Source organism: Dermacentor silvarum, chromosome 9 (genome assembly GCF_013339745.2).
Source record: "Dermacentor silvarum isolate Dsil-2018 chromosome 9, BIME_Dsil_1.4, whole genome shotgun sequence".
Lineage (NCBI taxonomy): Eukaryota > Metazoa > Arthropoda > Arachnida > Ixodida > Ixodidae > Dermacentor > Dermacentor silvarum.
In genome coordinates, this window is record NC_051162.1 from 149,040,097 (window position 1) to 149,182,439 (window position 142,343).

At 47.2% G+C, this 142,343-nt stretch overlaps 6 protein-coding genes and 1 long non-coding RNA gene across 25 annotated transcripts in view; 4 read left to right on the forward strand and 3 right to left on the reverse strand.

Moving 5' to 3' along the window:
* Positions 1-7,155, reverse strand: part of LOC119464527 (uncharacterized) — a 73,585-nt gene extending 66,430 nt beyond the window's left edge. For 2 of the 6 annotated variants that reach the window (XM_049656099.1, XM_049656098.1), the window contains exons 1-2: positions 6,493-7,152; positions 2,740-3,037 (exon numbers count right to left, since the gene is read on the reverse strand). In XM_049656099.1, coding sequence (XP_049512056.1) covers positions 2,744-3,037; positions 6,493-6,903 — 705 coding nt within the window. In that variant the 5' untranslated portion in view covers positions 6,904-7,152 and the 3' untranslated portion in view covers positions 2,740-2,743. Of the gene's footprint in view, positions 1-652; positions 789-2,739; positions 3,038-6,492 lie in introns of those variants that run through there. The other 4 variants (XM_049656100.1, XR_007463471.1, XM_049656101.1 and 1 more) reach the window with 4 other exon arrangements.
* A 4,894-nt stretch (positions 7,156-12,049) lies between these two features.
* LOC119464528 (uncharacterized) lies at positions 12,050-20,807 on the forward strand. Its single transcript, XR_005194462.2, has 3 exons — positions 12,050-13,156; positions 17,624-17,981; positions 20,669-20,807. It is a non-coding gene; the product is annotated as an uncharacterized LOC119464528 (long non-coding RNA).
* Positions 20,808-27,021: 6,214 nt separating this feature from the next.
* On the reverse strand, positions 27,022-28,276 carry LOC119463975 (uncharacterized). The gene is made up of 2 exons (XM_037724798.2): positions 27,855-28,276; positions 27,022-27,703 (listed from the first exon to the last, which is right to left on the reverse strand). The coding sequence occupies exons 1-2, from the start codon at positions 28,274-28,276 to the stop codon at positions 27,022-27,024; spliced, it is 1,104 nt and encodes a 367-aa protein (XP_037580726.2).
* Positions 28,277-32,513: 4,237 nt separating this feature from the next.
* On the forward strand, positions 32,514-37,237 carry LOC125940239 (zinc finger protein 768-like). Of its 2 annotated transcripts, none has more exons than XM_049656104.1 (3): positions 32,514-32,818; positions 35,681-35,912; positions 36,550-37,237. In XM_049656104.1, exons 2-3 carry the CDS (start codon positions 35,747-35,749, stop codon positions 37,062-37,064), a joined length of 681 nt encoding a protein of 226 aa, XP_049512061.1. In that variant the 5' UTR covers positions 32,514-32,818; positions 35,681-35,746; the 3' UTR covers positions 37,065-37,237. The 2 variants fall into 2 exon arrangements, with proteins under 2 accessions (XP_049512061.1, XP_049512060.1); XM_049656103.1 differs by having other exon boundaries at positions 32,515-32,818; positions 36,547-37,237.
* Positions 37,238-47,136: 9,899 nt separating this feature from the next.
* Positions 47,137-99,953, forward strand: LOC119464529 (zinc finger protein 600). 7 transcript variants are annotated; one of them, XM_049656087.1, is made up of 6 exons: positions 48,338-48,692; positions 83,145-83,493; positions 89,375-89,639; positions 91,974-92,755; positions 95,482-95,743; positions 97,008-99,953. In XM_049656087.1, the coding sequence occupies exons 1-6, from the start codon at positions 48,478-48,480 to the stop codon at positions 97,721-97,723; spliced, it is 2,589 nt and encodes an 862-aa protein (XP_049512044.1). In that variant the 5' UTR covers positions 48,338-48,477; the 3' UTR covers positions 97,724-99,953. The 7 variants fall into 7 exon arrangements, with proteins under 7 accessions (XP_049512043.1, XP_049512044.1, XP_037581474.1 ...); XM_049656086.1 differs by lacking the exons at positions 48,338-48,692; positions 83,145-83,493; positions 89,375-89,639 and adding exons at positions 47,137-47,682; positions 54,300-54,561; XM_037725546.2 differs by lacking the exons at positions 83,145-83,493; positions 89,375-89,639 and adding an exon at positions 54,300-54,561 and having other exon boundaries at positions 48,338-48,948.
* An 8,560-nt stretch (positions 99,954-108,513) lies between these two features.
* On the reverse strand, positions 108,514-122,471 carry LOC119464530 (piggyBac transposable element-derived protein 2). 4 transcript variants are annotated; one of them, XM_049656083.1, is made up of 7 exons: positions 122,076-122,471; positions 114,801-115,053; positions 113,925-114,010; positions 112,160-112,403; positions 111,535-111,582; positions 110,371-110,510; positions 108,514-110,300 (listed from the first exon to the last, which is right to left on the reverse strand). In XM_049656083.1, the coding sequence occupies exons 1-7, from the start codon at positions 122,121-122,123 to the stop codon at positions 108,705-108,707; spliced, it is 2,415 nt and encodes an 804-aa protein (XP_049512040.1). In that variant the 5' UTR covers positions 122,124-122,471; the 3' UTR covers positions 108,514-108,704. The 4 variants fall into 4 exon arrangements, with proteins under 4 accessions (XP_049512040.1, XP_037581477.1, XP_049512041.1 ...); XM_037725549.2 differs by having other exon boundaries at positions 120,935-122,471; XM_049656084.1 differs by lacking the exon at positions 122,076-122,471 and adding an exon at positions 118,093-120,888.
* Positions 122,472-124,329: 1,858 nt separating this feature from the next.
* The window catches only part of LOC119464531 (zinc finger CCCH domain-containing protein 13-like), a 23,895-nt gene continuing 5,881 nt past the window's right edge, over positions 124,330-142,343 (forward strand). The window contains exons 1-3 of one of the 4 annotated variants that reach the window (XM_037725550.2): positions 124,330-125,797; positions 128,073-128,310; positions 130,850-134,812. In XM_037725550.2, the coding sequence (XP_037581478.1) occupies positions 125,249-125,797; positions 128,073-128,310; positions 130,850-130,872 (810 nt within the window). In that variant the 5' untranslated portion in view covers positions 124,330-125,248 and the 3' untranslated portion in view covers positions 130,873-134,812. Of the gene's footprint in view, positions 125,798-128,072; positions 128,311-130,849; positions 134,813-142,251 lie in introns of those variants that run through there. The other 3 variants (XM_037725551.2, XM_049656096.1, XR_007463463.1) reach the window with 3 other exon arrangements.

Consider the following 142,343-nt stretch of genomic DNA (forward strand, 5'->3'; position numbering starts at 1 on the left):
CCAGACCAATAAGCTGTCTACCGGTGGGTTGGTCCAGCGAGGCAGGACATCCAGAAAATGAGCGGGGCACAACGGGAACATCCACTCAAGAGTCTATTTCGAAGACAAGGGTGTCACTGTTCAAATGTACCACAAAGTGCTGGCCTTGTTCTTGCAACAACTCGACAGAGAGCAGCTGGAGGTGACTGAGACAATTCATCCTAGAGCAGCAACCTGATGCAAAATGTTCCCTTTTTCTGCAAAAGTTGCTGGTCACTTTTCGAGCACGACAGATTGAGCGTGAATGCTGTTCATTGCTGTAGTAGCTGCACTAACCTTTCAATCCGCCTCGAGGCTGGTCATGGTGCTGGTTCTCTCTGCTTCTGGAAGCTTCCCGAAACTGTAACCACGCCGTAATCTTGGTTTGTTTTCGCGACACAGCGTTGGACATTGAGGGAACCTAGCTGCAAGTTTCCAGTTTGTAATTTCTTTTCGTTTTTGGCATTTTTGTGCACTCTAGCTTGAGTGAGTGCATCCCGAAGCATCAGTTTTCGGTTTCGGCAAAGCTAGTCCGACAAGCGAGTGGTTAGAGCAGGCCGACAACAAATTGGTCGCATACAGGGCGTTCGACGTCTGCCGACGACTATTTGCACCACATTCCAGAGTAGTGTGGAAGGCATTCACCTTTTCGCCAGGCACCTGCGCACATCGGGGAAACTGGCTGGATTCGTGTACTTCGTTGACCGGATGCACTAAGTGGCCTGTGAGTGCCTCTTTCACGCCTTCGGAGGAGCGATAGGCCTCGGCATCTGTCATGAGCGAAGCAAGAATGACCCATGCTTGAGTACCCCTGCAGTACAGGAGCGTGCGCGCCTTGGCCTCTTTGGAAGTGGCAGTCAGACCTGACGCAAACGCATATACCTCTAATAAGTGTAGCCATGCTGGCCACTGACTTGGGTCATTAGTGAAGAGTGGTGGAGAGCGATGCTCGCAGTTACCAACGGAGTTGCGGGCTGCTCAGCGTTCGGCATTCTCATGCCATGAAGTGGCATTGTTCAGAGTGTGGTTGAGCTACCCAGAGCTCACTAGCAAGGAGAAAGTGCACCGGGCCATTGCCGTGACTTGAAGAACCCTGTCTATTCTCATCACACCCAATATATACGTTCGGAGAGTGCCATCATTCAGTCACTTGAGGCATGTTTTCTGCACCCTCTATAGCAATCTTACTGTACCGAAGGCGATCAGCATGAGTGGTAGTAACAGGGCTGTAAATAAGCGGAGGGTTAGGGTGTTCTAACACCTACCGAAATTATTGCTGCGGCGATATACTGCTCAGCGCAATTTACATATACCTATGTCATTATGCATATAATATCTTTATAACATCGACTTTCGTTAATTCGACCTTGACGGGACCGACGAAACTGATCGAATTATCAGGCGGGTCGAATTAAACAAGATGCAGAAAAAAACACCAACACTACTATTCATGTGCCAGTATTTGCCTGATTCTAACATGTCTCCGAATCAAATGGGTGACTTTCTACTTGTGTAAAGTTGAAAACTAACGTAGAAATTAGATTAAAATGCCTAAACAAAGTAAATATCTAGCACACAACCTATTCTATAGCAAGAAAAATATGTGTTGCACAATGGCGGCTGGTCTCCTAAGGTCAGCTTCACCACACCGTTTTTCAATACATCCGTGTTATGCAGCAATGCATACAAACGCCGTGAAGGCAGTTCTGGCTTCGTATCTGATTGCACTGCGCAGGCACTTTTCAGCCCATTATTCGTGAAAAATAAGGTGCACATTAGAATTAGTAAATACCATAATCAGACTCAATAGGGGAACAGCGCAAAAACACACGACAAGAAGGGAGATACACACCAGTGCTGGGTGTGTGTCTCCCTTCTTGTCGTGTTTTTTTACGCTGTTCCCCTATCGAGTATGTACCGACTAGCCCAAGCCTATACGGTCTTACCATAATCATACATGGTGAGCTACAGTTATCACTTGAAAATATGCATAGGGCAGGCCTAAAATAGGTGTTTTCGATGGGAGATACAACGTCTGTTCAACGCATCCACTGTGACCTAAGCTTTGCTGAAACAGACGCTGTCACTAACGGGATCGCTATTGGGGTCATCATAGGGGTCAGGAGCTTGCGTGCTGACTGACCAAGTTTGAATTATCCGGCAAAGTCTAATTTTAGCACTGAAATAACGGAAGTTTGGGCGCATAAAATTTCATGGGCACCAGCCAGAACAGCTGGTGGGGATCAAATTAACCAAAAAATTGAATTAACAGGAGTCTAATTAATGGAAGCCTACTATAATAGTATGTCATCGAAGGGCTTCATTCACACTTGAAAAGATGTGAGTGTATATTATAAAGTTTCAAAATAGCCGCAGTTATCCGTACGGAACCCCTCCCGAAAATAATTCATGGGTATGGCTCTGGGTAGTAACACAATGATTGTGACAGTAGAGGATGACTATGGCTGATTTGTTAACCATGTGCTCACTCATTCACCCTTCTATAGTTTTGACAGAGATACTTAGGCAGTCTACTGTCAAGCTGCATTAAGAAGTCTTAGTAGGCAAAAAACCCTTTTACGTTAGTAGTACAAAACGACATGGGAGAGCGCGACTGAACAACCTCTTTCCTACTATACTATGTTGACAATGAATCTGACTACCAACTGATTCCTACCACCACCACCTGTGGTTTACTTTTTCCAGCTTACAAACATTTACCTGTTTATCCACATGGCTCAGAGCCACTGTCCTGGAAGCTGACAAGATCATCGGTATCTGTCCAGCTGTTCAGCCTGGTAACAAAGGTAGCAACAGGTGGTGTCTGGGTTGACCTGTTGATCCCCGAGGGCCCGACTGCAACATCAGCTCTGTCACTGAACTGTGTGGCCATTTGCGAATGCACAGTCTTAGCCGATACAACAGCCACGTAGCCATATTGGTTGCTGGAGGAAGGCTGCTTTCTTTTGGTCTGTGCAGAGCCATGTTGGTTGCTGGAGGCAGGTTGCTTTCTTTTGGCCTGTACAGAGAAGAGAACAAAGCTTATGCAAAGGCGAGACTCGTTGTCGTACCTTGCAAAATTTTTTACCAATGTAAGTCTGCCTAGCACATCACACAAGCAACTTGTTTCATATGAGGTTGATAATACTTTCAAGGTACTTTGGCTTAATGGTTATTTAGTAGTGAAATTCCTGAATCAAATACTAAAATATTTTCTCATAGATATAAAGTTTGCGTGGAGTCCATTTGGTAAAAAAATGTTTATTTACATCATTAGATACATCCATGTAATGCCGATCACAACTGGACATCCAGTCTGCTGAGGAGCTTGTTAGTGACAACTGCTATCAGTTATCTGCTACACATAGTAATAAAACAAGGGAACTGCATTTTACCGGATGCACATAGTTTGTTGCATTCTTTGAAGACTATTAGTGTAGCACAGCACCGCATTTTTCTAAACAGTTTGCGAATACAAATATGGTGCGACTTGAATACACTAGAATGGAATGTTATAGCAAGCCCGCAAATTAACAGCTGTAGTGATTTTGTTAGTTTTCACAACACACTTTTACTAAGGAAAATTAAATGATGGACAGAGTAAAAGAGCACTGACTTCCAATTGATATTATTTTCGTGAAGAATTGAATATATACACCAGTGGAAGGAAAACAAGGCAAAGGAGAGCAAATGATACACATCAATTGACATCTTTAAAGAATGTGCTCACAATTGCCTCAAAACCCGGCAAGATATTCAAGTTTATGTTCTGAAGGTGCAACAGAAGGTGCACTGACACAAATCATCAAGCTTAATTATCATTTCAGCCTCAATAATTACACAAGTTAGCCAGGTCCGATGCTTTGCCATCAATTTGCATTCATTATAAAGAGGTGAGCATTCAAGTCGCGGCAGTGGATGCTCAAATGGCCCTCCACAGCATTGTGAACATTGTGATGCTCACGCAAACGGTCGTCATTTGCCAGTCTCTCCAACACATATTTTTCAACGGGTCAGTGGCACTGAATATAAAACACTGAGTATTGCACTCTTTCACTATGCCTGTCCGTTTTCCTTAGCATGTGTGTGCTGTGAGCACCATCAAAACGCACCGTTACGAAATCAGCCAAGCTTCAATCCTTGCAGGCTACAGTAAAGAGGCGCAACTGGCCACTCGAGGCACTTTGCATGTATTCGCGGGCTTCTTTCACACTCAGAAAAACACTTTTATGTAGCACGTATTGAGCACCAGAAAGCTGTATTAGGAGTTTATCCTGTTGCTAAACAATTTTATCATTGACACTTTTCATCTAATTATAATATTTTAGAAGTTGATTAATTACTTATGACTAATTATCTAATTAACGGAATGCAAAAAAATACTCTGAGTATCTCCAAGCGACGGCAAACAGCATAACCTTGATTCTGTCCAGCTACGTGGCATTTGCATATTTTTAAATCTTGCTGCATGATAGTTGGGACACCCTGTATATATATATATATATGGAGATTGTACACCACACAAAGACAAACTACTACCACTACCCGGACAAGACTGCTTTAAGAACGAAGATGCACATTTTTTTTCATTGCCGAAACAACACTTTGTGTAACTCCTGAGAAACGTTTTTCATTGCTAAGGCGTGCAGCCACTTCGCATCAAATTGTGCTATTTTTAAAAATAATATGAAAAAAGTTTTCGTTTACGAATTCATGAATGTACATAATGTATGTCGATGACCTAGTTGCATGGTACACAACTTGGAAAAGCAGACAGCGCTTTCGGAATTGTGGGCCTGCTATAGTATTCTATATTTAAAAATACAGGAACGAAGCTTTGCGCTAGAACTTCAATACTATCATATGATGCAAGTTTCACTCGCTTTCCGTGACCTGCTGTCGACTTGTTTGAAGCGATATTTGGAAGTAACTTGCGATCATGGTATTGTAGTCATCACACGACGCATACTGTTATTTGATTACACTCGGGAATTGATGAGGCAGACAGTCCGAAGCAGGGCGGCTTCCTGTTTAGAAGCCTTTGTGAAAATTACGGAAAGCATAGTTCGCAATAAAATAAGGGCCAGTACCTCCGAGAGATTTGAAAGTGTCGTGTCTCCTGACACCGTCTGTTCTGAAAATTGCCGAGACATTTAGTTAGGATGGGCTCTCCACAGCTAGCAGCACGTGTTACAACGGGGTAGGTGAGCCTCAACTAGGCGACTGGTCGTAGCAGTCTGGTATTGAGTGATCGGGCAGAGACGAATCGCTCTCCCTATGTCCATAATTATCTGCCAAATTCGTTCTTGATGGCTTCTATACGCATCCTCCCCCCCTCCTCACATCCATCACCCCACTCTCTTATTAAAATTCTTGTCCATTAGTCACTGTCGCACTCGGTGACCCCTAAAATTCCTATATTTCAATTTCTACGTGGACTTATTCACCTTCCCTGGCCCAGCACTCCTGTCCTTCATATATTTTGATGTGCGCAAATCAGCGTTCTGTAGCGTCTTCCTTTCCTGTCGCGTTTTTTGCCGTGTTAATTCTTAACAGCGCATACAAACTAGCCTAACAGCAAGCTAGCTCTTCTCAAGTTTATTAACATAATGAAAGTCACATTCAAGAGAAATAAAAAGAAGAGAAAAAAAAAGGGGGGGGGGGTGCTTGTTATGAGTTTCCTAGACAAGCAAGTCGCAATATTTTCGGAATGCTTTTCTTCCGCGAAGCGTGGTCGATCATTTGGTCAAGTACCAGAAATGAGAAGCTCTTCGATGACACGAATGCCTGGTGGAGAGCAACAATATGCCTCCAAGTTTTATGTACGCGCTCGTCCCATCTCTATCTATGTGTGGAATTTTTAGCGCTTATCCCCCCTCAGCCGTTATGGTTAACAAAATCCAGAATGAGGTAGAGGCATGTCATGAGTTGGGCGACAACGCTCTGTGCATGGGAGAGGGGATCATCCCCATGACACCCCTCTTGGGACCGCCCAGTAGCCCTCACAATACTTTCACATTCAAGCTTACCCTTTCATCCATGTCACTCTTTCGAAGCCCACCTCCTCAAACTTTCTGTTGTGTTGGAAAGGGGGTGGAGTTCGTCAGAAAATTTCGGGGAGGGGGGGTCGACCCCCATACCCTCCCCCCCCCCCCCCAGGCTACGCCAATGGTTTCAGCTCAACGTTTCATTAGTCACAATGCATGTATGCAGTCGTATATCCATAAGTCCGCACTTTCATCGGCACTTCGCCCCAGGGCACTCCAATATAAGTGCATGTATTCCTTGTGTTTGTACAAAAATTGATACATGAGCCCCCCCATGACTCTTTGATTCGTATTCAAAATTTCTGATTATCGTACACCCCTGTGTGTGTGTGCGTGCGTGTGCGTGCGTGCGTGCGTGTGTGCGTGCGTGTGTGAGCTGTTGGGCTCCCTTTAGGAGCGCTCTCTTTTGGCAGGCGTTCTCCCTCACCTGTCTCCGTCGCTCCCTCCGGGCAGCCGCAGCACGCGCTCGCTTCGCCGCTCGGCGCCGTCGCTTCGATGCCGCATGCCGCTCCCGCTCTGCCACTCTCTGCTCCTCGCTCTGATTTTGCCATCGTTCTCGAGCGGCTGCCGCGTGCCGTGCCCGCTCGGCCGCACGTTCCTCTTCGCTCTGTCGCTGTCGCCGTTCGCGAGCGGCCGCGGCGTGGCGCTCTCGCTCGACCACCTTCTCTTCTTCGCTTCGATTTCTCCGACGTTCTCGGGCCGCAGTCGCGTGGTGTTCCCGCTCGGCCGCTCGCTCTTCTTCGCTCTTGTTCCGTCGCCGTCGTCGCGCCGCCTCTGCGCGTCTACGCTTGTGTTCGAGCTCTTCTTGTTCAGTGCGCGGCCTCTTCTTCCTCGGCATAGCCTGCCCCGGCACATATCCCCGCCCTCTTGAGCGCAAGTCACCAACAAAATGCGGCGGTGATACCGTCAATGTTGGCCCCTACGAAAGACACTTACGGCCTTCGATTCCCCGTTGCGTGACGCGCATAGGCTTGTGGGGTATAATTAGCGTAATTGTAGAAGGCTCATTGCATGACAAAGCTTTCTAGCGACCACGCACGAAACTAACGAAACCGGAAGTGCTACTTTGGCTTGGCTCGAACTGGACTGACTCCGGTCGGCTTTGGCTAGTGCACGTTTTTCTCGCTGTCGTCTGCTAAATGGACTTACATTTGGAAATGCGACTGTTTGCTTGAAGTCAGGGGCAAAGTCAGGACTCGATGACAATTAACCAAATTAAGGTCAGTGCGACGCCTCGCATTGGGCGCTAACGGGAAGACAACAAATGAAGCTGTGCAGAGTGATATGGGCTTGACAAGTTTTGACGTAAGCTTAGAGCAAAATTTCTTTTATTATAGGAGAAACACTGACCAATGCACTGACTCACAGTGGAGGAACCTTACGCGACTGGTGCAGCTATGACCTACTGAGGTATAGCAATGCCCCCGGAAAGCATGCCACAAATCAGTTAAACACTGTTGCATCAGCGCACAACATACTCTGTGCTCTGCAACTGGTCCGGCTTCATTTTTGGAGAGCCAGCTCCTCGCGCTGCGCATGCGAGCTGACCATGGAAGAGATCCATGGAGCTGACGACCTCACCAGGGACGTACTCTCGGACGATCACTTTAGGCGATACTACTATCGCCTATCCAGCTCTAGCCTATCGCCTTCGCGTGACGTAGTGCTCAACCAGCCAATCAGCGTGCGCCTGATGGCCGAAGCGATAAAAGTAATCATACCAGAATCCGTCCCCATACGATGCCGCCGCCACAGAAAAATCTTGTCGTTGCAAGTTGTTCGGACATTTCTGTGGTCGAACTGGAGGACAGAGGGCCATCGCCGGAACCTTCGCGTCTGCAGAACCACGCTGAAAAGGCAGAAATCCGGAAAGCAGCTGCCCGGGAGCGAATGCGTGCCTGGCGAAAGCGCCAGGCAGCAAACGCCGCCGCTCGAAGTGGTCCGATCGAGGCCGAGCGGGCAAAAGCCCGGAGAGAAGCTGCCCGGAAGCGAAAGCGTGCTTATCGAGAGCGCCAGGCAGGAGACGTCGCAGCCATACAAGCTCGCAGAGAAGCAGACCGGGAACGGAAAAGAGCCGCGAGCAAGCGACTCAGGAAATTGGACGATAGAGCTGTATACAGGCCTTTAGAGAAGCGGATCGGGAGCGCAAGAGGTCCGCGAGAAAACGCACGGCGGAAGATGCTGTCGTCGCACATGCCCGTAGAGCAGAGGACCGGGAAAGGGGGGAAAAAATGCCAGGCCTGCGCGGCACACACAGCACAGTCACAGCGTAAGCTAGACGAGCGTTTCGACAGTACCATAGAATAAAGAACCAACAGTACTACCTAGTAATTTGAGTGAATGCGCCAGGAACGCGCTTGGGACGCCGTCGCGCGTGCAAGCCGACGCGTTCCATCGCCGATGGCTAGCGCCGTTCGGCCCAGCCAAGCAAGCGCTTGCGTGGCTCAGTGGCCACGCAAGTATCCGCCTCCCACGCAGCGGGCCTGGGTTCGATCCCAGCGGAGAGCGGGTACTTTTTTTTTTCCCATGCAATAGCGGCTACGGGGCAGCGGCGGCGGCATCATCGCGACCCGAAACGGCTATTGGAATGAGCCCATAACAGCTTACGCTGTAAAAAGCCACCAGAAAACGGCAAGTAGAAGAGAACGGCAGCATGCAGTAGCAGCACAGATTCGAGGTGGGACGAGGCATACTTGGGCAGCTGGTTCAATATCAGCAGCCAGTTTGGAGCCCCCTGCGACTTGTGCAATCGCCCGTGCTACCAAAGTAGTCTGTGGCCACCGCTCGCTATGTATGCGGATTTGCTGGTGCAGCTGTTAATCTGTCCGAAGTTCCTTCTAACGTTCATGAAGCAGCCATTCTGTCCTATCTAAACTCTATTCTGTCCTATCTATATGCCTCTCTTAGGGAAAGGAGGTGTGACCATCTGACAAGGTACATGAGCATGCTCCAAGCCCTGAGAATGAAGCACAAACTGCCATTACCTCAACTGTATTAATATAAGACTGCATTGCAGAATAAACGCTGTTTTGTTCAATAGTGCTCCCCTGCGCATCATATTCTAAAAAAAAAAAAGAACCGTACATTTGCACATCAAACTTTTTATTAGCTTCCGAGAGCAGGGGTCGTTGCGATCAGAAAAGCATATGGCATGGCCACAAGACAACACGTGCAGTAGAATTGCGAAACTGGAGAGAACGCGAAGCCAATGTAGTTGATATTTCATGGTGCCTTTTTCATGCTGCTTTATATAGAATTAGCTCGTAGAGCACATTACTTAAGAAATGAAGGCTTGGATAGTTAGACGCTTGCTATGCAAACACAATTATGAAAAAAAAATATAGACTCGTTTCTTTTCTTTTCCCCCACTACGGCGTGCCTCATAATCAGAACTGGTTTTGGCACGTAAAACCCCATAATTTAATTTTTTTTTCGTTTCTTTTCTTTGTTTTTTTTTAAGTTAGAATAGTATGTGAAGCCAAACGAAATCATTCTATTGTAGCACAGCTTGATAAAGTCTTGGCACAACCAACAGCCTTGGCACACATCATGCCAAGGCTGTTGGTATGACTCTTAGCAGTGGCAAGTTGCCTCTCTTGCCACTTTCATCTTCCTTTCTTTGATTAAGAAAATGAAGGTTATTGCTAATTTTGCATCCATGCAAATGGTGCATTTCACTTTAACAAAAAAGTAAGTTTCCCAGAAAGGTAATAATTAGGGTGTATGAATATTCGAAAATTCATAGATTCGTATTACATCCGAAATAAATGGAATATATTGATGCCTGTGTGAGAGGAAACGCGGTTCTTAAAGTTTGTTTTATCTAATCTAAGAATGTGTGTCTGATTTTGTGTGTATTATGTCATTTCGTGCTGCTGGCTAAATTTCGCCTGTAAAGCGTGCTCAGCCACTATACATCTAAGCTGTACAGAAGACGCAGCCCCTCAGTAGCAAGGGTGTGGGGTCAGCGGGAGTTCATTCACAGCGCAACGAAAAGGGACGGGGGTGACTGCACAAAAGAATCTTACTGCAATACGAACGCTCTTTCCGGGAGCACACATTCAACAGGCCGATCCTCAACAGCGATTAATGACAGCTGGCACAGTGTCAAATGCCTCCGAGTTTACGGGCATTTGATGCTATATACACTCGAGCCTCGTTATAACGAAGTTGAAGGCTAAGCCGAAGTTAGTTCGCTATATCCATTACTTCGTTATACCGACTATTGTCATTTACTCCACTATACATATGCCCAACGGTATGTGCAATTTTACGCAGGCAAAGAAGATCACGGCTTCGCGGCTCGTCGAACCGCTAGGCAGCCACGTATGCGATGAAAATTCAATAAAGCAACAGCAAAAGACTCCGGCGTGTGCAACACGCAACTTTTTAGCACCTGACGCGACAGCCGTAACGATACAGTGTCCTATAATTATGTCCCACTGTTATGGTCTTTCGCTTTTGCTTTACACTTGGTTCGCTCGTATTGTTGTGAAACCCGTCGAAGTACACGGCCGACAGGTCTTGGCAGTGCCAGAAACGTGGACGTACACGCGGACGCGTTCAGCCCGTGAAAGCTAAACTACCTGATCCGCCGTTTTCTCGTGGCCCCTCGGCTCCGCTGTGCGTGCGCTTGGCTTGGCTTGGCTGGCTTGGTTTCACGAAAATAACGGAAAGTGCGTCTATATATATATATATATATATATATATATATATATATATATATATATATATATATATATATCTTCGTCAGACATACCTGCTACAGGGATAGAGAGGTGCGATAAGATAGCAGTGCTATGTGTGCTGGCGGTGAGAAATACCAGGGCTGCTCGACGTCGTATTTGACGCGGGAACTTTGAACTGCCGCGCCGATCGAGTACGGAACCGGGCGGAAAGCGTCTTGCTCGGTGCGCAACGGTCGGTAATCTTGGTTTTGGAAATGAATCTAGTTCGTTATATCCATTGGCAGAACAACTGTATTTCGTTAAAACGATTAAAGAACCCCGTTTATTCGCATCACACCCATTATATATATACATTCGGAGGGCGCCACCATCCAGTCACTTGGGACATGTCTTTTGCACCCTCAACTGTAATCATACTGTACTGAAGGCGATGGCGGTAACCAAGGGCAGGGTTGCGGCCCTACCAGCAGTTATCGCTGCGGCGATATACTGCTCAGCGCAACCTACATATACGTATGTCGTTATACATATAATATTTTTACACAGTCGACTTCCGTTAATTTGACCCTGAAGAAACCGACGAAATTGATCAAATTATCAGGCGGGTCGAATTAAACAAGATGCAGAAAAACGCGCCATCACCACTATTCATGTGCCAGTATTTGCCTGATTCTAACATGTCTCTAAATCAAATGGGTGACTTTCTACTTGTTCAAAGTAGAAAACTAACGTAGAAGTTACATTAAAGCTCCTAAACCAAGTAAATATATATATATATATATATATATATATATATATATATATATATATATATATATATATATATATATATATAACGTACACACTAATCTTTAGTAAGAAAAACGTGTTTGCACTCCTCACCATCACCCGTGACTTTCCTAGCCTGCCGATCCATCGCCCGCCCTACCACGTAACAAAAAAGCCCGCCAAAATACCCAAACAACGCCCCACGGTAAGCCCTACGGCGCTATCTGGCTACCTCCGCTAGCCTCCCTACACCTACCACGGTTTAAAACTGCCGCCCTACACTGTTTACACCATGCACAATAACTTGCTTATATTTTTTTTTTTAAATGCAAAGAAAGCTTCGTTTTAAAATAGGCCAATAAATACAAAAGCGCTTATCTTCGGTCGAGCTCCGCCGCTTCGGTTGCTCCCTCGCATAGAGTTTCATGCTCCCTCGCTAATTGCGCCCAACCAGCCAATCAGCGCGCGCCTGACGGCCGAGGCGATAAGTAGTATCTTGATAGTATCGCCGAAAGTAGTGATCGTCGCAGAATACGTCCCCATGCCCATGCGTTGTAGTTCATATGCGCGCTGACGATCTCACGATGCCGCCGCCGCAGAAAAATCTTGTCGTTGCAAGTTGTTCGGACAGTTCTGTTGTCGAATTGGAAGACGGAGGGCCATCGCCGGGACCTTCGCGTCTACTGAACCAAGCTGAACAGGCAGAAACCCTGAAAGCAGCAGCCTGCTGGCAGTGGACGTGTGCTGTTGGAAAGCGCCAGGCACCAGGCGCCGCCGCTCGAGGTGGGCTTTCGCGTTTGACCGAGGCCGAGAGGGCAGAAGCCCGGAAAGAAGCGGCACGTAAGCATGCTCGTGATTTTCGAAAGCGCCAAGCAGCAGACCCCGCAGCCACACAAGCTCGCAGAGAAGCGGACCGGGAACGGAAAAGAGTCGCGAGGAAAAGACTGTTAGAATTGGGCGATGGAGCCTTACAGCGCTTACAGGCCCTTAGAGAAGCGGATCGGGAGCGCAAGAGGACCGCAAGGAAGCTCCAGGCGGAAGCAGTCGCACAAGCCCGAAGAGAAGCGGATCGCGAACGCAAGAGAGCCGCGAGAATACGCACAGCGGAAGATGATGGTGTGGTCGCGCAAGCCCGACGAGAAGCGGATCGCGAACGCAAGAGAGCAGCGAGAAAACGCAGTGCGGAAGATGGTGGTGTCGTCGCACAAGCCCGACGAGAAGCGAATCGCGAACGCTTGAGGGCCGCGAGAAAACGCAGTGCGGAAGATGGTGGTGTCGCACATGCCAGTAGTAGAGAAGCGGACCGGGAACGGAAAAAAGCCGCTATAAAACGGCAAGCAGAAGAGAACACCTAACGGCAGCAGTAGCAGCACAGATTCGCGGTGGGAAGAGGCATACTTGGGCAGCTGGTTCAATATCAGCAGCCAGTTTGGAGCCCCCTGCGACTTGTGCAATCGCCCGTGCTACCAAGACAGTCTGTGGCCACCGCTCCCGATGTATGCGGATTTGCTGGTGCATCTGTTCCCTGGGAAGAACGCTAGTGCTCTCCACGTGTGTGCCTCGTGCCGGACGACCCTGCGAGAGAACGAGACGCCCGATCTTTCTCAGACCCTCGGTGCGGTCTCTCCACTACGTGTACGTAGTGTCCACGTGCAAAGCTTGGAGAGTTGAAATGTTTTCGAGTGAGGGCGCGTGACTATATATATGTATATAGTCACGCCCGTTTAGTCTGCATACATATCTGATTGCGAGTTCTTTATATTTCTATATCAAAGTCGCTGAAGTGGTTTTTCCCCTATGCAAAGCCTCCGCCCTTTCTCAGAAAGTACGTCATCATCAACCTATATTCATGTCCAATTCAGGACAAAGGCCTCTCCCTGCGATCTCCAATTACACCTGTCTTGTGCTAGCTGATTCCAACTTGCGCCTGCGAATTTCCTAACTTTATCACTCCCCCTAGTTTTATGCTGTCCCCGACTGCGCTTCCCTTCTCTTGGTATCCATTCTGTAACTCTAATGTCAACCGGTTATCCATCCTGCGCATTACATGGCCTGCCCAGCTCCACTTTTTCCGCCTAATGTCAAGTACATTATCGGCTATCCCCGTTTGTTCTCTGATCCACACCGCTCTTCCTGTCTCTTAACGTTAGTCCTAAGATTTTTCGTTCCATCGCTCTTTGTGCGGTCCTTAACTTGTTCTCGAGATTATTTGTTAACCTCCAAGTTTCTGCCCCATATATTACACTGGTAGAATGCAATGATTGTACACTTTTCAATGAAGGTGGTAAGCTCACAGTTAGGATTTGGCAATGCCTGCCGTATGCACTCCAACCCAATTTGATTCTTCTGTAAATTTCTTTCTCATGATCAGGGTCCCCTATTAGTAACTGACCCAGATAAACGTACTCCTGTTACAGACTCTAGAGGCTGACTGGTGATCCTGTATTCTTGTTTCCTTGCCAGGCTATTGAACATTATCTTTTCCTTCTGCACAGCAATCTTCAACCCCACTCTTTCACTTTCTCGGTTAAGGTCCTCAATCATTTGCTGTAATTTGTCCCCATTGTTGCTGAATAGGACAATGTCATCTGCAAACCGAAGGTTGCTGAGATATTCGCCGTTGATCCTCACTCCTAAGCTTTCCCAGTCTAAGAGCTTCAATACTTCTAAGCATGCACTGAATAGCATTGGAGAGATTGTGTCTCCTTGCCTGACCTCTTTCCTGATAGGTAACTTTCTACTTTTCTTATGGAGAACCAAGGTTGCTGTGCAATCCTGGTAGATATTTTGCCAAGATATTCACATATGCCTCCTGTACTCCTTGGTTACACCATGCTGCTATGACTGCTGGTATCTCTACTGAATCAAATGCTTTTTCATAATCCTATGAAAATCATATAGAGAGGTTGATTGTACTCTGCAGATTTCTCTATTACCTGATTGATGACATGGATATGATCCATCGTAGAATATCCCTTCCTGAAGCCAGCCTGTTCTCTTGGTTGGTTGAAATGTTGCCCTGATTCTATTCAAAATTATCTTGGTGAATATTTTATACAATACTGAAAGCAAGCTAATGGGTCTATAATTCTTCAATTCTTTAACGTCTCCTTTCTTATGGATGAGTATAATGTTGGCGTTCTTCCAGCTTTCTGGTACACTTGGAAGTCGTAAGGCATTGCGTATAAAGGGCCGCAAGCTTTTCAGGCATGGTATCTCCTCCATCTTTGAATAAATCAACTGTTATTGCATATTCTCCGACACCTTTTCCCGTGGTCATGTCTTTCAAGGCCCTTCTAACTTCATCGCTAGTTACAAAAGGAGCCTCTGTCTCTTGTTCATCACTACTTCGAATGCAAGTAGCTTGGCTGCTGTGGGAACTGTACAGGTCAGTATAAAATTCTTCCACTAATTTTACTAGGTCATCGAAATTGCTGATGATATTACCCAGCTTATCTTTCAGAGCATACATCTTGTCTTGCACTATGCCAAGTTTTATTCTCACTGATTTCATGCTACGTTCGTTTTTTACGGCTTCCTCAATCTTTCCCACGTTATAATTTCAAATATCCCTTACTTTTTTTCTTGTTGATCAGTTTTGACAGTTCAGGGAATTCTGTCTGATCTCTTGAGTTGGACACTTTCGTACTTTGTCGATTCTTTATTAGGCCCTTTGTTACTTGGCAGAGCTCACCTACTGGTTGCCTCAGTGCCTTACCTCCCACTTCAATTTCTGCTTCGGACATCAGCCTAGTTACGGTTTCATTCATTACCTCTATGTTATCTTCATCTTTCTGTTCTAAAACTGCATATTTGTTTGCGAGCCTGAATTGTTCTGCTTTTACCCTTACTGCGTCAGGTTGGCTTGTTTCTTCTTGACTAATTTTACTCTTTCTGTGAATTGAGAGAAATCCTAGATCTCACTCGCCTATGGGCGCTACACTTTACCCTAGCTAGCACTTCTACATCCTGCACTATGCTGGGATCGGCAGAGAGTATGAAATCTATTTCATTCCTTGTTTCTCCATTAGGGCTATTCCAGGTCCACTTCCTGTTGCTGCGCTTCCTGAAGAAGGTATTCATTATTCAGAGCCTATTCCTTTCCACGAATTCTACCAGCATCTCAACTCTAGTGTTCCTAGAATCGATGTCGTAGTTGCCAATTGCTTGCTCGCCAGTCTGTTTTTTCCTGTCGCCCATGACTACAGTATACCGAGTTTTCACCTTTCTTATCGCTAATTCAACATCTTCATAAAACTCCAAATAACCCATGGCCTTCGGTCCCCAGTGGCTGCGAAGCACCTGACCAAGGTGGTGGTCAGACCTGCAATGCAGCAGAGGGTGCTAAAAATCTCTGGATCCAGACAGGCCGCCACTGGAAACTGAACCTGGCAATGTTCAACACGCGAACACTCTTAAGTGAGGCTAGCTTAGCAGGGCTGTTTGAACAATTATGAGGCATTGCCTGGGATACTATTGGCCTTAGTGAAGTTAGAAGAACTGGTGAGGCTTATACAGTGCTGACTAACAGCCACATCCTCTGCTACAGAAGTCTTCCAGATAACAGAAAATGCGGCGTAGGATTTCTAATCCATAAGGACATAGCAGGCAACATTGATGAAGTCTACAGCATTACTGAGAGGGTAGCAGTCGTCGTAATAAAGCTGAATAGGAGGTATAGAATAGAGGTAGTACAAGCCTACGCACCCACCTCCAGCCACAATGATGAAGAAATAAAATAGAAAATATGTACTCTCATTTTAATGCTTCAGAGTAGCTTTGCTGTGGCATTGACTCATTTCGACGGGTTGTGGAGCTTGAAGATCTGAACATCATTTTTTACTGCACATACTTAAGAACGCATTGCATGGATGGCCAATTCAGTTAGTATATAAGCCACCCAGCAAAGTTTTACAGAACTTCTACTTACTGGTGCGATTAAACAATTACTGCGTGAGCAGCACTGCGGTTCTACCGCCACTAAACCACCTCGTAAATGAAGTGTGAATGAGTTGGCATCAATTAGGGGGTTTATTGATTGGTGGCATTTCGTGCCAAAACACCAATTATGAGGCACACTGTAGTGGGGGACTCAGAATTAACTTTGGCCATGAAGTTCCTGTTCAGGTGTGCCTCATTTATTTTACACAGCACCAAAAAACATGGACAAAGAAGAACACGGGACGAGCGCTTGTCCTGTGTTCACCCTTGTCAGTGTTTTTTGGCGCTCTGTAAGATGAATGATCCCTACAAACTAGCTCGCGCCCAAGGCCTTCTGAGGTGTGCCTCACCATCTGGGACAGTAAACAGTCACATTTTTCACAACAGGGCTTGTAGTGAGTGCTACCAGCTAGGTGCATGAAACACCTTCCTCGTCACAGTATGCACAAAAACTGCATAGTGAGAAATATGCAAAAGAATGCCGCAGTATGCAGCCAACTGCAAGAGCACTACACATGAGGGGAGCAGCAGACAGCGTAGAGGGATCACCCAAACACCCTGTTGCTACCTAGAAGCATATGAAGAGCATATGCAACCTAGTTTGTGGTGCACTTTTTCCATAGCCAGACAACATCGTCCAGACATCAGAGTCCATCATAGTCTGGAAATTGAATACAGCACCACCATCTGTCTGGGGCAGTCAGCCTATCAACTGAGCCAGCCAAAGGCTAGTGAGGGCAGCTGATCAACAGCTCAAATCACTGGAACACTGCAGAAATTCATAAGGTGGGGAAAGTTTCCTCAACGGGAAGCTTGACAACTGCCCAATAATGGCACAAGGGAACAACGTATAAGGCAACCCAGATCATTTATGATGAAATGACCGTCACATGCTTGCTTGCGTTTCTTCTGCATTACCGAATGGAAGATCTAGGGCTGAGAGCCTCCCTCTGGAGGCATGCTGGCACTTCTACAACGACAAAATTGAGCATGCAGTCAGCCCCCAACAACCCTGTTCTCTGTGTTTTGATCAGGCCTTTGTCCCCTGACGCCCTCCCCGACTTTGCCTCTGGTGTTACCACATTTCATATGTCATGCCCAACCAGCACGTGGACTTTAGCTCATAGCCACATGCTTACTCTCATCCTCTCTCTCGTACAGGCTGAGAATGAGCAGTCTAGCTCTAGGTGCGGACGCAAGTCACTTCCTGCCGGATCCACTACAGCTGTGCAAGCGGACGCTTCTGTGCAGTGCAGTCGGAAAGCAGATGTTGGTGTCAAGTCCACACAGGTGGAGCTGTTTTCATCTACGGTCGCCAGGTCAGCGCACTGTGAAGATCTGATGGACTGTTGTGGTGCTCCTTTTCTTGTGGAACAGCCGCTGCCAGACAAAGGTCCAGCACCCTGCATTTTGGATGGATGATGATTTAGCGCCCTGTGTAAAACTGTTTGGGCTTACGTCAAGAGGAACTGTTTGCAAGCGGAACCATTGAAATGGCCACTGCGATATAAAATCTCAGGTAATTGGCTGAAGCAGACCATTATATCTTTCCAACATCTGTCAGGTGACGCAAATGTCACATTTAAACTGGCTTCTTTTAATTCACTTGATTACTGCATGGCATGTGCATGAATGTTGGTTGTTATTACTGAGAGTGGTGGCTGTAGCTCGCCTATAAAAGCTGAAGAACTAAACACAAGTATACCCCACTTCCGGTGTGAACTAAATCAGCAGAGTGGAAAAAAACATACAAGCACGATTTAGGGCTCTCCACACTTGAAATTAAGTCTTTTTCTTGGGGGAAAAAGAACCATACTTGTGAAAGATTTGTTCACTACTTGAAATATTTCTTTCAAACTTGCGCCGTGTTCACGAATTTGGACATCTCAGAAAACGGCAAAGTGCCCACTTGTTATGGCAGTGGGACACTGTACAATTGCAACGTGTGCTTGTGCAAGTTTAGCATGAGAGCCTGCTCATCTCATGTGCTGGATGCATGAAGCTTTGAATGATTGAACTTCTTGCCAACTCCAGTGCTTTCACAATTATCTGAAGTGTGGCATATTGGCACCATTTTTTTAGATACCACAATCATGCTGCATGCAGGGACACTTCAAATGCATGTACAACTCTGAGCACTAGGGAACCTGGATTTAGGTAGATACATTTGGAGGGTTTAATGTAAACACCATAGGGTAAAAGTGATTCTTTTGGCCTACCGACTGAGCCCTTAGACAATTGAAATCATTTCATTAAAATGTAGTTCCATATGCACTCAGTATGACTGCATTGCTCCCCTGTGCCATCTGCTGTGATCGTCATTTCCTCAGCAGCTCTGGTGCAGCAGCTTTGGTGGCCACACAGAATGTGCTGTGTGTTAAACAACACACAGCATATACTGTTGGTATTTAATCGACTATACCAATGTGCAGCACAACAAGTATAGTACTTGGTTTATGCACGCTGTATTTACAAAACAGCCCTGCATTGTTCTAGATGTCAGTTGATAAGGAGTTGGCAAGTTCTGCCCAATCTTTCATTTGCAATCTCTAGTTGGATGTGTAGCAGTGGACAGAGCCACCATATTTTGCATGATGACGATGCATTGTTACACTGTTATGCCTTATCACTTGCAGCAGTGTGCCCATGATTTGTTGCAAACTGATGAGCTACAAAAGCTCAAATTTATTAAGGCAGAAGCCCTTAGATGGCTTGCAAGTTGAAAAATTCTACGTCTGGTGTTATGGCACCACAATTCATGGTGCCACCAAGTGTTGGTGCCACCAACAAAGGTTGCGGGTTCGTGTGCCTTAATTAACTCTACGTTAAATAAGATGGCGTTAATTAAGGCACTCGTACCAACAACCTTGGGTGGGAGTCGAACACACGACCTTTGGTGTTACTTAAGGCAAAGTTAATTAACACACAGTTAATTAAGCCACTCGAACACATGACCTGTGGTGGGAGTCAAACCCACAACCTTTGGTGTTAATTAAGGCACAGTTAACTAATATAGAGTTGATTAAGGCACTTGAACCCACAACATTAGTTTGCAATCAAACCGTTGACCTTTGGTGGGAGAAAACAATAGAAGTAACAATACATTCAAATGAGAATGTCAAGTAATTTAAATAATGTCTCGTGAGCGTGCAGGCTTTCGCCTTCATCCTCTTTAGCATATGCTAAAGTGACTGTTAACTCTTTGTTTGTAGTCAAACGTGTTTGAGTGTTGCACATAACACAATCAAGGCCAAGGTTGCGCCAAGCTGGGCTCTTACAAACATGAAATACGCTTGGGAAATTATAGCACAGAGAACACTGCACAGAGAACAGTCCAAGTTAATTTACCAGCATAATGGAGACACGCCATAGACCAGTGGTTGTGTGCTATGGAATTGTTTCTTTCACCTTATTCCAGCTGAGATTCCTGTGATCACTCTCATTCCACCTAGAGCTAATTTGTAACGTCCATAGTACCAGCTGTCACCATATCTTACTGCTTTTTGACCAACTTGGTTATAACTTCACTAATACACTTCAACGCATCGTGCCCTTGTCAAGCTTTCATTTTTGTGTGATAAGTTATTGTATTGCTTCAGTCTCTGTAAAAACTTTTATGGTCCAAGAAATGATAAGCGTGTCCTCCTTTTTCTGGATTATAACTGACACCCATAAATCACTCACTCTGCTTTGCTTGGACTTTCTATAATTGCTATGTTTGTTACTTAACGGTATTTCTTGGCATTATTTTCAAAATTTTTCTTTTATTTATACATACTGCAGCCTCAATGAGGCTGTTGCAGTTCTAAGATTACTTTTGCATGAACAAGTGTGCCATCATTCTTTTTTTTTTTTCTTGCTGCTGATAGTGTATTTCACATTTGCTGTCTATCACCGAACTGTCGAAGCTCTTTTTGCTTCTGTTGTATCGTTTGCGTTTTGCATTCCTGATCAATTGCTTGCTTCTTTTATCTTCATTTCAGAAGCTTCGCACTTGTTTGATTTCAGTGGATTCTCTGTCTTGCAGTTTTTATTTTCATCACCATGATATGTTCCAGCTCATCGAACTGTTATGCTTTGTGGTGACACGTTCAAAACATTTAGTCTCTCTGCTCACTGACATCTTGCTTAATCTGTCAGAAGTTCCTTCGAACATTCATTAAGCAGCCATTCTGTCCTTTCTAAACTCACATATGCCTCTCTTAGGGAACGGAGGTGTGACCAGTCTGACAAGGTGCATCAACATGCTTCCAGCCCTAAGGAGGAAGCACAAACTGCCATTACCTCAACCGTGTTAATATAAGACGGCATTGCAGAATAAACGCTGTTTTGTTCAATACTGCTTCCCTGTGCATCATATTGTTACAGGGGAGAAAATATATGTATTTACAGTATATACAGTTAGAAGGTGGCCGTGAGTATACAGTGGCCAGGGTAAAAAAAAAAATAACTATACATTTGCACATCAAACTTTATATTAACTTCAGGGAGCAGGGGTCGTTGCGATCCGAAAAGCATATGGCATGGCCAGACGACAACACGTGCAGTAGAATTTCAAAACTGATGAGAACAGGAAGCCAAGGTAGTCGATATTCCATGGTGCCTTTTTTGTGCTGCTTGGTACAGAATTGGCTCGTAGAGCATATAAATTAAGGAATCGAGGCTGTGAGAGTTGAGACACTTGCTATGCAGATACAATTGTGAAAACCAATAGACTCAATTTTTTTTTTTTTTGTTAGAACAATATGTGAAGCCAAAAAAAATTATCCCACTGCAGCACAGCTTGACTGAAGTATTGCACACATCATGCCAAGGCTGTTGGTTTGGCTCTTAATAATGGCAAATTGCCTCTCCTGCCACTTTCATCTCGCTTTCTTTAAGAAAATGAAGCTTATTGCTAATTTTGCAGCCATGCAAACGGTGCATTTCACTTTAACCAAAAAAGTAAGTTTCCCATACGCCTTATGCTTTTATTGGCGTTATACAATTGCTACCAAAAATTGAGCCCCGCGATTCCTCCAATTCTTGTGCTGTGCGTCGTTTCAGAGGGGAGCTTGATACTCCAACAAAAGCAACTTAAGATACTGCTAGCCTACACAATTCAACTAGTTACCAAATGACATTAGAAAACATAAAAGCACTGCTGTCTGGCAACAAATTGTTTTGAACCAAGGGGCCAGTTTTGGGAGAAGGACGACAGTTTGAAGTGGGGGGGGGCAAACCATTACACAAGCCCAAGCGCATGTAATGCTTTGTAGTGCATGGTGTGGGCAATATGCGATGCCTCCTTAGAGAGCCGAGTCATTCAAGCGGGCATCAAAGGTCAGAACATTATATAGATTTATTTTTAAGGTTCAATTTTGGCAGCTTATTGCTTGCTCTGGAAGGAATATATTATTGCAAATGGATGCAGAAAAAAAGTATACTGTTTGCCTCTGTTGTTTTCCGTAGTGCTTTAGGAGAGGGATGAAGAGTTACACGGCTGAGTGGGCTCTTGCGTGCTTCAAAATGTTATGGCGGATCAGGTTGTTTTTCTGTGTGCAAGCATACGAACACTGATTGCATTTGTATGGCTTTTCACCACTGTGAGTCATCACATGCCTCTCTAAATCTGTGCGGCGCATGGTGACATAAGGGCACAAATTGCATGAAAGGAGTTCCTTAATGGTGTGCCGTTTCTTGTGGTGTGCCAACGTGCTCCTATAAGCAGCTCTATAAGGGCACATGGTACACTGGTATGGTTTTTCTCCACTATGCGTGTGCATGTGATCTTTAAGTGATTCGAATTGTACGAACTTTCTTGTACAGACAATGCACTCAAAGGACTTCTCTCCGCTGTGAGACGGCATGTGTCGATTTAACTTCGCCTTCTCCTTCGATTCGTAGGGGCAAAGGTGGCAGTGGTACCGTTCTTGAAACTGTTCAACTTTGATGAGTTGATCCAGTCTCTTCTGGTATTCCACTGGAGAAAATAGTTGCACCTGAGGAATGCAGAAATGTTCACATTACTTCAATTGCTGAATTACTATACCAGCATGGACAGTGTAAAGGAGTATACAAACAACACTGACATTGTGATCTCGCATGGACTCTATGCTCCGCGTCTTATCCCTGTGTTAAAGGGGAGGTGCACAGATAATAAAGCATTTCATAGATGGCTCCCTGGGGTGTTACCGTAATGCCTTATGGGCTGTTGCAAGCCCATGCGAGCATCCCAAGCAACCACGGATAACCGAGGGTCACCTGATTTAAGGTCCCATGTTCTGCCACAGATCCATGTCGGACATCCAAGGGATATTCACAGAATGTCCACTCATGGACGTTCACACCGGGTTCTGAATGGACGTAGGATGAACACTCATAATTAAGGTTGCTTCAGCGTTTATGAAATATATATATATATATATATATATAAAATGAGCCAATTAATGTGCTCACACTTACACATGAAAATGATAAGCAAATTATCAGCAACGCAGTTGGTGATTTTCGACACACATTTACACGTTTTAGTTGACAACCACTCGAGTGGAAATCATGAGGGCATGTATTCTCACAAATATGAATGACTCGTATAAATATGGCTGAAAAGCTAAAGTCAGCGTTAACCACTAAAATACATTTTTGTAGATCTGGCCGAAACAAACGCATGCGATATGCTGTCCATCCACCCTTATGCTCTAGGGGGCGATGTACAGATATTTCTACAAACATCTCCAATTAGAGCTTTCTTGTGCGTTGCCGTAACGACTTCTGAACAATTGTGAGCCCATCTAAGCACTTCTTTAGAAGCACTAGGGACTGCGGTAGCATGTGCACTTTATAGTTGCTCAACCGTCTGGAGAAAGATAATTAGGGTGTACGAATATGTGAAAATTTTGAATACCATTGAATGTTGTATTTTTAATATTCATATTAGATTCGAAACAAATCTAATATAGTGATGCCTGTGTGGGAAAAAACACGGTTCTTCGCGTTTGTTTCTATCTAAGGATATGTGTCTGATTTTGTGCTGAATTTTGTAATTTCGTGCTGCTGGGGAAATTTCGCCCGTAAAGCGTGCTCAGCCACTTTACAGCTAATCTGTACAGAAAAGCCAGTCTCTCAGTAGCAAGGTGCGCGGGTTTGCGGACTGCGAGGGTGTTATTCGAGCGCAACGAAAAGGGACAGGGGTGACTGCACAAAAGAATCCAACTGCAATAAGAATGCTCTTTCCTGAAGTACAGGTCCAACAGCGATGCCCCAATCCTGAGCTTATGGCTTGACAGCAAATGCGATGATGCCAGCTGGCCCAGTGTCAAATGCTGCTAATTTTACGGGCATTTGATGGTATTTAATAAGGCATAGTTTGGCAAGAACATACAGCTAGTGGGAATTGCTCAACCTCTCAAGTTAACATGTGTCAAAGACACAATATTTTAGTATAATGGCTACGAGTCTAATTTTACCGTTGACAATGTAATTGCGATGTTCCAACATCTTCAAATATTCAAACTTGCTAGCGAATGTGCATAATGTGCATCGAATGTGCATATAATATTTGAAGCTAAGTATTTACATTCGATTTGCATTTGAATGTTCTGATATTTGCGCATCCTACAGCAATAATTGAAAGGTCCACAGGTTATATGCATGATACTCTTGGTTAATAAATAAGGCAGTTCATGGAAAGTCTCAATGCTATTGCCATCAAGAGTGCACATACTTCGCTCCATTCAGCACACTTGAGTCCAGATCTAGTGAATTACAATCATTGGTTAGCTTTTGTCATCTCGATCATAAGTTTGTATGACCCAAAAATGCAGTAACAATACAGAGTCTTGCCAGATGTAATTCCATAAACAGATGGACTGTATCTATGTGATCAAAAAGATGTGAATGAAACAAAAGATAATTAAAATGCAATGACCGACAAACGCAGGCTGATTGCATCTTCACTAGACGACACTGCTCATCAACTATGTCTAAGGCGTGCGTAGCAGTGCATGCTAGAGCCGCATTTTCCAGATAGAGAAAAACATACTGCCTTATGAAGGGCATTGAATGAGTTGCAAGCATAAGTATGATGTTGAATACTCATGGTATTGTCGTTTGCTTGATGAATAATCTCTTAGGGATATATTTCTAGGACAGCTAGGATTTGTCCACCTACGATGTGGCATAAGTTATTGAGTTACTAGTTGGCAAATGCTGATTAAGAGGAGAGTCAACGCAAGGGAACAGAATTGCTCCAATGCTATTCATTGTATTTAATTACCATCGCATGAGCATGGAAACAATCATGTTCAAGCAAAGTTGCAGCCAATTGCTGTTCACTTATGCAAACAAATTAAAATAACATTAAATGCATCTGCAACATAATCATATCACCCCACCAGAAGAACCTCTTAACACCAAAGTTGAATGGACATGAGAACTAAATCACTAAGAACAGCTAATGTATGCCACAAAAAGCAAAGCCACCAGGAAAGAGTGCACCATGTTTGATAATTAAAAATGTTGTTTCGTAGCAGAAAACCCAGATAGACTCTGCATTTACGACGAAAATAAGCATGGCTTTATATATATATATTTTTTTTTAATTTGGGGGGGCAAAAATCAGTGTTATTTGGTCCTCCACTTTCTGGCTTTATATATATATATATATATATATATATATATATATATATATATATATTTTATTTGGGGGGCATAAATCAGGTGTTACTTTTAAAGCAAGAACCGAAGAGAAATTTAGGTTTTTGTTGTCTGCAGGCAACCACAAGCTCTAGATTTTATGTGGTAACTTTCACAAACGATTAACACAAGCATTGGTCTTTTTTGGGACACAAACATCTATTCAAAGAAGCAAATTCACTCGCAGGAGCATGCAATGAAAAGGACAGCAGCTCACAAATCACGTGACAAACTCATCTATACAAATCTTTGTTGACAGGCAGGCATTGATATTTTTTAAAGAAAACCACATGAACCAAAACAGGAAATAGAGGTGTAGAGGTGCGCTTTTTTTAACAAAAGAAAAAAGTACAAATAGTAGTGTACACGGGCATGCTTCGCAAGAGCTGTCTTTCCTTATCTTACATCATATGCATTTTGAGCACTTCCTTATCCATCCTAGACCTGTCGGGTCTTTTGTCCTTGTCTCTCGTCATCCTGTTACGCTCATTTCCGCTATATGTCCTTGCAACAATGTCAATGGTACACCACCTAGCCGAATCAGCCACACTCCTTTCAAGGTAACATAGTTGTGCAATCGCCCTCGCAATGCCGGTGCTGCATTTGTTTCCGAACGCATTACCGCCGTTTACATGTATGCGACGTGCAGGAAATGCTATTCAACACGCCATTCTTGCATTAATGTAAACGCGGCTACAAAACAGCAACAAGTTTTCGTTCACTGATCGAAAGCCTGCGGGTGCTGAATGTATTATATATGCAGGCTCTCACTTAAGTTTTTAGCCAAAAGGAAGCCAAAAGGGTATGTACCCACCCCTTATGTAATGCCCCTTCAATGGGGTCTTTAAGGTAATAAAATGAAATGAATGAAATGAAATGAAGCATATAGGTAGTACATTCATATATGAATAATATCAATAATATGACTATATTTCTTGACCACTTGCTCGCACAGGGTGAACCACGTTCACTTGTTTTGTAACACAGAGAAATTGGGTTTAACCGGATTTTCATAAAACATGTTCTGGGTGCAGAAATCGGGAGGTATTGGGTTTTACCCGAGAGCTAGGAACCTTGTTAATGACCAGCCCAAAATATATTTATCTGCAAGAGATGTTTGATTAGGGAAATTTGTCTGCACATCTCCTACTCTTGCGACGATAACACCGACAATAAGCTTGACGAAAACCTTTGGGCAAGAAACAGAATGTTGGAACAAATTTGCTTTGCAGCACAACAGTCAGTTTTTACGGCGAGTCATGACACCATGCTAGCCTTGCCCTGCAAAGAGAAAGAAAAATTGTTCCAAGTGCAGCCAGGAAACATCACTGTTGTTTGATAGCCAATTTTGAGCTCCAGTGGTGCTAGCATTATCTAAATTTGTTAATGTTCAAATATTGCAGTCATATTCAGGGCTAATGAATGAGTAGGTGCAGATGAAAGTGCAGTATTAGTGAAAAGTAAAAACGAACATCAAACGTAAACATGACGTGAAACATCACAGATTAGAGAGCATTCTAAATGCGTCAATCAGCAATTCCAGGAAAATATGAAACAAATATGCGATCGTGGACCGAAATGGCATCGGCATCTAGTTTGTATGTTTCCACGATGTAGTAAGTGAGTGTCTGTATTGCTTTACCAACTCTCACCACATTTGAAGGCACCTTAAAAAGCTGAGTCGGAAGAAAAAGGAACCCCTTCGAAGCAGGCCAGCCTGTTTTTATGGCAACCGTTGATGCCGTATACCTCGGGAGACGCTGCGGTGGTGACGCGGTGCAGAGACGCAGTGCGGTCGGAGACGCACTCTCTCTGCGCATCGAAATGTGCGCAGAGTGTGTCACCACATCAGCCCCCCCCCCCCCCTGCGAAGTGGAGAGCCCTCAGGGTTTGTAAAGATCTGTGCAGCGTACCCGACGTCCATAGCGTGTAGTGACAACAGAAGCAGGCTGCGAGGTCGGGGGTCGTGGATGGACGCCTGTGGGTGCACTGGTATTTCCTGGTTCGGCAGAATCGATGTAGGCTGGCTTCAGCCAGTCGATAGAGATGCGGACGTCGTTCCCGCTAACGCGCAGGGTGAAGGTTTTGTCGTCGCGACGGAGAACTGGGTAGGATCTGCTGTAAGGTGGCTGGAAAGGCCTGTGGACGGTGTCGTCGCGGAGAAAAGTGTGCGTGCACGTTGCCAGATCCTTGAAGACGAAAGGCGCAGTCTTACAATGGTGAGCTGCAGGTGACGGGCGGAGGGCAGCGATGGTGCGTCGGAGCCGGGCGACGAAATCGGTGGGATCTGACGTCGCGGTGGTGGATGGCGGTGCAGCAAGAAATTCGCCTGCGAGACGGAGTGGTTCCCCGTAGACGAGCTCTGCGGGTTTAGCCTGAATGTCCTGCTTGAAGGTGGCGCGAAGACTTAGGGCGACGGCTGGGATGACTTCGAGCCAGGTTGAGTCCGGCTGGCACATGATGGCTGCTTTGAACTGTCGGTGGAAGCGCTCGATCATCCCGTTGGTGCAGGCGTGGTAGCTGGTGGTCCTCGAGCGCTCAAACCCGACGGTCTGCCCGAGGAGCCTGAAAAGGTGCGATTAGAACTGTCGTTTTTGGTCGGTGGTGACGTGGCGAGGGGGGCCTGAAGCGAGCAATCCAGCCGGCGAAGAAGGCCGAGGCGACGTCTTCCACAGTGATTCCCTCGAGGGGCCATGTCTCAGGCCATCGAGTATACCGATCGATGGCAGTGAGGCAGTAGCGATAGGGTCCAGCTGGGGGAAAGAGCCCTATGATATCAAGGTGGACGTGTTGAAACCGACCAGAGGGCTGGGGGAATGCTCCAAGCGGTGAAGTGACATGCCTGGTGACTTTAGCGCGCTGGCATTGAATGCAGGAGCGCACCCAGGTGCAGCAATCCCGCTGCAGGGAGGGCCAGACATAGCGGTCAGCCACAAGGCGTGTAGAGGCGCGTATGCCAGGATGGCCGAGATTATGTAGCTGGTTGAAGAGGGCACGGCGGTGGGACAGGGGCACGTAAGGCCTGCTTCGTGCTGTTGACATGTCGCAGTAGACAGTCGTTGACGATCCAGGTATGGGGACTTGTTGCAGCTGTAGTGAGGACCCACCCTTAAGAAGTCCCTGCAGTTCGACGTCCATAGTCTGAGCCTCGGCGAGGACGTCAGCTGTTATCTGCGAAGAGCTGATAGCTGCCACACGTGAAAGCACATCGGTGACCACATTGCCGTTCCCGCTGACATGTTGGATGTCGGTGGTAAACTGGGCAATGAATGAGAGCTGGTTCTGCTGGACCGGCAGGTTAAGACTTGGAGATTGACTCCAACCAAATAAGGAAATTTACTAGCCCGACGTTTCGGAGCCAATTCGGCTCCTTCTTCAGGGGGTATTCTTCGGAGGTGGCGGTGTGCCGCTTTTAAAAGGTCCATCGTAAGAAAGGAGAGGAAGGGGGAGAGAGCGTAAGGTGGGGAAACACTCGACAGGGCACCTGTTCTTGACAGACGAAAGAGGTGGTGGGGGGGTCTGCGGTGTCGCTGGTCAGCTGGGTTGACCGACGCTGGGGCCGCTTTACTCGTGGGAATGCGTTGATGAGGGGCAGGGGGGGGGGGGGGAAGGGGGACGAGATGTTTCGGTCTTGGTGGCCTAGAGCGGGGGGGTCCTTTCTTCCCTTCGTCGCGTCTGCAAGGCCATGAACACACACACCATTCGCTTTCTGCAGGCAAACCGCATGCCCTGGGGCGAAAGCGCGTGAAAGTAGCGATTGCTGCCGCCGCTACTTCAGTTGAAACAATGAAAGAGGCAGCGGCGCCCCACATGCGTAAAATTGCATTGCTTCATTTGTTTTTGTAATTCTTGTCCTTGAGCTGGATTATTCAAATAGGCAGACATTACTCGCACAAGAAATTAATTAACAACATGCACTAATTAACTTCTTAATTACTTTATGGCATATATGACAATTATTCTGGAAATTTATTCCAAGTAGATAAGCATTGCTAACTCACTGGCTACACTTCATATATTGCAATATGTGCTGTAAAGTAATTAATTAAGAAGTAAATTAGTGCATCTTTAATTAGTTGAATATGTGTTGATTTCTCGTGCAAGTAATGTCCACCTCTCTGAATAATCCAGCTCCAGGAGTAAAATCATGTTATCTGTAGCAGATTTTTTTAAATTACGGAAAACTTAAAACTGATCACTCTGTATATAAACATTATATGTGCACAAGATACAAGCTCCAGGAAACAGGCCTGTATAACCACTGCATGTTGTCCTCGAAAGTACTGTCAGTGAGCACACCTCTGTAGCGCATAATCAAACAATAAATTATGACACAGGCCATGTAGTACATATAATGCTGCCTCACTGGTATCTCTAATGCACACAGACATCTTAATGAAACAGTATGTGATATTCAATATAGAAAGAAAGCTGTTCCAGCCAAGGCTAAGAAGTTTTTTGGACCGGCTCGGTATCTTCTTCCAAGGGGTGACTGAAGCGGCCAACGAAACAGCGTTCTTTGAACCTGTCTTTCTTGCGTAGCGATTTCTCCTCTCTGGAGCGTCGTGTAGGTCATGGGCGTACACAGGGTGGAGTGTCCCAAACGGCCAATCGATCCTGCCGTGAGTGTTTCGAATGTGCCACGACTCAAGCAAGAGTCTTCTCACTGCGTTGGTCTCGGTGTCGATCACAGAGGCACCGTCAAAATCTGTTGCATATGGTCGTACTTCTCGCAGTGTTCAGCGAGAGCACTGCACGTACTGTGCTTCGAGTTATTTTATATTTGGCTAACCCGTACGGTTGAGCCACTGTGTATGTGCCTATTCCTGGATATTCTCACCGAACAGGTATGGGCCACTGTGAAACAAGGAGTGTACCACATATGATGTTCTCTCTGCGTACTTGGGTGCGATCACGCAAACAGCTCGCTTTCCGAACGTTCAGTTTGACTGCTATGTCACAAAGTGGGAAAGCTGTGGTACCGCCCCACTGTCTCTGACGGCCACTGACGCAACCACAATTTTGACCGATCACGAGAAGGCAAGCGAAGGAACGGAAAACTGAGCTGTTTGCGTGATCGCACCCCTAGTCTCCTCACCGTCCTCTCAATGACGAGGGTCAGACTTCACCTTCGTCCTCACGACATCCCTGCGTTAATCTCGCAGTGCCCATTCACCTGAACTGGTTTTTGCATTTGGCATAGTTTTGTCAACTGTGTAGTGCCTAAACATAAACAATGCATGAAATTAAGGTTGTGAGCTGTGTAGTGCATAAACAAGGCACGAGATTACAGATTACTTAAAATGAAAATAAAGACAACCATACGCATCACATTTAGTTGTATACCATTTATTTACCCACTTCAAAACAGCTTAGATTTTCATAGGTTTCAACATGTACATTGAATGGGCATTTTTTAATTTTTTTTATTCGCATGATATAATGGCTGCTAGAATAAGTTATGTCTGCATTTCTGTCTTACATGACAACCTATGAACGCGAGCTCCGATACTAGCTAAATTCAAATCGGAAAAAAGTGCCATCCAAGGAATGGTCTATTGCAAGAATTTTTTAAAAAGGTTTTAGTAATAGGGGAGATAGAAGCAAATGAAAAACCTAATTTCCAGTTGGTGTAATAAATGGCAAATGACACTTTACTCGATAAGTGCAAGGTCATCTCTTTCAGCCACAAGCATACCAATTCTAACTGCGTGTATCTCATAGATAGCACGGTATTGTCTCAGGCATCATCACACAAGTATTTAGGTATTTATCTCATGCATAATCTTTCGTGGGCCACGCATGTCAGCGCCATTTGTGCGAAAGCTTCAAGGACACTAAGGTATCTGTGCCGTAACTTGCAGAAGTCCCGTAACAATGTGAGAGAACAGGCCTATCTAACACTTGTGCGGCCGCAGCTAGAATATGCAGCATCCACATGGTCCCCCATATCAAAAATACTTAATAAACCTGCTAGAATCCATTCAAAATAGAGCTGCTCGCTTCACAACACGTAACTACAGTCCCCATTCGAGCATAACACAGATCAAATTTGACATCTCTCTTGAACCATTATATATTCGTCGTTGAATCGCTCTTTCATGCTTATTTCATAAATATTGTCACAGCACCAGGCAATCTGCATTACCTCTCAAAGCGCCCTTTTGCATTCAAATGACATCACGACGTTAAACCTTGTCTTGTATATAATATCGTGCTTTTTAGCTATTGTGTTTTTTGTAAACCCCTGCTTTCTTCTTTGTCCCCCCCCCCCCCCTCCTTAGTCATGTTTCTGACATTTGTGCTGCACTTTATACTTCTTCAATTATAATTTTGTGTATTTTGCCCTTACGTCTGTTGCACTGCTTTTTAGTCCTAGGCTTGTGCAATACTATCCCTTTATGCCCTGTATATTTTGCATTTCCTTATGATATCCTTGTTTGTCCCGCTTACTCAGTGCCCTCTGGGCCCTGTAAGGTATTCTAAATAAATAAATAAATGTAGCAAGGTGATGATTCAAGGAGGCAAGCTGAACTTCCTTGCAGCTGCAAAAAAAAAAGAAAAGAACAAGAACAAATAAATAAATAAATTATGGGGTTTTAAGTGCCAAAACCACTATCTGAACATGAGGCACATTGTAGTGGACAACTTTGGAGCAGTTTTGACCACCTGGGGTTCTGTAAAATGTATCCAATGCACGGTACACAGGCATTCCTGCATTTCGTGCTTGTTAACATAGCAATTCATGCAAAAATGCGCCTCGCCGCTAAACATGATTTCTCGGCCGAAATTGGGGTCCTCTTCCAAACACTCCGAAGCCCAGTCAGCGAACAATCAGCGAACAAACGGCGTTGTATATGGTCGTGAACTTTGAGCTTCTGGGTCAGTTGGATCTTGTACGGGTGTATGGCCCAAGTCCCGACGCAAAATTCGCCAAGTTGAAGTCTGCGAAAGGCCGAGTTCTTGTGCACGGCGAGGAATTGACTGCCTCGGGTTCTCCTGCACACTTTTACGGACCGCGGCGATGTTCTCGGCCAATCTGGTGTTGCAAACCGGTCGTCTCGACTTTGGCCACCAAACGTTGGAGAGTCGACTTTGAGGGGCCACCGCGTCTGCTGTAAAATGGGCGCAACGCGCGCAACGTTTGCACTAACGAACAGTCATTTTGATAATAAAGTTTTATCATTCGGACGTGCTGCTCAATTGTGTAACTTGCCATGGTGATTTGGCATCAGTGACTGAATAATAAACAACAGATCAGACAGACGCCCTTGCAGACGCCGCCAAAAGGATCGCCACAGGTTGCCAACATCGACCCGCCCCATTTGAAAAAAACGCTAATACTCGTGAAGAGCAGCCGCCTGACAGCAATTCTGGCCAAGCCAAGCCAAGCGTTAAAGCAGCAGCTATGGCGGCCGAATTCAGCTTACTGTAGTCGAATGGGAAGTTTGCATGGAGTTTGTGTATTTGTGAAACCAGGAACCGTCCAAAGGACGGGCCTCTGTGTTGCCTTATCGGTGTGATCGTGGGACCTCCGTGTTGGTCGTCTAGCCTTCCCGAACCAAATTCACAGCACAGCCGCCTTCCTGCGCAGCACTCACGTTCATGTAGCATTGTCAACGCAGCGACAGTCGCAACGAATGGATTCAGCATCTCCGATTGCAGCCAGATATCCGTGTGGTGAGTATTCGTGGTCATTTATTTTTTGAAGAAAAAAAAAAAGGGGGGGGGGGGGGGGAGGTGGTTAGTGTCCACCTAGTAGACTGTCCATTTCAGCCTGCGCCGATTGGCTGGCTCAGTACCGGTGAGGAGGAGACTGGCTGAGGGCGCCTGTCTCCTATCTCATTGGTACCCCAACCCAGCCAATCAGCACTTCAGCAGCAGCCGAAATGGACAGTCCATACCTCCCAAAAAATTAGTGAGGTGACATCAGATATGCTTTTATTGAGGTGAGGGAAACAGAGTAAAATATCTTATAAAAGGAGGCTGAGTCATGAGAGGATAGATGAGCAACAAGGGGGTTCAATACTTCTGTGAGCCAAATTTGGATCCCCAGTTGTGGAAAAGGACTAGGTCACTGAACAGTAAGTATTAGTTTCTAATTTGCAATGAGGGGAAAAAAAAGTAAAGCTTACACAGGCATAGTGTGAGCATTAGTTTGGGAAGATAGAAAGTGAGGCATTGGAAAACTATGAATTGGGAAAAAAAGACATCAAGGATGACGTGACCTATGAGAACTCAAGTATCTTCGTGAGGCTAGGGCAGGCTGACTAAAAATATGAAATTTTGAAGGTAAGCTTACCCTGCAAGGGGGGGGGGATGACACTTGAGTAGCATGGAAAAAAATACTGCAGGGACAATTGCACATATCTCGTTGAAATGTCAAAAGTATACATTCAAAAGTAGATAAAATTTGGTCAGTCTTCATGATGCTTTTGGTTTTAATGGCTAGTACAGCAATCGTAGGGTGAACATGAGCAACAAATGTATGGAAGATTGATGGCGGGCAAGTAGAAAAAAGTCTCAGTGATGTCGAATAAAGATTAGCACATAGCCGCAGGGTATTTATTTATTTACTTATAAGGGCAAAGCACTGGAGAGGAGTAAAATAAAAAAAATCACCATATTGAGCAGTCACAATATTTGTTATCAAGGGCTGTCAGTGACCAAAGCATAAGAAGCAGGCATGGGGTTTCGTTCAGTGCTTGTTGTCCGAATAAAACAATTAGCTTGCAAGTTAGTGTGGCTGCAAGGCATGTCAACTTCGAATGTTTGGTCATTGCAGGCTGAAATATATCATGGTAAGTGGAAAAGGGTTGCGTTAAACTGATATATTTTGTAAAGCAACAAAAGGTACCTTTAGGCGTGATAAATTAGGTAGGTTGAGACTTTTGCTTATTTGGATGATGCTGGTAGTACGGGAGTAGTTATAGCAAATAAAGTGAATGGAATGATGTTGTACTGCTTCAATACTGTTTATAAGGTAGTTACAAGGTGACTTGGATAGTCACCGTAGATGAGTTGTGCCAAATTTTTGCTATGTGACGTTGGTACAGAGCGAATTTTTCTTGGTGCAATATAGGACCAATTTTAGTGTCAAATTGGAGATATTTTGTTTTCGAACCTTTCCAGTACTTGTGAAGTGTAGTCCTTTTATGTGCGAAAAGCATGTGGCAGAGTACCTGCAATTTCTAACATGTGTCTGTGCACTTTTAACTTTTTCAACACAGACACGCATAATGTTATGCGGCAATTGCATGGAAAGCAATGCATGAAAAAATATTAGATGTGCTCTGGCACGTGCGAGTGCAGTTTATAACTCAAATTTTTTTGTAATGCAGCTTCTTAACACCTAATGCTGCTATTAGGAGCAACGGTCAGAAACAGGTGTTCAGCACTGGAGTGGGGGTAAACGGCTTTAATTATTACCGTTTGGAAAATGAAGTAAGACAATTCACAACAAGAAGAGGTTCAGTACAGTGTTTAAAGGGGCCTTGACATGGTTGTTCGACTTTAATCAGTGTCATTGTAACATAGAGGGCCCAGTATGATTAAACACACAAAAAACTGTGCCCATATTAATAAACATTTCACCATGAAATTGCTGCCTCTAAACCACTCTTGTCGACAGTGGCCGCCATTTTGACATGGACTGTGTGACGTGGGGAAATGAGTGGCCACCGCTATATCATCTGTTTTGAAACAGTTTGAGACCACATCGGACATTTTGCTCCGCACAGACTGGCACCCAACAGTGCAGAAAGGGTGTCTCTATTGAATGTGCCCGCAATTTCTTCGCTCGCGCGATAGAAAGCAGCAACAAACCGCTGAGACACGCATGCAAAAACGAAACGACACATGGCAGCCACAACGTTTTTCCAGCTCCTGCAATAACTTCTGATGTTTGCAGTACACAAAACCATGGCCTTCAAGATAGACTGCTGTTACCCAAGGAAGCCATTTCCGGGAGTGCCACTTCATTTCACCACTGCTCCGTGTTTGTTGCCAGACTGCTGTCATTTCAACTGCGACATAAAAAAAATGAACTACAAATTTTCTACCTCGCTGAATGCGCTCAATGTTTGCAAGCTTGCTGTGGGGTGCATGCTGTTTAACATGAAATGCATAATTCAAGCTCAAGAATTTGGTGTCGTGGCTTTTTTTATTGCCATCCTCAGGGCCGGATCCAGGGTAGTAGTCTTAATTAGGAATTGGGGAGGCGGGGGGGGGGGGGGGGGGGTTAGTGAAGGCTGTTGCGAATGTCGACTGTCCGTGGTGTCCACGAAGGTTTCCATGTATGGTGCCGTGCCAGGTGCCAAGAGGAGGAGTTATCCAGGGAGATTAGAAAACTGTTTTATATACACTGTACATGGTATATTACAGGATGGGCTCCATGATATTGGAGCCGTCTACGTGCTAACAAGGCCCACTTCTGGATCCACCATTGGCCATTGGTCTCTCATGAGTTCTCAGGTCAACTGGTGTAATTAGCCCTTAGGGCTAAATATATTGCTTTAATGTATGTTCACTCTTTCTGTCTAGGTTATAAAGCAGAATCGTGCCGATTGCAGTAGGCACAGCTCAGTGGCTGCAAGGTCCACCGCAGCCATGCAAGGGGACGCGGCTACGCAGTGCACCTGGACAGCAGACATTGTTGTCAAGTCCACGCAAACCGAGGTATTCACTCAGAAGGTCTCCAGGTGGACGCAGTCCGATGATCTGGAAGAAAGCTGCGGTGCCTCTCCACTGCTGGAACTGCCACTTCCAATCAAAGGTGCGAGTGGCCACATGGACTTGTTGGTATGGCATCTTCTACTTTGTTGCGGCGCAGGCGGAACAACAGGGACACAGAAAGGTGCATCAGACAAAAACACAGTGCTACAAACACATAGCGCTTTGTGTTCGTCTAATGTGCCTTTCTGTGTACCTGTCTTTCTGCTTGCGCTACAACAAAGTAGAAGAAGCAAAGGGACACCCTCGAAGCATTTTAATTGTATCACTCACCATCATCAAGAACTTATTTACAAGGACACTAAAGACAAATGTCAAATTAGGCTGGATTTCAATATTGCATATCTGCAATGCCACAAACACGTCTTACCTGCCTTGTGATATTGCAAGATTTGGACAGCATGTTTCGCATTAGTTAATATAAATGCAGCTCTAACGTACAAAAATATCTTCAGAATCTGTGATGGTATAGTGTACCTATGTGTGGCAGCTTGGACACAGAAATGAAGACGAACTTTTGTTGCTTTAATAATAAGTAACCCTCTGCTGCCAAACACATTCACATAGAGTGTTGAAAGAATGCATGCTTCACCTGTAAAAGTGTTGCTCTTTACCATTCACAAATGTTGAAAGCACTTTCACAGCCTTGCACACTAATCTCGTTGTTCTCTTTTCAGCAGTGCCTGTGGTACCTAGATATTTAAGGCGAACCACCAATGGACTGCAGAAAGATGCAGAAATCGGTGATACCACGGAAGGTGGCTACATACTCGGGATGGACACTGACGCAGTTTTGTGCAATCAGCTGGGAAGCTCTCCCATAGTGAATGCAGAGTCGGCAGACGTTGCCTATGCGTGCAGACTTTGCTCACTGAAGTTCGAGGAGCTGCATGCCTTAACCTCCCACGTACTGACGTGCCCGTGGCCCGAGCCATTCCAGTGTGAGCTCTGTTCGCAGACGTGTGCGGACTGGGAAGCGACACAGGGTCATCTTGCATCTCACATCGACAGTGCCTTGGCGAAGTGCCCGTTCTGCGAGTACATATTCGATGGCAGGAGCTCGAGCATCATGAGGCACATGCAACGGCTACACGTGCGTGTCAAGGCATTCATGTGCAACTTCTGCAGGGCCGCGTTTGTCAATAAGCACGACATTCATGCACACAGCCGTCGTAGGTGCCGTGCAAGGAAGTAGGAGGGAAGCCATGGAAGTGGGCAGTGACAGCTTCAATAATTTAGAAGAGTAACATGCTCACTGTGATGTGGCGCATAATAGAGAGTTTTAGGTAAGGGGATGTAGGTTGCACCCAAGCGTTGGGTGCGGCTTGCACCCTCTAACATAAAACTCTCTAATGTAGATATTAAACGGCTATTCAAACCGCGCTTTGCTTCTTTTTACTGGCTGCTTCACAAAAGAGGCCAGGCACCAGATGCACGTACGACAAAAACTGGGTTGACTTGGACAAGAATGCTTCGCAGCTTGCAAATTATCTTGCAATATCGCGATTAGGAAGAGAGCAGGGTTGGCAAGGGGGAGTGGAGTACTATTCTGTAAGTGTCCACGTGGTGGACATGTCCATTTCGTCTGCTGCTGAAGTTGTGATTGGCTGGGCTGGGGGATGCGTCAGAAGGACACAGGCGCCCCCAGCCAATCAGCACTTATGTAACAGACAAAATGGACACATCCATTGGGTGTACACTAGCAGAATACTCCCCAGGTCTCCGGGAGAAAAAGTAGCCAAACAGTTCCGCAAAGTAGCCAAAAAAGTGGCCAACTGTAGCAAAAGCTTGATTTGATAGCCAATACTGTAGCCACGGAGCAATAAACAACAATTTTTGACATGGAAAATAAAGACGAAAAAGCAAAAGAAACCTGCAGTTTGCTGCTGCACTGATGGCAAACGAAAATAACAGTACAAAACAAACATTATCACTTATTATTGTATCATATATTTCCATAAAAACTAGCCGACGTTCTTTGATAATTTTCGGTTTTCAGTTGTTGCAGTCGCTGTTGGCGCCAAGAAGCATGGTCTTCGACATTCGCTATTGAGGTAACCATTGCTGGGCATGGGACACTGTGACATATACTCTTTAGGTGGGGACGCTTCTCGGCTTGCTTGCGAGACACGATTGACCAGATAAAATAGCAATGACGTGCGTCCATTGGCCCAATGACGGCAGCAGATACCTATCAAGCGGGACGATGCCACTTCAAGACGGAAAATGTTTAATCTACCGTTACTATAGCAACTGGCACTTCGTGGGAGATCTGAATTTAATGACAGATGGGCGCTTTTACTGCCAAGAAGAATAGATGATTCATCGCTCAAAGAATGCATGGCTCTGAGGCATACGGCAGGCGCGGTCTTTATGCTTCTCTAAGGGAAACACATGCCGGTATTAGAAGCTGGTTCTCGCGCGTCCTGCCAACTTGCTGTTTGTTTGCGTGAAACAGACACAGTGCTTGGTCTGAAGCTTCTTCAAAATTTCATATGTTGCGGCTCTCTTTCTTAAGGGACTTAGTTTCCGTGCGCTCACCGACGGTCCTTGGTGCTCTCGCATCGGCGAGCTCGCCGTGGGGTGTGCTAGTGCGCGCTAACAGGGAGGGGCACACGCATGCTTTTGATTGGCAGCAAAGCAGAACTTGGACGGAAGGACAGCGCGTGATTGCTTGTAAATGAGAAGCATTGCTCATTTGTTGCGAAGCAACCACTTACAGTACTGGGACCACTTGTTGTGCGTACATCACTTAGTTGCCGTTTCGTGTTGTCTCGAATCCAATTTTTGCGGTTCAAATGGTTAATACATGGTGGAAAGTTCAGCACTGTGGGGATAACAGTGGGTTGAACAATGTGCTTTGCAAAGAGGTCACTGTGCATGTTATCTCACTCCTGTGAAAACTTTGCTAACCATCACTTCCCAGTGTGCGTGGGATTCACCCAATAGTAATAGTTTTTGTTTCATATTGAAAAAGGGGCGTGACATTTTAAGATCGCCAACTTACAAGAACGGGGTGTGCACAGCACAACAGAGTAAAAGAAATGGTTAATAGTTAATACGCATGTACCAGAATAACTGTTATTTATTGGAAGCTGCATAACAAAAAAAATGCATTTGTAGTGAAATTTCTTCATTTGCATACATGACATAGAAAGCAATTATATATAAATTTAATATCGGCAAACTGATTCCACCGCAAAGGCGAGGCATTACCAAACTGTGCAAGGTGATGAGTCTAAATGTTGCAAAGCCTTGACTCTTTCATTTAACAGCGGAGCTGTTCTTATTCGACCCTTTGCCATCTGTCCGGCGTCACGTGACCAGGAGAGGATGAGAGCCACGCCGGGGATGGCAGGTCACGTGACCAGCTGAGGAGGAGAGGCGTGCTGGGGGAGGAGGCGACCATTGAGGGGGCATGCGCTGGGGCGGGGGAGAGGCGACCAATGAGAGTTCGCGCTGGGCGTGAGGAGGAGAGGCAAGAAGAGAAGGCGTTTCTGTGCGGCACGCCCTTTCGGATAACACGCAGAGCTGCTGCCGACGCCGAACGCGGACGGCATTCGGCGATTTTTTATTTTGTTGCAGCTTTCTTTAGGTGCATTTCGGCCTCGCTTCTCCCATTGTTGTCACATTCTCATGATAATGTGGTAGCGCAGGATCCTAGCAACTTGTGTCCGTCTGGCGTTCAGTGCAGGGAAATAACATCTGGTCAGTGACATGCTCAATCGTATCCCAGAACACGAGGGTCGTCTGCGTGGCTGGCGAAATACTCTTCCGTGGATTTCAGTAAAGGCTAGATCCTGTGATTTGGGTGGCTCAGTCTTCCCCTCCACTTCAAGTTTGTGAGGGCAGCTTCCGGTGCAACGCATGAATTCACGGTGAGTGACCTCCTGCAGGTTAAGCATGAGAACATTGACCGAAGCTTCCGGCTCAGGTAACCACATACGTAGTAATACAGTCGACATCTTGTTTTGCAGTCAAATTGGCAGGAACAACATCTTCACAATCCTATGACTCTGTGTCAATCCACACAATTTGGCGCGAATTTCTTCGAGCTGCATTTCAGATGCATTTTTTTTTCACCTTTGAAGATTGATTTGAAGCAATGAAGCGGAATCCAAAATAGGGGCATCTTCTCTAGCTTCGTTGTTTCTGAACTTGGGTGACTTTAGCAGTGTGTATATGCTGAGCATTCTATACAGCTGCAAGAATGGAGGCATGTCAGGGTGATCGTTCTCACCACTTGCCTGCCGAAATTTCTCGAAAAAGCATTCCAACCAGTCAGAACGTATTGGAAGATGCACTTATTCAGTAAATTGTGGCAAATATGAATTGCAGACTTCAATGTGATGCGAAGGCCTTCAGATGTCGTCCTTGACAAGAACATTTTTAGTAATCGACCTTTCGGGAAGCACCTCCCACACATTGGGCCATTTCAAGCTTTCAAGACCATGACATCGCTGCTGCCTTGCTGTATTCCTTCCGCAAGGTGCCGTCGATTTAAGGCGTCAAACAAATCGTTCAGTCGCACTGTAAACTCAATGGTTACCTCACAGTCTCTCAGATTGCTTTTACCTTGTTCGCAGTAATGCTTCATACCAACAGCCATGGACGAACTGAAAGCTTGAGTCACGAATTTTATTTTGTCTAGGTTGGATGGGTAAATATGACGCTGAGTAATTTTGGGCCACACCTTGGTGCACCTCGTCCTCTTTGAATACTGAAACGTAGTGTGATCGTTTCACCCACTTTCCATTCACCTTCAGGTACTTTTGTTTGAGCAGCCCGTTCCTGATGCACTTAAACAAGTGGGGAACGTCTGAAAACATGTACACATTTTGTTCATCATCAACAGGTTGTTCGAAGAAATGCTTATCTTTCTCCATCTCACCAGAGACACCAAGATGCTTCCACATGGTACGATTTACGCTTGCCCCATCGCAGACGACCCCATCAACGATTGCTCCAGCTTCTTCAAGGAGCACAATTGCTTGCAAGCGCAATTGGCACAGCACTGTACCTCGCGTGGCGTTTTGGGAAACTAAAACTGCCACAGGCTGTGCCCGTAAGTGTCGGTAAATGGGCAGAACGTTAGCACAAGTGCATGGTTGGCCAAATCTGATGACTGCACGTTCTGTTCACCTTTATCCACAAGGCCATCATAGTTCAAAGTACTAGAATTTAACCATTTGCACTGTCTCACTTGCATCTTGTCCATCAGCAGCATTCCATGCTTGAAGAATGTCGGCTTCGTTTGTAACTTGTTTTTCAGCGCTGAGAAAAAGTCTTTCTCAAAGCTGCACTTCATATCGACGGTAGATATGTAGCGTCGGATGGCTTTCACTGATGGCAGGGAGAGGACGTCATTCTCTCTAAAAAAAAACCTATGTGTGCTTGGCGAGCGAATGTGTTGTAGTAGGCACAACAGGAGACATTTATCTGTGTACCTCCTGCCCTTTTTGTTACTGGTGTCGGACTGCTTCCCCGCACTCTCTCTAGCATTTGCTGCGCGTCTGAAAGGTTTACTCTCACGAGTGTTTTGTTAAGCGAGTTGTCGCTTAGTATCTTCGGCCCGTCACGACAAGACAGTAGTTCCTGAAAGAGCTTTCTCTCAGTCTTCAGCGCTTGCATCTTAGACGTGTAACAGTTAATGCATTGTTTTCGTAATTCATTTGCCTTTTCTTTCACGATTGATTTCAGCAGGGTTCTGATTTATTTTTCCTCTCTGCGCTTCTCCTTCCTGTACTTGTGCATCCGGAGTGTGTTGTTTAGCCTCTCACAAAAAAAGTGCAAGGTGATTCTCCAGCTTGAAGAATGGGGCACCGGTTGTGATGCCAAATGCCAGCTGCATCCACATAGCCACTCTCCAGGCGCACGTCTGTGTATTTCTCCTGTGGTGTCCCTCCAGAGCAGAGTTTCAATTCACTCGAAGCTTTGAGGGTTTCACTCGCATCACTCCAGTCACCGTAAGAGCACAATTCACGTATGATTCTGGAATAAGTGCTGAATCAACTCTTGGAACCAAGTGCGAAAGTACTGAGAGTGAACGTTGCATATCCTTGACTTGCTGAACATTGAGAATCTTGACTGACAGCAAATTCCCAGATGACAACAGTCCAGCTTGTATAAAATGAAAGCAGTGTAGACTGGAGTCACGCAATGTGTGATGGTTCCATTCAGAGTTTGGCAAGTGGGCGTTGGAGGGGTCTAAGCGCATGCCTCAGCAGTCACTTTTGTTGTCCTCTTCGTCTTTCCCTGCCAACATTTTTGCTGCAAACTGTCTACTAGAAGCGGTGGCGTTTCCTCTCGGGACCACATTTTTGGAAGTTTCATTGCACATCGGTTCAGGGGATACTTCGCTGTCCTCCTCTTCTGTTAAAACCGTTGCAGGATCTTCTTGAGGTTTGGCAGCTGCTGCAGTATTTGTTTCTTGCCTTTAGTGGTGGTGGTGGGTGCCTCGTAGTAAGATATTTTATTTTCCTTGATGCCGACAAAGGATGTGCAGGAGACGACAGAAAAACGGGAGGAATTACATCCCCGAAAAGAACGCTTCTTTTTGGCACGTCAAGCAGGAGCCCTCCTCCTAGATCTGAGAAGTACCTTTTCGTCAAAATCATATCGTCTGTGAAATGTTTGCTGCAAACTATGTCCTTTGTGGTGATCGTATAGTCCGTCCTAGAAATCACTTGAGCCGAGGCTTTTTTTTTTGTGGCGTTCGGGATCAGGAGGAACATCGAACAAAGTAGGAGTTTTTTTTTTTGCAGGTGGCTTAACTTGACCTGCAACCTCAAAAGAAGCATTTTCGGCCCATTGTCGCTTGCTGCGTAGTCCTGTTCTCTCGTCAGGTATCACACATTAATTAGCTATTCAGGATGCTATCCAATAAATTGTCACGCCGCAACCAAGAATGGCACCAAAGTCAGAAGACGGTGATTTGACGTGTCGAGGTGAAATCGGTCTCGACAGCCGTCTTGTTTGTACATCATTGCCTGTTTTGTAAATATTGTAAATATACATCTTTATATGTAACTTCTGCAACGTAACAATATGGATAGCCTGAGTAAGGTTCTACCACTTACACGTCCTGTCCTCGCCTTTTTAAAAGAAAAAAACCCAATTTAGGTAATTAAATTATGGTATTTATCGTGATGTGATTATGAGGCACGCGGTAGTGGGGGCCTCCCACTAATGCCATATTCACTGCACTACTGCAGCGGATAAAGCACATACATACCTGCATTTTTTTTAGTCAATGCTGAATGATCGGTGCATAGCTGGTAGACTGTGCAATTTCGTGATCAACAAAAAGCAAATAGCAATAGCAACCATAGAAGGCACTCATGGGACATGGAACTAGTGACTTTGCACTCGGTTTGTGCACTCCCTCAAGCATGCCAGTGGGGGCGGGGCGGGGCGTGGGTCCTCCTTCCCACCTGTGCGCACGCCTATGGACACAATGCAGCGCCTGCAGGTGTTGTTAGTATGCCGTTTCGACAGGCTGCAGCGACAGCAGTCCCAATCGCCTCGCTCTGCTTTTTATCTCAAATGGCCCACTGCAGTGCGATTTCTGTTTCATAAACTTTGTATGGCCACAGCCACTGCCTTTGTGGCCAAGCGCGCTTGCAGCTCGGTAGCAAACTACCCTTGGAATGTATCGATTATATGCAATATTTGGCAAGGCTTGTGTATCTCGTTACATTAATCCTAAACTACATGTACGCAAGCAGAACTTTTTGTTGGGCTAGTTAGTGCATGTTACTGAAGTACTAAAGCGCCAAACAGACGTCCGTGTCTCTTCTTGTGTCGTCCGTGTGGCGCTTTAGTACTTCAGTACATGTACTCCCCTGGCATTGTCGTCGGGCGGTGTCCACTTGTGGAACCACTTGTGGAAAAGTATGACTTGTTCGTCCTCACCGGAAGATAGAACGGAAAAGACCACACTCGCAACCGCTGACACCTGCACGACGGCCAGCAAGGGGGTGCAGAAGTTTGCATGGTCTGCACCTGTGTGCACAGGTCAGTGTGGAGGCGTTTTTTTGCAGTGGGCAGACAACTTGCCAGCGCCTCCCCCAACCTCCCAGGCACACAGCCGATATCCGGCACGTACAGATCTGGGCACCACTGCGCATCCCGCGCTTGGCGTATGTACCGATGACGGGAGAGGAGGGTGAAAAACTTCATTCCATGAAGTGGTTCAGAGGGGCTTTTTGTGCAGAAGTAATTATGTGACACATTTTTGAGTAAAAGCCCCAACCTAATTCCTGCACTAGGTATGATATGTGCATCATCTGTGTGTGCATAATGCTGTTTGGCATCCCTTGCGGTCGTCCATGCATATGGTAGGTGCCACAATGTCAAGGCCAGCAGCTTACCACCAATCCTGAAACAAAAAGTCTGAAATCATTGCATTCTGTAGGCAGAAACTTACAGGATTATAACTAAGAAATTTGAGAAGCTAATGAACACGCAGTAACAGACGAATGAAGGAGGGAATGTGCAAATTGATAAGATGTGCAGACAGCGGTGTGGATTGGAGAGAAAGCGGGAGTGGCCAATATTCTGTAGACATTTATGGTAAGAGGCAAATAATTTGAATATCTGATGAGAACGTGTGGCAACGTAAGATAGGAGCTGATGATGAGCTTCAAATTTGAGATTGTGCCCGGAAGAAGGCAAGGTTACTGGGGTTTGTCACGTGTTTCAAGATATGTGGATTTCTTTCTTCATGCTTTTCAAAATAAATTTCAGTTGAGAGTGGGCGCCAGTCCTGTGTGTATTTCATTGTTCGTCTTAATTGTGAGTACTGCACGGAAATTCACTATGAACGCTTACCAACTCGCTCCTAATGTAAAAGAGTTGGGCAAGTGATGCAATGCACACAGTACATAAACTGGGGGATCAGTCGAGAGCTATGCAATCTGTGCCAAGGGAAGGGAAATGCAGTCAAGAATGGCACTGAACTCAAATCTGCAAGCATAGCATAGCATGGAGTCGACGCAATATAGGACGTAACTGGAGACACTGCAAGAGTCCTTTGTCCTGCAGTGGACATAAAATACGCAGTTGACCACGACGTTATTGTTGAGAAAAGACAAGTTCAATTACAAGAAATGTGGAGAGGCAGAGAAAAGCCTATTGGCGCTGTCATTCAGCAGTGCACATCTTAACGCTGCTTTCTTGTGTGCACATACTCTCGGGCCTCGAGTAGCTGCGACACATTTCAGAACAAAATCGCCCTTAAAAGTCGCCTGTGAAATGTGAAACGCCGATTACCGTTTCATCACTCTGGGTGCACGAAAAGAGTGTAGTCAGGTTCGCTTCAACATGCAAGTGCTTTCCATTTGTGTCCCCAAGGCGAAAGTGGTTGGCACGCAATTTGAGTGCTTAATAACAAGCATGTGTTAATTAAGGTCTCTACATGCGAGGCATACATATAAGGTATATACACATATACACGATTACCGTTTCATCACTCTGGGTGCACGAAAAGAGTGTAGTCAGGTTCGCTTCAACATGCAAGTGCTTTCCATTTGTGTCCCCAAGGCGAAAGAAGTTGGCACGCAATTTGAGTGCTTAATAACAAGCATGTGTTAATTAAGGTCTCTACATGCGAGGCATACATATAAGGTATATACACATATACATGCAAGCATGCTAATAACATACACATTTTAATTAAGGTCTCTACAGGCGAAGCGTACACGTAAGGTACTATATAGATGTATACATGCAGGCATGCCACAATGGGGTAAATTTTTAAGAACTTTTTTTTTACAGTGTTGTGTTTCCCGTATATCCAATATGCAAATAATATCATAATCAGTCGTGTACTCATCATACTGTTCCAAGGAGGATGTGAATGAAGAGCATACTCTAAAAATTATACACTTTTTAGGGTTCAACTTGTGCTCAACAATAATCGTCAATCCCATGAGCAATTCCTTATTTCTTTGCAATCGTTACTCCTGCCAGCAATGCCACAGTGCATGAGAGGCACATGCTGTTGCTGACAGGAAAGCATAAAGCAGCATTGGAGAGAGCAGATAATTCCAAGATTGCTCAGGATTGCCGTTGTGGGACAAGAAAAGGCCAAATATGTGAAATATACTCGTGTATAGTGTTTAGGTTATTGGCAAAACACTTTTGCCAACATCCATGCAAAAGGTTTTTACACATGTACAAAATCAGAACACCCTCTTTTATTTATAAGTGTGTTCAGTGGGTATACACTTAAAGAAATATTTGCACCATTCGGGGTTTATATTGTCCCCAAACAATCATCTTTATTTTCTTGCGTGTGTTTCCTTGATATTCTGCATTTGCTGCTTTCCTGTCAAGAGTGCAGACAGGCACATACGCCGTTCGCGACCTGCGTTAACACTGGGCGCGCAGTGTTAACGTAAGGCACATAGGATTGATGACGATTATTATTTGGGAACAAGGTACACCCCAAAGGGTGCAAAGTCTGACTCCATCTATCATGTGTGCCTCTACTTTTAACGCTGTACATCCGCAGTACTTTCCAGTCATAATTAAACGACCTGTGTTTTATCAGTGTCACAGCATTCTTGACTGGAAAGTAGCGAGTGCAGAGCTTTCAAGAAAGGAAACAAGCAAAACAGATGACGATTCTTGCTATAAGGGACAAGACATGCCTCAAAGGGTGTTAACCCTTTATTGATGAGTGTTGCCTACTGGCAATATACCAGCAAAAATTTGTTTCTTGCAGAGTTTCAGTATTGAGTACGAAGTTTCTGGCCAAATGTCTTTGGCCAACACTGAATGACAGGCAGCAAGCGTCATTTGTTCGTTTAGCGCAGAAACACTGGACGAGGAAGAGGTTTGGCACACGACTCACAGTCTTTCGAAAGCAAGGTCAGAGGAGATGGGCTGATGCAAGATATCCAGCTACAGTGGTGTCACACATGTGAAGCACAGCAAATGAAATGTACGCCTACAGTTCACATAGGATGAGAGCTGTCTGTACAAATTAAAAACGAAGCTTTAGGTCGCTCGGGGTGAAGCCCACTTCCAGTTTCCTGCCTGGGGTTTTCCCCCTATTGCTGAAAAAAATTTCCGCAAGAATTTGTTCCTTTTGTCGATTATACTTATTCTTGATGCGTTTCCCACATTTTAGGGTTTATTGTTTAGAGAAAGATACACACCAAACAGTGCAAACTTGTTTTCGAGTGTATAAAATTGGGACGCCTTCGTTTTTTTTTTTTTTTTTAGAGCGAAAGCTCTACTACGCCATGTATCGCAAGGTCATTCATCGCGTCACAATGACCTTGAGCCGCCGGAGCGCGAGTGTGGCAGGTGTGACGTCACGCCACGTAATCCGCTGCGGAGAGGCGCAGCGCCCACTGGATAACATTTCTCAGGCGTCGCTCAGTCTCGTCATGGTTGGCGCGTGGACTGGGCGGTCTGTGCGTGCGCTTCAGCGCAGGCGACAGGCCGAATCCAATCATCCAGTGGATATAGCTAGACGGCAGGCTGCGAAAGCTCGAGCAAAGGCAAAGTTGGCTGCTGAAACACCGGAGCAAAGGGAGGCCAGATTAGCGCGTTATAGAGAAGCTTACCAAGCGCGGAAGCGCGCCAAGATCGAAGCTACTGCGGCCGCCGCCATCGTTCAGCAACAAGGAGGAGACGAAGCCGTGGATACAAGCAACGGCACCCACAACGAACGTTTGGCGAGCCACACCCTTCGACTGGCGACAAGCTTGACTGCGACGGCCAGTTTTCACCGCGACTTCACGGACAAACCGTTGGGCAACGTGTGCGAAAGACTGCGGCACGCCAATGACTTGACCGCGGTGAGTGAACCGATGTATCCTACGTTAGAGAGGGCATTCCCCGAGTGGGAGCCAGACACGTGTAGGCAATTTTTCGTCAACCAGAAAGTGCCTCTCTTCCGCGTAAGAGCAACAGCTATCGCTACCCGCCAGCTTGCCGGCGTTGAACAGTTGAACGATGTGGCCGAATGTCTGCAGATTTGCCTACTCATGAACTGGCGGGACAAGGAACCAATCGTTAACGTAAACCTACATCACACGCCATCAGACTTGCAATAAAGCCTAACTTAATAAAGCTAACAAATAATAAGCTACTAAAATAACTAACAATAAAGATGCCGTTTAAGCAGAGTTAATTCTTCCAGGTAACGCCTGGGACCGCTGGTGTCGCGGCGCGCGGACGCGTAATCATGCTGCTATTTTCATACTTCGAGCGTTTTCGTTATAACGTGGGGAAAATAATCACGCGAGACATAGCACACTGCAAATAACTGAATCGGGTGCTTAAAGCGAAGCTTTATATGGCTAGGCGAAACGAAAAGATCCGTCTGTTGTTTAGTCGCCTGTCCACAGAAAACTATCGTCATCAGCATCGGCTCGAGCGTCGTTGTCTCCATGGTTGTCTTCATGGTCGTCTTCCTCCATGTCTTCTGCAGCCACTGCTCTAAAACGTAGCCACTCTAAAACCGTACTATAGCTCGTTGGCGCCCCAGTTGGGTCTTTATTCTATGGGCGCCCCGCGGGTTGCGCCCGTGCTCGCTCGGTGGGGCATCAACGAAAACAAGTCAGTTCTTGCTCCGCATTCGTTCTTCGAGAATGCCCAAGACTACCGAGGAAGAAGCCGCTCGACGTGAACGCCGGCGAGAGCTTGCACGGGAAGGGGCCCGCCGTCGCAGAGCCAACCCCGAAGTCCGCGCAAGAGAAGCCGAATATAGACGTCTTCGTCGAGAGGCTAACCCCGAAGCGTATGCAAGACAATTGGCAGCTCGGCGACAACGGATGCAAGCCGACCCGGAGCTACGAGCTAGAAAGTCGGAAGCTGTGCGAAAACGGTTCCAAGCCCACCCGGAGCTACGAGCTAAAAAGTCGGAAGCTGTGCTACATAGGTTACGAACCGACCCTGTGCTACGAGCTAGAAAGTCACTAGCTGTGCGACAACGGTTGCAAGCCCACCCGGAGCTACGAGTTAGAAAGGCGGAACTTCAACGGCAACGCCGACAGACCAACCCCGAAGTGCGAGCCCGGGACGCGGAAAGACAGCGGCGGCGCCGGAAACAACTGAAGATGGTATGGACGGCGAGTGTGTTCTTTATAACAAAACTTGGTGGTTTCCAATCACGGAATCAAATGCATAGCAGCTTGACTCGAGCCATTCGTCATGACATTCAGAGTTCTTACAGTGCCATCTAAGCAATTTACCCTCACGCACAAAAATCAAGAACTGAATAATTCCACTGGTTCCCGAGACTCTTCTAAAACACTGAGCATGCGTGTACTTAAAGTGTGAGCAAGCGGTCACTCCCTTGAAGCTAATTGAGCCGGCGATAAGCTATAGGGTGTTATCGATAGTGCCTGTTCCATCGAAACACTATCAATAGAACACGCACTATCGATAGTGCCTGTTCTAAAGGCTGAAGCCACATCAACAACATTTATTCATGATACCTCAAGGGTCCCAGAACGGGACATTACATGAGGGGTGAGCACGTAGAAAAAGGGTGGGACAGGTTAGGTGGCGTGACTTGACAGATGTCTTCAATGGCAGCTTTGAAACGAGAAATGTCGGTGATGGGGAGGGCGATGTCAGAAGGAAGGGTATTCCATTCTCGGGCTGTGTGCAGAAAGAAAGAACGCTGATACATATAGCGGAATGGATGCGTGGTAGATACACAGCATTGGGATGCGTATGGCGGGAGAAACGATGCGCTGGAATGATTTGGTTACCTGTGGGCAGCGAATGAAAGAACCTAAAAAATAAAAAAAAGACTAGCACTTTTGCGGCTGCAGGTGAGCGAGGGAAGACACAACCGGAATTTTAAGGCGGAGGAGGCACTTGTATTATAGGAGTAGTCAGAATGAATCTGGCAGCACGGTTCTGAACCGATTCAAGTGAATTAATCATATTAACCTGGTGGTTGTCATAGATAGCACGGGCATATTTTAGTTTCGAATGGATTAGGCTTTTATATTCAAGTAGTTTGACTGAGGGAGATGCTGAAGACAAGTTATGAAGTAATAACCTAGTAATCGATTGCAGGAATCAGTTGATCAATATGATGGGTCCAAGTTAAATCACTCGATATATGCTTTCCTAGATATTCACGTCATCACATTCTTTTGGTTTAGCGTCTGGAAGGTAGAGGAGTCGGCTGTGTTTTTATGTGCTGTAAAATAGTTAAGTGTAACGATGGACGCTGCGCTGCGCCTTGTACGAGTGATCCTACCGATCCTGTACGAGTGCATTGACGCAAGAATTCCGACGCTATGCGACAAAAACATGCAACCGAAACAGAGGAGCTAGGGCAACGACATTTGGCAGCGGAGATGAGGCTTCGGCAGTGCACAGTCAAAAAAGACGAGGAGCGCTTGGCCAGAGCAGCTAAAGCGAGGCGTCGGAAGCATAAAGCGGAGTCTCGCAAGGAACCACAACGTCGTTTGGCCGCCGAAGCAAAGCGACGGAAGCGGTAAACGGAACGCGCTCTGGAAACTAAGCGAATGCTTTGGGAACAGCTGATACTGAGGGTCAAGGATAGACAGAAGCAGCAGCACAGAGCCAACGCAGTGCTGAGACCCTAAAGAGGTTGCTACCCTCCGGGGCACAATCACCGCACGCTGTTGCTGTTTGAGCATTGGAACCCCATGGTCGCTATTGCCTGCAACGAAGAGCTCCTTGCCCTACAAGTGTAGCTTGGTGCCAGGGGCCGTCCAAAGACGGGCCTCCACGTTTCAGCTAAGCTGCTTCGTGACAATCAAGAAGGCTGTGGGACATTCGCATCTGTCGGCGAGTATTGCGAAGTCGCAGAGCAGGCAAACTCCCAGGACGGTGTCAACGCAGTGATTGTAAGGAGTGGATATGGCATCTCCCAGAGCAGCCAGGTCAGTTTGGCAAGTATAGTTGTGGGCACTGATTAATGCATTCTCATTAGGAGTGCCAAACTGAAAGAAAAAAAAAGAGAGTACATGGCGTGAAGCCGGTCCGAGCTGTGCGAAGCCTGCTCACGTGGTAGAGGTAGAGAGGGGGTTGGGAGAGTTTACTACAAAAGCTTGCCTATGGGAAAGCTTAGAAGAGTGTGGGCAGGTCTAGAAGCCAGTCGGAGCTGGGAAGAAGGGAGAATGAGCAGCGCAGCTGCGAATAGGTGGTGTCCACATTCACGCCCCATTGAGTGGCGCCATTTGGATTTGAAATAAAGGCTATGCGTTTGCTGTTTGAATGCCACGGAAGTGTTTTTTCGAGCTGGAAACATGTCATATACGTCGGGTTTTAGACACCACCTGTGGGGCGCTCGAGAGAGGAAAAGTCGGAGCTGAGAAGAAGGGATAGAGAGAGCAGTACAGCTGCAAATGGGCACTCGAGAAAAGGAAAGAGTGGTGGTGCTGAAGGTGCCGTCACCTCAGTCTGCTCTGGACCACCGTAAGTTGCACTTTGCGTCTCGAAGAGGCAGAGCATGCGTCAAGTGAGCTCCCGAGCCCGTGGTTGAGATCATAGATCCAGGGACCTATAAGCGCACCAAAGAAGCACGATGCGCCAAACTACAACGTCTGAGAAGACACTACAATGCGAGTCCAAAGACCCTGCAGATGTGAATAAGTGACAAGCCGAGTTGAACGTAAATGTTTGTACACGTACGAAACGCAAAGCGCACCCTCCATGGTCGGTAGCACGCTACTTTAGGCATAGACATTTAAATTTTGGTGTCGCCAAGCGTTTTAAGTACATCGCACAAGGTGTTTCATGCTGTTCTCTAGAAATCAAGTGGTCGCTGTGGTGCGCTTATGTAGTTAATTACAGCAAAATGTGGCAGTAGGGAAACTGTTTTTTAGTCAGGCATGATTAAAGCCAAACTTGCTGAGAAGCACGGTGAATGTGTGAAAACAATGTGTAGCTGGGGGCCAATGTTCCAGCTTTGCCTAGTATTTCGTGCTTCTTTCGCTTACAAGAACGATCCTCTGCATTTCGTACAAAAAGTGGCATACGAGAAAAGTATCAGCGAGTTCCAACGCCAGAAAATCGACCAGAATCTAAGTGAAGCGCTGTCATTGAGATACCAAAGTTAACCGACGACTGCTCATTGAGAGGTTTCGGTGGTTACAAAATATCTAGAACCTTTATTGGCAAGGCGGATGTAATTAAGTGACAAAACAAAGTAACAATCATGTGCGCCAGTGTTGATCTGGTGAACGGTGTATAGTGCATAAAGAGATGATATTAAAGTTGTGACTTGTGAGGGGCATGAACATAAACATTGAATATGATGAATATAAATACAATGCTATGTATCACAATTTGCATTGTATTTATTACCAGCTTTAAATAGATTCCAACAAATGCCTTGAATCTGCATAAGTGTTTTGTGTAAGCGCGTCAAACATATTTTAGCCTATAAGGAAATAAAGTTGAGACGTTGAGCTTGTGAAGTGAAGCGTTTACCGGACGAAGACGGGGAACGGGATGAACACAAATGCAGTAAAAAGGTTGTATGCACTCGGGGCCGACTTGAAAACAGGTTGTCTACGCTGTTTTTTTTTTTTTTGTTTTTTTTAACGTTGGATAAAAATTGGTACATGGCCACTGAATATTGTGACCATGCACTTATAGGCAGTGAGGAGTAAAAAATTAGAATGTGAGAATAAAGTTGCATAAGAACTTCAATAGTACGCTGCAAGCTTGGTCATGCCCAGCATCTGGTGTGCGGTCGGCCAGACAACTCCTCAGTTTATGTGATTGTTATGTAGCTGTCAAGATTGTAGCATGAGCATTCGCCATGTATCGTGTTAAATTAAACCCACTTGCCCAAAATGTGTCAGTACTCTTTTTAGAAATTTACCCTGTGAAACACTCCATAGCATTACTATTCGATTCTCGACAAGTAAGAAATGAACATTTCTGTTTGGCATTTAATTTTCTTAAACACAGGTAAGTTTACATGGCAATGACATGGAAAAGCAGAATTTACGAATACATTTAAAGGTGCACTGGCACATGTGAATGCAGTTTTCAGCTGTCATTTCTTTTGTCCTTGTGTAGCCACGAACCCCTAATGCTGTATAGAAGAGTGTATTACAGGCAGGTTCAGACAAGGAGTTTGGGGAAAAGTGGGCTCAATCAATTACTAATTTATATTTAAAGAAAATGAAGTGCAACAGTTTGCAAACGGTCAAGAGGTTGTGTACAGCATTTAATGCCATTGGTGTCTCGCAGCTGATTCCCGTTACTGTATTTACTCGCATAATGAACGTACTTTTTTTCCGAAAAATATGCACAAAGTTGGAGGGTGCGTTTATTAGGCGGGGTAAAATTCTGAGTTTTTTTCAGCGGCCATCTATGAAAAGGTCGCTGTCTAGCGAAGTGACCTTCGTGCCGTGTATTGCTTCAACGTAAACTGAGCGGCGATAACGTAGCAGGCACAAAGGTTTAAGCACCGTGGCACCTAGACTCGGCCCCCGACGCAAATCGCTTTCAAGATAGCGCGCGCGCGGCTGCCCAATGTGCATTTGTTGCGCCGTCTCGCTCCCTCCCCTCGCATTTCGGCGCATTTCCTCCCCGCTTTCCTTCCTTGAACGCGGGAGAAAAAGCCGCGATCGTCGGCGTTGATGACAAAAATGCCTAATAAAAGTAGGGGAGACACGAAACGATTTGGCATCCGATACAATCGTACCTGCTGGACACCATATCAGACGCCGAATCGTACTGTGTCTCCTACTTCACGGCAGCAAGTTCGGGGTGCGTTTATTACGCAAGAGAAAAAAAAATCGAAATTTTGACGACTAAAGTCAGGGAGTGTGTTCATTATGCGAGTAAATACGGTATTCTGCTACACTTTGCGAATTCTGCTGCACTTCTTTAAAATTTTCTTTAAAATTTTCTTTAGGAGCTGCTCAAATTATTTAGCTCTTGGATTTTGCAGAACAGAATCTTCCACAAGAAAAACAGTGCTCTGCAGCGGGAAAACATCACTTGCCAAGCACAGCCACTCTTTTAATCCATGATTCAATGGCAAAGAGAGAGAGAGAAACGAAGCGGGAAAGCTAGGGTCGTTAACCAAGGACATGCACGGTTGGCTACCCTACACTTGGGGAGGGGGAAAGGGGAAGAATAGAGAAAAGAAAAATAATAGAGACGGTCATTTGCAGAGACAGTCACAATAGCAAAGAGCGAGACAACTACCTGCCAAAGGGGAACTTAATCTGAAGCAGCTGGTGGAAATATGATACTGCTGCGGCGGAAAACAGACATTTTGCGGTGAGGAAGGGGGGGGGGGGGGTTCATAGTGTTTCCAAGTCAACCAGTGGAACTGGTTTGTGATAGTCTCTTCTTTTTCATCTGTGTCTAGTTGTTACACTGACAGAACATTAGCTGGCCTTTACAGCTTCATGCATTGCTGCATGCCTTATCACATGCTCCCTCTCTCTCTCTCTAGGTCATGGGGCAGAATCTTGCAGATTGCAGTACGCACAATTCAGTGGCCGCAGTATCCACCACAGTCGTGCAAGGGGATGCTGCTATGCAACGCAACCGCAGGGTACATGTTGCTGACAAGTCCACATGTTGTGAGGAGGGCACGTCCAAATCGACACAGGCCGAGTTATTCACCCTGAAGGTCTCCAGGTGGACGCAGTCCGATGATCTCGAAGAAAGCTACGGTGCCTCTCCACAGCCGGAACTGCCGCAGCCAAGCAAAGGTACACCCTCTTAGCATTTAATAGTATCATCAACATTTTTAATGACTCGTTTAGAGGGACACTAAAGACGTATGGTAAATTAAGCTGGGTTTCCAGAATCGCATATCTGCAGTGCCACTCACACGTCTTATCATGAGTGGCGCTGTGGTAAGATGAAAAGGAAGACATGGGCTAGAAGTTCACAAGCTAGCTTCTCGTGACATTGTAAGGTAAGAATATGTGCATGTTAGAAATTTCATATACGAATAGAATATTCCGTGCTATTTGATTTGAGAATTCCCTGTTTGAAGAAGGTTAAATATTCCTTTCTGTTCAGATGTGCACCTGTGCTCGTCGGTGTTTATTCGGTGCGGTGAACCAATGTTGCCCACCGAGCTTGGCAGGCCACTGAGCCTGGCGGGCCAATGAAGAATATGGCCGGGGTCATGTCACATGATCGTCACACCCCTTTGTCCACGAAAACAACACAAACAAAAATTAAGTGCCTGTTATCCAGGTGAGTAACGGTCTGGCGGCCTCCGCTGTCGAGTACTCCGCCTGGGCACAGGTGTTGACGGTCTGGGTGTGGCGATGCCGGGTGCTGCCTGAGCCAGTCTCGCTCCGTCCGGAGGGTTTGCAGTGACCGGCCTTGAGAATAGGCGCCGAACTTGATACCCAAAGGGCACTGCACAACTGGTGGCGATTGCCACCTCTGGTGCTTCGCTGGCAGTGACCGGTGTTGCTGTTGGTGGACTTCTGAAGTGGCGCCCGAGGTTGCAGGCTGGGTCACGAGGCGAGGCCCGAACATGGTCGGCGTGCCGGTGCCACGTGTTTCCGTCCAGCATGCGGATGAGCAGTGATGCGCTGGCAGGAGATAGCACCTGTTCGGCGAACCAGGGTGGACCAGAATGGAAGTTCCTGGCAAATACCGGAGCTCCCGACTCCGGCAAAGGCCCGGAATGGCACCCTCGGTCAGCAGCCAGCTTCTGCTTTAGCTGTTTCAGGAGCGCTGTGGACTGGCGTGGTCCGGTACTGAAACAGCACCCGGGAAACCTGAATCTGAAAATCTCCAGCCTTACTCTTCTTGAGCTTGTCCTTGATTGTCTGCACCACCCGCTCGGCTGCACAGTTTGAACCAGGGTGGTACGGTGGAACCATCATCCAGCGGATTCCGTTCTTCGTCAGCCAGGCCAGGTACTCTGTGCTGGCAAACGCGGGGTCATTGTCAGACACGATGACGTCCGGCAATCCCTGGGCGGCAAAGACCTGTCGCAGCACTGCAATGGTCGTGCCTGCTGAAGGGGTGGTGACAGGTAGGACCTCCACCCACTTCGGAAAGGCGTCCACCACTACCAGGAAGTAGTGGCCCTTGAAGGGGCCTCAAAATCCACGTGTAAGCAGGACCAGGGTCTCTGTGGGAATGGCCAGGGGATGATCTCCACATGACGTGAGGCCCGCTGGTGCTCCTGGCAGACTTGGCAGCTCTGCACCATGTGAGCGATGTCCTGATCCAGGCCAGGCCATCAAACATGGGACCAGGCGACCATCTTTGTCTTTTCCACACCAGGATGACCCGCGTGCAGCATTTGCAGAACCCTGGACCGGAGACATTGTGGGATCACCACCCTGGAACCCCACAGTAGGCAGCCCTGCTGCAGGCTCAGCTCGGCAGCCTTGTGGCTGTAAGCCTGCTGCACCAACTCCTCCCCCCGGGACACCGCCTTGACCACCTGGGACAAAACTGGGTTCCGGCTGGTTGACTGTGACACCGCAGATCTGGAGAGTACCTCCAGGTATGCGTGCTCCAGCATGAACACTTCAGCAGGCTCTGGAACAGTAGCAGGCATCTCTCGCAGGGGCAGGCGGCTCAGGGCACCAGCAGGTCCCAGGTCCTTTCCCGGACTGGTAGACCAGCCGGTAGCTGTAGGCCGCAAGCCTCAAGGCCCAGCGTACCACTCGAGGTGATGTCTGCACGGGAACCGCCTTGCCCGGGCCCAGTAGTGGCTTGTGGTCCATGACCGCCTCAAATTTCCCGCCCCACAGGTACTGGTGAAAGCGCTCGACCCCAAACATGAGGGCCAGGCCTTCCTTGTCCAGCTGACAGTAATGTTGCTCTGCAGCCAAAAGTCGACGGGAAGCAAATGACGCAGGGCGTTCCTGGCCATCCTTGTCGCAGTGCGCCAGGACGGCTCCCACGCCGTACTGCAACGCCTCTACTGCAAGGACGACAGGCTTGTCCGGATTGACTTGTACCAGCACTGGAGCCTTGCTGATTAGCTCCTTGCTGCACTGGAATGCCACGTCCTGCTCCTTCCAGGCCCACTGCTGACCATCTCGAAGCAGAAGATGGAGGGGCTGTAGATGCGCGGACAGGTTCGGCAGGAAACTCCTGTAGAAGTTGATAAGGCCGAGGTAGCTCTGAAGCTCCTTCTTGTTGTGGTGCTTTGGCACCTTGAGCACAGCATCAACTTTGCGGGGGGCTGAGGACAGGCCAGCCTGGGAAATGACGTGTCCCAGGTACTCAACACTGGGGGCCAGGAAAACGCACTTTTCCAGCTTGAGACCAGCGTTCTACAATCGTGCCAGGACGTTGTGCAGGTTCTGCAGGTGGTCCCCGTCGTCGGTGCCGGTAACCAGGATGTTGTCTAAGTACACTGCCACGTGCCTCATGCCCCTGAAGAGGTTGTCCATCTCCCTCTGAAAGCACGTGTACCGGAAGAGCCCCAAAGTTGCCGATATTGTGACATACGTCCGGGAGGCATCCTGGAGCACCAGCTGCTGGTAAGCGTCTCTGAGGTTGAGCTTTGTAAACTTCTGTCCCCAGGACAATGCTGACCAGAGATCTTCAATCCGGGGCAGCGGGTACTTCTCGACGGTAGCAACGGGGTTGATAGTAACCTTGAAATCCCCGCAGATCCTGACACTGCTGTCTCGCTTGAGGACTGGAACTATGGGAGCGGCCCACTCGGACGTCTTGACGGGCACCAGGATGCCTTCTCGCTGTAACCGTTGCAGCTCCTAGGCAGCCCCGTCCTTCAGGGCGAACGGCAGTGGCCGAGGCTTGAAAAACGAGGCCGGGCTCCCTCAGGAACATAGATGCTAGCCGTCGTGCCGGCGAATGTGCCCACCCCTAGTTGGAACATGAACTTGAAATCGGTCAGGAGGCTTGGGACATTTAACCACATGTAGGACGGCCTCCTGGTAGTCCGGCAACCAAACGCCCAGTGCGTGAATCCAGTTTCGGTCCAGCAGCGTCAGTGATGACCCCTTGGTTAAATAAAGGGGAAGGGTTGCCTCCATGTCACCAAAGCGAACGTTGACCTGGGCCTGGTCCTAGACCTGGGAGAGCTGTCAGCAGTAGCTGTGTAGCATGACGCCCGAAGCCTCGACGGACACACCGGGCAAGGTACGCTGGAACAGTTTCCCGGCCATGACTAAAACGCTGGCCCCTGTGTCCAGCTCCATGGAAATAGGGTGCCTGCAGACTTCGAGGCCTGTGTGCCACGTTGAAGATTGGCGGGTTCTCGGCCACGACGTGGAGCCTGGCCGCGGAAGGACCCGAGCCTGCTGCTACATGTCCCCGTGGCAAACCCTTGCGACGGCTACCCTGACTGCGGGCTTGATCCAGGCTGCTGCTGCTGTCCGCGGTTCGTCCTCCCCCCTCGGCAAACATGCAAGGTGCCCAGTTTTTTCGCACGTGAAGCATTGTGCTTGGGAGAACTGGCACTGTGAGGGGGAGTGGTCACCACCGCAGCGACTGCACGTACCGCCCTTAGTCGCCATCTTGTTGATCGTTGCTTTCGTCGATGGTGAGCCGGTTGCACATGGAATCTCGCAGGCATCCTTGGCCGCAACATCCATTACCTGTGCTGCCTTCACGGCATCCAGCAAGGGGTCAGGAAGCTCCAGTAGTCGTGTCGGCATGGCGGGGTTGTTTATCCCGCAGATGAAACGGTCCCGGAGCAGGGAGTCGAGCTGTGGGGGTCCCCGAACGTGCAGGCACTCTTTAACCCTCATAACGCAGCGACGAACTGCCCGAGAGTCTCCTTCGCGGCGGCTCCGGTTGTTGAAGCAAAAACGCTCCATTAACGTGGATGGTGCTGGGCTGAAATGCGACCGCAGTGTGGTGAGCAGCTCACTCGGCGTCTTTACATGTGGTGTGGCCGGCTTGAGGAGGTCGAGCAGAAGACTGAAGACGCAGGTCCCACAGCTGGCCGGGAAAATGCCCCGCTGTTCTGCCTCGGGTGTGTCGTTCGCCCAGAAAAACATGTGAACTTGTTCCTCGTAGACTGGCCAGGCGGACCCATCACCCTCGAATGGCTCCGTGGTAAGATGGAGAAGGAGACATGGGCTAGAAGTTCCCAAGCTAGCTTCTCGTGACATCGTAAGGTAAGAATACGTGAATGTTAGAAATTTCAAATACGAATAGAATATTCTATTTCATTTGAGAATTTCCTGTTTGAAGAAGGTTAAATATTCCTTTCCGCTCAGATGTAAGGAGTAACAACAATGTCACGATCCGCCCGAACTCGTAAACGAGGGGGGGGTCGAGGCAACCTCCATCCCAGAGACGATACACAGCGTGCTGGTGGTGAACGATGAGTTATCACGAGCACCTGTGCTCGTCGATGTTTATTCGGTGCAATGAACTAATGTTGCTCACCGAGCTTGGCGGCCGGGCCGCTGAACCTTGCGGCCAATAAAGAATATGGCCGGGGTGACATGAAGATCGTCACAAGCACTCATTGGGATCTCGAGGGAGGGAGGGAAGTCGATGGACATAACAGCTTTTCCAAGTGATTCTTTTGCAGGACAGCCACTGTTGGTGCGTGGATGCACCAGTTCCTCCGGATGCACCAGGTCAATAACTCCTGCTCGGTAATTCCCAGTCGTCCAATAAGAATGGCCCAATTTTAGGCAACCTACATATAATTGTGTTTTGATATAGGCAAAGCAAATTATTGTTTGACCACTCTTGCCGTATTTGCATCACTTTAATACAGTGTACAATCATAGCATTCTACCGGTGCTAACATTTGGGGCAGGAACTTGGAGGTTAACAAAGAAGCTCGAGAACAAGTCAAGGACCGCACAAAAAGCAATGGAACGAAACATATTAGGCCTAACGGTAAGAGACGGGAAGAGAGTGGTGTAGGTCAGAGAGCAAACGGGGATAGCCGATATTCTGTTTGAAATTAAGAGAAGAAAGTGGAGCTTGTCAGGCCACGTAATGTGTAGGATGGATAACCGGTGGACCATTAGGGTTGCAAAATTGATACCAAGAGAAGGGAAGCGCAGTCGAGGACGGCAGAAAACTAGGTGGGGTGATGAAGTTCGGAAATTTGCAGGCGCAAGTTGGAATCGGCTAGCACAAGACAGGGGTAAGGGGAGATCGCAGGAGGAGGCCTTCGTCCTGCAGTGGACATAAATATAGGCTGATGATGATGATCAAAACAGTGTATGGTGCTGTAGTGTCACACTTCTCTCCTTCAACGAGACCAGCACTGTGCGTACAAATTGTCAAAAGTGTACAGGCTATTCTGAGCCTTCGCCATTTATGCTGTTCGGCAGTGTGGTGCAGTTTCTTTACAAGTAAAACCGCAATATAACGAACATGGATATAATGAATTGTCGGATATAACGAAGTAAATACAAAAACCTTTTCACCAATATCAGTGTTGCTTAATATTTGCTCATAACGAATATTGGATACAACGAAGGCATTTTTGTATCAGATACAACTTCGTTATAACGAGGTTTGACTAGTTTATGACAAACACCCCCAGACTTATGGACGGTGATCACAAGGGCTCTATTCATTCCCAAAAGCATCATAACTAATGGCACACTACAGGAAAACCTTTGCAGAGCCTGTAGTCGGTCTGGCAGTTGCAGTCAACGTAGCCCATACACTTTTGATAAAGACTGTACGTCTGATGACCTGCTGTTTCCGTGTTTCGCTAAATATATTCAGTGTGCCAGGTAACTGAAATATAATCTTTTTCATTCACAAGCTCTTCATTTGATTGAATGTCCAGTTGTGAATGGCATTAATGATTACATGCACATATGAGATAGATAATGCAAATAAGCCTCCTTCTCTTAGCAGGTGGACCTCGCATATACTTATTTGAAAGTGATGAAATATTCCATATTAAAAGGTGATATTTCGTGAATATTCATATTCAATTCAGAAATTTCACAATTCAAAGTGCTAATCATGAGATTTTGAAAGCATTTGCTCAACAATAATGTTTTATGAATAAACGAATATTATGCTGCATTTTAATGTAACTGAAGTCTCAACATAGAGAGTTTTGAGGACTTTTTCTGAACAATAATACCCGCCGTGGTTGCTCAGTGGCTATGGTGTTGGGCTGCTGAGCACGAGGTCGCGGGATCGAATCCCAGCCACAGCGGCCGCATTTCGATGGGGGCGAAATGCGAAAACACTCGTGTACTTAGATTTAGGTGCACGTCAAAGAACCCCAGGTGGTCCAAATTTCTGGAGTCCCCCACTACGGCGTTCCTCATAATCAGATCGTGGTTTTGGCGCGTAAAACCCCATAATTTAATTTAAATTAATCTGAACAATAATGAGCAATAAGTACGATGGTGACTTGGAATTGGATAGTGACATTCCGAATAACTTAGTGTAGTGCCTTGGTATGCTACCTCGACTGGCACATTTTCGCCAGTCTAATTTTTACCAACGTTCATAGAAAATGTTGAGAGCACCTTTACAGTGTACCTACTCTACTTTCCATCCTCTTTCAGCGATACCTTTAGTCCTGAGCAATTCAAGGAGAAGCGACAGTGGAGTCCAGGAAGAAGCAAATGTTGACGATGCCACAGAAGGTTACGGCAGACTCAGCGCGGACACTGATGCTGCTTGCAGTGACGAGAGAGGTAGCTCTCTCACCGTTAATGCAGGGTCAGCAGCCGTCCCCTATAGCTGCAGACTTTGCTCACTCAAGTTCGTCGAGCTGGATGACTTGGCGTCCCACGTACTGACGTGCCCATGGCCAGAGCCATTGCAGTGCAGCCTGTGCTTGGAGACGTGTATGGACTGGCGTGCGACACGGCATCACCTTGCTTCTCACATCAACAAAGACACGCATAAGTGCCCGTTTTGTGAGCAGACCCTCGATCCCAAGTGCTGGACCATCATGAGGCACATGCAGCGGCAGCACGTGCACGTCAAGGCGTTCATGTGCAACTTCTGCTGGGCCACATTTATCATGAAGCAGGACATTCTCATCCACAGCCGTCGGTGTCGTGCAAAGTTTGAGAAGCACTTGAGGTTCAAGCAGCACGATCAAGCAGATGAGGTGAGTCATCATCATCAGCCTATATTTATGTACACTGCAGGACGAAGGCCTCTCCCTGTGATCTCCAATTATCCCTGTCTTGCGCTAGCTGATTCCAACTTGCAGCTGCAAATTTCCTAACTTTTTCTGCCGTCCTCGACTGCGCTTCCCTTCTCTTGGTAGCCATTCTCTAACTCTAATGGTCCACAGGTTATCCATCCCACGCAGTACATCGCCTGCCCAGCTCAATTTTTTCCGCTTAATGTCAACCAGAATATCGGCTATCCTCATTTGTTCTCTGATCCACACCGCTCTCTTCCTGTCTCTTAACGTTATGTCTAACATTTTTCGTTGCATCGCTCTTTGCGCAGTTCTACTTGTTCTCGAGCTTCTTTGTTAACCTCCAAGTTTCTGCCCCATATGTTAGCACCAGTAGAATGCAATGATTGTAAATGCAATGAGGTGAGTACTGTCTTGCAACTGTGGACCACAGTTGCCAGTCAAATTCTGGGACAAACTTCGAGCTACTGCCTATACTCTTTGTGATGAGGCTGCTAGGCCTGGTTTTGGTATCATGACAACAGGAGGGGCAATGAGAATGGACTGACAGGACCTCGCACGTCGTATCGGTCTACAGTCAAACCTCGATATAACAAACATTGATATAACGAAATTCGCAATGTAACAAACTATTTTTGTCTCCCATCTTAGTTCTATTGAAATAACGAAATTCCCGATATAATGAAGTTTTTTCATTCACCTTCTTTGCCCCCCCGATCACTGTGCCACCAAAGTCCGCTATGAATTCACTCCCACTCACCCATTTTTTTTTTTTTTTCTGTCCTTCTGCACTGTAATAATGCCTGCCTAACGTCTGTGAATAGTAAAAATTCGTGGCAATTCAAAGAAAAATTAAGGGTCGTTCGCTGAGCAATGCAGCATAATATGGTAGTGTTACGAGACAGTAACAGAGCTCTGTTGTTGACAAACTGGTGTTGCTGATAAGTCTAGTCACGATTAAGTGGCACAAGTTGAATTCGGTAGGTCGTATATAACGTGTCGAGCAGATAGATTGGTAGTTTGTGTTTTAGAGGCAGTGGTGGGAATGCTGCAACAATTGCTTTAATCTGCTACATTCTGTCAAAGCTGCTACATCCATGCTCCAAATGAGAGAAACTGCTCCAAAGGTGCTCCAGGTTGAGCTGCGCCTCGCAGTCTCGGAGGCCATAGCGAAGAGGAGTTGTGGTCAACCCCAGGTGGCGGTTCCCTCCAGTGCATTATATTTTCGCCCAATACAGTTAAAATACCGCCAATAACTTTGAAGATACCGATGACAACGATTAGAATATAAATATCTCGGTGAATCTAATGATTCATCCCTTCATTACGGGACACACATAGCAAATGTTTGCAGCCGGCTCAGTCATGCATGTTTTACTTTATATCAGGCGCGTCAGCATTTTCCCGCATGTACACTACGAATGATTTACTTCAGTATTTTTGATAGTCATTAAACCTATTGTATTGAGACATGGGGGCATAAGTATTCATCTTACCTAGATCTCGTGATCAAGCTGCAGAGAAGAGCGCTTCGAATTATGTCCTTCTCTGGTTATACGGAACACATAGAACCAATATTCAAAAAGCTTAAAATTATGCCATTTCTTATTATTAGGGACTTTAAAACAGCCTGCTCAGTTCATGCCATACTTTCGGAGAATAACCCTCTTCAAAGTACCACTTGTTAGCAATGTGTACGGTAGGTGCAGGTTAGCCTACATTGGACTGAAGATATGGGATAACCTTCCGAAGACGATAAGAGAGAGTCCAAGATTTTCGCATGTTCTTAAACAAGCTATAATTCATAATGAGTATGTTTCAGTAGTGTAATATCTTGCTGTTGGTTGGTTTTACTCTTCTGCTATAACAAATTTATTAATATCGTGTTAACAACAATATTAGTAGAATCTGTACTTGCAAATCACGTTACCTGTTAACCTGAAAACCTGAGTTGCAATAGTGTTTTGAATTAATTTGCATGGGCCCAGAACTAGCAGTATTGCTAAGGGTCCAGGTGATTTTCAGGAACGTTCTGTAACCATGTGTGGAAATAAAGACATAAACTAAACTAAACCTTATGCGGTGAGTGCCGTTGCATCTCCAGCTATTCATAAAGCTAAATAAGCTAAAGGGTCAATGAACTAATCCAATCCAGTTGAAGAAAACTCTCCTATGTGCCATATTCTCAGGTTGTGCATAGCTTAAGGTGTTCTGTTGGGCCTAGTAGTGCATGCTTGGCCTACACTTCTGATTGGTGTCTTTTATGAGTCATGACTGTAGCTCATCTGCATGCAAGGTACTGTACAATAGTGGAGCAACTAAGTTGAAGTTTGGTATGGCTAGATTTGTTATGGAACTGAGTTGAAGATTTCTTATGTGCACTGCTCTTGCAGGGCATTGTGATGTGGGTAGCACACGTCACAACTTCCGGGACTATCCTGCATTTGGTGGTTTGTTTTGGAACAGGGCAGATCTAGATTTGCAAAATATGAGCTCTCGTTCTAGGATTCGAATGACTGTTTCAAATTGCACAGTGGAATTCACTAACTTTCCTGCGCAAGGTGGCTTGACATGCTATGCCTTCTATTTCACATTTTCTTATGCAGGGCACCAGTCTGATCTTTACCAGTGTTTTTTGCCAATCTTGAGAGCACCTTCTATCCTTTTAGGGGCGAAGCACCTTAGGGCCGAGCCTTGTCCCCCCCTCGTTGTCCGTAGCTCTGGTTTGCATGGAGTCCGCTAGGGGCGCTGCGGTGCACTAGGGCTATATAAGCGCTCATTCCCGACGCGCGCTCTCTTTCTCTCTTCAGCCATGGATAACGGTCGCTTCTGATAACGGTGCGCCCGCTATGGATGAAAAGGCGAGAGTGGCGGCTCAACTGCAAGCGGAGGCGAGGGCTCGCAAAGCTGCTGCAGCACGGCGACGCAGACAACAAGCGGACGCGGAATCTAGGGCACGGGAAGCTGCAGCAAAGCGGCAACGCCGGCAAGCGGACCCGGAGCTGAGGGCTCGCGAAGCTGCAGCAGCACGGCAACGCTGGCATGCGGCCCGGAGATGAGGACTCGCAAAGCTGCAGCAGTACGGCAACGCCAGGTAAGCGGACCCAGAGCTGAGGGCTCGCGAAGCTCGCGCTTGAACCGAGCATCGGCGCCACCAACCTCAGGTAGAGAATGCTTCCGGCGTTTTGCCGCCGCTTCCTGCGCTCCGCCGCCTCTGGGTCCGCTTGCCGGCGTCGCCGTGCTGCTGCGCTAATCACAACGCAGTCTTAATGAAGGGAAAACGAAGTCCGCACCTCATTACCATATACGACCATTAAAACAACATTGTATATACTGTACACATGTGTTGTCACTCATTTGCATGTTGGAGTGGGCAATGTACGGGGGATTCACGGTTACCCAATTGATCCCCCGGTGCTTCGCCCACTCATCATCATTCACTTCGTGGATATGCGGTCATTTTTTTTCAGCAATGCCTCGAGTGCCGAGAAATTCGAGGAGGATCAGCAGTGGAATGCAGGAAGACGCAGAGCTTGATTGTGTCGCGGGAGGCGAGTGTATTCAAGGTGACAACCGACACACCTTGCAGCAAAGATAGAGAAGGCTCTGCCACAGTCGATGCAGGGTCAGTAGTCATCGCCTATGCCTGTGGACTTTGCGCAAGGAAGTTCCAGGACCTGGATTCTTTGGCTTCCCACTTTCTGACTTGCCCATGGCCAGAGCCTTTCCAGTGCAGCCTGTGTTCAGAGAGTTGTGCGAACTGGAGTGTAACATGGAATCACCTTCTCGCTTCTCACATTAGCAAAGCCACGGAAAAGTGCCCATTTTGCAAGCAAAGTCTAGGAACGCTAGCACCATGAACCACATGCTGCGGCTGCACGTGGGCGTAAAGCTGTTTAGGTGCAACTTGTGCAGGGACACTTTTTACTGCAAGCAGTACTTGCTCTATCACGTTCGTCTGTTGCCACAGATGTGGGGTCCCGCACGAGTGCAATTGGTGTGCAAGCTCGTTTACTGACAAATGTGATTTGCAGCCCAACGTTCGCGGGCACCTGAGTACTTGTGTTGACTCATGTTAAACACTAGTCGGGGCAGGAGCAAGCAATATAACATTCCTTGGTGGTCGTGGAGGCGCTGTGAATTCCCCGGACTGTTCGTCAATGCACGCTGGGAGCCTGTGTGATCTAAGGATGCATGGCATTGCGTGCTTGCGCCAACTCTGACAAATGAGTGTTGAAAGCAGTGCCGTGTCGTTTGTGCTGTCTGCTTGGTCCACTTGTTTTGTTTACAAACTCTCCTGAATATTTGCTGTTGTGACATGTAGATTTGCCCTCTTCCATTTATACAAAGATACCTCGCAATCATTTGCTTGTCGCCTGTGGTCATTTTATAATTTTGCTGCAAAATCTTAGCCTGAAGTAAATTTTACTCTCCAAACGCATTTGGATGTCGCTATGAATTGTTAGTTTACATGCGATACAGGGTAATTATGTTGCGGAGGGAAGAAAAGAATGATAAGCTTCGGTGCAAACAATTTCGAGATTCTATGCCGGGTTCTTGTCATTTCTTTTCTTTTCTCATAGGTAATCATATGGCTTTGTGGTTCGTAATGTCCAAGGTCAGAATTATTGTTCGCCAAATTGGAGATGTCGCCTGCAGAACATGAAGGAAGCTCGTGTATTTGAGAACTTGAATTATGCATAAATGCCCTGAATACTCGCTGTGGCTGCCTATGTGATTGTCCGATTGGCACGCTCACCGAAAGAAATGCATCAGCCTATGGAATTGTTACGTTTTGTAAAAAGAGACAACTTCTTGTGTAGTTGCCTTGTTTATCGTCCTTTAGTTTTTATCCATGACCTTTGAAATATATAAAACAACTCTTCTTTTAGCCTGAGTGGATTTATTTACTGCATAAACTGCTTTCCTTTGTGCAAGTTGGCTATTTTATTAGTATGATGATATTTTGGCATTTCTTTGGTTTGTTAAAGAACGTGTTTTTGTTATGCAAGCAGCAGTTCATTGAACAGCTCTACAACTAAGTTTATGCATTCAACCCATCTTTGTGTTATTTGAGTTGGAGCTACACACAGGTTCAGAGGAAGATGGAAATAGTGATGTCGAACAAGAGAGGTCTTTGGCTGGAGCCAGCATTGTGACAATCTCGTCTTTGTCAACTAGTCCTCTTGTTGATACGCTAGCTGCAGCCGGAGGCTTCCCTTGTTTAGCTGCTGTTGATCACTTATAGAACAATCACTACTATAAATTAAGCAGAGTATGGAACAAATCATTTTATGTACAATTGAAGTTTCAACGATTTCTCTTAATACCCCAACTAAACGAAACTATTAAACATTTTTCAAAATTTAGCTACAACTTAAAGGGGGCGTCCATTAAAGTGTAATACTGCATGCAGAAAAAAAGCTGTTCAGGCAGCTGTCCCCATGAAGCTTTACTTCATAATCACACGGGCTAGGAAGCGCCAGGTACCAAATAAAAAATGCATTTGCGCTTGTTATCCGCCGAAATTTACTGTGTTATTACAGAAATGAAAATCATTGAAATGGAAGCAGGTGTTCACGGTGAGATATGAGCACGTTATCTGAAAGCCTCATATGCTCATGTCAAGCAAAGGAAGTCAAGTCCTCAGAGATGAAGCTTTTAAGTATGCATGTTGTAATAGGAACACCAACCTTCTTCATGATAAAAATCGCTGTAGATCAAGGTTCTCCACGTAGTGCAAACATTGTTAAGTCTGTTAAGAAGATGTGAACTTGGGCAGGTTGGTAATCCATTTCTAACTTGCTATAAAGCACATTACTGCCCTCATCGAACAAACAGTTTCTTGCAAATGCTCCTTGATCACATTGAGGGCAACATTACCTGTTTTTATCTTTTTTTCAATAGATTCTGTAACCCTTCAATAAATTCCATTGGGAAGCAGCACCATGTTTGTCTTACATATTTCTTTGTCTAAATCCCATCAGTAATGTGCTTTAGCAAGTTAGTCTGTTAAGCTTTTGTGTCCAACCAGCGCGTCCCTTAAGCTTCAAGCGAGCTCTACTTTCTTGTAAACACCACAGTGTCACCCAGAAGATGTGTGCTGTATGGTGCCCGAGTTGGAGAGAGATACAATTGAGCTCCGATGTGACAAGCTGAACACATTAATTATATTCATATCTGCTTTGTATTTGTTTGGTGTAGATGCACATGTGGTGGTGTTGAGAACTTTATGTGCAGCGACACATGCCCTCAATACAACATTGCAGTCTGGCTAGTTTTGTCCGAATCGAAGGCTACAGACAGCAGTGAAATGATATGAGAAACAGATTATAGGGCTTATGTTGTCTGCTCCTCTTCACGAGTTTTCTGTTGCATGTAGAGAGAGCTTGGATGCACACCAGTGCAACCAAGTGGGATCGTATAACCACGGGTGCAGCTGAAATGAAAAGGCAACTGCACATTGGTGAAGTTTTTGAGTACCTGAAACAAAGTTGTCAGCAAAGTCTGTCTTTGCTATAAAAGCCATCTAAACCTTGGCACAACAGATTTTCGGAAACATGCATACCTGCAGGAGCAGCTTCACGTGGAAAAGCGGACACGGTCATGTGCATCTGTGGCAAGGCATATGCAACTGTAGAAAAAAGTTGATAATAAGAACTAAGAGAAATGTTTGGGTATTCTTGCATACTCCAAAGTATGAACCTTTTGAAGCTGTGCACCTTTGCCGATATGTTGAGAACAGAAATTGTGTCAGTTGTGTAAGCTTGTCTTATTGTGTATGGTGCATGCACAACGGCATGCCCACCCTAGAAAAGAGGTCACCAATGCTGTTACTTCCTTTTGAGAAAGTAAAATCTTCAAAAGCACTAGAATCATTGCCGGAGAGTGGAACTATTCACAGTAAGTCTTGGATGGAGGTCTGCAGGTTAACCTTTCATTAAAACATTTTCCAAACATTTTTATTGTCCACTTTTCCCATTAATAGAATGAATGTCGGAGCTCTACCGGTTTGAGTACTGTAGTTGCATGGTGCCTTGTTTCTCCAAATGCCAATTACATGCATACGAGTTCCCCATATGCCTGCAGGTCATATAACAATGCACTTCATATGCAAGAATTAAATCATTTGTCTTTTGTGAGGTGAAAATGTTAACGTGCATTTCCGTATTGGAAAAGCATAAAAGACGTGTTCGAAAAACAAACTCTGTGAAAATGGGCAGACCATGGGATGTTACAGCTCTGTTGAGCTCCACAGCACTCTATGCAAGCATTGCTGTAAAGCCTGTGGCAGAAATAGGGTTTTATGAAATCTAAGGACTGCATAGAGTGCGCTCTTATGGTGTGCTACGTGAATGAAATTCTTTGCCTGCCTGCAGAAACTTTTGCATCTCGAGTGTATTTCCTGCACACGGTAATATGTGCAGCTCTGTTGAGTTTCACTGCATTGCCGTTAAGCCCAAGGCAGAAGTAGGATTTCATGAAATCAAATGAATGCATAGACTGCATTTTTGTGGTGTTCTACGTGAATGGAAGCATTCGCTGCCTGTCTGCAAAAACGTTTGCATCTCGAATGAATTTCAAGCAGATTGTAATAATGTGCAGTTACGTCGAGCTTCACAGCACTATACGCAAGCGTTGCCGAAAGGCCCGTGGCAGAAGTACGATGTCATGAAATCAAATGAATGTATGGACCACGCTCTAGTGATGTGCTACGTGAATGAAAGCATTCATTGCCTGGCTGCACAAACGTTTGCATTTCAAGTTAATATCGAGCAGACCATAATGTGAAGTTCTGTCGAGTGCTTCACAGCACTATACGCAAGCATTACCGTAATGCCCGTGGCAGAAGAACGATTTGATGAAATCAAATGAATGCATCGACTGCACACTCTTGTGGTGTGCTACGTGAATGAAAGCATTCGTTGCCTTCCTGCACAAAAGTTGGTCACATTGATTTGCGTGAGCACATAGGTTCATGTGCGACTTAGCTACCTCTTAAATGAGAAACTAAGCAACCCAGACAATGCACAGACATCCTAAAGATGTTTGAAGGATGTCCCTGTAAGATGTTGAAGAGATCCTAGGGATATTTCTAAAATGTCCCATGCTAATCCATAACACCTCCTATGTGAAACACTGAAAGATGTCCCACAGAGGTCCCAGCCGGGTACTTTTTGGATGTTATCTGGATGCGGTATGGAGGTTATATCCCAGGCTTGGGTCTTTTTCGGATGTTATCTGGATGTGGGAGGGAGAGCCTAGGGATGTTCTAAAATGTTCCATGCTAATCCATAGCACCTCCCATGTGAAAAATCGAAAGATGTCCCACGGAGGTTCCAGCAGAGTCTTTTTCGGATGTTATCTGGATGTGGGAGGGAGGTTATACCCCAGGCTCGGGATGTAAATTGTATGTTATTTTTTATGCTTGTTCTAGGCACATGGTGGCCTTTGCATGCAAATGAGTGGAGCAACCTTGTCAAACTTGCACAGCTTTATTGAAACTTGTCATCGGGCTGCCAAAGTCAAACTTTGTTAACAGTCAGGACCCTAAGAGCACGGAAGAAACAAATAAAAAAACAAAATTAAGCAAAACCAAACGACATTAAACAGGCACTGTTGGAATTTCGTAACGAACAAAAGCTTCAAACAATGAAATGTAGGCCAGCATGTCAATGAACACTCTTACGTACAAAACAATCTCTTATGTGCAAAAAAATGACAAGTGCTTTTCTTTGACCAAAAAGGAGAAAAGAAATCCGACAGCTAGTGTAATTCTAGTTCTTGTGCTAGATTGCTGAAAGCAGTGGACATTGCTTGCACACAAAATCTAAATGCATAATTGCTGAATTTCAGAATCACTTTATAAGCAATGCATAAGCACAAGAAAAATTAGGTAATTACTTAATTATTTAAACCGCAGAACGCGTAGCAATTTCTGAATTATAGCCAGTGGACCAGGTGTATCCACCAATGGAATGAATGTTCAGGCCGACACCGGAATACATCGGCCTCCCATCACTTTTGTGCGTCAGTGCACAAGACTACGTACGCACAAAACTACATACTCTTAGGAAAGTTAAAATTAAATTATGGGGTTTTACGTGCCAAAACCACGATCTGATTATGAGGCACGCCGCAGTGGGGGACTCCGGAAATTTGGACCACCTGGGGTTCTTTAACGTGCACCTAAATCTAAGTACACGGGTGTTTTCGCATTTCGTACTCTTAGGAAAGTAGAACAGTGCATTTTTACTTTAAGCTTGGTGGTGCATGTCTCAAAACCAGAGCATTCTCTATTTGCTTCTAGTAGATGTGCCTTGCAGACTCAACGGCTAAAATTTCCAAATTGCAATATGTGCCATAAAGTAATTATTTAGGGGTTAGTATTTTTGCTAATTAGTTGGCTATGCATTTCAATTTATTGGGCAAGTGAAGTCCACCGCTTCGAGCAACCCAGATCAAGGACTACAATTGCACTACCTGCCATGGGCATTTTTTGAAAATTCTGTTCTGGAACAAAAAAACACAAACCCTGTATAGTTATTCAGTTAAGACAAGACAATTGAGGCTACAGTGACTCGATTTCAAACATCTTGCAATCCAGCTACTAAGAGAGAATTCAGCCTCTCTTTGACCATGTTATAAATACAACTGAAAATCACATATATAATCACACATAAGAAATGTGGTGAAGTCTGCAAATGCCTGAACGGGCCTTTAGCTTCAACATGGCAGCAAATGTTCACAGCTAGGTGTTTAAAAGGTTCAAGTGATTTGCCTGCACCACTGTAAACTAGTTCAAGGTGGTGTACCCGAAGTTCAGAAATTGTCTAAGGTCCAATCAATTCGCCTGCACCTCTGTGAACCAGTTCACGGTGGTTCACGAGAAGTTCAGAAATTGTGCAGCATTATTTCTGTGGCGCAGGCACAACGTGACACTTCAAAACAAATGCCGAGTTGCAGACGCAGTGCAGGCCTTATGCTTTGTCCCGACTAAAGTGCACCGTAAATTTCAGAGGTCCTGAACCGCGGGTATGATCGGCTTCTGAGGTTTAAGTACACCCCGCACTTGCGTAGACACAGAACATGCTCGAAACGGGGTTTCAACGGTGCCGGTGTGCTACGTCGTCTGCTGCACTGCCGGTCTTCTGCTAGTGCCAAGTTCGTGCAGGTACGGCTGTACCAACTTGGCACTAGCAGAAGACTGGCAGTGCAGCAAATTGTTAACCAGCCATGCATCTTTTGAAATGAATAGCGCGGTTCAGAAGGCGCCACTGCTGCACTGCTGAAATTAATAGAAGAGTGAAACACCTCAAACTGTTTCAGATGGTGCAGGTGAATTTAACAGACCTCTAGCTCGAGTTCGTCTACATAAGATTGAGAGGTGCAGTGATGGGTCCTGAACTCCAGATATAAGTTGACGTTTTGAGGTCATTGGTCTTAAAAATAGCGAAAAGCAATGTCCCATTTGTACTGGAAGCAAGAAAAAATGTAGAGAAATGAGTAAAAGTTTGAATCTGTACGGTTAGTTCTGCCTATGAATGAAGTAGTATAAATACAGCCTATATGTTAATAAATCACCGTTCTTTCGATACAGATGATCAGACAGCATTTTTGTAAAAGCAAAGTGCACCGCAGAAGTGAACACCAGTATCTCGGAATGAACTAGTCATGCCTTCATTAACAAGAATGCAGAAAATTGCTTCTTTTCTGTTTTAAAGTTTACAGGGCAATAAGAACACAAGAAAACCACCAATGCTGATGCATTTACAGAGGCATGTTTAATCAGAAGTAGCATTGGTTTGATCAGCAGGGACAACTGATTCGCAGCCTAATGCAAATACACAGCATGCTAGTGTGTACGTGCATGTAAATATACATCAACACACAAAGCGTAGCATAGATACAACAGATGTGTGTGTGTAAGCGGGGTTTCGACAGTGCTTGCGTCTGTGTGCTGCATTGTCTGCTGCAATGCTTATTACCACCCGTTTGTCTGCACCAATGTGGCTCTGCGTGAAACGTGCTGCACCGAGGGAGGGTGCTGAAAAATTGTTAACCAACCAAACACCTTTTGAAATGAATGGCAAGGTTTAGAGGGCATTATCCATGAAGCACTGAAACGAATGGCAGGGTGCAGCACCTCGTGAACCGTTTCAAATGGCACCAGCAAATCGAACGAACATAAAATGACGCACACGCACAAAAACAAAAGACGACCACAGGGCAAATATGGTCAATGAAGATCAACCTATCTCCAAGTGAAATTCTGTTTCTCATTACCTTTGACAACATGGAAAGATTCAATAAAGCACTCTTGGAAACAGTGGCAACCTGTGCTGACTGCAGAGAGGTGAATGAGAAAGCTGTCAATGTAGACATCACTATTGGTGCAATAGATCCCCATGCGGTACGCAGAACAGGTGCTGAACAGGTGCAGCAGATAAATGGCGCCATGGATGCTGGGTGATATAAGGATGAGATAAATGGCGCCATGAATTAAGGGCCGAGGCGTAGGCTTATCTGCTTGATTGAATCACTCAGTGGCCTCACGCGTATGGCTGCTTTTTTTAAATCAGTGTGAGCTTCTTGTGCTTTCAGTAAAGATCAACGCTTCCACGGTGTTGCGTCATAAATGACATTGCCTGCTCGCTCCGAAGCGTGAGCAGTCAAGCAAATCTGCCATGAGGTTTAAAAATAAATCAATAAATAATAAATACAACCACTATTATACTAATCGTGCCCGCAACACATCTGAATGTGCTGGACACTTTTCTGGCTGTGTGTAGAAACCCTGTCAAAAGAAGTTAGGGAGCGTATCCCCATCCACTAGGAGTGCCCACTGTGTCTGCAAACATCCCCCTTGCAAGTGTCATTTGCATGGTGCTGTGAACCTCAGCAGCACCACCTAACCAACAGGTGCAGAGATTCCCTGCAACGCAGTGGCACCTTATCTGCACCATGCTACAATCGAGAACCGCGGTGCAGCGGCACGATTTTGCACCAATTCCAAGGAATGGACAGTTTGCAAAAATCTGTAAGCTGGCTTTCCTGCAACGACATATTCCAACCGAAAACTCTTGTTCACCGACTGCCTTTCTCGCTCTAAGTGCTTTCACCCCTGCACATTCCAGCAAAGGCGCACAACCACCAAAAAGGCTTTTCAAAAAATTTCTCCGGGAATGTCCTTCCTCATTGTAAGCTCCGTGGTGTATAGAGAGAAAGGGAGAAACGAAATCAAGGAAAGGGAGGGATGAGGTGTTGAGTGGAAAGAATAGTTCGTTCTGCTAGCCTGTGGTCGAGGTTGTTTGGCTGGAAAATATACTTGCTCGCGCCTGCGCAGTAACACTTTTGCAGAGTGTCCATTGAGGGCTATGGTACAGCACACCATGAATTGGGGCGCGTGGTGCAGTACACTGTGCACAAATTGGACATAGCTTATTTGGTACACCAACCACCTGTCTGCAACATGCCTAATGTACAAGCAAGTGCAACACAACCCACATTCCTGCAATCAGCCACAGCTGCGCACATCACTGCGTGACACACCACGATAAGGCAATAAAAGCGGTCTGCGCACTGGGCTCCGTGGAAGATTCTTCAGAAGATATCGAGTGCGCAGCCGATGGCAAACAAGTCAAATTAATGTTTTTTTCTTGTTTGGAAACCCTGGCCCATGTTTCTCACCGATGGTAGCAGAAACACTTATGTGCTACAATGTCGCGACATCAATTACCATAGCCCTTTCACATTTTGACAAGACGGAAAAGATCCGACAGCGATGTTAAGGACTCGAGGCGCAACAAGGCAAGGACAACGACCGTATACGATGGGACCAGTACTGTTCTTTTGTGTAAACTCGTCATGCCCCAGGTCATTAGTGTCAAGATGTAAAATTTACCCAGACCCAGCTTCTCTTTTCAGTCGGCAATATAACCCACCGCGGTGGCTCAGTTAGCTAAGGCATTGCGCTGCTGGGCACGAGGTCGTGGGATCGAATCCCGGCCACGGCGGCCGCATTTCGATGGAAGTGAAATGCAAAAACGCCTGTATGCTTGCGTTGTAGTGCACGTTAAGGAACCCCAGGTGGTCAAAATTAATCCGGAGTGCTCCACTACGGCGTGCCTCATAATCAAGACTAGTTATGGCACGTAAAACCCCAGAAAGAAGAAGAAGAAGTCGACAATATTGACGTATCCGCGCGTTTTCTACCATCCGGAATTGCGCTCGCAATGCTGGCATCCCTCAGCGACTGTCAAATATCCACACTAACATCTGAGGTGACTTTGAGTCCGACGTACTCAGCAGGATCCACCAGCTTGCCTACCAGTGAATTCAACAAAATGATAGCCGTGGACCTTTCACCTGCGCAGGCTGATGAGCTCTGCTGTGTTAGCGTCATACCGGGACGTTTTTGACTTCGACAACCGCCCACTTGGCCAGACAACGGCTGTCGTGCATCGAATCGACACAGGCGACGCAAACCCTATTCATCGCCGTCCTTATCGTGTTTCTGCTGCTGAACGGGCGATTATACAAACAGAAGTCGACAAGATGGCTGCAAAAGACATTATAGAGCCTTCGTCTAGCCCATGGGCATCCCCAGTTGTGCTTGTCAAGAAAAAAAATGTCGCAGTTTCGCCCGAAAGGCAAAGCATCGATTGCGATAGCAAATTACTAGAGAGCTATTCGGAGTAGGGATAGTAGTTTTATGGGGTGCATAAACTTGGACACATTGGCTTACTAACTGAAATAACAATCGTTGTGTCAGCGCGCACAAGCAAACATGAATAGATCACACTAGATGACCGCAGACAACGACTGTCAAAACGCTGGCAGCAAGCGCAGCCAGCAGCTGCAGCGGGTGAAGAATTGTGTGGTCTATCGCTTCAACGGAAACTGAGCGGCGAATGCACACCGCATAGAAAGGTCAGAGCCGTGTGGAGATAAGAGACGGTGCGGGCGACCGGCACCGTCAGGCAAAGGGCAGAGAAGAAGTTGTTGGCAGAGGAGAAGCTGCGCCCCCCCCCCTCCCCCCGTTTCTTGCTTACGCGTGGGAGATTGAGTGGCAAGATACGCCTTTGGTGCCGGAGCACAGCGCCGCCCCGCCTTCCTCCCTGCCATACCCCCTCGGCTTTTCGCGCGACGATCGCGTTTGCTTTCCACCGTGCGTTCGCTCTCCGTGATAGCGTGTGTCCTCCGCGTGCTTTCGCTCGCGCATACAGCGCGCGGCGGCGATTTTATCGCCCTTGGAATCTATACGGAACCTCACGGCGACGGCGACGCCGATGGCAGAAATCCGGTTGAAGTGTCCATATAATTGCTATCGCAATAAAAGACAGCACCTGGCGTTTCTGTGTCGATTACAGACACCTGAACAAGATCACTAAGAAAGACGTATATCCGTTGCCACGCATAGATGATGCCCTCGATTGCCTCCACGGAGCGAGTTATTTTTCGGCCATAGACCTGCGTTGTGGCTATTGGCAGGTTGCCGTAGATCCTATGGACCGCGAGAAGACCGCTTTTGTGACACCTGATGGGTTATGCCAATTTAAAGTTATGCCGTTCGGCCTATGCAATGCGCCAGCCACATTTGAGCGCATGATGGATTCGCTCCTTCGTGGCGTCAAATGGTCGACCTGCTTATGTTACCTAGATGACGTTATTGTTTTCTCAACGACATTTGACAGCCATATTCAGCACCTGTCCGCCATCCTCCAAGTGTTCCGCAGCGCCGGTCTCCAGCTTAACTCATTCAAGTGCCATTTTGGTCGCCGCGAAATAACAGTGCTCGGCCACCTTGTTAATGGTGTAGGAATCTGACCTGACCCAGAAAAAATTCGCGCCATGAAGCATTTCCCTGCACCTTGCTCAACCAAAGGCGTTCGCTCCTTCATTGGCTTATGTTCTTACTTTCGTCGCTTTGTCAAAAATTGCGCTGACATCGCCCGTCCGCTCACCGACCTTCTCAAGAAAGATACGCCTTTCGTCTGGGGCCATCTAGAAGCTCATGCATTTTCTGCACTTATCCGCCTTCTGACGACTTCTCCTCTGTTGGCGCACTTCGACCCATCTGCTCCTACGGAAGTTCGGACGATGTCAGTGGATACGGAATCGGAGCCGTACTTTCCCAGCGCCAGCATGGCCGTGACTGCGTCATAGCGTACGCCAGCCGCCTGCTCTCTGCCCCAGAACGCAATTACTCAATTACCGAGCGTGAATGCCTTGCCCTTGTTTGGGCAATCTCCAAATTTCGGCCGCACCTCTTTGGCCGCCCATTCACGGTAGTCACTGACCACCATGCGCTCTGCTGGCTTTCCTCGCTGAAAGATCCTACAGGCTGTCTCGGATGCTGGGCTTTGCGATTACAAGAGTACTCGTTTTCCATCATCCACAAGTCTGGCCAATTACATCAGGACGCGGACTGCCTGCCCCGTTATCCCGTGGATCCACCCGACAGCACCAACCCTGACACCGATGCCTGTGTCCTTTCTATATCTCAGTTAATTCATTTCGGCGATGAACAGCGGCGTGATCCGGCGTTACGTTCCATCATCAACCGTCTCAGTTCCGGGCGGCCCCCTGACGAGTCACTCCGGATGTTTACCTTACATAATGGAACTTTATACCGCCACAGTGTATACTCCGAAGGCCCTGAACACTTGCTTGTGGTGCCCTCCCACATGCGTACTACTGTCCTCCAGCAGCTTCACGACGAACCTACAGCAGGTCATCTTGGTGTAACGCGCACTTATGATCGCGTGCGGCGTCGTTTCTTTTGGCCTGGACTTTATCGCTCCGTACAGAAGTATGTTGGCCGCTGCAAACTTTGCCAACGACGCAAGAGACCACCGACGCTTCTCGCCGGCCTTCTTCAGCCTATTGATGTCCCAATAGAGCCGTTCTTCCGCGTCGGCCTCGATTTGCTCGGACCCTTCCCTACATCAGCATCAGGGAACAAATGGGTCGCTGTCGCGACAGACTATGCCACGCGTTACGCTATTACGTGTGCACTTCCAACCAGCTGTGCCACCGATATTGCAGACTTCCTTCTTCACGATGTTATTCTGCATCACGGAGCGCCGCGTCAACTGCTCACCGATCGTGCTCCTTACTTCTTGTCGCATGTCATCGATGACCTTCTACGCTCATGTTCCACGAAACACAAAGTCACCACCGCCTATCACCCTCAGACAAATGTCCTCACCGAACGTCTGAATCGCACCATAACTGACATGCTGTCCATGTACGTTTCCACCGACCACCGCGACTGGGATGCTACATTACCCTTTGTCACATTTGCCTATAATTCGTCACGCCACGATACGGCAGGTTGTTAACCGTTTTACCTTCTTTTTGGCTGGGAACCGACACTACCTATGGATACTGTACTACCAGCCGCCCCACAACAACCATCGGAGTACGCACAAGATGCCATCGAAAGGGCGCACGCTGCGCGTCATATCGCGCATGACCGCCTTCAGATGTCGCAGGTGTCACAGAAGAACCGTTACGATTGCCGTCACAAGGATGTATGTTACACTCCTGGATCCTTAGTGCTCCTCTGGTCGCCAACTCGACACGTTGGTCTCTCCGCGAAGCTTCTACCACGCTACCATGGTCCTTATCGCATTCTGCACCAAGTTACCGACGTGACGTACGAGATTGCACCGGCACCACCAAAGTTATGTTCTGCGCCAATCAAGACTGACGTAGTTCATGCTGCCCGGCTGAAGCCGTATCACCCGTCCACTGATGCTGCACTTTGACCTGCCCGGATGGTACGCGTGTTTTCGCCCGGGGGTAATGACGCGAGACAGAAGAAGAAGACCGGCACTGAAGCAGAAATCAGCATTAGACCAGCACCGAAGAAGAAGAAGTAGAGATTGCTCCTCGCCATCTTGGCTGGTTGCTGCTACGCCTTTACTACAGTACTCGGCTATTTTGTAAATATTTGTAAATAAACGTTTTTGCGCAACAATATACACTATAGAATTAACCTCTAAAGTTATCACTAAATGAGTGCAAAAGCCCTTTATTGCATATATTGCACTATATTGCTTCTCGCGTTTGTTTGCAGGCGTTGGGAAGGCAGCAACAGCTCGCATTTTTTCAGGATCCAGGCGAATTCCATTGCAGCTGATGACATGACAGCTCCTCGTAACCGAAGTGGCATTTTTCGGGCTTGAGTGACAGGCCAGCATTTCGGAGCGCATCAAGCACTGCACGAAGACGCTAGGAGATGCTGCTTGAAAGTCTCAAAAAAAACAACGTCGTCCAAATAAACAAGACACGTTTGCCACTTAAGACCGGACAAAAATGTGTCCATCATTCTATGGAAAGTCGCAGGAGCTGAGCACAGGCCAAAAGGAAGAACCTTGAATTCAAAGAGTCCGTAAGGAGTAATAAATGCGGTCTTTTCCCGGTCCCGGTCATTGACCTTGATTTGCCATACCACTATGCCACTACTATGCAGATCCATGGATGAAAAATATCTGGAGTGTCGAAGTCGGTCCAGCGAGTCGTCGATGCGAGGAATCGGATAGACGTCCTTCTTTGCGATGTTGTTGAGTTTGCGATAATCAACGCAGGAAACACAGTGTGCTGTCTTTCTTTTTAACTAGCACCACTGGTGCACCATGGCTTGTAGCACCATGGGCTTGTAGATGGCTGAATGACGTCGTCAGCAAGCATTTGTTTGACTTGTTCTCGAATGGCGTGTTGTTCTCTTCGAGACACACGGTAGGCATGCTGTCGGATGGGTCTTTCGGCGGGTTCGGTTATAATTCTGTGCTTCGCAACGGGTGTCTGTTTGATTCTTGACGTCGTGGCAAAGCAGTCACTAAAGGAAAGCAAAAGAGAGCGAAGACTGTCTTGCTGTTCATCCGATAGTTCGGAATTCACATCGAGTTGAATTGCAGACTGCTTGTTGTCGTGTGGGACGGACGAAAGTTCTGCGAGTGATAGGCTGGTTTTCTCATCGCCGATTTCTTCGAAGTAAGCGACAACAGCGTGCCTCGTGAAGTGCTGGTATTCGCGACTAAAGTTCGTAATTAGAATTTCAGCAGGCCATTTGGTCAGTTCGAGGAGGCCGCGGGCGACGCATACTTGACGAGAGAAGAGGATGGGCACATTGGTTTCGACAACTCCAAGGGCAGTTCGGTCCATGTCGCTCAGTACGGTAACCAGTACACTAGAACGAGGTGGTACGGTCACAGAATCATCAGAGACATGCAACGCTATCTTGTGTGATTTGCATTCCTGCGAGCTTGCGTTACGTGAAAATGATACCAGCAGCTCTCGAAGATTTATAATGGCCCCGTATTCTCTAAGAAAGTCCATTCCTAAGATGAGCTGCCTGGAGCATTCCCACAGCACGACGAAAGATCCGATGAAGGCAGAGCCGCATGTATGTATTCGGGCAGTGCACCTCCCAACCGGCGTCACGAGATGACCACCCGTAGTGTGGAGTTGGGGACCATTCCATGGTGTGGTCACCTTTCGAAGCGTAGCCACCAATTCACCACTCATAACGGAGTAGTTGGCGCCGGTATCCACGAGGGTGGTGACCTGGTAATTGTTGACAGTTACGGTAATATCGGCAGAAAGTCCTGCGTCGTTATCACAAAATGACGTGGCAGATAAATCATCGCCGTGAACGTGTCATGTCGGAGGATGTTTGTGGGGACTTGGGGACCTGTTGCGAATATCAGGGAACCTGGAGTAATGGCTAGGTGACATGATGCCCCGAGGAGATGGTGAACGTGATTGGTGTCTTTGTGCGGGAGAACACAGCTGCTGAGAGGCCAGGAACTGCTCTATCTTGTATGGGCGCTCACCGTTAATTGGTCGACGCGCGTTAGGGTGAAATCCCTGAAAGCCCATCCTCCGATAAGGGCACTGACGATACAGATGGTCCGCTTCGCCGCAGTGGTAGCAAAGTGGCCGATTATCCGAGGTGCGCCACACGTTTGTTTTCCGCATATCTCGCAGGCCTACGTCCTCATATGAGTTTACATTTGTAGTGGGAAATTGACGTGGTAGAGCTGAAACAGGGGAAGGCAAACATCGTCCCGTAGATAGTTGAGGACTCTGTAAGGCTTTGGCATAAGTCAGGACTGGGGCTTCCGCTCGCGTTGGCGCCAATGGTTGGGTCATGGTCCTGATTTCGTCACGAATGATGACACCAAGCGCAGCAACAGTCAGCTGACAAGAAGTTTTGCGAACTTCCTCAAGCTCTTCGCAAACAACGGTTCGCACAAGCTATCGGAGTGCTGCTAAATCATGTCTGCAAGTGATACATGACACTGTGGCGATGGTGCTTTGGCGGTCGTACTGTTGGGAGCGTTGCTGTAGCACTCGTTCCATTGTCGTTGCTTCACTTATGAACTCAGCGACAGCAGCTGGAGGGTTGCGCATGAGTCCAGCGAAGAGTTGTTCTATCACCCCTCACATTAAGAGACGAACTTTTTTTGTCTCGGCCATACCTGGATCAGCGCGCTGGAACAAGCGCGACATGTCCTCAACAAACATGGCCACGCTTTCATTTGGCTTCTGAAACCGACTCTGCAGAGCCTGTTCGGCCTTTTCTTTCCTTTCGGGGCTGCTGTATGTCTCGCGAAGCTCTCGTCGGAATTCTTGCCAGCTAGTGATGGAGCCCTCATGATTCTCAAACCACGTGCGAGCTAGTCTTCGAGGGCAAAGTACACGTAGCGCAGTTTCTTAGAGTCATCCCATTCATTGACTGCAGCGACTCGGTGGAAGTGTTCAAGCCAATCCTCCACGTCCTCAAACACGTCGCCATGAAATGACTTCGGTGGAACGCGCGCTGCGTTCAAGACACTTGGACTAGAAGTGGATTGGACTGTGTCACTCTCTTGAGTCCGACTTCCACTTGCCCCTGTGGTGGACATTCTTACTTGGCTCAATTGGCCGTATTCAGGAGGTAGTCCTTGCAAGCGGCGGCTGTGACGAAGTGCCCGGTTTTCCTCCGGAATTGTGGGAATGGTGGTAGGGACTCGAAGCGTCGGGAGGTCAAATTAGTGCATAGGACGGTACCCAGCACCTCCACCAATTTGTCACCGTAATAACAGGACAAGCAACAGCCGGCAACACAGCAGAACAGCTCCGATCGAGCAGCACGTCTTCTTAGTTGTCTTTGTCTCTCCTCACCGAATCCTCCGCGGCGCGCAAAATAAAGCGCAAGCGAACGGGACACGTAAATGCACTGAATTGACGTGTCAATATTGCATTAGAACCAGCATTCACAAGTGCTCGTGAAGCAAACCTTGAGCACGACATGAACATTACAATGCCTGCCATGACAGACAATGTCACTAGTTGCGAAGCAATACACAACACTCTTTCTCGTAAAACCTTACATCACTAGTAAAATTGGTTGGCCAACTTTCGATTTATATTACTTTGAAGCACCAGCGATGTTCGCGCGACGGCTCGTTTCGTCGCTCAACGCCGTCGCTCGTCACCGTCGCGCACAATCGCTCTCATGCGGTTTGGGCTAGGGAGCCCACATGAAAGCGCTGTTTGCGCTTGCATCTAGACTCTCTAGTTTGGGCTGAATGGAAAGGTGAAGTGCTTACGATATCTTACAGTGATCTTACGCTCTACGCAAGCACAAGCCGTCGACCGGGTCACAGCATGCCGGCCAAAAAATAAATGTTCCATATCGTCGCGCGCTTCGAGCTTTGTCGAGCTTAGCATCTTACGGATGTGACATCCCGGACGTTACGTTTGGGTGAACTTAACGCTTGCGTTCCGCGACCGATTGAACGCAGACACTTCCAACGAAAATAAACATGGAGGAAGGAAAAAAAAAACTTCCTCCATGGAAAAAATCGTCAGTTGCCTGTCCACAGAAAACTATCATCATCAGCATCAGCTGACGTCGTCGTCTTCGCAGCTGGCTCGTTGGCGCCCCTCGGGCTCGGGTTGCGCTCGTGCTCGCGCGGTGGGGTATCAACAGAAAGAAGTCAGCAGCATTCGTTCTTTGAGAATGGCCAAGACGCCCGAGGAAGCAGCCGCCCGACGTGAACGGCGGCGAGAGCTTGCGCGGGAACGGTCCCGCCGTCGCAGAGCCGACCCCGAGGTCCGCGCAAGAGAAGCCGAAGCTAAACGTCATTTTCGAGAGAAAAACCCCGAAGCGTATGCAAGAAAAATGGCAGCTCGGCGACAACGGATGCAAGCCGACCCGGAGCTACGAGCTAGAAGGTCGCTAGCTGTGCGACAGCGGTTGCAAGCCTACCCGGAGCTACGAGCTAGAAAGGCGGAAGTTCAACGGCAGCGCCGAGTGGCCAACCCCGAAGTGCGAGCCCGCGACGCGGAAAGACAGCGGCGGCGCCGGAACCAAGTTCCTGGGCTTCGCGAGAGTGAGGCCGCTCAAAGACGCCACCGGAGGCAGGTTTCCACCGGCGGCGCCGACCGGTGGTTGAAGACAAAATTCTTGGATCGGGATGTTGGCCACAGCTGCGATAGACTTTGGTTCGACAGCAGCCCGACCCAACTAAAGTGTGCGCGCAACGAGGAGCAACGATTGCGGGACGACGTCATAACGAATCAGGTACTACAACGCAATCTTACGCCACGGCCAGTGTTCCACTCCGTGAAAACGCAAAGAACAGCTCCGCTGTTCCGACAGTTTTAAGAGTGGAACTGGCCGTAGTGTGTCTTTAGCACGGAGTAAGAAATATAGCACGGTGTAAGTATATTTCTTACACCCTGGTATTTAGCCTTGCGCCGCTAGCGCAAGCTACCCCGATTTTTAGATGCGAGAGCATCGGGACAGTGTCCGTTCTGCGGCGTCCGCACCCATACTGCGCATGCACAACTCCCTCATTCTCCTCTCCTACACAGGTGTGCGCTCTCCTCCCCCTCTACGCCACAGGTGCGGCGCAGCAAATCATTGCATATATAACTCCCTCTTTCTCTAAGGGTACGCCGGTAGGCGGCGCAGTATAAAGCGCGCGTTCGCTGTGCTTTCGTCATTCTCTCTCTGTGCAACGATGTGCGAAACTCCATGAGCAACGTCAACGTCGGCGCTAGTTGCAGCGGCAGCGCCACCGCCGCGGAGCAGAGGAAGGCTCGGGAAGCCGAACGTAAACGTCGGCGTCGGCAAGCGGACCCCGAACTTCGGGCCAGGGAAGCCGAACGTAAACGTCAACGTCGGCAGGAAACTTCTACGGAAGCAACACGGGCTCGGCACGCCGAAGTGGAACGTCAGCGTTATCAAGCCGACCCCGAACTCCGGGCTCGGAAAGTCGAAGCGCAACGGCAGCGTCGAGCGGCAGCTCCCGATCCCGAAGCGACGAGGCAACGCGAGTCTGCGGCCAGAGCAGCAAGACGTTCGAGGCCATTACAACGCCCGGGCTTCGACGATGCTGACGCGCGGTTCAAGCACGACTTCCCCCCCGCGATGCTTTCGCATCCCACCATGGTTGCCCGTAGGGTGAGATCATGTGATTTTTCACATGCGGACGGACGCGTCGGCGTCCGTCCGCACCTCTCTTCATTCTCTCCACGCCAGCTGTGCGATAATGCCTCTCTCCTCCTCTCCCGGGCCCCTCTCCACGCCATCTGTTCGATAACGCGCTTCTCCCTCCGTGTGTTCATCCGCCACCTGTGCGATAGCGTGCGCATGCGCACCCCTCTCTCTCCTCCTCCTCTCCGCGCCAGCTGCTTATATAAACCCGGTGCATGCGCCGCTGCCTCAGTTGCTGCTTCGGTTTAGTCGCGCTGCGCCGGCCAATGCGCTGAATGGACGCCAACGAATCTGTCAACGAACTGTCAGGCACGTCTTCAAACAGCAGCAGCCAGTTCATTAACAGAACCGCGAGCACCTCTGAAGACAAGGCTGCGCAGAGAAGAGCTCGCGACGCAGAACGTAAACGTCGGCGACGCGCAGCGGATCCAGATTCAGTTCGCCAACGCGAAGCCGCTGCGAAACGTCAGCGTCGAGCAGCGGATTCCACACTTCGAGAACGCGAAGCCGCTTCGAAACGTCAACGTCGAGCAGCGGATCCTGAGCTTCGAGAACGGGAAGCCGCGTTGGTTCGTGAACGTCGAGCAGCAGAACCTGAGGTTCGGGACCGTGAAGTTCAACGTAAACGTACGAAGCGAGCGGCGGAACCCGAATTTCGAGAACGGGAAGCCGCGTGTAAACGTCAACAACGAGAGGCTGCTCCCGATGCTGCACGCGAGCGCGCCGCCGCTTTCGCGGCGCGGTCGCGTGCAGCCAAGCAGCACGCGCAGCCCGACGCTCGCTTCAAACGTGACTTCGTGGACCGGAGCTTGGGACACAGTTGCAAGGTGTGTGAGAGACTTTGGTTCGACAACAACCTCACGCGGATTGGTAATTAACGCCGTTATAACGACCGCGATGCTCCGCATCAGCCCATGGTTCCCCTCGGGAAGATGGTGTAATTTTTTTTTTTTTTTTTTTTTTTTTTTCGGTGAAACCTGGCGACCGCTTATCTTGCTAATGCAGCATTCAAGCACTGCACGAACTGTATAAATGTACAAGCTTTTAGACGGTGTTATGGATAGTGTTTGGCATGTTTGGCTTCTGCAATCGAAACGCTGAGCGGGCGATCAGGAACACTAAACGATCTGCGATTGTTATAAAAAAAAAACCCACAAGCATGGACGAAGGAACAATCGTCTGTTGGTCGTACTTGGTTGCCAACTTCCTTTACCCCTCACTTCACTCTTTGTCCACGCTTTTGAGGTACAAATATTTGCGCACTTTACGGCGCCCGTTTATTTTCCGCCATGTGTTTCGATTCTTTCTTAAAAACCATAGCCTCCTATATTATGTTAAAAACTAACGGGCGGGCGCAGCGCCCGCCTGTTCTAAAGGCTGAAGCCACATCAACAGCAACATCATCACGTTGTTTTGGTCAAGTTTTGGTTTAGCGTCTGGAGGGTCAGGAGTTGGTGGCTGTGGTTGTGTGTGTGTGCCGAAAAATAGTTTAATGTTAACGATGGACGCCGCGCCTTCTGCGAGTCGTACGAGTGATTCTGTACGAGAGCGTCGACGGAAGAATTCCGAGGCTATGCGACGAAGACGTGCAGCCGAAACAGACGAGCAAAGGCTACGGCGTTTGGCAGCGGTAGCGGATACGAGGCTTCGGCAGCGCGCAGTTGAAAAAACACGAGGAGCGACAAGAACGCTTGGCCAGAGCCGCTAAAGCGAGGCGTCGGAAGCGTAAAGCGGAGTCTCGCAAAGAACGACAACGTGGTTTGGCCGCCGAAGCGACGGAAGCGGCAAGACGGGGCGATGAGGCGGCACACGGAACGCGCTCTGGAAACTAAGCGGATGCTCTGGGAGCAGCTGGCGGTCGAGGATAGACAAGAGCAGCAGCTGCACAAAGCCAACGCAGCGCTGAGACCCCGAAGAGGTTGCTACCCTCCGGGGCCCAATCACTGCACGCCGTTGCAGTTTGAGTATTGGGACCCCGTGGTCGCTATTGCCTGCGACGAAGAGCGCCTCGCCCTACAAGTGTTGCTTGGTGCCAGGGGCAGTCAAAAGACGGGCCTCCGCGTTTTAGCTAAGCTGCTGCGTGACTGTCGAGTAGTGTGTGGGAAATGCGCGTCCGTCGGCCAGCATTCCGAAGCCGAAGAGCAGGCAAACTCCCGGGACGGTGTCAACGCAGCGACCGTCGCGAGTGGATACGGCATCTCTCATAGCAGCCAGGTCAGTTTGGCATGTATAGTTGTGGGCACTGATTAACACATTCTCATCAGGAGTGTCGACGTGGAAAAAAAAAAAAAAAGTGTACATGCGTGAGGCCGGTACGAGCAGTGTGAAGCCTGGCCCCGTGGTAGAGGTACAGAGGGGGGTGGGAGAGTTTACTACAAGAGCTTACCTGTGGGAGAGCTTAGAAGAGCGTGGGCAGTCTAGAAGCCAGTTGGAGCTGGGAAGGAAGGCAGAGAGCAGCGCAGCTGCGAATAGGTAATGTCCACATTCACGCCCTGTTAAGTGGTGCTCTCTGGATTTGAAATAAAGGCTATCTGTTGGCTGCTTGAATGCCGCGGAAGTGTTTTTTTGAGCTGGAAACATGTCATATACATCGGGTTTTCGACACCACCTGTGGGGTGCTCGAGAGAGGAAAAGTCGGAGCTGAGAAGAAGGGATAGAGAGAGAGCAGTGCAGCTGCGAATGGCCACTCGAGAAAAGGAAAGAGTGGTGGTGGTGCTGAAGGTGCCGTCGCCTCAGTCTTCTCGGGACCACCGTCAATTGCACTTTGCTCCTCGGAGAGGCAGGACGTTCGTGAAGTGGGGCTCCCGAGCAACGCTTTGCAATGTGGCGAACGCGGTTAAGATCATGGATCCAAGGACCTCTAAGCACATCGAAGAAGCATGACGCACTGAACTACTACGTCTGAGAAGACACTACAATGCGAGTCCAAAGACCCTGCAGATGTGAATAAGCGACAAGCCGAGTTGAACGCAAATGCTTGTGCACACGTACGAAACGCAGACGCACCCTACATGGTCGGTAGCACGCTACTTTAGGCATAGACATTTAAATTTTGGTGTCGCCAAGCGTTTTAAGTACATCACAGAAGGTGTTTGATGCTGTTCTCTAGAAATCAAGTGGTTGCTGTGGTGCGCTTATGTAGTTAATTACAGCAAAATGTGGCAGTAGGGAAACTGTTTTTTAGTCAGGCATGATTAAAGCCAAACTTGCTGAGAAGCACGGTGAATGTGTGAAAACAATGTGTAGCTGGGGGCTAAGTTCCAGCTTTGTCTAGTATTTCGTGCTTCTTTCGATTACAAGAAACATTCTCTGCATTTCGTATAAAAAGTGGCATACAAGGAAAGTATCAGCAAGTTCCAGTGCCAGAAAATCGTCCAGAATTTCCGTGAAGCACGGTCGTTAAGAAACCAGAGTTAATTGAGAGGTTTTTGGTGATTACGAAATATCTAGAAGGCGGACGTAATTAGGTGGCAAAACAAAGTAACAGTCATGTGCGCCACTGTTGACCTGGTGAACGGTGTATAGTGCATAAACATGATATTAAAGTGGTGATTTGTGAGGGGAATGAACATAAACATTGTATGATGTTGCACATTTCATATGATGAATATAAACACAATGCGATGTATCACAATTTGTATAGGATTTATTACCAGCTTCACATAGATTCCAACAAATGCATTGAATCTGCGTAAATGTTTCGTGTAAGTGTGTCAAACGTATTTTAAACTAGAAGAAAATAATATTGAAAACATTGTGCGTGAAGTGTTTACCGGACGAAGACACGGAAGTGGATGAATACGAATGCAATAAAAGGTTGTATGCACTCGGGGCCGACTTGAAGACATGTTGTCGACGCTGTTTTTTTTTTTTTAATTTTATTTATTTTTATTTTTACACTAAAGAAGTAATGCTTTGCGACTGATTTCCTGTTTCGTAAATGTGCATTGAACAGGAATAGTTCCATCATGCTAATGAAAACAAATAACATTAAATTTTGAAAGTGGAATTCACCATAAAGTTGCTGTGCAGGAAGATAGGGTGAACCATTCTTGAGGATTGTGAAACATGACAAAACAATGAAGTGCAGCTACTATTCGAGAGTAACCACTTGTTAGTGAAATCAGGAGATGTTCATGTGAAAAGTGGCTTCAATTATGTAGAACCAAATGAGGGGAATTATGAGCTTAACATAAAATTTGGCGTGATGTATTGCGACTTAGTTACGAGATCGTGTCCCTGACAATGACGGCCGCTGTTTTATGGGAGACACAAAACATGAAATGTTTGTTGGCCTAGTAGTATCGACATGTATGAACTTGCACCGATAAACAATATAGACAGTTTTTAGTGATCTCCGTGCCATGCGAGGACACACTAAGAGTGGTAGCAAATGAACGGAAAGGCAGCTATTCTGGCCGGAGCGTAGCAGATAGCAAAAGCGAGTCCTCCTGCTGATGTCATCAGAGCACCATTCACAGTGCTATGTATTCCATGTTAATTAAACCTATTTGCCCAAAATGTGTGTTAGAAGTTTGCCCTGTGAAACACTCCATAGCGTTACTGTTAGATTCTTGACAAGTAAGGAATGATGGACATTTCTGTTTGGGATTTAATTTTCTTAAACACAGGTAAGTTTACACGGCAATGACATGGATAAGCAGAATGTACAAATACATTCGAGGGTGCACTGGCACATGTGAATGCAGTTTTCAACTGTCATTTCTTTCGTTCTTGTGTAGCCATGAACACCTAATGCTGTATAGAGGGGTGTATTACAGGCAGGTTGCCCGAACGAGAAGTGTAGTGAAAGGTGGGTTTAATTACTAATTTACATTTACAGAAAATGAAGCACAACAGTTTGCAACGGGCAAGAGGTTATGTACAGTAGTTTAATACATTGCTGTAACAGCTTAATACATTGCTGCATGCCTTATCACGTGTTGTCTCCCTCTCTGTCTAGGTCACGAGGCAGAATCTTGCCGATTGCTGTAGGCACAAGTCAGTGGCTGCAGTATCATCCACCACAGTCGTGCAAGAGGCTGCTGCTACGCAACGCGACCGCAGGGAAGATGTTGCTGACAAGTCCACATGTTGTGAGGAGGGCACGTCCAAATCGACACAGGCCGAGTTATTCACCCTGAAGGTCTCCAGGTGGGCGCAGTCCGATGATATCGAAGAAAGGTACGGTGCCTCTCCACAGCCGGAACTGCCACAGCCAAACAAAGGTACACCCTCTTGGCGTTTTAATAGTGTCATCAACATTTTCAATGACTCGTTTAGAGGGTCATTAAAGACGAATGGTAAATTAAGCTGGGTTTCCAGAACCGCATATCTGCAGTGCCACAAACACAAGTCTTACCATGAGTCACGGAGCCGTGGTAAGTTGAGAATGAGACATGGCCTTGAAGTTCCCAAGCCAGCTTGTGACATCGAAAGGCAGTGGCGCACCGACGGGGGGTTCGGGGGTTGTAACCCCCCCCCCCCACCTGAGGCCAAGCTACCCCCCCCCCCCCCTTTGTTTAATCCCTTTTCTTTCCTTGCGCATTTGAGTACTGCAACTAAGATGTAAGACGCGCAATCGTCTGCACACTCGCAAAAAGCGCATTTTTTGACAATTTCCCGTGAGGAAATTGAAATTGGTGCTGTTTAGATGGTATTGGCAAACTGTCAACCCCCCCCCCTCTGGCAGAGATCCTGGGTGCGCTACTGTCGTAAAATAACAATACATGAATGTTAGAAATTTCATATATGAATGGAATATTCCATGCTATCTGATTTGAGAATTCCCTGTTCGAAGAAGGTTAAATATTCCTTTCCGTTCAGATGTAAGGGGTAACAACACTCATTGGAATCTCGAGAGGGAGCGGTCGATGGACATGAGAACTGTTCCAAATGATTCTTCTGCAGGGAGAGCCACTGTTTTTGCATAGATGCACCAGTTCCTGAGCAAACGCACGGGGTCAATAGCTCATGCTCAGTAATTACCAGTCGGCCAATGAGAATGGCTCTCTTTCAGGCAGCCTACATATAAATGTGTTTCGATATAGGCATAGCAAATTATTGTTTGACCACTCTTGCCGTATTCACATCACTTTAACTATAATACATGGTGCTGTAGTGTTGCACTTCTCTCCTTCGACAAGACCAGCACTGTGTGTACAAATTTGTCAAAAGTGTACAGGCCATTCTGAGTCTTCACCATTTATGCTGTTCGGCTGTGTGGTGCAGTTTCCGTATAGTTTGACACACCTCCCCAGACTTATGGACGGTGATCACAAGGGCTCTCTTCATTCCCAAAAGCATCGTAACTAATGGCACACTACAGGAAAGCCCTTGCAGAGCCTGTAGTCAGCCTGGCAGTTGCAGTCAACGCAGCCCATACACTTTTGATAAAAACTGTACGTCTGATGACCTGATGTTCCCCTGTTTCGCTAAACAAAATATTTTGACAGTGCAACAGGTAACTGAGAGTAGATCTATCTCAATTCACAAGTTCCTCAATTGATCGAATGTCCAGTTGTGAATGGCATTACATGCACATATGAGATAATGCAAATAAGCCTCCTTCTCTTAGCAGATGGACCTCACATATACTTATTTGAAAGTGAGAAAATATTCCATATTCAAAGGTGAATTCAGAAATTTCACAATTCAAACACTGCTAATCATGAGATTTTGAAAAGATGTGCTCAGCACTAATTTTTTATGAATAAACAAATATTATGCTGCATTTTAATGTAACTGAAGACTCAACATAGTGAGTTTTGAGGACTTTTTCTGAACTATAATGAGCACGACTACGAAATCTGTGATGGCTTATAATATTTACTAGTTCTGCAGTTATAGCATAAAATTAAGGAAAGGGAAACTTTGTCCCTCGACCTCTTCGCTGATAATAATCTGCCAAGTAAATGCATATCAGGTATAGAAGGAACGCTTTGCTGTTAAAGTTTACTTTATCTTAGTGCCCATTTCTTTTCATCGCAAAACGATTACCTTTGTCTTCGGTGACTTCCTTTCTGTGTCACCTAACTGCACTTTCAGCTTTCCACACACAGCACAGCACAAGAACACTGGAGACGCAGACAATACAAAACGAATGCAAGTGTGTGTCTTACATCATCTGCATCGTACTTTTATTTTCTGTGTGTTCATGTGTGTGCTAGAACAGTGAAAAAACAAAATCAAATCGACAGCAACCAGCACAATTTCAAACATTGCATCCTTGGCCTAGATATTTCCCAGTGTCATTTCCCCATCTGATCTTCTGCTGCCTTCGACTATGTTTCTTGTCCCTTTGAATGCAGAATCTATTTTAGACCTACATTGCTTAGGTGCACTGCTTCCTCAGTGCGACACAACATGGGAAGAACATGCAGCAGTATCTGCAGACAGATATGGCAATTGGATAGTGACAGTCAAAATAACTTAGTGTAGTGCCTTTGGTATGCTACCTCGGCTGGCACATGTTTGGTAGTTCAATTTTTACCAACGCTGTTCGTAGCAGATGTTGAGAGCACCTTTACAGTGTACCTACTCTACTTTCCATTCTCTTTCAGCAATGCCTTTAGTCCTGAGCAATTCAAGGAGAAGCGACAGTGGAGTCCAGGAAGAAGCAAATGTTGACGATGCCACAGAAGGTTACGGCAGACCCAGCGCGGACACTGATGCTGCTTGCAGTGACGAGAGAGGTAGCTCTCTCACCGTTAATGCAGGGTCAGCAGCCGTCCCCTATAGCTGCAGACTTTGCTCACTCAAGTTCATCGAGCTGGATGCCTTGGCCTCCCACGTACTGACGTGCCCGTGGCCAGAGCCATTCCAGTGCAGCCTGTGTTCGGAGATGTGTATGGACTGGCGTGCGACACGGCGTCACCTTGCTTCTCACATCAACAAAGACGCGCAAAAGTGCCCGTTTTGTGAGCAGACCCTCGATCGTAAGAGTTGGACCTTCATGAGGCACATGCAGCGGCAGCACGTGCATGTCAAGGCGTTCATGTGCAACTTCTGCTGGGCCACATTTGTCATGAAGCAGGACATTCTCACGCACAGCCGTCGGTGTCGTGCAAAGGTTGACAAGTACATGAGGCTGACCGAAAAACGCAACTCGCCGGCTCACGCTCATCCGTACACATACCAGTGCTCCATTTGTTTGGACACATTCGTGAACATCTCGGTGGCGGCATGTCACATGCAAGTTCACATGAACGAAATGCAGCAAGATCACATGCAAGTTCAGATGAACGAAATGCAGCAAGATCACATGCAAGTTCACATGAACGAAATGCAGCAAGATCACATGCAAGTTCACATGAACGAAATGCAGCACAATCAAGCAGAAGAGGTGAGTACTGTCTTGCAGCTGTGGACCACAGTTGCCAGTCAAATTTTGGGACAAACCAGGCTGCAAGGCCTTTTTTGGTAGCACGACAATAGGAGGGCAAAGAGAATGAACTGACAGGACCTCGCACGTCGTATCGGTCTACCTTCTTTGCCCCCTTGTGGCCGTGCCACCAAAGCCCCCTATGAATGCACTCCCACTCGCCCATCTTTCTGTCCTTCTGCACTGTACTAATGCCTGCCTAACATCTGTGAAGGTCATTCGCTGAGCAAGAATTAAAGGTCGTTCGCTGAGCAATGCAACATAATATGGTAGTGTGAAGAGACGGGAACCAAGCTATATTGTTGACTGACTGGTGTTGCTGATAAGTCTAGTCACGATCGAGTGGCATGAGCAGAATTGGCAGGTTGTATATAACGTGTAGAGCAGATAGATTGGTAGTTTGTGTTAGAGGAAGTGGTGGGAATGCTGCTACATCTATGCTCCAAATGAGAGAAACTGCTCCAAAGGTGCTCCAGGACGAGCTGTGCCACGCAGTCTCGGAGACCACATCGAAGAGGAGTTGTGGTCAACGCGGTCACCACCACCTTATGCGATGAGTGCCATTGCATCTCCTGCTATTCATAAAGCTAAATGAACTGTAGGGTCACTGAGCTAATCCAATCTAGTTCGCACATTCTTGGAGTCTGCCATTAGGTCCTATGTGCCACATTTGCGGGTTGTGCATAGCTTAAGGCGAAGTTCTGTTGGGCCTAGTAGCACGTGATCGGCCTATTTCGCATTATTGACGTGTCCCACGTTTGTACTTCGTACCGGCGGCATGACCCTGGTGGGAGCGGTGCTCCTCTACTGACGACACACACGTTTGGCACGGAGGCTGTGTCATGGCACTCAGTGCACTGAAACTTACCCCCTTAAATGTTATTACTTAGCTGCTTTGCTGTGTGGCGTTTATCTGTGTTTGCTCGTGACGCAGCGGATTTGTAGCTCGGCCCTTTTACTTACTAGACGACTTTAGGCCTGAAATAAAATTGCTCAAATGGTTATCCTGCATACCATGTGACTCTATTGCTATGTAGTTTTTGTACCTTGGTTTGCTTGCTTCACCGCTGGGGGAGTGCAGTCCTCTTTTTCGAGCCTGCAGGTTGACTCAACGTGGCCACAGGATGGTTGTAATTCGTTTGCGAGTGGTGCCGTGTGCGTATCAGCTTCCTCGAGAATATGATGTGCGCTAGTACTCTGATACGCAGGAATAGTGTCCGGCTGACAACTATTCAGAGTCATCATTGTTGACTGCTACAAAATCTGTTCCAAAATGCCCTTGGCCATTCCCACCACTGTAGAGCTGTAGAGGCCTTTTCTATTTGTCCTTCTGAAGGGTCCCAGGGCTACCTAAGATTTTGCTTAACATTGTCCGGAAAGCAGTGCCCAGGAGTCTGAGAGCAGCTGCACAAAATTTGTGTCAACTTCAGAGGAAACTAAGAACCGTGCAAAATACGATAGAATGACAAATTGCCGTTGTAACAAGAACACAGCGGTATGGCCTAGCTAACATTACTAGTAGGAAGAGGAGCGAGTTTAGTCTAGCTGGTCATTGTAACATGTAAATATGAAAATTGGTTTAGAGATGACATTGATCTGCTGTCCTGGATGTTCAGGACTACTCGAGATGCTGCTTTAGTACAGGCGGTATGTAATTAGTGACTTGGGCAGTATGTGGTGGCACTCTTGATGCTAGTCATGTTCGATTGGGGATACCGCTTTTTCTCAGCGCTTAGGAATGCATGGGATAATGTTTCTATTTCAACTGGCACAGAGCAGTTATGAAGTGCGCACTTTATAAGAAAGTTTCTCGTACATCTTAGAAGAGCACACAAAATGGAGCCGCAGTTTTTCAAATCCGGTATATTAAGCATGAAATGCTTTTAGCTCCCGTTGTCGGCGACCTTCAAGAGAACGAGACTAGAACATCCGAGCATTGTTGCGAGAGCAAAACGAGATCATGCGGGCAACCAGTCAAAACTTAAGAAAATGCGGTCTCTGACCCCCAACCCCTTGTACAGCACCGCATTACATGCTCTGGTTACTGCCCAAACAAGTTTAAAAAAAAACACATTACTTCCGATTTCTTCCTAATCTTTGTTCACAATATCGCTCAAGGAACTTCTAGTACGCTGAAGTTTAATTTGTCATTTCCAGTAGCGACATTCAAAAAGCAGATAAAGTGCACCATACACTAGATTGTCATCTTTTGGCACTGAGACAGGGTTGCCTGTGCTCTTTTCAACACCAGCAGTCCGTGAGTTCCGCGGCGCGGGTTTTGCACCGCCTCCTTCGAGAGATGGTGCCATGCTGCGGGACCAGGCCGGTAGCACCCGGTGTACCGCGGATGGTTGTTTGGCCGAGACGAGACTTGCAACGAGGTTCAGTTTAGATTCATTTCGGCTCGACAAGCTTTCAGGCCTACGTCACGGTAGTAATGTGCTTTGCCAGTAGCCATTTCACGCTTACATCTACTCTCGATTACAGGAGAGCCAGCATACTGTTAAAGCACACCTGGCGAGAAAAGCAGACTCTAGTGGGAGAAGAAATCTTTAACTGTGGATAAGAAAAGAAAGGGGGGAAGGCAGCGTGGGGGGCGGAGAATTCGCTCTAGGACAAACAATGGCATTCAGCTTTAGACGATAACACATTGCCACATGCTTATCGCATCTTGTCTCTCTGTCCAGGTTATAAAGAAGCACCCCTCCGATTGCCGAGAGCAGCGGTCAGTGGCAACAGAATCCACCCGAGTCTTGCAAGGAGACGCATCTACACAGTGTGACTTCAGAGCACGCATCGCTATCAAGTCCATGTTGTCAGCCAAGGGCTTCTCTAAAGCAACAGAGGCCGAGTTGTACATTCCGAAAGTCTCTGTGTGGACGCAGTCCGAAGATCTGGAAGACTGCAGCAACGCTTCCTCATTGCTCGAACTGCCACTACTAAACGAAGGTGCACCCCCCCCCCCATGCATTTTGATGTGATCACTATCAACACCTCAAGTTTCACTAGAAAGAAGCATTAAGTTAAACTGGATTGGTAAATTACTTTAGTGGAATAGCACATACATGAATCTTGCGACAAGTGGAGTTTGGGAAGCCAGAAAAAGGGTGAAAATAAGATTAGCTTCCTGCACTAGCTCCCCATCACATCATGCGATTTGAACACTGATTGCTTGGTACCATAGTTAATACAATAGTTCATCAATAAACAAGGATTGCCATATAATCTCAAGTGGGGGCTGCACCCTCAACTTGGCAGCCCCAAAATTTGAAAAACCGAGACGCAGTGGTGTTTGGTGTGCTGATGGGGTGTGCGCGCCTCAGCGAATGGCACTAGATGGCCAGAGCTGGACTTTGACTTGCACAGTTCCAGGTGCGGCCACATTCGGCTCCTTTGTGGAACCAGGCAAATCGCCGGCACCGTCGTTTCTTTGTGCCGTTAGTTTTCGCAGCCAGCTCCTTTGGCACATCTGTCAGCTGCCGGGAGTCCACAATGGAGACGTTTGATAGTGTATGATGCTGCGTTTAAGTTCAAGATTGTCGCGAATGCAGAAGAACACGGCAAGCGAGTAGCCAGCCGCAACTTCGGCGTTGATGACAAAGCATACTTGGGTGGCTGAAGCAGAAAGAGGAGCTCGCAGCAATGAACAAATCGAGGAGTGCGTTTCGTGATAAGCTATGCAAGTTCCCGAGACTCGTACTCGGAAAAATTTGCAGGAGCCACACCTAGTGTGCAAAATGAAAAATGTGAAAAGTGAAATGAAATGAAAAAAAAGTGTGCAAAATGAAAAATGTGCAGGAGCCACACCTAGCGAAAATTGCAAAAAAAAAAAAGTGCGGTTCTTGCACGAGTCTGTACGGTACATTGCATTTTTGAAGGAACCAGGGACTCGACGTATAGAGTTTTCAGCACTAAATATGCTTTACTAAATTACATTTCTGATTGGTGCTTTTTATGAGTCATGACTGTAGCTCAACTGCATGCAAGGTACTGTACAATTAGTGGAGCAGTTAAGCTTGGTGTGGCCAGGTTTGTTATGGAACTGAGCTGAAGATTTCTTAAGTGCGCTGCTCTTGCAGGGCATGTGAACTTTTCTGCGCAAAGTACCTTGACATGCTGTGCCTTCTATTTCACACTTTCTTATGCAGGGCACCAGTCTCATGTTTACCAGTGTTTGTCGCCAATGTTGAGAGCACCTTCTATCCTTTTTCAGCAATGCCTCAAGTGCCGGGAAATTCAAGCAGGACCAGCAGTGAAATGCAGGAAGACGCAGAGCTTGGTTGTGTCGCAGGAAGTGACAGTGTATTCAAGGTGACAACGGACGCACCTTGCAGCGAAGGGACAGAAGGCTCTGCCACAGTCGATGCAGGGCCAGTAGTCATCGCCTATGCCTGTGGACTTTGCCCAAGAAAGTTCCAGGACCTGGATTCTTTGGCTTCCCACGTACTGACATGCCCATGGCCGGAGCCTTTCCAATGCAGCCTGTGTTCAGAGAGTTGTGCGAACTGGATTGTGACATGGAATCACCTCCTCGCTTCTCACATTAGCAAAGCCGCGGAAAAGTGCCCTTTTTGCGAGGAAACTCTTAATGGTAGGAACACTAGCACCGCGAACCACATGCTGCGGCTGCACGTGGGCGTAAAGCTGTTTAGGTGCAACTTGTGCAGGGACACCTTTTACTGCAAGCCGTACTTGCTCCATCACGTGCGTCGTTGCCACGAAGGTGGTGTCCCGCACGAGTGCGATTGGTGTGCGAGCTCGTTTTCTGACAAACGTGATTTGCAGGCCCACGTTCGCCGGCACCTGAGTGCGTGGCCGTACAAGTGTCACGTTTGCTCGGCCACATTTGTGAAGAGGTCGGACATTGCTAGTCACTTGCGTGGTCACAAAATCGAGGGGCAGTGGTTTGCCTTGCAATTTCTCTCATGAGGTGGCTGCTGGCCTTGCACGTTTTGAGTGCTGAGAGTTTCTGGCAAGCTTTCAGGTTGGAGTACTTTCGGCATTCTCAGATGTGGCGTAGTGGCACCTTCTGAAACCACGTGAATGTTATCAAGAGGAAGCTTTACCACAGGTCCTATTCCAGTTTCCCCATTCATATAGTAGATGCAAAGCAGAGCAATGCTCTTATAAGACAGCTCCTTAACTCGGCGTAAAAATTAGCATAGCTTGCACTGGAGGCGCAATGCTAAAGAAACAGCGGAGCTGATGGGCACCTAGCTAGTCCCAGTATTTTCAGAATTTATTGACTATTGATCGATTAGCTATTGATTGGCTATCGCAAGGTATTGGTCACGTATTTGGGCTAGGCTAAGCACTGCCAAATCATCCCCAGTATTTTTGGGAATATATTGATTATTGATAGATTATCTATTTTTTGGCTATCGCAAGGTATTGGCCGTATTTGGGCTAGGCTAAGCACTACCAAGTCATCCCCAGCATTTTCCGGAATTTATTGATTGTTGATAGGTTATCAATTAGCTATTGATTGGCTATCAATGACTGACTAAGCTTAAGTAGTCCCACCCATACTTAGCTAGACTTAGCCAAGCTCAGCTTCGCTAATTCACAGGGCCATTGCGCTTGGACCCTTTCTGTACTACCGCCGGGATCAGCCCATATTTTTTGTCCGCGACGGACGGACTAACGGCCGGCTTAAGCAACTCCACTGTTAAAAAGGGTAATTGCAGTTCCGTAAATTGCAATTAAAGTGGACAGATGTGAACTGTGCTCAGACTGCCACGCAAAATACTGCAACCACGAGTGGCCGACTATGATCACATTAATTTAGTCGTCCTTGTCGCTTGACAATCTTGCCTCAGCAGTGCACGCCCAAAGCTGGTGGCCCGTCGTGCCTTCCGTTAATATTTCAGATTCCCATCACTTCGAAGCTTTTCACGAGTCTCGAGCAGAACCATACGCCACGTGTATAAAACTCGTGCCCGCCCTTCTTGCAGGGATTCCCTCTTAATGAACCTGAAAGCACGATACAGTGCACTTCGGTACTGGCTCACCCAAGCTCGCAATCTCCTGTGATTGCCAACAGTGCCATTGTTGTCAGGACTAGTGCCATGTCATAGCAGCTGACAGAAATCAAACAATGCATGGGAACGGCATCCGAGACTGCACTGATGCACCGGGGCAGTCTCTGAGGCCACCACCCTGGGAATGCACCTGATGCTTAGTGAAACTCCTTTCCAAATTTTCGGGCTATAAAGTGTTGGCGCAGGCCTTACACAAGGGAGGTCCTCATGCGAGTGAATGCAGTAATACATCCATTTTCTTAATAGGTGCACTTCACAGAGAAGCTGTATGTGACTAGCCGAATGATTCGTCCGTCTGTTGCCTGTACGCAAAAAGGGCTCGAGCGTCGTCTTCTTCCAGTACAGCTGGCTCGTTGGCGCCCCTCAGTGCAACCGCGCTCGTCGTCATCTTCCACAGCTGGCTCCGTTGCCGCTCATCATTCCAGCACAGAATTTCAATTCTCTTTGTTGTCGTAATGGGGAGCCCGTGTTTAAGGAGGTATGAGCGTGTAACGGTATGCAGCTTAAAGGGGTATGAGCCATTCATTGTCTTGTGTGACAGACAGATATACCGTCAGTGACATCGTTCTATTGTTCTCTCCATCGCAATTGATCGTGTGTGTAACCTCATTGAGAAACACAGAGGACTTGAACCGTCGGGATTAACCCAGTGATAAACACAGGGGCCGCACGTTTCAGCTTCACTGGTTAACCACCTGTACAGAGTGCTTGGGCGGTAATTTTTTTATCTTCTCATGTTTTCTCATCTTTTCTGCCCTTACCCTATTCCTCAGTGCAGAGTAGCCAGCCGGACACTTAATCTGGTTAACTTCTCTACCTTTCACCTCTTGTTTCCCCTCTCTATAAAGGGTGTTTCACTTAACTTGAGCCAAACTTTAAAAATATGCAAATGACATGTAGCTGAACCAAACCAAGGTAATGTTGTTTTCCATTGCTTGGAGATACTCCGATTATTTCTTGCATTTTGCCTAATTACATAATTAGTCTTAATTATTAAACTTCTGTTATAATTAGATGAATAGTGCCAATGAGAAAACTGTAGAGCAACACGAGAAACTCCCGATACAGCTTTCTGTGGCTCAATACGTGCTACATAAGTTTCCGAGCATGAAAGAAACCCGCGAGAGAGAGAAACTTTAATGAATAAAATGAAACTTTAGGTCCCGTGGTTGGGGCCCCTAGTCCAGGGCTCCACTGGCACGAGCGGTTCGCTGGGCTTGGTCCAGGAGAGCCAGTTGGCTGTCCTGGTCCTCGTCCGCAAGCCGCGCCTCCCACTGCCTGTTAAAATCTTGTGGTTTTAGTAGTGTGGAGTTTATATGTTTTGGTCTGTTTGGGCATATCCACGTGATGTGCGGTAACGTTGGCGTGTCCCCACACCACGGGCATTCGTCAGTGTATCGTGCTTGGTGAATACGGCTAAGTGTATGTAGGTTTGGGTATGTGTGTGTTTGAAGTCGGCGCCAATTCCTCGCCTGTTGACTGTTTAACTTAGGATGAGGGCGTCCATATTGCCTCCGCTCCTGTCTTTGGTGTTCGAGGATGTCGCGCGGTGTAGAAGGAGGCTCGTCACTGGGTCGGTCCGCAGCTCGGATGCTTAGTACGCGAGCTAGCCGGTCCGCCCTTGTGTTGCCCTCCATGCCTTCGTGTGCGGGGCACCAAGTGAGGTTGTGGAATCCGGTAATTTGACTCCCTAGAATTTTTAGTACTAAGCGCGGCGCCGTCCCGGAGAGATACAGGCGGCAGGCGGTTTGTGAGTCCGTGAGTATGGCAGCAGATACGTCCCTATTCTCCGCGTCCCTAATTGCAAGTGCAATCGCTGCGGCTTCTGCTGTGCTGGTAGATTTTGCCTTGACCGATGCAGCTATCACACGATTTTAGTTCGTGGCTACCACCGTATACTTGTCCCTGTCCGTTTGACTCGCGTCTGTGTAGTACACGTCCGGTTGTCCTCTAAATCTCTGGTGCAAGGTTCTCGCTCGGGCCTTCCGGCGCCCTACATGATATCTCGGGCTCATATTCTTCGGAATTGGGGACACTATTATGTGCTGCCTGACTTCCTGGGTCATCTGCACTGTCTCTTCTGCACTGAACTGGGGGCGGAGGGCAAAGCCCAGTTTGGTTAATATGGCCCGACCCTGCGTTGATGCGCACAGCCGTTCCTTTTGCGCGATGAGGGTGGCCGTCGCATATTCCTCGAAGGTATTGTGGATTCCTAATTTCTCGAAACGTTCTGTACTGGTATTTTCTGGGAGTCCTAGAGCAGCTTTAAATGCCCGCCGGATGATCACTTCAAGCTGTTTGAGCTCCTGCTTGGTAATGCTTTGGAAGGGGAGTGCATACGTTATCCTACTGATGACAAAGGCGTGTACCACTCGAATCGTTTCTTCTTCTGAGAAGCCCTCGCGGGTTCGCGTAACCCTACGGATCATTTTGGCTACGTTATGTGTAGTACCTTTGAGGAGGCGGAGCGTGTGCGCTACTCCGGCCGTTTGTTGGATCCATAATCCCAGGACGCGGAGTTTATCCACCTCTCTTACACGCCCCCCGTCCAAGAAAAGTTCGAAACTCGGACGATTTTCTCGTCTCGCGTACTTCACTCTTATACGAATAAATTCGGACTTCTCTGGGGCACATGTCATGCCGGCCCCTTGCGTGAAGGTTTCGACCTGTTGGATCGCCCACTGGAGAAGCTCCTGCTTATCCCCGTAGGATCCCCGATTTGCCCACAGCGTAATATCGTCAGCGTAAATGGCGCTCCCTAGGGCTTGCTTCGCATCCAACTCTAGTGCGAGTTTACGCATTCCCAGATTAAATAGGAGAGGGGAGAGTATGGACCCTTGTGGGGTTCCTCGATCGGGAACTGCAAAGGGTTTCGACCTAGTTGAGCCCAGACCGATGGTGGCCGTGCGGTTTCTCAGAAAGCTGCGTACATACTGGTAAATGCGCGTCCCGCAACCTACTGCTTTTAGTCCTTCCAGTATTGCATCGTGGGAAATCGTATCAAATGCCTTTTTTACGTCGAGAGCAAGCACAATGCTGTCTTCGGAACCCCTTACCGGGTGCAGAACGTCCTGCTGAAGCATCAGAAAAACGTCCTGTGCCGACACATCTGGACGAAATCCGAACATGTTTGGGGGAAAAAGATTGTTGCTTTCTATGTAGCGCGATAACCGGGTCTGTATCACCTTTTCAAAGAGCTTTCCGGCACACGATGTTAGCGATATAGGTCGTAGGTTTCGAATATCTCGGGGCTTCCCCGGTTTTGGAATAAGGATGATTTTTGCTTCCCTCCATTCAGCAGGTAGTTCTCCCTGATCCACCCATACATTCTCGTTGAAGTATTCAGTTAACTGCTCTATGGTTTCGTCGCTCAAGTTTCGAATCATGGCGTTAGTAATCTGATCGGGCCCTGGCGCCGTGTTTCTTTTGAAGGACTGCGCCGCGGCATAAACCTCCGCCGTAGTTATCGGTGCGTCCAGATTGGGTTGTTCCGGCCCCGTATAGTTACCGCATCGGCTCGCCTCTTTGGAATTCGTACCTATATAAATATGCTTTAAGTAATCAATGGTACCTATATAAATATGCTTTAAGTAATCAATGAGTTCCTCGTCGTTGCCCTTGAATTCATTCTCCAGTAGCTTGAGTGTCATGTGCGCTGCCGTCTTAATTCCCCCGGGATTCATCATGCTGCGGAGAATGTGCCATGTCTTTTTGGTACTGAGGGTCCCCCTAAAGGAATCGCAGAGCTGGCGCCAGTTACCGTCGCATAATTCCTGCGCGTACGTGTTCGCCTCCTGAGCTAACTGAGCAATGCGGATTTTAAGCTTCCTGTTTAACCTCTGCCTTTTCCATCTCTTGGTGAGGCTACGGTGGGCCTCCCATAAATGTAGCAGGTGCCTGTCCACTACCGGGGTGTCTCGCGTTGTGTCTACAACCTTCGTCACACCCGCCAGCGTGTTGAGAAGCTGCTGCGCCCAGATTCCGACGTTCGTTATCGGACCTGTGCTACCCTGGCGATCGCGATATTTCTTCCAATCTGTCAGTGTGGCCTGCCCAACCTTGCGTCTTATACGGGACGAGTTTACCGAAAGGCTGAGGATATAGTGGTCACTTCCAAGGTTGTCCCCTAGATTTGTCCACGTTATCTCATCCGCTTGGTTCGTAAAGGTTAAGTCCGGCGAGGTATCTTTCGAGACGCTATTACCGATTCTGGTGGGTTCATCAAGACGAGTTAACAGGGTTAAATCGTACCTCTCCGTCAAATCCAGCAAAAGTTTTCCTTTCGGAGAGTCTGCCGCGTATCCCCATTCGGAGTGTTGCGCATTGAAGTCCCCTAAAACCAAGACTCTGTCCCGCCTAGACGCTAAACGCATCGCTGCGGAAACCACATCCTCAAAGTCCGCCAGTCTGTCTCTGGGAGGGCTATATATGTTTACAATCACTGTTTTCGGCTTGCCGCGCTTATGTGGCCATGTCGTGATTATTTGATGTTGTATAATCTCCCCATGAATGTATTCTACACTTAGCGCGACACCCTTTTTGGCGAAAGTGGCAACCTGTGGGTAATCGGGATGGGTGTACAAGTCGTACCCTTTAAGATTTCTCTTGTGCTTTCCTATTTCTTGCAAACAAATGATATCCGGAGGAATAGGCACCGACTCCATATATTGTATGAAATTAGCGTGTTTAGTACGAAACGTGCAGCAGTTCCACTGCCACACCTCAAGACTTTCTGCGATACGTGTTCCTAGTTTAGCCATGGATGGTACTATCGCTGTCAGTCGCATCCATACCCTTTGGTCCCCGCGTCGGCGCTTCCGGGCTTACGCTCGTGCGCTTGCGGAGTCCCGCGCGAACTGACGCAATAGAGTCATCGACATGTCTTTTGAGCGTGTGAATCTCAGCGAATAGTCTCTGCACATTTTGGGCTACCTGGTCTAGCGTCGTCGTCGGCGAGCTAGTTTCAGCCGGTGTGTGCGCTGTCGCTGTGATCACCTGTCTGTTTGTGCCGGCCTGTGTGTGTGCATTTGTATTGTTGTGAGCAACCGATCTACGAAATGCCTCAAACTCGGCTCTGAGTTCCGCCAAGCTACTCTTGAGGGCACGGTTCTCCTCCACTATTTTAAGATATTCGGGGTTCTGTGTAATGGGCGTCGGCGCTTTTTTGGGAGAGTTTGGTTTGGCAGTGTGAGACGCGACTTGTGCCCAGCTCACCTGATTATGTTGTGACTTGCTCTGTGCCAGCGGGCCCTTTGCGGCCTTGGCGCTGTCTTCCATCTGGATGGGATGTTGCTGCTGTTGGTTTCCCGGTCGCGACTGGGACCTTGGTCGTGGTTGCACTACAGGTTGCCCGGACCAGGTCCGCTCCCTCGACCTCGAACGGGAACAGCTGCGTCGATGTTCAGACCAGAGTCCTGGGTAGGCCTCTAGTTCAGAGTCCTCATCCTCGCTGGCAAACCACCGTGGTGTGCGCTTTGCTAGCGGAGTCTTCTTTGAAAGTCGCACAGGTTTAAGTCGTCTTCGGCAGCTGCGGTCACCCGTGGGGTGATCCTCCCCACAGGCAGCGCATTTCGGGCTGCACTCTTGTCCTTCCGGTGGGTCCTGTAACCCGCACACGCGGCACACAGACAAGTCCGGTTGTGGGCACACATCCGTTCGATGGCCTACGCTCCAGCAGGTTTTGCACACCTGAGTTGCGTTACGGTACGGATGGCAGGCCTTCTCTCCACCGTAGTAGTATACGTATCTCGGTACTACGTTTCCGAAGAAAGTAATCACTGCACTTTGGGAGTCGCCGAGCATTCGGGCTTCCACTACCTCCACTCCTTGGGTGCGGATCCGGAGGTTTGCCTTTAAAACTGCGGGTGACGTGTGGGGTTCGATTCCGTGCACTACGCCTCGTACTGCACCTTCTCCAGTCGTTACGTACGCATTAACGGGATGGGGTCGTCCATTAATGTTCAGCGTTTTTATGTTCTGCATCATCCGTGCGTCCTCTTTCTCCGGTGTCGACACAACGGCGATGTTCGATCCTGGTTTGATACGTAGGATGAAATTGTCACTTCGTATCTTGTTTTGGCATGCCTCCACGACGGCCCGGGCCAGTCCTTGGCTGCTGATGTTCTTAAGGGGTAAGCCCTGATGCGAGCGGATAACCACTTTCAGATCTTGACGCGGTAGCGGTGGCAGACGCCTCCTGCGTGGTCGGTGTCGTTGTTTGCTCAGTTTGTCGGTTAAGTGCGACGAGGTGTCTTCTCCTGGCGCGTTCTTGCGCTCCCTCGCCTGCCGTTTCTTCTCACGTAGTGAAAAGACTTTCTCCCATCCCGTTTCCGCCTCAGTGTCTTGCAGTGCTGCTGAACGAGCGCTGCCATTTTGGAAGTTGGAATCTCTATCGGGAAGGGTCGACATGCGGTTGGCATAAGGGTCGGATACATCCATACCTTCATCGCCGCAGGGCCCTCGTGGGATGTCGTGGGTCGATGTAGAGGCTCCCGCTGCACCGGAGTCAGCCGTCGAAGCCATCGTTGGGGTCGAAGCCGTCGGGGTCTAAGCCGCCGGCGTCGAGCGCGTGTTCACCGGCGTCGCCACCGCCGCCCAACTTATCGTTAGGGTTAGCGGGGCCGCTACGAGGTGCAAGTGGATTCTTGGCCGTAATTCCCGAAAAAAGGTCCAATCTCCGAAAAAGTGGTGTCCTTGGAGAGCGGAGCACTTCTCGGATCTAGTGATGTTGGTTTCCAGGCGGTAGCAAGGAAACGTCCCACCGAAAAACGTCAAAACTTTCGGAGCCAGAGCTGCTCTCAGAGCTGCTCGAGCGTCGTCGTCTTCTTCCTCCAGAAACCCGCGAATACACACAAAATTGCCGCGCGACTGGCCGCTCGAGATACTCTTCATGTATTCGCGGGCTTTTTCTTGCCAAGCTACAGAGTTGTAAACTAATTACTCAAATTCCTTCGAATTGGGATTTTAAAATCTAAACAGGTTCATAGCCTGAATTGAAAATCTACTTCCTACAGTCAGTAGATAGTGTAAATGTTTTCTCTTAAATGCAGCATACCTCGTAAAATTGGGGGCAGTGGATGCCAGGAAAATTGATTTCTCCATTTCTCTGTACTTAATTAGAATATCTTGAGGTAAAGCTTCCTCTTAAGAAAACATACTGGTGGGCTAATTGTTACTGCATAACTTTAGGTATATCGCAAACGGGCGCGCAGGGCGACAGAGGAGCGCTGCGTCTCCTCCGTCGTCCTGTGTTCCCATTTGCGCTATACCTCAAGTTATATTTTCATATTAAATATGGGAGATCACACCCATGTGCAGAAGTACGGATAACACAAGAACGACCTAATCGACTAGCAGAGCAACATTGCTATCAAGACGGAGATAGTGCTGTTGCAGGCAGTCGCAGGGTCCAAGACTTTAATATTCTGCAGGAATCACCTTCAAGATAGGCAAAAAGGGTCCAGGTGGCCATAGTCGTTTAGCCACTGGGCCCAACATTCACGCCACGAAGCAAGCTGTGATGAAAGCATCAATGCTACCAACATTGCTGCTGCCTTCTAATGCAATGAGCATTCTTTGGGAACTTCACCCATTTTGTCTGTGTGTCTGTCTGTCTCCACGTCTAACCTCTTTCATGCCAACTTTGGTTACTGGTTAGTTGGTCTAATAGGTAGAACATCAGGCTGCTGCACGAAGGAAACGCGAAGTTCGAAATCAAACGTCGGACCAACCCGAGTCACCGGGCGTGTGCCACTCTTCACCGAACTTCTTTGACACCAACCTGGGTCGTGGGTATGCACTGCTCTTTATCCGGTGCTGTGTGGAATCGAACCCGAGTCATATGTGTTCAGACAATCTTGTCCGATTAAATATGTGCACGTGAGCCACGCGCAGACATTGTGGCTGCGTTGCCATTGGTGTAGCATGTCCAGAGGCAAGCGCGAGAGAGGGGCCCGACTGTATACACCACCTCGTACACGACTCGCTTCGGCAGTGGTAATGCGATGTGTCGCTGCATTGCTTCAATACTACTGGTTTTCATTGACGTCAACATTCGTCATGATGGGTCCTGCCAGAATTTTTGGTATTACCGTTTGGCTGCGCGTGATGCTAACCCACTTGTGCACTATCTCTGAAGGAGGCAACCATATGGGGTCCTCGTAGATGGTGCCATATGTTTGGATGGAAGCGCACACAGACAAGCTTGCGCTTCAATGCAATAGGTCTAGTGCAGTTGTGTGGAAAGCTCGGTTTGTTGGGTTTCGAGGCTATGTTAAGCATCAGTGATCAGTTGACTCGTTGAGTAAGTGAAGTTAAACCACAATTTGATTATGAGGCACGCTGTAGTGGGGGACTCCGGATTAATTCTGACCACCTGGGTTATCGCTACAAAATACCGGCCCTAATCAACAAGCAGAGTACTATCGCTGTCAAGACTGAGATAATGCTGTTGCAGGGTCCAAGACGTTAACTTTCTGCAGGAATCTCGAACTTCAAGATACGAAAAAAGGTCAGCGTGCATCCAGTGCACGGGCGTTTTTGCATTTCACCCTCGTCAAAATGTTATTTGATCCCGCACCCTCGGGCCGGGATCCACCACGGCACGTCTTTTGCTATCTGTGAGCACGACAAAATGCGTCGGTCGGCCATCGGCAGTTTTGTATAATAAAATCACGTTTCTCGTTTACATTCTTGAGGTGCCTCTTTTTTTCGGCAGTTTTGTATAATAAAATCACGTTTCTCGTTTACATTCTTGAGGTGCCTCTTTTTTTTCGCCTACCTCTTATTTTGTTACGTCTATTGCAGGTGGTTTTATTTACAAATATGCTGGCTTTATGTAGTAAACCTTGATTTTGCAAGTTTGCACTTCTCTAGTACTACTCTGTTGTGTGCTTGCCCATTTCGTGCTGCATTTGCTGGCTCAAGCAAAATTGGGGCAATTGTAAACGTCCGATGCAGTACAGTTCTGTAGGTCAGGCGTGGAGACACTAAAAAAAAAAAAAAAAAAAAAAAAAAAAAAAAAACTGCACATATACGATGGCTTTCGATACAGGCCTGCAGACTGAGACAGCAGCTTTACACGAGATGCGTTGGATCAAGTAAAAGCCGTTGTCGCAGTAGCAATTTGAAGGAATCTGAAAGAAGCTATCAACTGTGCAAACAGCAGCAGGAGTGGTGAAATTCTTGTTTACGCAGCTGTTGAGTCGTCAAACCCTTAGCAATGGTAAGGCGGCATCTTTTATGCTGCTTTACAATTCCCAGTGTCGAGCCAACTGACCCAAGCTTCCATTCTGGTCCTCAAGCCATGCCGGCATGTACATTTAGGTGCTGACATCATCACTGCTGTTTGCCTATACAAACTTTAATGTTCATCACGTTTGGTTTGGGGATTCTGCTAAACAGTAATGCCAGGGCGTGTATGCATACCAGTTAAGACACCCAGTGTGGTGTTGCTGAGAATGAACAGCTAGGCTATGCGTTGGTGTATATTGGGGTGGAGAGATGGGGTACAAACATTATTCCTGTTTTTTTAATTAAATAGCTGCAAATTTCAGCAAGTCAATGTCTATCATGTCTTCTGTATGCGCCTTGAAACTTGTCATGCATCGCCACATTGGAAGGCAAGGCTCTTGCCTCCTTAATGAAGGCACCTCACCTTTACAAAGAAGGTAACACAAACACAAATTTCATTTTCTTTTGCAAAAAAAAATTTAGAGGCATCTAAAAATATGTACATTGCACCTCTGTAATTCATATATATAGATGGGCGGGCAAAACGTTTATGCTTTGGCTTTTCACAATGAAACTGCTTTTCCGACGAGGTGAAAATGCGTCCCACAGCTCTTGCCTGCATACAACAGAACACCACCTCACCTGTTGTGAAAAAGAAAGAAACAGTCATTCTGCAACGACAAGCAAAGAAAAACTCCGCACTTTCTGCACCGAATTCTACATTTAGACTTGCACCCTTCTCTCCTGCAGCGCTGAGCACACGGAGTTGCCACATGTTCGGGCCAGTGATGAAAGCCGTCGTACCGTATGCTCTTCGATGGCAGTGGTTTCCTTAGAGCAGGCAATATTCCACACTTCTCTGGTGACGACTTGTTGCATATGATGAGGCTGTGCGCTATGTCAGACTGGAAAGCCAACAAGTCCATTACGCTTTTCCGAGGTAGCTCCGCTTTATTGCAGTCTCGTAGGTATTCAATCCAGCTGTTGCACAGTGCAAGCGACACCAAATGCAACATTACTCGCACTGGCCATTTCCTCATCCTGGTATGTAGTGGATACAGGGACATCAGGAAGTCGAGTTTGTCCACCCCGACCATGTAAGCGTTGTACTGTACAATTACTTCGGGACAATCTATCTGGACATGCGATTTGGTCGCTTCTCTCCGTCGCTTCACCTTTCGCGTGTTCCCAACTCCTACGTGGGTGGACACCACATTGGAAACGCTGTTGTCGAGCCAGCGGACGGCAGTGATGTCTCCGGCTTCGGAGACCTTGGCGACGATGCTTCCTCTGCCCTTTTTTTTCATTTCTCTTTCAGTCTTGAGCATGCACCCGGGCAAACGGTCAGGCCTAATAGCACCAGTGGCGAGTATGCCGATTTTTTTAAGTTCAAGAAGCAAGTCCACCGACGTAAAGTAACTGCCCATGAAGCACTTCATGTTCATCCCTTTCGGCATGCTTTCGACAAGTCTCATCACGACGGAGCCTTCGTGCCCGAAGTCGGTGCGCTGCGCACTCGCACCAGCGCACTTGCCTTGGTAGAGCTCAAGGTCATGTGCAAGGCCATCTGCACTACAGCGAACAAACATTTTAAATCCTCTGGGATGCGGCTTGCCTTTAGCCGACCGTTTTCTCGACACATGGCCGGTGACGGCAACGTGCTGCTCATCTATGCTGCTGTGCTCAAGCGGCTCGAGTTGTAAGCAGCGCTGCCGTACTGCTTCAAGCATGGGGCGGACTTTCCAGAATTTATCCGTGCTGCTGCTGTCTTGCGGAGCATTGGAGTCGGTGATGTGAAGTGCTAACCTAATCTTGAAAAATCGCTTGGCAGTCATGGCGTCTGCAATGGCCGGTATTCTGGTTGAAGTCTGCCAGTACATGCGGACTCGGGGGAACTTTAGGATGCCCATAAGCATCAGGATTCCAAAGAACACCTGGAGTTCCTCTTTGGTTGTCACTAACTCACCGTTTCCCTGAAGTGCATACAGGTTGGTGAACGTTGCTAGATTCTCAAAAATCTCGACAGAAAAATACTGGCTAAAATACACCAGCGGCTCTCGTGGTGGTGAGCCGATCTGCGGTTGGTAGCTGCAAGCTGTGTCACTGGGAGACAATTGTCCGTCGACCCATTTCACCGAAAGCTTAGTGGACGGTGTGCTCGCATCATCTGTAGTATTCGAAATTGCAGGGCGTACCACAGTTTCTGCCATTGTGGCACTGCTGATGTTCTTGTCCTAAAATAAACGGAAAAAGAAAAGTATTTTAACACCTTTACTGCAAAGCAAAAAGAAAATTCGCACTCACAACTTCCTCAACGTCGGAGTCGTCAAAGTCGTCATCTGAAAAGTCCACGTCAGAAATGTCACCGTTGCCAATTTTCAGCAGCATTGCCTCGGCACTTTTATCGTCGAGTATCTTTCTTCTTTTGGCATGCTTCTTTACACCTGTCAAAAAATTTTTTGATAATAATTAGGTCCTTTTAAAGGAAGCTGGCCAGGAGTTTGGCTCCCAAATCCTGGCTGGGAGCTTACCACTGTCATTGAAAAACAAAGTGTACAATCATTGCATTCTACCAGTGCTAACATACGGGGCAGAAACTTGGAGGTTAACAAAGAAGCTCGAGAACAAGTTAAGGACTGCACAAAGAGCGATGGAACAAAAAATGTTGGGCCTAACTTTAAGAGACAGGGGGAGAGTGGTGTGGATCAGAGAACAAACGGGGATAGCCGATAATTTTGTTGACATTAAGCGGAAGAAATGGAGCTGGGCAGGCCATGTAATGAGTAGGATGGATAACCGGTGGACCATTGAAGTGACAGAATGTATACCAAGAGAAGGGAAGCGCAGTCGAGGACGGCAGAAAACTAGGTAGGGTTATGAAGTTAGGAAATTTGCAGGCGCAAGTTGGAATCAGCTAGCGCAAGACGGGTAATTGGAGATCACAGGGAGAGGCCTTTGTCCTGCAGTGGACATAAATAGGCTGATGCAGATAGGAAGCTGTGTGCCGATAAAAAGCCTGACTAGACCCCAACCGACTGCTTTAAGGTGTGGCATTTACAAATATAAATGTGACAGCTTGAACGCCTCATTACACCTTTTTACACTTCAAAAAAAAAGAAAAATAGCTGTGTGCAAATGTTCAAAATTTTTAATATGAATTGAATAGCAAAGATTATGATTCATAATCAATTTAAGAATTTGCTATGATATAACACTTTTGTGAAATGAAAACAAAACATCAAATGGCCTCTACGAAACCCGTATATTTTACTTGGTTTAGAAATAAGAAAGTATTCAGCATTTTAGGGCGATATTGTTGAATATTTGAAAATTTCACTATTTGAACACCCTCCAAAAATTGAATGAGAGTGGAAGCACGGCCACCCTGATAATGAGTAAACATTTTATTAACAAAGGTTTTGTAAAGTATTACAACCGGCAAAAACACAAGGTGTGACAGCTACTTACGCGTCGCTCTGTAAAATGTCAACACATCCATTTTCTTGCGCTTTTTTTCTGAAACATGTAAAAGAACTAGGTAGCGCCACAAGCTAATTCGATAGCATGCATGTGTAGACAGTCTATGTGTGATCAACTCGTCTGCCCGCATTTTCAGGGCCAGAAGTTTACACAACGGCTGAAGGAGATAATTAAGTGTGTCTAACTGTTTTTAAAAAAATCACGAGAAAGACGCAAATTCAACCAGAAAATGGTGTTGCGCATAACTGTTGATGAGACTCAAGATGACAGACTGACGTCGACGAATGGCAGACGCAGCAGGTGCAGTGCTACAGTTGGAGTGTAGCAATGAGGCTGTGCGTAAAATTGGTTGGTACAGAGTGGGGAAGAATTCTGGGGCGCAAGGTCAACTGAAGTGTGCCGGGAGAAGTAATGGTCTCGTAGTAGACAAAGTCTGGCCAAACGTAGTAATTACGGCAACACTGAACTGTATTTTGATTCCCAAGTGAACGCAGCCAGTCACCGTTTCATTTTATTTCGTCGGTTCCTAGTCACCCATTCTCCATGTTCCCATTATTTGCTAAATAGTGAACAAACAAGTTGTTAGGCATCAGCAATAAAGTTTAAAATTCACCTGGAGAGGCTCGTGCACCAGAGTTGTTGTCCTGGAAATTTCGAAGATCTGTGGTTCCTGTCCACACGTGCACCTTTTCTGTAGCATGCGATGCCTGGGTAGGCTTGGACACGTCTTTGCAATCAATTCCCGATGTTCCGAAAGCAGCATCCACGCTGCTCTTGGACAGCAATGTGGCCTCTGTCTGGGCAGCCTTTACAGATACTATAGTTACATGCACACTGCGCTGAGCATGTTGTATGACCTGGAAAGTTGAGAGAAAATTACATGGGTGAGAAGAGGCTGAATGTCTTGCCACCACAGATGGTAGCCAGGTGGACATTAAACATCCGAGGTCTCTGCTCAGTTACATTATCATCGTCAGCCTCTTTCGTATTCACTGCAGCACAGAGGCCTCTTAACCTGATCACACCAGTCTAATTCTCTGCCTTCTTCGATTGCATTTCCCTTCCCTTGACATCAATCATGTAAATACAATGGATCACAGATTATCTGCTCTATGCATTTACATGACCAGCCCCACCTTCTATGTTACACTAGCCTGTTCCTGTCCCTCAATTAATGCTACACCTGCCATTTCCTCTTCCGTGGCTCGCTGCACAGCCCTTTAGTTCATTCTCCGACTGTTATAAATGACCACATAGACACGTTAAGCAGGCATAGCAGTTCTACTCGAAGGGGGCTAAGTCAGTAGTTACCTTCGCGCCCCAAAAACCGACTGGGGTGCGTGTGGTCGACACAGGCAACAAAATCGTGCAGGAAGCATCGTGGTAGTCAACGCACATGAATAGCTGAGAACTTCTAGAAAGCTGTTTGCTTCGTTAGAGGAATGATGCATTTGAAAGCATGCATTTGTTGCAGTTAGGATATTTTGGTAGCATTTCTTGTTTTAGTGCGTAATTTCATAGAGAGCAGAGCTGGTTGCACATCTGTGGTGGTGGTATAGGTGGCTATGCATATGAGCCAATTCGTCATATGTGTTCTCCACCAGTTACTACAAGGAGAGAGGGTGGTGGGAGATAAAGAAGGCAGGCAACCTTTAAGTACTCCACCACAGCATCCAAACCTCAACCCTTTTCAGAGGCCAACGAATTCTGTTGACTGAAAGCTTACTTTCACCGCATTTCTTGCACATTCACAAACGTAAAAAGCATACAGCTGCAGAATAGATTAAGAATGTTCAATACTTTAGTGAGTTTTGTCAAGTTTACAGAACATGGACTCCATGAGAAATCTCACTACAGGAGCATTACATATGAGAACATCAACTATTTCATGTCTAGCAGGGTTGAAAAGCACCCATCTAGGCACTTCAAAATTATGCCTGATGCAACCCACTGTGATAAACAATGAAAGGAGTAAACCCACCTACATACAACAACATACTTGCACCAAGCAAGTACACACGACCGTCTACTTTCCCACTCTTTTTACTAGAACATTTCAATCGGGACAGTTTCAAGATGTATGCGACACATTTTAAGTACCATTACTTTCATCGATGCTGTTGCTGTTCACGCACTTTCTGGGCATACACAATTGTGTACACGGCGTCTTAAAGGGTTAAGATGCCCCAAAGCTCCTGGGCCACAGCACATGCATGTCAAATAGTGTTAATAGTTATTGTTTGGTGATGAACACACCCTGCAACTCAGTTGCAGGAGAGCACGTGCCCTTTGCATCAGCGCCTTCGGATAGGCAGTGAAAGTCCAACCTAAGCTATTCACTTTAGAAAACTCATCCTGCCCACACAGGGAGCACTTACCCCGTCTGCTCGACTGTTACGCAGCGGGTTCAGTTCATGATTCCTACCCGTGTTGAGAGTCGGTGGCAGCGCACACACATCTGGTGCTGTAAAAGGAAACGGACATTAATCTGGTGATTGAGTATTGAAGATGGCTACGGGACACTTTCAAGGTGGCACTACACTTGCATCGCTAAGCTAACAACCACTGTTCATTATACTGTGTGGCAATAATTACAGCTTGGAACGTCGCTTACGTGCTTTGCATACAGGCTAATCTAGTCAGGCAGCTTGGTGGTTTCAAAAGCCCTGATCCAGCAGCTCATGCAAGCACTCAAACGGCATGCCAGAGGCTGTAAATATTAGTCATATATATATATATGACTTATCTGTCCACCTTGAATTTCTGCACACAAATGTACTTGAACAACATTCTAAAAGCTGAAAATGTTAAACAGCACCGTGCATCTGCGACAAAAGGAACAAACAGTCGTGATGATACTGGGTGCCTCAAGGGAAGACTTAAAGGGGCTCAGAAATACCTTTTAAGAAAATACGAAACAAGGATGCATAGTATTCGAGGAAATCACCCCAGCTTTTCCAAGAGTAAAGCTTTTCATTATGCTTTGCATGAGATGTTTGATGGTACTCCAACGGGGCCCACACCATCGGAGCCTTCCTGCACCTTCCATAATTTCCACTACGCTTGGCTGATTTTTTTCATCATCAAACTGAGCTTCGGTAATGTTAAACATGATAAGTATGGTGACGGTGAACTGAATTCCCACCCCGAACAAAAAAAAAAAAAAAAAAAGAAGTGCACACTGTTTTTCTCATACCAGTTAGATTACTTACAAATGGACAGTTCAGGTGCACAGAAAAACTTTGAACAGTCACCTGAAATGTCTTGTGCACAAGGGCCACTGTCCTGAACATCCATATTTGTGGTTTCTGTCCCCCTGTGCACCTTCTTAGCAACAGGCAGCGTCTGGGTTGACTTGCACATGTTTCCATCTACAATTCTCGATGTCTCAACTGCAACATTCACACTGCAACTGAAATGCCCTGTGGCCTCTCTCTGCACAGCATTTGCAGTTTCAGTAGGCAGACTTCCATGTGTGCTGCAATGGACAGGCGGCCCCCTTTTGTCCTGCACAGATTAAAAAAAGGAAAAAAAAAGAAATGTGTGGCTAAACACAGCCTAACAGCAGCAAATGGTTGTAAATGGGTTAAAAAATGCGTGGGCAAAAATCAGGAGTCCTGGCTTGTGCCTTTCATTAGAGGTCCGTGCGTTTCAAGATGGGGTCTTCAACAAAGGACGCATCAACTGCACTTCTTTGACGTGCATTCAAGCACACGCATACATTAACTCGGACTATCTCGAAATTGTAAAAAGAACCTACGGTTGCATCCTGGTGAGGAGTGCAGTCAAAGTTTCATTCGGTGAGCAGATAACAGTTTTCTCCTAAATGTGTGATTATTATCAACAAAATTAGAAACACCATTTCTGTGTACTAGAGCATTTGATCACTTTTTCATTCAGCCGGTGCCACGTGGTGGGCAATTATGGGTGGGCAATGGAGAAGCTCTTCTGGTGCATTCGCGTGGCCCCTAGCCTTCACCACACTGCACAGAGTTGGTGAGAGTACAGAGCGACGACAGGGTACCAGCGGAGAGGGCATTGAAGGCGAGCGAGAAACAGCGGTGACCGCACATTTGATCATTAGACGCCTGTAAGTTTACAATCTGCATCATTCCGAAAAAAAGTATTTCGGATATATGTTCATTGTAGACTAGCACACGGCTGTCGCTGTACACAGCTGCCAGTTTTTCACACGGAGCTCGGGGTGCTCTAGGGGTTCTTTAAACTAAGCTCAACTAAATATTTCTGAAGCGCAGGGAATTGGAGGTTGTGACATTTTGCAGAGTGGACAGTTTAGTAACTTTTTTTTTTAACATTTCACAACATGCTCAACAAAATTTGAGCAGTTAAAAACAAGGTTCTCTAAATGCAAAAAAAATTTCTTTCGTCTGTGCCGGGGACATAACAGCATTGCAGACAATGCCAGAAGTTAGTGCCCACAATTATTTATTTATTTTTCATGTACCCTGGGGCCCGGGCGCATTATATGGGAGGGGGGCTAGTTTACATACATGAAATTAATACATAAGGCAAGGTTCACACAAAGAAAAATGAATTCTAGCAGGAATGTATAAAACTATTAAAACGACGAAATGTGCGAAGTAAAAGCAATTGCGTCACCACAGTTGACAGCACGGGGTCAAACTGTGGTGACGTCTTGGCGCTGTCATCAACTTTATCTGTGCCTTAGTGGCAGCTTGTCCACGCTGCATGGTTGCTTTTGGAGCCACGTGACCATGTCCGACGAATGGAAAGCAGAGTCGCAGCTCTGGCTTCCTAAAGGAGGACACATGCTGGTTACTAATACTGGGTTACTACCGGTAACCCAGTATTACGCTAATGCAATTAGCCGAGACGTAGAGTTATAAGTGGCAGCACCGTCGCCATGTTAGCATGGATAGGTGGTCGGTGGCATGAATTTGCTGTACGGCCTCCCGCATTTTTAGCTATATCGCGCGAGAACACAGGGAACATCGCATTAGACGACTCTTGCACAGGAGAGTGCTTAGTGCACTTGAGAGTACTTCTGACGGCCTCGCTGATTATTGCCTCTTAAAGGTGCTAAAATGAAGCGTGATGGACGCTGGCGCGATTTAGCTAAATATGCGGGAGGCTGTACATAGCAGCGCCTCACTGTGAGCAATTTAGGCTGATTTCCTGAGAACTGAGCATGTTGACCGCAGTGAACTAATAATATACTGCCCTTCAATGCCACATTATTGCATGAAACAAGCAGAACGTTCCTATTACACGTTAAAGAAGCGTAAACTTCCATTCGGTGGGGGACTGTCGTTGACCCACAGTCTGTGTTAGTGCACCTTTATGGTGCTTTTTTTGTAGTGTTTAGCTTGCATTTTGCCTACTATGGTGGCACTGTTGTTACGCAACACAACTAATGCCATTCGTTTTTTTTTCGAGCTTTTCACGCACTGGTTATAAAAGAGCCCGTATTCCCGCACAATAAGGTTACGGTAACAATTTGTGCACTTAACCACTATGTACGCATACATATCTGCATTTGCTTTTATTTTTCAATTCTCTGTAAAATGCAAAACGGTCAATGTGAGTAGCAGCGCTTTATCAGGATTGACATGTTGCTTCACACACAGTCGTTTTTATCTCAGCAACAGTAAAAATGTAGCAGTTGAACACAGACCAATCTTTGCATGGTTACGTACACAACTGTGTAATAAAGTCTAAAATAGTTTATGGGGTGGGAATATGTTGCTCTCTTGAAGCAAATGATGACCACTACCTCCCGTCAAACGAATAAGTTAAAGCATGAATTATAATAGTCGCCGACAATTTAATTTTATGACTGCCATGTCGCACATCATCCTCATGTTTCGATTCTTTTCTGTATCTTTGCTACTGCAGCAGACAATCAATGTGCCCTATTCATTTGCAAGACAGAGCTTCAGGTGTCACGCAATTGTACGTACAATTGTCAGTCACGGAATTCTACAAACATCTAAGAACAAAAATATCCCACAATACAATATGAGTGGTTCAGTTCCTTTTTCTTTTTTCTACTGTGACGATTACACATCACACACAAATTGTAGAGCAACATAAAAACTCCCGATACAGCTTTCTGTTGCTCAATACGTGCTACATAAAAATGTTTTTCTGAGTGTGAAAGAAGCCCGCGAATACACGCAAAGTGCCTCGAGTGGCCAGTCGCGCGGCAGTTTTGATGTAGCACGTATTGAGCAACAGAAAGCTGCATTGGGAGTTTTTCATGTTGCTCTACAATTTCCTGATTTAGACTTTTTATCTGATTGTAATATTTGAGAAGGTGATTAAATACTTAAGACTAATTATGTAATTAAGCAGAATGCAAAAAAGAATGAACAACGCCAAGTGACAGCAAACAATATTACCTTAGTTCTGTCCAGCTACATATTTGCATATTTTAACATCTTGGTGCATGATAGTTGGAACACCCTGTATATAGACACATGCAGTCACTGATCTCATATAGCGCAAGAACTTCACTACAAGGTCAAATGGGTCTGTACATTGTAAAAAAAAAAAAATGCATACCAGCATTTAGGACTGTGCTAACACCATAGAACAAACAGTCCTTAGCGGATGTGCACGACGTACGTGCACAAGTAAACACGTAGTGGCTAGCAGACGACACAGGAAGCCATCCACACTATGTGTGGTTCAGCCAGTGGCCGCCAGGCGGCGACTCCCTTCGATCTCGCGGCCAATAGGTGGCACCTTCTGGAGAACAGATATAAACAGATGCAGATCTTGAAGATTATGCTTCCGTCGATTAATACCGTTAATGCACTCAGTCATTTACTCGCTCTTTATTTGTCCGCTCGTTCCGTTGTTTTAGTGTGAAAACACTACTAGCCTACCACCGCACCTACATCCTTGCAAGGATGCATGCACGCGTGCGAGAATAACTTCAGCTCCCGAGAGGTTGTTCGGGGAGAGAAACCTGGGTCTCACAAGACCCACGGGTGGCTGTTTTGGAAACAGCCACCTGCCAGGGCAGTGGTGCATCACTTAGCCACTGCGCCCCACTTAGCCAGAGCTTAGCCAGGACTTTCAGCGATCTATAAACCTCCCCGGCGGATTGTGCCACTGTAGTAGGGGGCAGTGAAAGTGCATAATCTACGCAAAGCAAAGGCCTAGCATTGCCTAACGCGACTCTCGAATATGCTCTCACGGAGTACTACGCTCGTTGGCGCAGCCAAACCATTTCCGATTTTTTTTTTTTTTTACTTTCACCCGTTCGCGTGCTCGAGCGCGCGCATGTTTTACGATATGTGTTTACAGTGTCCTTGCATTAATTTACTCTAATTAAAAAGTGCGATAACTGTCTTTTCCGAGCGCGTGCAGTAGAATAACTGTGACTCAATGATGGGGTGATATGCTACTCAGTCCACCACATTGCAGCATCAAGCGCAATATCAACCTTGTCTTCGCTACGCTGCGAATGATTTACCTCAACGGTATTAACACGCCAATAACAAATTATTCTGGTCTTCGTTTCTGCCACTGATGCAATGGCCGCCCTCATACTTTGACTGTGCCACAATTTGCACTGAATCGAGATGGAGATACTGACTTTTCATTTACTTTTTGCTGCACATCTCGTTCTTACCACACTTAACTGCGCGTCACTTTTGCGTTACTGCATTTCGCTGGTCTTCCCTTTCCCACACATGCCAGTGACAAGCCGTCTACGAGCTCTTGCTCACATTCATTCAGCCACTTGAAGCCTTCCTGCAGAATAATAATATATCTGCCACCATCTTTTACTCCTTCTGCTGGGTGCCGGCGATTTAGAGAATCAAACAGGCCGTTAAGTCTTACTGTGAACTCAATGGTGCCTCACAGTTGAGCACGCTTTGGAAACCTCGCTCCTTGTAGTACTTCAGCCCAGTTGCCATAGAAGCACTAAAAATTTGCGTGGCAAACTTCACCCGCATCTTGTCCATCTTGGAAGGGTGGTGGAGGGTTATCCGGGGGCAGACTTTGAGATCTCCCAGATTTAATTCATCTTCTTTGAACAGTGAAACATAGTCTGCCCGTTTAACTTCCTTCCCATTCACTTTTAGACATTTCTGACTGAGGCGCCCTTTCCCGATACATTTTAACAGATGGGGCACATCTGAAAACATGTACACCTTCCTCTCCGCATCGGCTGGGGGCTCAAAGAAGTTCTTGCTGCTGTTCATGTCACCACTAACGCCTAGGAGCCTCCACATGGTGCGATTCCTACTGGCTCCGTCGCACACTACGCCGCCAACAATAGCTTCGGCATTTTCAATCAGCACAAAGCCTACAAAAGGAGTTGACATAACATCGGGCCTCGGGTGGAATTCTTAGAAGCAAATACTGCAGCAGACTGCGCATAGTTCTCCGTGAAAGGGCAAAACATGACCAGTGCATGATCGCTGCCAAATCGGAACTGAGTTTCTTGTGAGTTCCGTCATCAACTAAGCCATCATAGCTTAATGTCGGGGAGTTCACACGCTTGCACTGCCGGACTTTCATCTTGTCGAGTAACAGCATTCCGTGCTTGCAAAAAGTGAATTTTTCATTTAACTTTTCCTTCAAAGCTGCAAGAAACTCCTTATCGAAACCGCAGTTCATGCCAACCAAAGATATGTATCGGCAAATGGTCTTGACGGATGGGAGAGGAAGCATGTCACTCTCTCTCAGGAACCTGCACCCACATGGTGTCCGAATGTGGAGAAGCAAACACTTCAGAGAAGCAAACACTTCATTGGCAAGAGCCAATTGTCAGTGTACCTTTCTCCCTTTCTTCAATTTCGGTCGTGCTGCTAACAAGCGTTCTCGAACTAGCATTTGCTGCACTTCCGACAAGTTTTCTTTCTCACAAGCTTTAAGCATTACGTCCTCATTAACCTCCGACAACTTGTCTGGACATGAGGATAAGTCCGAGAGAAGCTTCTTTTTAGTTTTGAGGAGGCGTGCCTTCATCTTGCAGGAAGAATGACGCCGCTCTCTTAATGTTTCAACCGCCTTTCTACTCGCAGGACTGAACAGCATCCTAACTCTACGCTTCCTGATGCATCTTTTTTTTTAATTGCCTTGTGAATGTGTAGCGTGTTCTCCAACCTACTGCAATATGTGCAGGGTGTTTTCTTTTGCTGAGTTAAGGAGCACCGGTTATACCTCTAGGTATTGCTCGCGTCCTTGTAGCTCGCATCCCGAGGTACACATCTGCATACTTGCATGGGCCGCCAGGACAGAGGTGCAGTTCATGAAGATATTGTAGCACTTGGCTTACAACGGCCCAGTCTCCCTGACCGTACAGCTGGCAAACATCTGAAATTCCTGTTGTTTGAAGCTTGCGGTCTAGTATGAAAGTGCTTAAAGAAAACGCTGATTTTCTCACCTGTTGGACGAGGAGAGCCTTCGATGGAAGGGGTTGTCCTAATGGGGATTGGAGAAGTCCCTTTTGACGCACACAATGGTAGTTCCGTGTAGCACTGGGAAGTTGAGCCGCCGACGGATTTAAACACACAGGAGAATCATCGATGGTGGAGCTGGCTTGTGTTTCCACTGCTGCAGAGTCCTTGCTGGGCGTTGTGTCGAGATGTCTGGGGGGGCAGCCTTCATCAATGTTGAAATTATAGGATTCTGTACACTTGTGCTCAACAAGGGAAACACCCTTTTCTGCAGAAATAACATTTGGGTCCTCGCATACAGGAGCAGAGGACGGTTGCCTCATCTCATCATGTTGGGGTGCTCCATAGGCCTCATCATTCGTGCTGACTTCTGCCGTACATCGTTTTTTTCTGGGCCTTGTGAGTGGGGGTGATTTCCTGGTCGTGGGTGGCTTCCGCTTCTTTGCGTATGCCGGCGGGAAAATGCAAGGTATGGCGTCATCTGCTAGCACGGTTCTCTTTGGAATATCAAGCAAAATGCTGCCACCCAACTCAGCGAAGTATCTTTTTTCAACCATCATTTCCTTCGTAAAGTGCTTGCTGCAAACGGCATCTTTTTCGCTCAGCACACGGTCTTTGCGAGGAATGGCTTCTGCCCAGTCTTTTAATCGCTTCGGGTCGGAAGGAACATTAAATAAGATTACCTTTTCTTTGCAGCTTGCGTAGCCACTGTTGCAGTTTTCAACGAAGCACTTGCGGCCCATCGCTGCAGTTTACCAATCACCACCGTGCCGCTGGGACAGCGCTGGCCTAAAATCGCAGTCAGCTTGAAGAGCTACGACGATGCTGCTGGCGACGACGCAAGGAACAGTTCAGGCTACGCGAACAGCGTGGGTGACACGAGTCGTGCGATGCCATACCATTGCTATCGCAACGAGATCTTTGGTGTATGTTCTTTGTTTCTTCCGGCGAAATTCACCGCTACGCCGGGCTGACGCTGCGATCAGCGGCCCGGTTCGCAGTGGCTGGTAATATACGGTAACGTAAACGAAGTGCGAAGCTGACGGTAACGAAGTGCTGGCGTGACCATGCATCACAGACAAAGGTGAGCTACTAAATCTTCCAAGAAGATAAAAATATCTTGCTCACGGATGGTGCGGGCTGTTTCAGACTCCGCATTGCGCATTCTCGATGCATTTCGCTGCAGTTTGTCTAATTTGTTGATGAATGGAAACTCGTGCATTGGCGTTTAGTTTAAGGCAAGGGCCTGAAACCATAGAATAAAGAACCAACAAGCCTGAAAAGCCAGTAAGTGCGAAGTCAGGCGCTTTTCGTCTGCTGATGCCATACAGAAAACGACGCTGCTGAGCAGAATTAAACTCTTTGGCTGCAGCCCAGCGAGCCAAGTGCAGCACACGACGTCATAGCCTCTGCCCGGCACTACACTTGCCATTGCACTTGTCTACACGAGCCTGCACGATGTGTAGGTACAAAAAAAGCCTCAGCGGGGAGCCTGCGTTGGACCCACACCCCCAATCTCATTGAGCCTATGCCCAATCTAGTACACAGGCTCGTGTAGACAAGTGTAGTGCAGTGCCTGCCCGGGACTAGAGTGTACTAGCATCTAGTACACTCTACTAGTGCACTCTAGTGTAGATATAAGGTCCGTTCGATGCGCCTGCACCACTGGTGGCTCCCGAGAAGTTCAGAAATTGTGCAGCTCGATTTCTGTGGTGCAGGCACAGCGCGACACTCGGAACGAATGCCAAGGTGCAGACGCGGTGCAGGCGTTATGTTATGTCCGACTAATGTGCACGGAGTGCGTAAGTTTGAGAGGTCCTGAACTGCAGATATGATCGAATTCTGGGGCGTAAATACACACCACACTTGCGTAGACACATCAGACGTGCATAAGCGGGGTTTTAACGGCGCTCGCGCCCATGTGCTGTGTCGTCTGCTGCGCTGCTGCCGCGCACCTGTACGCCTGCACCAAGGCGGCACCGACAGTGTAGTGGGTGCAGCAAAATCATGAACCAGCCCTGCACCTTTTGAAACGAACGGCGTGGTTCAGCGGGCGCCACTGCTGCCCCGCTGAAACGAATAGCAAGGTGCAACACCTCGTGAACTGGTTCAGGCGAATCGAACGTGCTATGAGTGTCTCCTTTGTAAGACTAAAAATCTTCAAAATATTATGCAAAAGCAAGTAATTACACGTAGCAAGTCGGCACAGACAACGTTTGAAGTTAATTCAGAGAGATCGGATGGCTATTTAGAATATATTGATGTAAAATGTACGGTGTCTAAAGGCGCCTTAATGGCGCTACCAGCTGCCCTCATTTAGAACCATGGAGGTAAAAAAGTTTTTTTCCTTCCTCCATGTTTAGAACCTAACCCATGGAGAAAGAAAACAAAACCTTCCTCCATGGCCTAACCTAACCCATTATACAGTGGGCCTCTTCGATTATCCGCTCGGGCAGCCAGCCAGCGGACAGCCCGATTGCCTGCCGGACGTTCGTTTTGCTCGGGCAGCACCCGAAGCTCCGCCCACCAGTCCGAGTGCTGCCGGAATCGTGTTCGTTTTCCCTCCTCCGGCTGCTCGCGGGCTGCCCGCGGGCTCGCCCAGCTGCCGGAACGATTTTGCTCCGGCAAGCGAGCAGACGACGCGCTTTTTTTTTTTTTTTTTTCTCCTTCTTTCGCGTCGTCTGCTCGTCAGTTGGAGCAGAAGTTCCGCGCTAGCTTTCGTGGTCTCCATCGGCTGGCAGTTTTCGCGCCGGGTGGTGAACGTTTCTGGTTCACTGCAATCTCGTCCGCCGCAGCCGCCATATTCTACAAGCAGATGACGGAGCAGACGACACTGAGCGAACGGCAGCGTCTAGCAGCGTCGGCACGGTAACGCCAGCTGCCGGCTATTCGATTTCGCGAGGCTCGCGGCCGCCTCGGGCTGCCCGAGACTTGCCGGTAACTTTTGGCCCATGTGACCACAATGCCAGCATGACGTCATTTTCTGTCAGAGAGCTGCCGTCTGGCTGCCTGAACAACGAAAATCGAAGAGGCCCAGTGGCTAGTACCCATTAACTGAGAACTCCATTTTTGTATGCCAGCGTTCTTTGTAGGATGGATGGATAGATGAGGCTAAACCCTTTAAATCGGGCGGTGGCGTACGTCACCTAGCCGTGACTATAACATATTTTGTACTTTGTGGTGGGTAAAATTTCACCCCTGTCTTAATTTTAGCCACCAATCAGATAACCTCCGTTTGGTTATTTTTACCCGCTTAAAGTCTATTTTGCCTCCACTGTCCCCAATGCTTTGAAAAGTAGTTTTGATTTTGCCAGCGCCATCTTTCAGTCGCATAGTTTAGTTCACCATGCCACCGCTACTCTTATTTTGTTGCACTTTCGCACGATGGACTCCGTGAAGCGCGAGCGGCAGCGGGAGCTCGCCAGAGAGCGGCAGCGCCGACGTCGCGCAAATCCCGAGTTTCGAGAGCGAGAAGCCCAAGCCAAGCGCCAGCGAAGGTTAGCTAACCCCGAGTTTCGAGAGTGGGAAGCCCAAGCCAGGCGTCGGCGGAGGGAAGCCGCTAACCCCGAGGATCGAGAGAGGGAAGCGCAAGCCAAGCGCCAGTGGAGGCAAGCCAACCCCGAGTTTCGGGAGAAGGCAACCCAAGCCAAGCGCCGGTGGAGGCAAGCCCATAGGCAAGCCAACCCCGAGTTTCGAGAGAAGGAAACCAAAGCCAAGCGCCGGTGGCGGCAAGCTAACCCCGAACTTCGACAACAGGAGGCCGAGCAGAGACGCCGACGCAGAGAGATTCCTACAACCGACGGTGCCGATGGACGGTTTGAGAGAGAATTCCTCGACCGTGAGTTCGGCCACAGCTGCAAACAGGATGACCACAGCTCCGCTGTTTCAGCAGATTTCACTTCGTGGAACTGGGTTAGGTTTTTTTCTTTAACCTCCTTGGTTTGGCTGGGCTTACACTTTATGCACTGGCCAGGCAGAAAAAAGAACGCACTAGTAATCATTAGTTGTAATCCTGGAGTTCATTTTCAGCGGAGCTGGAGTCTAGCTTGGTCCGTGCGCGGCGATGTTCGCAGCATAGCCAAAGCGAGAGGGAACGCTCTCGAGAGGGAAGAGAGTGTGGCGAGGAGGGAGGTGAGTAGAGAGGAGGACTGGTGGCACTGGTGGCAGGGCGGAGTTGAGCGGGAGCATAGCCAATGCACAGCCGCGCCGAGCGCACGTGGTATGCCGTTAGTAATAACGTCAGCGCTCCCTAGTAGCAGGCGCGCTCTCACATCGGCGGGCCTCTTTCTCAACTTAGCGCAATGGCGAAGCCGACCGCTAGAACTCCCGAAGAAGAAGCCGCTCGATTGGAACACCGTAGAGAAGCGGCTCGTGAGCGTGCTAGGAAACGGAGAGCCGATCCCGAGCAACGGGCAAGGGAAGTTGAAGCCAATCGTCGCCGAAGAGAAGATGCAGGTGTTCGAGCAAGAGAAGCGGAGACCAAGCGACGGCGAAGAAATGAAGATCCTGAGTTTCTCGCCAATGAACGAGCATCGGCATCGAGGTATCGCGAAGCTCATCGAGAGGAAATTAGAAATTCTCAGCGACAGCGAAGACTGAACGATCCCGAACTGCGCATGATGGAAAACTTCCAGCGACGTCATCGAAATGGGATGGAAGGTACCAACGGAAGGTTTCAACGTGAGTTTCTCAACGTTGAGTTTGGCCATAGCTGCAAAGTCTGCAATAGACTGTGCTTTAGCAACAAGTTGTACAAGATTAACGGCGTGCAGACTGATGAAGGCCGTGCCAAAGCAATCAAGGCGCTTCAGAAGATCTTCCCCGATGAGGAGGACGTCGCCGATCTGAAGGTGTGTGGAACTTGCAAGACTTCTCTGCTAGAAGGCAGCGATTTCGATCATGAGTGTGATAAATGGATACCGATGCCCAAAGACCTGCCGAAGCTCAACAATGTGGAGGAGCCAAGCAATGGCTAAGAGATACCCTAGCAGTAGTGATAGCCAAGCAAAACGATAGCCAAGCAATGCTTAACTTCATTAAACCTTGCTTAGCTTTGATCCAGCTTGCTAAACTACGCTCTTCTTCGTCTAGCTTTGCACAACGTTGCTGAGGCTTCCCCGCAGCTCCGCTGGTCATTGGTGTTTGTGGATAGTAATGCCACGCCTAATTTCTTTCTTTAACCTCCATAGTTTGGCTGGGTTTACACTTTATGTACTGGCCAGGCAGAGAAAGGAATGCACTAGTAATTATTACTTGTACTCCTAGAGTTAATTCTTTAGTAACTTAAGCGTACAAATTACATGAACAGAGGTTTTCATTGCTTTTTCCTCTCACATTGCGGGTACATCCTGCCTGACTACCTGCTGTCCATAGGTTCCAAGATCAGGAAGGTTCCGCCAGCTCTCTGAGGCCATGTGCTGTCTTGCTGAGTCGAGTACGATCAGTGGCGCGCGTCCCGTCTGGTGCAGTGTGGTGTGCAAGGAATGAGTGCCAACTTTGCCCAAAGCTGGCATTCAAAGGACGTAACGTTGTACAACAAAGCTGTTAAAAAATACCCGAGTGCAGATGCAACACCAACAGAAAGAAAATGGGGCCGAAGCGTGTACTTGGTGCGGAGGAGATAGAAGCTCGGAAGAAGCAGAGCAGGAACGTCTTCGATATGCAGCGAAGTGTGCCTCGGAACGCGAGCATCTGTTGGCTTGAAAACGCAAAGTGGAGCGGCGTCGAGTGGCGGCGATGAGCCCCAAGGAACGTAATGAACATTTAGCGCAGAAACGCGAAGTGCAGATGTGTAGATCCGATGCAGATACGGTAGCGTTTCTGGACCATATTCACTTCGATGTGTAATGTCGTTTTGGCGGGGCATACATGCAGTGGTAGATTGCCAACACTGCTATTTTTCTTTGAAACTTTGAAACTTCTTTGAAAAAAAAAAAGAAAAAAAAAACATTCAGTTGGATTTTTCAATGGGACCCAACTGGTTCCAACTGGACATCATCAGAGGCGCAGGTTCCAATTAGGCTTCATGAGAAGTGCAGTTGATTCCAATTGGGCATCATGAGAAGTCCAGTTGCAAATCACTAGAGCTTGATATGCCAATTGGTCCCAACTGGACCCAACTGGAAGGCAATGAGTAATCTCTCGAAACAGCAGAATAGTTAATAATAATAGCACAATTATAACTGTTAGTTTTAAAGTAAATATCTTTGTATTTTGGTGTGATCAATGGAGAGAAGCATTTTGCTTTCTGTCAAGTTAAAAATCAATCTTCAGATTTTACCAACTTCTCATGAACCACTGGCACCACTTGGTCAACCAAATTTTGCTCACATATATAGCACCTGACATCCATCTCTCATAGTGAAGTGGTTAGTGTGGGGTAAGTCAATGAAGAGAATTGCCAGTAGTGTGTTCATGCATGAGTATATATGTTTCTCGAAAGGAGTTTCAAGTATATCCATGTTATATCAAGGTTAGGGCCCATCTAGGCTTTTTATATTTTTTTCCTTTCCTTTGTTTTTCATGTTGGTCCCAACTAGTCTCCATTCAGACACCAACCAGGTCCAGATTATGTTCAAAAAAAACGATTTGCCCAATTGGACTTGTTGGATCTTTCCAATGGGTGTACCATAACAAAATTCAAAATGTGCAATTGGTTCCAATTGAAAAGTTCCAACTGGTTTGAGCAATTTTCTTTGACTGGGATGCTGGAATGTGTTCCTCCTAAAAGCTTCGATTTAACCCATTCCTACAGTGCGTGGAATCCACATAAATTTTTTTATCCGCATCTATAAGTGCCCAATTAGGCCATTTATTTTATTTCCTTCTGGTTTTATGCAATAAGCTTTGAGAATCTATTCCTATAATTTTGCCTACGTGACCTGAACCTTGGCCATTTCACCTTTACTACAATACTTGAGGTCAGCATCATCAGTCTGTAAATTGAAACACATGGCTAACCCACATTCATATGCCAGGCGGTGCCTAGCATTTGTAAATAATCATTTATGCTTACGTAAGTCATTACCGACATTTCATGCCCTGTGTTACTCTATTTGCAAGATGGTGCAACCCGAGTCTGCCAGTCTCTTATTGTCCACATGCATTTTTCTCTCGTCTGTCCAGCCATCGATGTACTGCAGCACACATGGAACTCTGCCTGTTGAATCTGCGAAAGCTGTGCAGACAGAGACCACAGGGTGTTTCAGTGGCAAAGTGGATGTTGCAGTTGGGACAACGATTGTTGACTGGGGTGTGTGCCAGTCAACGCAGACATTGCCTGCTGCCGAGAAGGTGCACAGATGGGCAGATACCACAGACCTTGATGTCCACGACAGTGGCCCTCGTGTGCGAAAGATTTCAGGTGAATGTAACATTTTTTTTTTTTTCTGAGCGCCTCATCTGTCTAATCGTAAGCTACTAATAGTACCGGGATGCCAACATTGCCATATGTTAGCATTTAGCGTTACTAAAGCTCCTAATCGTGATGATAGCCAATGCATTGTGGGTATTCATGCCAGTGTTTCGGCGCAATTCCAAGAGTGGGGCTAGGATTTTCTATGTGTGGAAGGGGGCACAGCATCATTCTATATTTTCAGTGGGAGCACAGGAAGGCAATTAATGGTCACACTATGGTGGTAGGAGGGATGTGACGAGGAGGGGGTGGGACAGGAGGAAATTTTGGGAACTCGGTCACCTCCTCCCTCCCCTTGCCCGCTTTAGAGCCGCCCCTGCAAAATAGGAACGCCAGAAGTTACCAGAATATGGCATGGCCCCTATAAATTGCCTACTGCCTCTCTTTTGCAAGGTATAGTAAAACATGTTTTGGTGCAAAAGATATATGAGTGATACGCTTGAATATGAGGCTCTCCACACCTTTCTTAGGAGGTTTTTTTGGCCACCTTTGTTCTCCCAAGGCCCACACTACCACCATGTGTGTTATGTTTGTCTCTTTTGGTTTTGGCAGCTATGCACTGGGTTGTTTTTACTTTTAAATTTATGATTCTGAAATGTTTGTGAAGTACATGTCTGACAGGCATGCGGGCTGATACCTCAGTGTACAGAAAAGTTGGTAGCTATTTTTGAAAGTAAGGCCTGTGCAACACTGGATAAATGGTTATGTTATGTCAATCTGAGAAGAAATTAAGGGCTGTGCATTGAGTGATGGAATTAAAATTGGTAGGTGTTAAGGTACAGGGCTAAGTAGAAAAGTAGAAAGTTACTTATCAAGAAAGGGATCAGGCAAGGAGACGCAATCTCTCCAATGCTATTCACTGCATGCTTAGAAAAAGTATTCGAGCTCTTAGACTGGGAAGGCTTACGAGTGAGGATTAACGGCGAATATCTCAGCAAACTTCGGTTTGCAGATTACATTGTCCTATTCAGCAACAGTGGAGACGAATTACAACAAATGATTGAAAACCTTAACCGAGAAAGTGTAAGAGTGGGGTTGAAGGTTAATATGTAGAAGACAAAGATAATGTTCAATGGCCTGACAAGGGAACAAGAATTCAGGATTGCCAGTCAGCCTCTAGAGTTTGTAAAGGAGTACGTTTATCTAGGTTGATTACTCACGGGGGCCCTGATCATAAGGAAATTTACAGAAGAATAAAACTGGGTTGGAGTGCATACAGTAGGCATTACCAAATCCTGACTGGGAGCTTACCACTGTTGTTGAAAAGAAAAGTGTACAATCATTGCATTATACCGTTGCTAACATGTGGGGCAGAAACTTGGAGGTTAACAAAGAAGCTCGAGAACAAGTTAAGGACCGCACAAAGAGTGATGGAATGAAAAATGTTAGGCCTAACGTTCAGAGACAGGAAGAGAGCGGTGTGGATCAGAGAGCAAATGGGGATAGCCGATATTCTAGTTTACATTAAGAGGAAAAAAATGGAGCTGGGCCGGCCATGTAATGCATTGGATAGATAACCGGTGGGCCACTAGAGTTAACAGAATGGGTGCCAAGAGAAGGGAAGCGCAGTCGAGGATGGCAGAAAACAAGCAGGGGTGATGAAGTTAGGAGAAATTTGCAGGCACAAGTTGGAATCAGCTAGTGCTAGACAGGGGTAATTGGAGATCACTGGGAGAGGCCTTCGTCCTGCAGTGGACATAAATACAGGCTGATGATGACGAAGAAGGTACAGGGCAGTATGAATTAGCGAACGGGTCCTAGCAGATATTCAAGTTGAGGCTGAGAGGAACAAGTGGAAAAAGGGCAGGTTGTGTTGGGCACAGGAGATGTGTGCACGGTTATTGCAGCACTGTCCACCAGCTACTGTCCAGGACATTGCACTATATTTAGTTTCTCCAGGCAGCAATGTTGAGTAGTTGCACTGTATTTCTTCAACATGAAACCTAAGTTAAGAATATTCGAATGCCGCCTCAGGTTTTATGGGATTTTTGAGAGGGCAGAAGACTTACAGGTATCTTCTTTAGAACTCTACCTCTCGTTGCACTCCTGTCGTAACAACTGTTGCTTAAAAGTTCTTTTCTTTGTATTCATCACTCGCAACATGGTTTATTTCTTTACCTGTTGTATGCTCAAAGTAGGCCTCCAGTACCATTTGTGTTTATCTACTGCAGTATTGACATGGCTCATTAATGTGGTCGACAGTATTGTGATGAAAACATTCTGTAGTCAGTAGAAATGTATTGCTTTGATTTTTACAATGTATGGCAAAGTTACCTTATCCTACCTAGTTTGCACAATTTGTTGGTGCATGTCTGCTCATGTGCATTAGATTGGTTGCAATCCAGCCGTCTTTATTGGACTGCTTCTGTGGAAAGCAATTTCTTCATAGTAGAGAAAAGAAAAATATGAAGGGAGCCAACCAGTGGAACTTGCCTTTAGAACTTAGTACATTTCCGCACGCTTTATTGCTTCTTATCTCTCTTTCTAGGTTGTAAAGGAGTGTCCTGGTGATTACAATGGGCACAGGTCATTGCCTGCTGGACCCACCACGGTCGTGCAAGGGGACGCTGCTACGCGGTGCGACCGGAGAGCAGACGTTAATATTTATTCCACGTGGTGCAAGGGGCATCTCCAAAGTGACAGAGGCATTGTTATACACTCCGAAGGGCTTCTCCGTAGGAGTGCAATCTTAAGATCTCGATGATTGTTGCAATGTCCCTTTGCTTCTGTAGGTCGACGGTGCCAATCGAAGGTACCCCCTTACACATATTGATATTATTGTAATGAAGAGAAAGACAGCCGAAGTGCAAGCAGGATCGCCAACGCAGTGCACGAGACAGTGCTCAACCTGATCCAGTGCTCTTTGCTGCGGACCTTTCTTCATTCACAGCCCACGTCCAGTGCACCTCTTTTCAAGTGGTGGAGGTGCTGGAGTCTCCACAAAGCCTGCGCCCTGGGACTCCGATCCCGCACGCTTTAGTAGACCATGCCAGCCGATGCGGCCCCGCAAATGTCACCATCTCCGGCCGTCCTTTGCTCCGGCGCGCTTCGCCAAAGAGACCCCGCTGTGTGCAGTAGCAAAGACAACCACGATGTCAAGGATTGCCTCACATGGTACGAGAGGGTGAGCATGCAGTCAATGAGATGACACCACGAAGTTAAACAACATCATATTTTACTTCTCTGACGTGGCAAGCTTGTGGTATTAGAACCACGAAACGGTCTTTCAGACCTGGCCCACTTTCAAAGCGCCGTTCTTGGACGTTTTCAACCGCCCTGCAGCCAGGAAGCTGTGCGCCGAATGACGTTTGCACGCTCGGGCGCAACACCCTAGTGAGACATTTACCAGTTATATTGAGGACGTCGTCAACCAGTGCAAGCGTGTTGACGCTTCGATGACAGCGGCTGCTAAAATTCAGCACGCAACAAAGGGTATCGACGATGACGTCTTTCAGATGCTTCTCGCAAAGTCCTCTGTCACTGTCACCGATGTTGTCACACTGTGTCAGAGTTATGATAAATTGCGGAAGCAACGAGCTTTGACCCGGCGTCCTTACCAACACAACGAGCCACTCGCGGGCTTGTCATTCATCTCTGACCACTCGTCCCTCGTCACACAAATCAAAACGTTTGTGTGTGAAGAGGTCACTCGTCAACTTTCTCTAGTGTCCACTGTCACTCAACATCCGGACCCCCCACCATAGCTGCCGCAGCAGCAGCCCACTTCGTTGGCTCCAATGCTCCGTCATGCGATTCAGGAGCAGATCGCTGACGCCCTACCCGTGCCCATCTAGCAGCAGCCTGTCGCCGCACCCCTGAGTTACGCTGAAATGGCCCTGGCCACAAACTTACTTGCCATTTCATCCAGCATCGCCTACAACAGTCCCTTCTGCATCGTTGAATTCATCGTCCTTGCATCTTGCTCTCGTGATATCATACTTGGCTGGGACTTTCTCTCACGTAGCAACGCCATAAGCAACTGCGCCCACGCTGAACTACAACTCTTCTCGCTGTATGACGAGCCCATCAACAACACCCATCAGTCTCGAAGCAAACTCGTCGTCAAAGAAGACATGGATATTCCTCCGACCATGTTGGTTCTTCTACCCATACTCTGCAGCGACCTTTCCGACGAAGTTGTAATCTCTGCGCTGTCGAATCTTTTTCTGACTCGGACAGCTCTTCTTCTGCCTTATGCAACCCTCGCCGTTTCGACTGGCTCCAGCACCCTCTTTATCACCAAACCCTTTCCTTTTCCCTTCAAGCTGCTTCGAGGTGAATGTCTTGGATGCGTGCAACCCATTGATTCCTGGGAGATTATCAACGTGAGAAATGAGTCTTCTACAGCCGACTTCGATGCGATGAGTGCCCCCAACTTATTTGACTCCTCAGCTAACGATCTGGTCATCTATCGCTGACGGACTCTCTCCTCTTCAACGCTCTGAGCTTCTCCATCTGCTGTGCCAGACGTTGCCCAGCCTGCCATTGGCCGTACCTCAACTGTTCATCACCACATCGACACTGGCTCTAATTCACCTCTGTGTCAATGACCATATCGTGTTTCCACCAAAGAACGACACATTGTTACAGAGCAGGTCAATGACATGCTATGATGCAACGTCATCCGAACATAGTCCATGGACCTCTCCAGTGGTTCTTGTAAAGAAAAAGGATGGTTCCATTTGCTTCTGTGTGGATTACTGGTGCCCTAATAAGATCACCCGAAAAGACATATATCCCTTGCCGCAGATCGGCAATGCCCTTGATTGCTTACAAGGCGCCGAGTACTTTTCAGCTTTAGATCTGTGCTCGGGGTATTGGCAGGTACCCGTGGCAGACGTCGATCGCCCCAGGACTGCCATCGTTACACCTGATGGGTTATATGAATTCAGTGTCATGCCTTTAGGCCTTTGCAGTGCGCCCACCACCTTTGAGCGCATGATGGACTCTGTGCTGCGTGGGTTAAAGTGGCACATTAAAGTGGCACGTGCGTGGGTTAAGTGGCCACTTGGACGACATTGTCGTCTTTGCTCCAGATTTTGCAACACACTTTGAGCACCTCGGACACATCCTGATATGCCTCAAGGATGCTGGTCTCCAACTCAATCTCAAGAAGTGCCAGTTAGCTACGCGGCAGCTGACGATTCTCGCCCACGTTGTGTCCAAGGACAGTATACTGCCCGACCCAGCTAAACTTCGTGCTGTCACCGACTTTCCCAAAACCGACGACAATCAAAGACTTAAGGAGCTTCGTAGGGCTCTGCTCCTACTTTTGCCGGTTTGTTCGTAACTTCGCGCTATCATGTCACCTCTGACACAGCTCCTTAGTAGCGCCAGCGATATATCGTCACGGTCTTCCTGAGTGCAACTATGTGCTCTCCACTCTCCTCCATCTAACTTCTCCCGTTTATTGCACCATTACGACCGTGCAGCTGCAACTGAAGTGCACACGGATGCAAGCGGTGTCGGTCTCAGTGCAGTTCGTGCACAACGGAAACCTGGCTTCACCGAATATGTTGTCGCATATGCCAGTTAAACTCTCACAAAAGTTGAGTCAAACTACAGTGTTACCAAGAAAGAAAGCTTGGCGATAGTTTGGGCGCTCCGCAAGTTTCGTCTGTATTTACATGGCCGTGCCTTCGACGTTGTCACAGACCACCATGCGCTGTGTTGGTTATCTTCATTGAAGGACCCATCAGGCCACCTTGCATGTTGGGATCTTCGGATTCAAGATTATGACATCCATGTTGTATACCGTTCCGGCCGCAAGCATGCAGATGCTGACACACTCTCCCGTACACCTCTCCCTGCAGAGGCTGCATCCCTCTCAACCCTTGAAAACACGCTGTTCTCTTAGGGCATTGACACCGTCTCCTCAGCGCAGCGCAAAGGTTCCATGGATCGCTTCACTCCTTGACATTATCTCTGAAGCGCCCACACTTCCGATATATCGGTCTTTGTGTCGTCAAGCTTCGCATTTCGTTATTCGTGACGCCCTCCTGTACCGGCGCAGCTATTCGCCAGATGGTTGAGGTGGCTTCTAGTCATAGTACAAACGTTGCGCTCTGACATTTGTGCAGCTTTTCACTTAGACCCGCAATGTGCTCACGTCGGTGTCTTCAAGACTTACGAACATCCTTGGCATCGATATTACCGGCAAGGAATGTACACCTTCATTCGCCACTTTATTCGTGCTTGCCCTGAGTGTCAGCGATGAAAAAGAAAACCTAATGCTACGACTGGTTCTTTACAGCCGCTTCCGTGCTCTGCATGTCCATTCAACCGTGTCGACATTGACCTGTATGGACCCCTGCCAATCACTACTGCAGGCAACCAGGGAGTTATCATCGCCGTTGACCACCCGACACGGTACGCCAAAACCGCCTCTCTATTCACCGCCAGAGCACAAGACATCGCTTCCTTCCTTCTTAACCGGTTTATTCTCCGGCATGGCACTGTTGAGAGCAGAGCAATTGAAGATGTCGCGCAGGAAGGGAGAGTGCTTGACCGCGGCAAAGCTTTTCAAGAGATGATGACTTTCCGCCGCAGAAATCCCCGTGAGCACAAGCTAGTGCTCACGGGGATAATTGTCACGGATTTCGGTGGACTAAAGACAGACAGGGACAAGTTGCTCGTTCAAGACAAACATTTATAATTGAAAAAATAAGCGACAAAGAAAACAGCACAAAACAAACAATTTACAGCACGAGTTAATTATAGAAATTCCCCAGAGTCCTCAGATATCAAAATTCATAAGTCCAAATATTTACATTAAGTCCATCGAAGAGGCCACGTCACCTCGTCGTCGCGGCTTCCGGCGACACGTCGTTGGGCCCGCCGATGCGTCGTAGACTCGAAGTCGCTGTGTCCGACGTTCGGTCCACGGTTGGCCTGGTTAGGGGGTCAGGACGGTGGGGTGACCGAGGCGCCTGGATCGCCCGATCGACTCCGCTAGCCTGCGGATCGTAGCCGCAGGGAATCCGGGAAGCGGTGCCGTCAGCCTGTAGCTGCGGCTTCCGGTGGAACGTCCACTCAGCTCGCGGGTCGTGGCCGCGGCAGCCGAAGAACAGCTTCCACTGGGTTGCCGCCGTCTCCGCGATCCACCCGTCCTGTTCGGCCTCCAGCTCCTTCTGCCTGCCTTCGTCCCAGAGCGTAGCTGGGCCGCTCTCTTCGGCTACGTGTATCTTCTCCCATTGGCCACGTAGCTGCGCGTGCACTTTTGCGCTTCTTCTTCTACTTTCATATTGCATTCCTTTTATTTAGCCGCTCTTATTTTCTAACATGGCGCTCCGCGCAAACTCCTGAGTGACCACGGTCACGTCTTTCTCTCCGACGTGGTTGAAACGCTATATATGCCTAGAACACTGCTAACCAGTTTTTCTCCATTCTTCCTATTGTACGGTCGCCAACCGTGTCATACCATAGACACCTTACTGCCCTACAACCCAGATGCCTCCGAGTATGTGCCCATTTCTGAAGCTGCCCGATATGCTGGAGAATGTCGTCAAATGGCGAGGCGTTTCACTATGAACGACCAGCAGCGCCAGGAACAGATCTGGGACTACCGCCCCCCCCCCCCCCACCCCCCCTTGCTACTTCCCTTCCCGGAACACTCGTCTGGTTGTACGTATCACCCCACGCCCCTGGTCTGTCTTCCAAACTGCTCCCTAAGTATGGCGGGCCCTACCGCGACATCTGTCAACTATGTCATCAAGCCTTTTAGCCGCCTGTCGATCTCCGCTGCCGTGGACGTGATACCATTCACGTAGACCGCCTCACGTTCTACTTCGACCCTCCTGTCCCCACCTCTTAGATTGCCAGGATGGCTCATGCTTATTCCGTGGGGGCAGTTGTAATAAAGAAGAGGAGGACAGCTGAAGGGCAAGCAGGTTCGCCAGCGCAGTGCACGAAGACAGTGTTCGACCTGATCCAGTGCTCTTCGCTGCGGACTTTTCTTGATTCACGGCCCATGTCCAATAAACTGTTTTTATTATCATGAACATAAAGGGATCACAACATGGTCAGCAATCAGATTTAACTTTACATTACAATCTAAAGTGCAAGAGCCTGTTGGTCTAATCAAGAAGTTTCAGAGCTCTGCAGTCCCTAATTAATTTAAAATTGGCAACTCAAATAATGAGCAAGGCTCCTCCCAGCATCAGCAAGGCCACGTTGGTATACAGTGTGTGAATGAACGACTTGCAGCACAGTGGAGCATCATCTGCAATGCATGAATCATTTGGCTATACAGCTGCTGACGTGGCATGTAAGCATTTATGACACTTCAGTATTGTTGCCAGGCCTTTTCAGCTGCTGCCAAGTGTGACTGCACCCAACTTGTGTGATCACAGTCATTCTAGGTGAGCGTGAGGCGAACGCCAGCAATTGGCTTAACTGTTGGTGACAATGCCGTGGATATATCAAGCTGCTACACTATGCCGGCATGGCCTACAAGTTGTTGCAATCACAGTTTAGCTGGCTTTCTTGCCAACAATGCCAATAAAGACTTCCTAAAATCGTCAGGCTGGTATACCATCATCCAGTGATCGGTGCCCAGACAGATCGGCCGGTGCGTGGAAACCTTGCGATCAACAAAAAGTTTGTATGAAGGCCAGTACTTTATCTGTTTTACTTGTGCACAAAATAAGTGAGAACAAGCATCCGAAACTCGAATGTACAAACTTCTGTGCTTTTCAGTTGCATACATGCACATTTCCGCCAGTGTTGTCTCTGCCGCGCTGTGCCATTGCGTGAAAAGCAGCCTACTGCGACCACTGTGTTTGCATATGTGCAGCTGTTGCCTCTGGGTGTGTACAGTAGAACCCCGCTTATACTTTTCTACGTGACCACACCATAAAAACTTGTTATCTGGGAAAAATGTAACATCCTATAGTGCTTGTGGTAGTAGCACTACTGATGAGACAAAAGGTTACTCTCACACAGGGCCTTATTTGAAGTTTTATAAACTATTGAAAACACGCTAAGTGAAGCTCATTGCTGCCTGGCGGTTAGATTGAAGGTTAAACAGTCTTTTGGAGATGTTGCAGCCGTGAAGCAAACTAAACGAAGCTTGTATTTTCTATCTGGTGCTTTAGTTGAATCTTAAATAAAAACAACCTCTTTCCGAGCTATGACAGCTCTGTTTTAGTTTATGCACAGTCTTGTATATTGCAGTAACTGTGCAAGGTATCAAAGATGACGAGATAGCTTTAGATAGGTTTGTGCATTAGTGGATGTGGGCTTTCAGAGTATGTCAGTGTCCAGCACAGTATGTGTCACAATCCTTCTGTATGTCGCATTTGCATACGATACCACAATGCAAGAAACAGCCCACTCCAAGTCATTCTGCCTTGTTTACGCTGGCTGTATAAATAAGTGTGCTCAACTCTATCCTTCCACGTGACAAGGATGATGAACTTGCCCAGGATGCCGAGCGATTTGCTCCGCATGCACAAGCCCGTCAATTGACCCGGGAGCGCATGTCAGCCAGCAACACTGATTCAGATGCTTGTCACTTCAACCACCGAGCCATGACCTATCAACCTGGCGAATGAGCCTTGATGTGAGCCCCACCCTGTGGGAGAGGCCTGAAAGGGAACTCCAATCCCTTTATGCCTGTCCATGAAGCTGTCAAGTCACCATTTCAGGCGTTATAAACTCGTAAGATGTGTCAGTGACGTGTGCGAGGTTCTTTTGGACAGTGCCGTGCCTATGCATCGACAGCCTCGTCCAAAACTGTACATGTCGTATCCCTCGAGGCCTACTTTCACAGAGTAGCATGTTCCTTTGTGTGGCACGTTGCACCCCTTCCATATACAGTGGCCGACCAATTTTCCGGACCTCACTGGGACTGAAAAATAGTCAGAAAAATTGAAGTCTGAAAAACTTGTTCACCCCCCCCCCCTTTCCCCCAAGAAAAAGCTTGTAAGCTTAGTGTGGATTAGAAAAATCTCTAATAATGCCAGTGCCTCACACTGCAGTTGGAGGCAATCACATTTGCTTGGATTTGCACAAGAGTGACATTGTCGGCAAGAGCGTCACCGCGTTGGCGATCTCCAGCGGCCTCCAAGGTCGGGTAGCGTGGCGTGGCTCTGAACGAGTCATTTAGTCCAGAAAACCAAACTTTGGGGCCTACGTGCATGCGAAAAATCGGTCGCAAAAATGCATTATCTCCATGGGAACCCTGAAGGTGTATTTGTGAAGTATGAAATATTCATCAAGTCTGAATTTTCGCAGTCCAGAAAATCCGTACAGTACAGACAGACTTATTGCAGACTGGGTGAACCTCTCAGAGAATATGAATCTTATTAAAAGGGAAGGTGCACTGAAATAAGTCTGTCAGTTTGATAGTTGTTTCCTTTCTGTACAAAGTCCCAATTTATTATAACCCTAACTAGGCTAGGTAGAGTTCATAGTCTGCACTATCCCAGCCCTGGAGGTGAGAATGGCTGATCACACTAAGCACATTTTGTGTACATAAGTTCATGCATCAGCTGTCTGCTGAAGGAGTCAGCTGAATGTACATGCATACATGACTTTAAAAAAACTAGCCCCACAACATGTTTTACAGGAGTCTGGAGTCTACAGGAGTCTGGTTTTTCTCCCGAAAAGTCTGAATCAAGTGCAAGGAATGTTTGTCATGTATGCACATGCATTTCATTTCTTTTATTGTTATTTTTACTGCTATGTATATATATAATTACGTGTGAACACTCGCTGGGCAAGTTGCCAAGTAATGGTTTAATATAACATATAGGTTCCTCGATGAGCCTGAATAATCGACCTTTTCCAACAACTGCCGCAGATTGTATGGCAGTCTTGCTGCTGCTGACGCTATCTGATGGTCTTTGAGAGCAGGTGAGGCAGCAGTGAATAGGAGCACAGATGTGATTTTTTTTTTACTATGATCGCCATATGGTGGGAGTGTAGGTTAATCAGACAGCGACCAACCAGGATGTGCTTACCCGCCGTCGCAACTCGAAATCAGACGACAGTCATCAAGAACATTGTGGGTACATGAAAAGGCAGCTGTCTGCTTTGGGTGAAAGGGTTCTTTTGTTTATTGCATTAGTGTACACTTTTTCAGCGGTGCCACCTGATATTCATAATGTGGCTATGACAAGCAAAGTCTGGCATACTTCCCTTAGGTCTGTTCCGGTTGAATTAGCCCGCACCTGTCATAGTCCAGTTCTTGAACATGGCATAGGCTATACATACGAGGTCTGTTAGAAAAGTATCCAACCTTTGGCTAAAGAAAAAAAAAAACTGGCATAACTGGAGCGTTGGAAACCTAATCGCCCTCAAAGTAGTCTCCTTGGGACTCCACACACTTCTCCCAGTGGTGCTGCCATTGTTGGAAGCATTCCGAGAAGGCCTCTTTCGGAATGGAGTTTAGCTCAGCTGTCATTGCAGCCATAATATCCTCTCTTGTCTGAAATTGTGCTCCTTTCAATGGCCTCTTGATTTTAGGAAACAGCCAGAAGTCGCAGGGGGCCTATCAGGAGAGTAAGGAGCCTGTTGAACTACAGGAGTCTGGTTTTTCTCCAAAAAAGTCTGAAGCAAGTGCGAGGAATGTGCATGAGCACTGTAGAGATGTATGCTGCCAATTTCCTCTTGACCACAACTCCGGTCTCTTGCGCCGCACAGCATCACGTAGGCGAATGGAGGACATCCCTGTAGTACTCTTTGGTGATCGCTTGACCCTGTGGTGGGTACTCGTGGTGTACCACTCCGCGGGAGTCAAAGAAAGCAGTCAGCATCACTTTGACGTTGCTGCGCACTTGGCGGGCCTTCTTTGGTCTTGGTGACGTGGAATGCTTCCACTTTGACAACTTTGATTTGGTTTCCTCTTCCGCAATTTCTCGGATAGTCGCACGACGATCCCGCATCACCACAGCATTCACTTCGGCAATGACCTGGTCATTTCGGCATGTTGATGGCCGACCGGAGCGTGGCTCGCTCTCCACCAATGTGCGGCTGTCTTTAAACCGGTTGTACCACTTCTTAATCTGTGTGCTGCTCATAGAATCGTCACCGAAAGCTGTCTGAATCTTCCGAATGATTTCCACTTGGCTGTCGCCCAGTTTCTTGCAAAATTTGATGCCGTAGCACTGCTCCAGTCGCTCCATCATTTTCCTTGCAATAAAAAAACCGACGAGAGCACTGCGCACTGCCTCACTCAAACGCTGTGTCCCAGTGACTGACGCTATCGGCAGGCGGGAAAAAATTTGTGCATGCGCACGAAGGTTCAAGGTCAGCTGATGCAAGCATGCTTGTTTCATATCCATCAGGTGTTCGCAAAAAAAAAATAAGGTCGGATACTTTTCTAACAGACCTCGTATTATGGTAGAAGAAACATGAAACAATCAAACAGGAAAGAGTGAGCAGATGATCTTGCACTTCAGTCAGCACATAGTCTGTGAACACAAGCCGCATGGGAAAGGCTCCGGCCACGGACATATCATCATGTGTGGACAGGGCATCCGTCTCTTGGCACTTGAGAGAGCAGTGTCAATGAGCAATACGCGATGACTTCTGACCCTGCATTGACTATGGGGGAGCCTCTTTACTGCAAGCTGCATTGGTTGCCACCCTGAGTCGTTCATTCGGTGACCTTCTGCATCTTCCTGCACTCTACTGCTTGCTCTCTTTGAATTGCTCGGTGCTAGAGAGATTGTAGAAGGACGACAAAGACTTAGTGGGCTATGCGGTGAAGTTGCTCTCAATTATCAACGGGTGCTTGTAACAATGGCATATTGCGCGAGAAAATGTGCAGTTAGAGGTATCAAGGCAAGGTGGTACACTAAAGACTGTTGTGGTGAAATCCTAGTCAAATTTCAAATGGTTGTCCGAATTTGAGAGGGAGCGCTCGTATTTCACAAATCCAGATACACCTGCAGCAGTTGCTACATGTTCTGCCGATGACATGGTGCATTGGTTAACAGTGCACCTAAGCAATGCTCTTCAATTTACGAGGGGAGTTTGTAAAGTGCACTAAAGCGAAGAGACAGGACGTGGACACTGCAGACGCTGGTTTTGTCCAGCATTTGTGGCGTCTGCGTTTCCTCGTTGTGTCCTTCTCTACATGCTGGTAACATCGAATGAAGCATCGCCCAACCAACTAACCCATTTAACTGCAATACAGAATATTCTTATAATCGAAATCGTAAATTTGAAATGGCATATGTGATACAAATCGCCAACAATCTCTTTATTCGGAGAGCAGCCGAGTGTTTTGATATTTTATTGCGAAAAGGGGAGACTCTACTGTGTTCTGCTTCTAACATTGTAGCTTCTTTCTCAGCTGCATCTCTTGCAGTCTGGTCCCAAAAAAGTAATGCACACTCCAAGAGCAATTATCTATATCTTCGTGTCACTAGAGTCATGCTCTTCACCGCAAACTTCATGGATAATATTTTCAACTGTCTCCTCGGAGCAGGTAACAAAGGCATGGCATCATATGAGGCCTCTCATTCCTGGCAGTTTGAACCACAGTGGTGTGAACAAAGCAGAAGTGGCTGCTCGACTGCAAGATTCCAGGCAGAAAAAGGAACACACGAGTAATTATTAGTTGTACTCCTAGAGTTCTTTTTTTTTTTTTTTTTTAACAGCGGAGCTGTTCTTGGTCGACTCTGTGCTGTCGTGCTGCTTGGCGTCACGCTGGTCACGTGACCTGGGAGTGAGATGGGTGAGAGTGAGCTGCGCCGCGCCGAGAAAGGGGCGAGTAAAGTCGGGTAGCCAATGAGCGTTTGCGCGGGAACGGGCTCGCCGTCGCAGAGCCGACTCCGAAGTCCGCACAAGAGAAGCCGAAACTAAACGTCTTCGTCGAGAGGCAAACCCTGAAGCGTATGCAAGACAACTGGCAGCTCGGCGACAACGCATGCAGGCCGACCCGGAGAAAGGCGGAAGCTCAACGGCAGCGCCGAAAGTAGTAGTAGTAGAGGTTGAGGGTAGGAAAGATGCATATTTCTGCAGCCATTAGG

What these genes read in the sequence shown, in the direction of transcription:
- LOC125940239 (XM_049656103.1), top strand. Translation starts at nt 35,747, where the DNA reads ATGCAAGGGGACGCGGCTACGCAGTGCACCTGGACAGCAGACATTGTT. An exon ending in ACTGCCACTTCCAATCAAAG is followed by an intron (nt 35,913 to 36,546) that starts GTGCGAGTGGCC and finishes TTCTCTTTTCAG; the next exon opens with CAGTGCCTGTGGTACCTAGA.
- LOC119464529 (XM_049656087.1), top strand. Translation starts at nt 48,478, where the DNA reads ATGCCCAAGACTACCGAGGAAGAAGCCGCTCGACGTGAACGCCGGCGA. An exon ending in ACGACGTCATAACGAATCAG is followed by an intron (nt 83,494 to 89,374) that starts GTACTACAACGC and finishes CTCTCTGTCTAG; the next exon opens with GTCACGAGGCAGAATCTTGC. An exon ending in ACTGCCACTACTAAACGAAG is followed by an intron (nt 95,744 to 97,007) that starts GTGCACCCCCCC and finishes ATCCTTTTTCAG; the next exon opens with CAATGCCTCAAGTGCCGGGA.
- LOC119464530 (XM_037725549.2), bottom strand. Translation starts at nt 121,690, where the DNA reads ATGGGCCGCAAGTGCTTCGTTGAAAACTGCAACAGTGGCTACGCAAGC. An exon ending in AGGCTCTCCTCGTCCAACAG is followed by an intron (nt 115,054 to 120,934) that starts GTGAGAAAATCA and finishes TAATCTGTGCAG; the next exon opens with GACAAAAGGGGGCCGCCTGT. An exon ending in GACATTTTACAGAGCGACGC is followed by an intron (nt 110,511 to 111,534) that starts GTAAGTAGCTGT and finishes ATTTTTTGACAG; the next exon opens with GTGTAAAGAAGCATGCCAAA.
- LOC119463975 (XM_037724798.2), bottom strand. Translation starts at nt 28,276, where the DNA reads ATGGACGTCGAACTGCAGGGACTTCTTAAGGGTGGGTCCTCACTACAG. An exon ending in TGCCTCACTGCCATCGATCG is followed by an intron (nt 27,704 to 27,854) that starts GTATACTCGATG and finishes GCACCTTTTCAG; the next exon opens with GCTCCTCGGGCAGACCGTCG.